The 127,101-nt window shown below is 44.9% G+C and overlaps 3 protein-coding genes, 1 long non-coding RNA gene, 1 other non-coding gene and 1 pseudogene across 14 annotated transcripts in view; 3 read left to right on the top strand and 3 right to left on the bottom strand.

The window, feature by feature from the left end:
- Selenbp1 (selenium binding protein 1) overlaps positions 1 to 4,694 on the bottom strand; it is a 10,719-nt gene extending 6,025 nt beyond the window's left edge. Inside the window, 4 exon segments of the mRNA NM_001329893.1 lie at positions 504 to 689; positions 884 to 996; positions 1,140 to 1,196; positions 4,619 to 4,694. Of these exon segments, the coding sequence (NP_001316822.1) occupies positions 504 to 689; positions 884 to 996; positions 1,140 to 1,196; positions 4,619 to 4,622 (360 nt within the window). The 5' untranslated portion in view covers positions 4,623 to 4,694.
- Positions 4,695 to 47,603: 42,909 nt separating this feature from the next.
- Positions 47,604 to 47,812, bottom strand: LOC120101375 (small nucleolar RNA U89). Its single transcript, XR_015679552.1, has one exon. It is a non-coding gene; the product is annotated as a small nucleolar RNA U89 (small nucleolar RNA).
- A 5,776-nt stretch (positions 47,813 to 53,588) lies between these two features.
- Psmb4 (proteasome 20S subunit beta 4) lies at positions 53,589 to 56,356 on the top strand. Its single transcript, NM_031629.2, has 7 exons — positions 53,589 to 53,753; positions 53,876 to 54,082; positions 54,298 to 54,444; positions 54,948 to 55,029; positions 55,638 to 55,754; positions 55,990 to 56,078; positions 56,241 to 56,356. The coding sequence occupies exons 1-7, from the start codon at positions 53,614 to 53,616 to the stop codon at positions 56,251 to 56,253; spliced, it is 795 nt and encodes a 264-aa protein (NP_113817.2). The 5' UTR covers positions 53,589 to 53,613; the 3' UTR covers positions 56,254 to 56,356.
- Positions 56,357 to 58,396: 2,040 nt separating this feature from the next.
- Positions 58,397 to 103,182, bottom strand: Pogz (pogo transposable element derived with ZNF domain). 9 transcript variants are annotated; one of them, XM_087624023.1, is made up of 19 exons: positions 102,846 to 103,182; positions 86,151 to 86,275; positions 84,081 to 84,239; positions 79,922 to 80,097; positions 78,543 to 78,651; positions 76,559 to 76,849; positions 76,270 to 76,479; positions 70,928 to 71,034; positions 69,794 to 70,131; positions 68,697 to 68,851; positions 66,389 to 66,489; positions 65,816 to 65,962; positions 64,060 to 64,194; positions 63,777 to 63,946; positions 63,487 to 63,627; positions 62,785 to 62,841; positions 62,530 to 62,642; positions 62,172 to 62,196; positions 58,397 to 62,058 (listed from the first exon to the last, which is right to left on the bottom strand). In XM_087624023.1, exons 2-19 carry the CDS (start codon positions 86,272 to 86,274, stop codon positions 60,384 to 60,386), a joined length of 4,233 nt encoding a protein of 1,410 aa, XP_087480149.1. In that variant the 5' UTR covers position 86,275; positions 102,846 to 103,182; the 3' UTR covers positions 58,397 to 60,383.
- Positions 86,771 to 89,023, top strand: LOC147996409 (high mobility group protein B1 pseudogene; annotated as a pseudogene). Its single transcript, XR_015676500.1, has one exon. The product of XR_015676500.1 is annotated as a high mobility group protein B1 pseudogene (transcript).
- Positions 103,183 to 117,791: 14,609 nt separating the features above from the next.
- LOC147996408 (uncharacterized) lies at positions 117,792 to 120,647 on the top strand. The gene is made up of 2 exons (XR_015676513.1): positions 117,792 to 118,107; positions 119,625 to 120,647. It is a non-coding gene; the product is annotated as an uncharacterized LOC147996408 (long non-coding RNA).
- The last annotated feature ends 6,454 nt before the right edge of the window (positions 120,648 to 127,101 follow it).

Raw genomic sequence — 127,101 nt, 5'->3', positions numbered from 1 at the left:
CTGCCCTCATTCTTCCTGCGTTATCACTGGACCCTGCCTCCTTTCCTTCTCCCTGAGGGAAGACAGCGCAGATTCAGTCTGGTAACTCAGAGACCAGCAAGAGAGAGGTAGAGAAGCCACCAGTAAGTCCTCAGTCAGAGAGCATCGACCTTCCTTCCCACTCCCATCTCTCGGGGCCCCTCCCAGGCCAGTGTCAGCTCTGCCCCCTCAGCAGCCAGCTGTGAGCATCTGGTGCAAGACTATGTGTATCCAGTGGCAAGTTGAGAGGAAGCCCTGAGCTATCTGGGTGGAGAAGGATGGCTCTGACACCCTGTTCACAGAAGAAACTTCGGTCATCCCAGCCCATGCTTGACGCTTTCTTGATGGTAGCATGCCCTTTAACCTCTGAAGTGTACCCCTCCTCCCTGCTGCTGAGCCACACCTTGTGTAAAACCTGGAGGCAAGCTAGTCTAGGGGCTGTTGGGCCAGCAGGTTCAATAGGGTCACAAGGACAGAGGACATGCCTTGTGCAACTTCGGGGCACGAGGCTCAGAGCCCACATCCACCACATAGATGCGGGAGGAGATGATGCTGGGCAGTATCAGCTTGTCGCGTGACTTGGTGCTGTCCCCAAAGCAGCTACTGCAGGTGTTCCACCCTGAGTGGTGCAGCTCGTCCTTCAGGTGTGGCATGGGCAGCCTATGGATGACCTAGGACGGAGAGGGACAGAAAGAGCTGCCTGCCAGGCTATGCCTCCATAGACTCGTTTTTGACTTGGCATAGGCAGTTCAGCACCCTGGGCAGTGAATGCTTCCATTGTCCTGAGGACAGAGGAGGGCAGAGGTAGGGAACCAAGGCTCTGGTGGGAGTGTCAGGGGCACTAGTGACCATGCTTCACCCTCACCTGGCTATAATGGGGAGACTTGGGGTCAACATCCACTGTGGCCAAATAATCCGGGGCTTCAATGCCTGTGTTTCGGTAAATGCAGGGCAAGTAGACAATCTCCTCTCGGGGTCCTGGGAAGTAGAAAGCAGGTTGTGTAATGCAACACTGGGCAAAGGCAGCTCAGGAGAGATCAGAGGGCTAAGGCTAGATGTGTAGTCCCCCAGCCCTACCATGGGGCCTGCAGAGGGATGCTGGCCCTCAGATATGCAATTACCTTTCATGGCCTCCAGAGGGGTCGCATAACCTGGACCACACTTTGTGCATTTTGTAGCTGTAGAAACAATAGGAACACATTGGCTGAGGCCTGCTTTGGAGCGTGAATTCTTCCTCTCTGTAGTCTGACACATCTGGCAGGCAAGGCAGGCTCACTGCTGCCCCAGGTCCGTACTCTGGCCCCATCACTTTGGCCCAGCCCCCCACCCATCCCCCACCCCAATCCCCCATCTCTGATGAGGGTGAGGTGGGAGCATGGAGTCACGTGACCTGGTGACCTGGAAGCAGACTCTATCAGGGCTCAGAGGAGGTGGGATAGAGACTGAAGTCAATGTCCTCAGTGACATTGACTTCAATTCCTGCTGCAGCCTACCTGAACAGTTATAGGAACTTGGGCAAATTATCTAACTCAGTTTCCAGTCCATGTGTGAAGAGGAGATAACGAGGGCACCTTGGGGTGGGGGGGATGGGCAGTGGCGGCAGGGAGGCAGAAGCAGGAAGAACATGAGTTTAAGACTAGCTTTGCTACATGGCAAAAACTGATTCGGGGATCATGCTTTTTAATGCTTTGAAACCCAGCAGGCAGAGGCAGGTGAATCTCTTCAAGTTCAAGGCCAGCCTGGTCTACATAGTTTTGGGACAGTCAGGGTTACATAGAAAGATCCTGTCTCAAAATACAAAACAAAACAAAACTGAGTTGGGGAGGCTCAACTGTTCAATCCCAGCATCTCTATCAGTCACTTGCAACCATGTGAGTTCAGCTCTGGGGAGGTCAGATGCCTCTGATCTGAGGGCAGCATCACTCACCAGCACATATCCACAGGCAGGCACAGACACACATAGATAGACACACACACACACACACACACACACACAGACACATACACACACACACAGACACACACACAGACACATAGACACACACACACACAGACACATACACACACACACAGACACATACACACACAGACACATAGACACACACAGACACACACACAGACACATACACACACATAGACACACACATAGACACACACATAGACACATACACACACACAGACACAGACACACACACACATAGACACACACACACATAGACACATACACACACACAGACACATAGACACACACACACACATAGACACACACACAGACACATACACACACACACACACACATAGACACACACAGACACACACACAGACACACACACACACACACACACACTAAACTAAATCTTAAAAACAACCAAGGGGGTTGGGGATTTAGCTCAGTGGTAGAGTGCTTGCCTAGCAAGTGCAAGGCCCTGGGTTTGGTCCCCAGCTCCGAAAAAAAGAATAAAAAAAAAAAAAAAAAACAACCAAGGGAAGCAGCTCAGTGGTAGAGCACTTGCCTAGCATTGAAAGGCTTTAGGTTCAACATAAATAAAACAAAACAAACAAAATCCTGGAGGGGCCTTTGTGAGACCTAAACCAGGTGGGCAGCCTTCTGAGGTCTGTTCTGAGGAGCAGCCCTTGGCAATGGGACCTGGGACCGGCTGCATCTTCCACCAAATTCATTCAAGAGGCCCTGGGGACTTCCTCCATCCAGTTGGGGTCCTGAGCCAGGCTGCTGGCCACACCCAGGATTACACAACCTATCCAAAGCCAGGGAGTGTGTGTGTTTGGTCAAGACTGATACCAGCTGTGTGTCCTTAGGCTACTTTCGACTTTCTTACTGACCACAGCTGTAGGAAGAGGCACTTCCCGACCCCGCAGTCTGACAAGACAGTCACCAAGATTCCAGCTTTTTGAGCGAGGGCCGGACTGTGGAGGAGTTGAACAGGGGCTCATGAAGGCTGAAAGAAATCCTGAAGCAGAACTCACAGGACTGGGCTCTGCCTCCTGCCCTGACCCAGGTCCATGAGCAGCCCAGAGAGAAGTTAGAGAGATGGTTCAGGTTAAGAACAGTGACTGCTCTTTACAAAGAACCCAGATTTGATTCGCGGCATCCACATGGTGGCTAAGAACTGTAACTCCAGTTCTAGGAAATCCAACACCCTCTTCTGGCCTCCTCCCAAATTAAAGACACACATGTGGTGCACATAAATTCAAGCAAAACACCTCTACAGACAAAATCAAGTAAAAATGTAAGAGAATAGTAAGAAAGCGGTGAAGTTCAGAGCAGCCTTTCCTGCTGCCGGGGAGACCCACATCTAGATGGTGTACAAAGTAGGGAGGCTGCAACAGCATTGGAGAGTCAGGAAGCCTGGCTTCACCTGGACCTCACCATGTAGCTCAGGTTGGCCTCCAACTCACCAAGATCCTTCTGCCTCAGCCTCCTTTGTACTGAGGTGACAGGCGTGAGCCACCACACACCAGCTTAAAGGGATGAAATGCATCAACAGAAAATATGTTTGAAGCCCAGAATTCTTGAGGCAGAGGCCAGAAAAATCTGTCAGCCTGATCTACACAATGAGTTCCAGATCATCCAGGGCTACACAGCGAGACCCTGACTCAAAAATCAAAGAAACACAAACAACCCCACCCCAACGACAACAAAGGCTGTCGTAGGGCTGAAGGGACAGCCCAGGGGTTAAACGCACTCGCCACTCTTGCAGAGGACCCGTTCATCTCTCATCACTCGTGGAACTCAGAACTGTCTCACACCTTCTGGCCCCAGTCGGTGCTACACACATACAGACAGACAAATGCTCATAAAATAAAAGCATCTCTCAGAAGAAACGAGAAGTGGAGGAGGTTTGTCCCACCACCCCAGGCTTGGTCCAGGCTGCTAGGTTGCCTGGGGCACCATTTTTCTCTGCGTGACATCCTCCAGTCTTAAGCATTTTTAAACAAGGTCTATGACATTTTGAGTTTGGGGAACCCAGGCAAAGTTCAAGTGGGTTTCCTGTGCCAGGCTGGCCACTGGTCTTTCTGCCCGCCCAGGGGAGCAGGACCTCAACATTCCTTCCCAAACACAGACTCTCGGCCTGAGAGCCAGGAGCTCAGAGGCAAAAGGATAAGAGAGCTGTGGGGCTTGGGAGGGGCACAGAGACAGGTCCTCAGTGGGCTAGTGTGGCTGCCCGTGACTCCCCCAACCCCCCACCATTGACTGGTCATACAAGGCAGCTTGAGAGATCCAGGCTGTGGTCGCTGTTCTTTTGCACCCCCCCCCCCGACCTCCACAACCCGTTGACCCAGTGCTAAAACCAGAATCTTCTGTTTACTAGGGTGACAACCTCCCCTACCCGTGCCTGTGCCCCTGCTGAGGCTGGGTGGGATTCACAGACCACCATTTCTGGCCATCTCTTTCTGTTCTTTAGAACTTAGGCTACGCTGAAAAATAGTGTGCACAAAACCTTCACTTATGCGCATGCCAGCAGGGTAGGGGCAAGAGTCCAACTCTCTCTTCACTGCCCTCCCACAGTTTTGAGTCATTTCCTGGAGGACCCTCCAAACTGCATGTGGCCTACGCATGGTTTGGGACCCCTTTCCTTACCCATGCTGCTGGCTGACACTCTGGTCCTGCAGGATTTGCTAGGAATGGACAAAGGTTCAGCAGAGACCAGTGCTGGTAGTGCAGGCAGACTGCACAGGGAAGGGGCAATGGGAGGGAATTTATGCAACCAATTAGGGGAGAGGTGGAGCAAGGGGAGGGCCCCTGCTGCCTTCCAGGGTAAACTATACAGGGCAGCTGGCCAGAGGGCAATTGGCCAGGATGCCGTCAAGTGGCCTGGCTGTTCAAATTACAGGGTGCGTTCGAGTGCGCGCGCGAGCACTCGCGCCTGTGTGTGTGTGTGTGTGTGTGTGTGTGTGTGTGTGCGCGCGCGCGTGCACGCACGTGCACGCATCTATATGTGTACATACACATGCAAAATACATCTGTGTCATTAGTGGGTACCTAGGTACATATTAAATTTGTGCACCTGTGTATCATTCTCCTGTGAGTTCCTATGCATGTGCCTTTATGTTTGTGTATGCATAGATGTGAATTTGTATGTGCTTCTGTCTGGATGTGCACATGCTTGTGTGTGTCTACATGAGCAGGAACCGTGTGAGAGGAGTCTTTGTATGTATGTATTCATATGTCCCTATGCCTTCAAATGTTTGTCTATGTATTTGGCCATGTCCATGGTCATTTCAGGGTACCCAGGACCGTGGACCTGTTTCTTCCTACTTCTAGACATTTGTGCTCCAAAAGACACAGTTCTGACCATGCAGACCCCTCCCCTTGCCTTTCTGTAACAGCTGCCCAACAGAGCCAAGGTGGAGGGGTGAGCCAAGGTTCCTCTTTTCCCAGCACCGTTCATGAGCCTTGAGCTTTGAAGTGGGAGAAAGCCCAGTGCTTGCTATTACTGCCAATTACCCTCATAAACCTCAGGAGGTGAAAGTGGACTACCTCCCCCTCGCCACAGAGTCTGCTGCCCTGAGGGGCTGGACGCAGGGTCAGAGGGGAGGCCAACAGATGCTACTGTCCCCAACTGAGAGGTGACAGAAAATGTTCAGAGGCACAGCTGGGGTGTGTCCTCTAGCTTGAAGAGTGAGTCTGCTCAGGTTAAGAATTCTTTTTTTTTTCAATAATTTATTTTTATTCCCTTTATGTCTGCATAGCAGCCCCCTCCCCCTCCTCTCTTCTCAGTCCTGCCCTTATAAATGCCTCCCCCTATTACTCCCTCCCCTTCTCTGAGGTACCACCCACCCTGAGACATCTAGTCCCAACAGGACTAGGGACATCCTCTTCCACTGAAGCCCATTAACAGGGCTCCTCAAAACTAGGCTGAGACCTGATCCTGTTAACCCCGTGTAGGGCTGCCCTTCATCTAGGGAAGTCTGTGTCTGAAGTGCTCAGCAAGAGGACGGAACCCTCTCCACCCACTGTGGGGCAAGGGCTGCTGCTCTCCTCAGCATGAGCTGCTTGCCCAGAGGAGCTCCTGTCCACACACTTCAGGGAATCCAACTGTCTGTAGAGACTGCTTTCAACTTAAATAAAAGCTCTGAGGTGAGGCTTTCATCAAAGAGAGAAATGGGTACCGTGGGCTCAAGATCACCCCTAGAAATAGCTCTAGGGACAGTACCGAGTGAGCGAGAGAAGGCAGGCCTCCGTTGGCAGGGCTGGAGCTCACGTGACTCATTGTAAGCCTCCGTTTACTTCTGAAGGAAGAAGCTGGAGTCCAGTTGAAAGGCCTAAGAGGAGTTTCTCTGGATTATCTCACCGTGTACAGGTATCAGATGCAAATGCATTTCATGGAAGGAAAGAAAGGAAGGGTACTGGGGTGCAAAACAGGGCTTAGTACATTGGTCACCTGTCCTGCAGAACCCTGTCAGGAAGGTCATGTCTCCATCTTAAAGTTCCCCTGGCTAGGTGTGCTGGCACATACCTGCAGTCTCAACATGGAGTCAGCGGCCAGCCTGGTCTACACAGTAAATGCCAAGCTAGACCTTCTGTGGCTTCAAGACATAAGCCTTCAAACCTGGATTTTCCAAAAGTTCATTTAAAATGATTTAAGTGGGGGCTGGAGATACATATATAGTTCGGTATTTAAGAGCGTTTGCTATTCTTGCAGAAAACATAAGTTCAGTTCCCGGCACCCAAGAACAGGTGGCTCAGAAGCAACGCAAATTCCTGGAAACGTAATGCTCACTTTTGGCCTCCATAGGCACATGCTGCACATCCGTATGTCCAGGAACACACACATACACAATAAGTAAAAAAATTTTTTTTTGGTTCTTTTTTTTTTCGGAGCTGGGGACTGAACCCAGGGCCTTGCGCTTTCTAGGCAAGCGCTCTACCACTGAGCTAAATCCCCAACCCCAAGTAAATATTTTTAAAAACAATTTAAGGGGGGTGGAGAAGATGCTGTCTGTGGTACGTTTCTCACTGCCCAGTGTGTGCAGCTGCCCCGAGGCTGCTTCCCCACTCACCCTCCTAAATCAATAAATCCAAAAGAGGCACTGGGGAATTTTGTTTGTCCTTGAGTCTGTTTTGACAACCAGCTCATTCCTGGCCCTACACTCTGACCTGGCTGGTCTTGGCAGCTAATCTCTGTAGCACGCCTAACTTCTGTGTGCTGTTTTTTCACTGACTTCTTGCTTCGGAGCTAATGAAGCTGTTTAGAGAGAAGTTGTCCCAGTCCCGGGAGAAGCCAGCTGCTCACAGAACCAGCCCAGGGCCCTGGGCTTCCAGAGTTGGGGTGGAAGGACCTCTCCCCACTCACAGCAACAGATGCTGCAGGGCCTACTAATTTTGCTTCTCTGGAGCCGCAGGGATCACTCCCCCACCCCATCTAGCTTGCCCTTCTCTAGCCAGAAGCCAACCAGACTGATTGGACGTGTGGTTTTCACAGCGAGTGGTGCTGGTTAGGAAGTACCCAAAGCTAACCCTGTGTGCTGCCAGCGCCCCGCCCACAGCAGTGCGCTTGGAGGGTGGGGGCGGGGCCTGCTGTTGTTTTGGTTGTTTCTAAGCCCAGGCCATGGCAGCTGTGGAGGAGGCAGAGAGGGTCTGACGTCTGAACTTTAACCCTGGGCTCTGAGAACAGAAATGGAGGTCCTGACAGGGGGCAGGCCACAGGAGATCAGTCTTCCCCCTGTACTCCCGTGCATCCCCTTTTATCCACCTTCAGCTGATGGGTGAGATGGGAGAATGGTGGGGGAAAAGAACCCCTTAGATCCAGTTACGAGAAGGTAGGGAGATAATGAAGCTGATGCCCAAAAGAACTTAAAATGAAAATACAAAAGAAATTGTGCCTGGTGGTTCAGGCCCGTAATCCCTGTCACTGGAGGCCTCTATATGAGAATCCGTGAGTTCAAAGTTTCAGTCTGACGGCCGTTCTTGGTTGTCAACTTGACTACATCTGGAGTTAACTAAGTCCCAAAAGTGGAGGAGCACACCACTTTTTTAATTTTTATTTATTTATTTTTGGCATCATTTGAACCGAAGATCCACTTCTAATCCGGATCTTTGAGATGAGAAGGCCCAGCACTCATGTGGGCCAGGCTCTGCTGCGTGCCTCTATAAGGCCAGGAAGGAAGACACGTTTGGCTCTTGCCACTTTTTTTTTTTTTTTTTTTTTTTTTTTCCCAATTGGGTCCTAGACTGGATAAAATGGAGAAGGCTAGCGGCAAGCTTCCAGCTCCCACTTCTCCTTGAACACAGCTGCACTGTGAGAAGGTGGTTCCACGTCTGCCTCCCTGACTCCCGGCCATGCTTCTTTTAAAGATTTCTTTTTTTTTTTTTTTTTTTTGGTTCTTTTTTTCGGAGCTGGGGACCGAACCCGGGGCCTTGCGCTTCCTAGGTAAGCGCTCTACCACTGAGCTAAATCCCCAGCCCCTCTTTTAAAGATTTCTTTTCTCCGTATGGATATTTGTGTGCCTTTATTGTGCACCATGTGCATGCCTAGTGCCCAAGAAAGCCAGAAAAGAGCATTGAATCCCCTAGAACTGCAGTTACAGAGGGCTCTGAGGCACCATGTGGCTGCTGTGAATGGAACCCAGGTCCTCTGCCAAACCAGCAAGTCCTCTGCTGTGTCTCCCCAGCCACAGCCCTCCCTTTCTGTTTTATGTCTTAGTTGTTGTGGTTGCTGTTTGAGCAAGGTTCTTCTGTACTCCTGGATGTCCTGGAACTCTCTGCAGACTCGGCTGGCCTTGAATCCAAAGACCTACCTTCTCTATCTCCCAACTGCTGGAACTAAAAGCATGCACCATCACCACCTGGCCCTCTCTTTCTCTTTTATAATTAATTAATTAATTAATTAATTAATTAATTAATTTCTGAGCCAGGGGTTCTCTGTGTACTCACTCTGTAGACCAGGCTGACTTCAAACTCAGAGATCCACCTGCTTCTGGCTCCCAAGTACTGGCGTTAAAGACATGGACCACCACCACCTAGGTTGATTTATTGATATTTCACTTGCATTGGTATTTTGCACATGTCTGTGTGAAGGTGTCAATCCCCTAGCCCTGGAAGTTCAGATGGTTCTGAGCTTCCATGTACATGCTGGGAACTGAACTCAGGTTCTCTGGAAGGTCTGTCAGTGTTCTTAACCACTGGGCCTTCTCCCCAGACCGATCCTTCCATTAAAAAAATTTTTTTAATTTATGTGAGTACACTGTCACTGTCTTCACCAGAAGAGGGCACTGGATCCCATTACAGATGGTTGTGAGCCACCATGTGGTTGCTGGGAATTGAACTCAGGACCTCTGGAAGAGCAGTCAGTGCTTCTAACCGCTGAGCCATCTCTCCAGCCCAATCCTTCCATTCTTAAATTGCTCTTGTCAGAGTATTTTGTCACAACAGGAATAAGTAAGGCATCTTGTAAGTGTGAGGATCTGAGTTTGTTCCCCAGCACTGGCACAAAAAGCTAAGGTCAACCTCTGTGCACTGCACCTGCATACAAAGGTGCACACAGGACCACACACACACACACACACACACAAAAACAAGATATACAGAGAGAAAGAAAGTAATTGGCTTGCATCAGTACATCTCGTCTAGATGTTGTCTGTGAGGAATCGAAGGACCCAGGAGCCTTACCAGCCCTTCTGGCCCAGGACACACAGTTCTTTCAGCCCTGCCATGTTCTCTGTGTTTCTTTTGCTTTGGTTGGTCTTGAGGGGGAAAGGGAGATTGGGAGGTGGAAGATCCTAAAAGAGTACTAAGACTGTGGGGGTTTGTTTCTTAGAAGTCTCAGGACAGACAGCTTGATTCTGTGTGAGGGAACGGAAGTGAAGAAGCAGCTGTGTGCGGGACTGAGAAAGGAAGTGGTCGGGTAGAGTAGTGAGGCCTGGGAGACCTTGTCCCTGCAGCAGAGCAACTTGGAGGATTTACAGTCCAAAGGGTACCCGCTGCTGTCACCTACCTGGAGCGGGTAAAGGAGGGGATAATTTCCCATTGTCATTTTATGTACTGTGTGTGTGTGTGTGTGTGTGTGTGTGTTAAAATAAACACATGGTCCTTTTGTGAAGAAAAGCCCAAATAAAAGCATTAAGGGGAAAAAATGTGAAGAAAGGCAGGGTATGAGTGTCTGTGCTGACTACCTTTATGTCATCTTGATACAAGCCAGAGTCCTTAGAGAGGAGGGACAGCCTTCATAAGACTGGCCTATGGGTAATCCTGTAGGGCATTTTCTTAATTAGTGATTGATGGGGGAGGTCCCAGATCATTGTGGGTAGTAATTTTCTAGCCTGGAGGTCCTGGGTTCTGTAAGAAAGCAGGCTGAGCAAGCCATAAGGAGCAAGCCAGTAAGCAGCACCCTTCATGGCCTCTGCATCAGCTCCTGCCTCATTTGAGTTCCAACAGTGAACTGTAGTGAGGGTAGTAAACCAAATAACCATCTTAGTTTCCATCACAATGTTTCATTACAGCAATAATACTGTGACTAAGACAGTGCCAGATGCCATATTTTGTAGGGTTGTCGGATATGTAAAGTATGAGTCGGTTTGTATGCAAAATGTCTGGAACATGAAGGTGCAGCTTGTAGAGGCTTGAGGCAGGCCTGGCTGGACAGGTTGAGATCTTTCCCAGCTACAGAGTTTTGACTTGTGTCCTGTTCATTTTTTCCTCATATGAAAAGACCAAGTGCACACCCTCGGAGGAAGGTAGCACTGGAGACTAAACCTATTGCCCAATGTGGCTGATGCCAGGCCAGGCTCCCAACACTTAGCTCAGGCACAGCACTGGGCAAAATCAGTGGAAGGCAGCATTTTCCTTTGTCTAACACTGAACCTGTTTCCCCAATTCACTTGGCCACTCATGTTTACCTTGTTTCATTCTGAACAACAATGAGTTCACATCCTAGTGCTCAGGATAGCACACATGGCCGAAGAAAAGGAGGAACTTTTGAATGATGCGGTCTGCCAGGCTCTTGTGGAGAGCTGACTGGGGGAGCAACCACAGGACATTGTTTCCCTCTCCAAACACTTACCAATACCATCCTATCTGCTATTACTGGTACTTCAAACTCAGCATCTCTAATTTCTTTCTTTGCATTAAGGGAAGCTTCCTTTTACCTCTGGGCTGCAGGCTTATCTCTGGGGCAACTCTTTAAATTCCCAGCAGTGCACCATGGCTTGTTTTTTTGGTTTTTTTTTTTTTTTTTTTTTTTTATCAGAAGTCACCTCATAGTGAGCAGCGTCATGCAGAGGCTGTGACCTAATGATTAGTGACAGTGTTTTAAAAAGCAGCTGTTGGGCTGGGGAGATGGGTCAGTTGGTAAAACCTTGTCAGACATATATCAGGACCTGGGGTTAAATCCCCAGAACATGTATGATGTCAGGAGCAGTGTTGTGAATCTGCAGTTCCGGTTCCCCAGAGGAAAGATGGGGGGTTGAGACAGGAGAGCCCTAGGTATCTAAAAACCAAGAGACCCTGTCAAACGACGGGGAAGGAGAAGACTGATACTCAAGATCATCCTCTGACTTCTCAAAAAACATGACACAAACCACCCATGTGCATACACACGAATGTGCACACACACTCACACATCAGACACACACACGCGCGCGCGCGCACACACACACACACACACACACACAAATAAGTAAAAGCAATTATTGACTGGAAGTGCAGCCCAGCGGTAGGACACACCATGCCTGAGGCTCAAACCCCAGCACAACACAAAAAGGGGTGAAAAAGCCAATTGCTCTATTCTCTATTTTCCCTCTATCTTTCACAAATAAGTTTGCTCTCTATTCACTGTAAGTTAACATGTGACAAGGGTGTCATAAAGCTGTCACCCTGCTTATATGCAGATAATGATAACGAAGATTAATCAAGAGCCAGGACCGGGGGCTCAGGCCTGTCTGATCCCAGGAATTGGAGATCAGGAGTTCAGGGTTCTCCTCAGCTACATAGCAATTTCAAGGCTGGCCCAGGCTACATGAGACCCTATCTTAAAAATGAACACACAAAACACCTCAAACAAAACAACAAAGATCAATCGAAAGTTGTATTTTAAATATAGATATTTTGAAGGTGGGAAAATACTTACAGCGTCCCTCCCTCTCTCCTTCCCTACCTCCCTTCCCTCCTGTTGATGGAATCTCCAGCCAGGCTGACCTCTGACTTCCTATTTAGCTGAAGATGACCTTAGAGTTCTGATCCTCCTGCCTCTGCTTCCTGTGTGCTGGGATTACGGTTATGTACCTCCTTGCCAGGCTGATTCGTTGCTGGGACGAACCTCAGGGCTTCCTGCGTGCTCGGCAGGCATTTTACCAGTGGCTGCATCCCCAGTGCTGCAGCTCTCATTTCAGTGGCAGCCACTGCAGAAATATCAGAGGGACGACCGGAGGTGGTGCTGGGGTCTGGTGTGCACTGACCACGGTGATAGTAAATGTCTGGCAGTTTCCGACAACAAAGAGAAGCCACATGAAATGGGTTTAGTACCGTGTAATTTCACCTTTGATGCTGGGCCATCTTCCTCTTGCCTCTTCTTTTTTTGTCTATTCAGTAGCTTGGGCAGTCAGTTGTCCATATAATCTTACCAAGCACTAGACTTTTTGATTTCAGAACTTTTTATACGAAGGTTAACAATTATCTGGTGGTGATGAATGATTGAAACACAAGCACTTGAGAGAGAGACGCAGGAGGGTTAGCTCAGAGTCATTCTCAGGTATACAGTGATTTTGAGGACAGTCTGAGTTATAGAAGAGCCCATCTAAAACTCATAAAGGGTTGGATCCGGTGGCACAGGCTGAGGCAAATGATTACAAATTCAAGGCCAACCTGGGCTACAGGTTGAATTCAAGACTAGCCCGGGCAACTTGGGTGAAACCATGTCTTGAAGTAAAAGTGAAAAAGAGGACCAGGGATATAGCTCAGTGCTCTATGTAAGGCTCTAGCTTCACCAGTGCCCTCCCCACAGAAAGGAAGAGGAGGAGGAAGAGGAAGAAGAGGAGGAAGAGGAGGAAGAAGACTAAGAAAAACTGGCAAAATGTCTCAAGTAAATATGTTTGCCACCCAACAGCTGAGTTCAATCCCAGAAACCCACTCAGAGGCAGGAGACTAGGTCAGTCAGCCTCTGATTCATAGTGCACCCATATACACATTATGTACACACACAGTAATAAGTAGACAGATAAAGGTGAACAGTAAGAATTCTAATGTAATCATCATTCTCAGTCTTAGAGATTAAAACACTAGGAAGGAGAAGCCAAGTCATTCACATTTTTTCCTTCTTGTAAACCTATAACATGGTAAAAATAAGATTATTGGACATGTTCTTAAATACCAAGTCTTTCCTCCTTCCTTCCCTTTTTCCTTCCTTTCTTCTCTTCCTTCCCTCTTTTCCTTTCTTTTTTCCTTTTCTGAGACAGGGTTTCTCTGTGTATGTAGCCCTGGCTGTCCTGGAACTCACTCTGTAGACCAGGCTGACCTTAAACTCACAGAGATCTGCATGCCTCTGCCTCCCCAGTGCTGGGATTAAAGGCGGCACCACGGCACCTGGCTATTTATTTTGTTATTAAGGTTTGCCATTTATCTTCGCACCTGTATGTGCGGTATACAGAGCAGGCCAGAGGAGGTCAGATTCCCTGGAGCTGGAGTTACAGATCGTGAGCCGCCATTGCCCCTTATGTGCAGAGATCTGAATTCCAGCCCTCAGGATGCAGCAGCAAGTGCTCTTAGCCACGGAGTCATCTTTCTTGTCCTGAATTCATTTCTTTTTGAGACAGGGTGTTGTCAAGCCCAGGCTGTCCTCAAAGTCCATTGGTGGTTTAGGCTTAGGCTAGCCTTGAACTACAGATCTTCCTGCCTCTACCTCTCCCAAATGAATTACAGGTATATACCATTGCACCCAACCTCCAGCTAGAGCTTTATTTATTTACCCATTTATTTGAGACAGGATCTCACTGTATAACGCTGGAACTTGCTGTGCAGCCCAGGGAAGGCTCTAGCTCGTGGAAGGTTCACCCGATTCAGCATCTTGAGTGCTTGTGTTAAAGACATGTGCACCTGTGCCTAGCTAATAAATAAATAAATAAATAAATAAATAAATAAATAAAACACTAAACATTATTCCTTGTGTAAATATTTTCGATTATGTCTTTTTAAAATGAGAATTCTTGCCTGGGGGTGTAGCTTGGTTGGTAGAGTATCTGAGTTCAAAAAACCTGGCATGGTGGGTGCTCACCTGCAATCCCAGTGCTTGGGACTTCAAGGCAGAAGGATCAAGAATTCAAGTTCATCCTTTGCTTCTTAGTGAGTTTGAGGCCAGCCTCAGCTACATGAAATTCTGACTCAAAGAAGGAAAGGAAGAGGAGGAAGAGGAAGAGGAGGAAGAGGAGGGAGAATAAGAATCTTTATTGAGTCACGGAGTCTCCATACCTGTAATTCCAATGCTCTAAAGACTGAGACAGGAGGATTGCCATGAGTGTAAGACTAGCCTTAGGTACATAGTGAGAACCTATCTCAGAAATACAACAACAACAGCAAAATTACATATGGGACTTTCAGCTTTCTGAGTCCTGCCTCTGCTTTGCAGAGGGTCTTTTCTCTTTGTGTCTGTTGCATGTGTATTTCCTCACATCCAACAATACCTTTCTTCAACTGTTACAATAAGTAAATAAACAAAACTATAATACCATTATCATATCTAAACTAATAGGTTTCCACCACCGGGAGATATTTACCCTACTTCATTGTATCATTTGATCCTAAGACCCTGATTTTCTGTTTCAGTGAAGGGGCAGGTGACTGACTCAGAAGTCAGGTCCTCTGTTGCACATCCAGTGTAGGAGAGATGGGACATGCAGCTGTGCAGTCTGGGAGAGGGAAGGGGTGCTTCAGACCATAGGGCACCAGCTTCCCTAGAGCACCCTCCCTCTGACTCTCCTACTGTGCCAAGCCTGGCTCCACAAGAGTGGAGGCAGAAGCCATAAAACAGCTGTTATGCAACAGTCTCTGGCTTCACAGACTTGGCTAACACCTCCCCAGTCAAGAGCTTGGAAGTGAAGAAACGTGTCTCAGTTAATAGCTTAAATTAACCTATCAAACTCTCTAATAAAGCTTCCATCTTGAACAGGTTTCAAAACATAGACTATCTAAAGGAAAATGAAAGCTCTTCTTTTGGGGTTGGGAAAGACCTTTAGTCCCTGGAGTCATGTTTACCCTGATTCATTGTTGCCTTGTTAAGCCTCAGGACAGGCAGGAACAAATCCATACCTTCTAAGGAGCCCAGGGCACCCTTTCTCACCTCAGTACCTAGGTGCCTCCTGGGAAGAAGGTGGGGAATCCCTCTCCTAGTGTCCCAGGAGGACTCAGCTCTATGCTGAGATCAGAAGGAGCACGGGTCTCCTGGCCTGGCTGTCCCATCTGTCTTGCTACACCATGCAGAGCTGTTCATTCCCACCACGCTCTCCCCAGGGTCCATTTGATGCTGCAGCAATGCTGAAAGCTTTCTCTGTGGATGAAAGTGTGAGGGGTTGGGGATTTAGCTCAGTGGTAGAGCGCTTGCCTAGGAAGCACAAGGCCCTGGGTTCGGTCCCCAGCTCCGAAAAAAAGAACCAAAAAAAAAAAAAAAAAAAGAAAGTGTGAGACATGGGAGCCCCAGACTTCCTGCTCAACTGGCCAAAGGCTGCCCAAAACCCAAACTTTTTAGGACTTTTTAACTTATTTTTTTTCCTTTGAGAATGTTATGCACGAATGCAATGTGATTATATCCACACACACATTTTCTCCACCCCAGCCCTACTCCGTGCAGCATGTCTACCCTTCAACTTGATGTCACCATTTTCTCTTCTTCCCCTTCTTTCTTTTTCTTCTTCTAGATAACCCACTAAGTCCAGTTACTGCATATGTGAATGGCCGTGGGCCATCCATCAGAGCATGGAAAACCTACCACTGGCCACATCCCCAAAGAATAAACTAATCCGGGTTTCAAAAGACTTAAAATGACTGCACTGCACACAGTCGCCCATCAACCTGCTGGGAAAACAACAGATAAAGCTGGCTGTGTGGCAGCCGAGGTGGAGGCTCGAGGGATTTAGCATTGAGCCAGGGAAGGCCAGAGTTCAGCAAGAGCTGTCAAGGCTGAGCAGCAGCAAGGAGGGGCTCCTCCCAGAGACATCAGAGGGAGCAGGGCCGGCAGCCATCTTGATGGGAGTCCCATCTTGTCTCACAGCTGGAAGAGAAGAATACATTTCTGTTGGAAGGAAAGAAGGATGTGGGGAGAGGAGAAGGAATGGGGGACAGAATAGACCCAGGGCTAGAAAATCAAAGTCAAGTGCCTGACAAACACAAAACATGAGCTGGATCCATCAGTGAGTAGAGAAATACTTGTTAAAGCACTGATGAGCACTAACGTCAAAATTACAAAGTATCTGGGTAGGTGTGCACCCCCGTGACCCCAGCACTTAGGGGGCTGAAGCAGGAGAATTCAGAGTTTGAGGCCAACCTGAGCTACATAGACTCTGCCTTGATATTATAACAACAACGACGACAACAAACTGAGGAACCAGGGGGTAAAGGCGCTTGTGGTCAAGTCTGGTGACCTGAGTTACAGCCCTGGGACCCATAGTGTGGAGTAGGGCCCACCCTTCCAGAGGTTTTCCTCTCATCTACATAGACACAACAAAGCAATAAACAACAGCCGAGCCGATAAATAGTACATGTTAAGTTGATGATATTCAAGGCTAGGCATGGGCATTTCGATTTTATTGTCCAAGGCATAAAATGGCGGGGTGATTTTAGGATGAACACATCTAGCAAATTTCAAAGGAAAGCCTGTTTCTGAGATCTCTATGGAAACGGGCATGAGTGACAGGGTGATCCCTGCAGCACCGCAAAATGAAAAGCGCAGAGCAGCGGATGCGGAGCGGTAATGCCACCCAGTTACTACAGCGTCTTGGGAAATACGCAGTATCAAGCTACCATGAAGCAGCTCATGTGCAGATGGCATGAAGGGACAGCCAAGAAATGGGGCTGGGGTGCTGGCTTCCTCGGCCAGGATACTAACATTGGAAGGATACAGAGTTAGCGTGGTCCTATGGGAGGATGGCACACGAATTTGTGAAGTCTTCCATGTTAAAAAACAGAAAGGAAAAAGAAATGCAGTTGGGTAGAGGAGAAGACTATGAATATATATATGAATTTATATGTGTATGGATTTATATATATGAATTTAAGTGAGATAGACTATCATCTACATTTATGTGTTTATAGGAAATAATTTGTAGAGATAAACTTTCTTTTATCATACAAGTAAAACTAACAATAGTCACCTTTCAGGCTGGCCTCAAACTTAGTGGCTATGACCTTGCACCTCTAATCCTGCTGCTTTGCCCTGAAGAGTCCAGGGATCACCTGGTTTGTGTGGTGCTGGGAGTGACCCCAGGACCTCATGCATTCTGAACCAGCTCTCTCTGATCTACACTTCCCTCCCTAGCCACCCCCCTCCTAGGTAGCCCTGGGTGGCCTGGAACTTGAGGCAGTGCCTGTGTCTCCGTCTCCCCAGTGCTGGTAATCTCGTCCCTGTGCCACCACATCTGGCTTTTGAAAGCTTGGGTTTTAGAGATATTTTACTTTTCATATCGTTTATCGGTTTTACACTTCTTTATTTATTTGTCTTTTCTTTTGGTGTTGAAGATTGATAGTCATATAAGTCCAAGTTTTATATTGAGCTTAAAAAGTATGCATAATTTAAAAATTGAAATAGTGAAAGAATGTAATAATGATGTGGCCTAGTCGATGAGCAAAATTTTAAAGATTCAAGCCCTGCAGTTATGGTTACATAATTGCTCTTCCAGAGGACCCAAGTTTGGTTCCCAGGCAGCTTACAACTACCTGTAATTCTAGCTCCAGGGGATCAGATGCCTCTGGCCTCCATGGGCACCTACCCATACCCACAGACAGCATACACAAGTACATGTAAGTAAAAAGAAAATCAACCTTCAAAACAATAAGCTTTAGCATTGGCGAGACTATGAAGAAAGGGTACACTCTTCAGAACTTGTGAATGGGTCGATGGGAGCCCTACGTGCTAGTACTCATCAATAGCAAAAGTGGTGTGTGAGCCTCGTGGGAATTCCAGACTCCTGGAACTACCTGGACTAGCAGGCAAAACATAGGCAGTAATAACAGTTAACCGGTTGTTAAACGTTTAGTGCCTGCTCAGCACTGTTCTAAGCCCTTTGGGGTAGAAGGATGAACCACACCCACTCCCATAAAGGCTGATGCTAACTCCTCTAAGCTCTTTATGTGGTCCACCTTAATCTCCAAACAGCTCTATAAAGTGGGTACTCCATTAGGTCCAATTTACAAACCCGGAAGTGGCTGCTGAGAAAGGGAAAGTAACCCAAAGTCCCTCGTGGCAGAACCCAGCCAGGGTTTGATCCCTCCTTCCAGCTTCAGATTCTTGGGCCTGTAGCTCTAGCTCTCTGGGCACCAAGTCACGGAGTCTCCTAGGTACCCCTTCACACTAGGGTTTGTCTAGTCATATCGTCTGGGATCGCTGCTGAGAGGGCTTGGTCAGTGCATTCGGCACTTTTTAAAAAAGAGTGTTTGGTCAGAAGGTGAGCGTCTCGCGCGTGTCCTTGCAACCAAGACCAAGCATGTGACTGCTCTGCGAGTGCAAACCTTGCACAACTTTGGCTGAGCAGGGAAGGCAGGTGTGGGGCGTGGGGCATGCGGTAGAGCTGCAGAAGTCCCCAGGCCCAGAGCTTCCAGGGTATCCCTTGGAACTTGAGAGGCAGAGGCCGTGTCCTTCGAGTGGGACAGAAAAGGCTTTCTGGCTGCTTCCAGATGAAGTTCAGTCACATCGGCCACCTGGGCCTATGACTCAGCAGATCCGGCGTTGCTTAGCAAACCAGGTGATATATTAAGCCAGCAAGCCCAGGGCAATGACTCTGTCGACCTGAAGGGTATGGACATAGCCCACTTCAGGAAGTACTAACTCTTTCCTTGAGAAATAATTAACCATTTGGGGGCTTCTGGGTCTCAACAAAACCAAACACTACAGGAGACTACACTGAGGGCAGAGGGAGGCTGCAGACCCCTGGTTTGCCCCAGCTTGGGATAAGCACTCCTTCCTTCGCCCACTGCAGGGGATTCAGGAGTACTCAGGCATGGCAGATACAGAAGAGAACATTCCAGCCTGGCTTATGGGGGTGGGGTGGGTTGTGGGAGTATGGGTGTGTGTGTGTGTGTGTGTGTGTGTGTGTGTGTGTGTGTGTGTGTATTGCCTCCACACACCTTGGCTCAGAGGCCCATTGTTACAAAATAAACCACAAAGCTTTTAGAACTACACTGCCTGCCTTTGTATTCTGGTTTCAGCAGTTACTAGGTACAAATGGGGGAACAGGATTAACCTTTCTGTACCTCAGATTTATCTCTGCAAGAGAGACACAATAGCTTGTTTGAAAAACCGAGAGAGAAAATATGCAAAAAGCACCCAGAGCCTATTGGGTGCTAAACATAACTGTAGTTGTTGCAGCAGTAAAGCCCCTCTCCCCTCTTTTGAGACAGAATCTCATTACACTGCTCTGGCTAGCCTGGGACTCGATTGTAGACCAGGATAGCCTTGAACTCACAGAGATCCACCTCTACCTCAGTGCTGGAATTTAAGGCCCAGGCCCTTTTGAGACTGATTTCTGGAGACCATGTGGCACAGCTGTGCTTCTGTGCTTAGCACCAGTGAGCTATACAGTTAACGTGTCAAAGAGAGGGTCAGTGAGATGGCCCAGCAGTTAAGAGTACTGGCTGCTTTTCCAGAGGACCCAGGTTCAATTCCCAGCACAATCCACATGGTAGCTCGCAACCATCTGTAACTAATTCCAGGGATGCAAGTGGCACTGAATGCACATGGTGCACAGACATACACACAGACAGACACCCACACACGTTAACAAGAATGAAAGAATGCTGGTTATGCACGCTTAGCATTTTAACCGCAACAAAAATGTTATAAACAGGATTTTAAATGTTTAATTAAAAATACTTATTACATTTATTTACTTATTTTTATATGCACATCGGAGCCATGTGTATCCCATGTGTGCGTGAGAAAAAATCAGTGGTCTTTCCATCAGATTCAAATAATTAGTACCTCTTTAGTTACACACATATATAAATAGGGAGCTGGAGAGGTGCTCTGAGCACTGGCTGCTCTTACAGAGGACCGGGATGCAGTTCCCAGAATCCTTATTGAGTGGTTCCAGCTCTGGACAATCTGATGCCCTCTGAGACACATGAATATAAATAAAATACATTTAAAAAAGATTAATTCCTTGAGAGGTGGTCTTGGAAGTTAGTGGAGACAGAAAATCCTGCAGTGGGCAAATTCCAGTCCGAGCTTGTCTTTACTGGGGCTGTGCTGCCTTGGAGCTGACACAGCACAGAGCAAAGGCTCTGGCTAGGTACAAAGACTGGGGTGCGGCGAGATCAGAGGGCTCGGAAAAGAGGGGCTGGGAAGAAGGCCTGTGAATGGAGCTCCTGGGCGAATCCCAAGCTAGAGAGCCACTCCCCCATCAGCCCTTCTGGAAGCCATTCCGACAAGCAGGAGAGACACACCTGCTTCAACGATGCCATTCATTTCCTCCCAGACTTTTATGTTGCCAATACCCCTTTACAGCATGGAACACCCCTTACCAAGTCACCCCAGAGGGGTTGGTGCTGAAGGTCGGCTTGGCACAGAAGCTACCAATCCAGCTTGCCGCCTGTGAAGGGCTGCTTACACCGGCTCTCTTCCAGCGGAGAAGGTGTGGAAATGTGTGTTCCTTCTACGAGGAAATGTTGTGTTTTGAGTTTCTTTGCTTGCCTTGCTCCAGGCACCTGCCATCTTTATCTTCTGTGGGCATCTGCGGTGTTTCACATGCGGTTACAGTTGTCCCACGCTCTGTGGTTTCTGACCAAGGCTCTCAGTTCAGAGGCTGTCTTAGTTGGCTTTCCATTGCTGTGGTCTTGCGGTTGCATTACCAAAAGCAGCTTAGGGAGGAAAGGGGATTTTATTTTTGGCTTACATGTTGCAGTCCATCTTCACGGGAAAGAAAGCCAAGGCAGGAATTAAAGCCCTGGAGAAGTGAGGACTACTGGCTTGCTCAGCCTGCTTTCTTATACCACCCAGAGCTACCTACTAAGAGGTTACGCCACTCACTGTGGGCTGGGCCCTCCCACAGTCATCAGTCAAGAAAATGCCCCTCAGATTGCCTGTAGAAGAAGTTTTTCAATTGGGGTTCCTCTTCCCAGATAACAATAGCTTATGTCAAGTCGAAAACAACAAAACAAACACACAAGCAAACAAACAAGCCCAACCAAGACACCCAGCATGTAGAATGCTTTGTAAATATGGTTTCTTCTAACCCTCATAGCAACCCATCAGATATGGGAGCCGAGTCACAGACAGGCCTTTGTAAATGGTCCAAAGGCAATGAATGTTAGTGGAATAGTGATACCTGCTCTTCAAACCCAGACATCTTGGCTCTGGGGTACAGACTTCTTAACTATTCCATGAAGACCCATAGGGTGTACTCAAGACTCAGAAATAGCTGGCTTTGTAGAAACTGGCTATCGCAAGCCTTGGGAGGTTGGAGCACCCACAGCAGAACACATGGCCTGAACCAATGACCCTTCTGTGCTATCCTACCTCTCAGAATACATGATGAGCCCAGGACCTCAGGTGGAAGAGGTGCAGGCCAAAGTGGAGCCTCTTACTGCCACACATAACGACCCAGCTGTGACAGTTTAGCTAGTGGGCCATGACTCGGGAGTCTACTGGTTTATAGGTTTGGTACCTGTGATGGGTAGGGTTTTTTGTTTGTTTGTTTTTGTCAAGTCAACACAAACTAGGATGTCATTTTGGAAGAGGGAACCCCAATCTCTCAACCTCTAGATGATGAAATACCTTCATCGTGTAGGCCTGTGGGAGTTTTCCTAATAATGATTGCTATGGGAAGACCCACACCACTGTGGGCAGTTCCACCCTTAGGCAGGTGATCCTGGGACTATGAGTTCTGTGAGCCTGGAGAGCAAGTCAGTGAGCAGCATTCCTCCATGGTCCCCTCGAGTTCCTGCCTCCTTGTCCCTGCCCTGGTTGAGTTTTTCCCTTGGCCTCCCTCAGTGAAGGACCAAGATCTCGACTTGATCTTCTTCATGTTGCTTTTGGTAGAGGTGTTTATCACAGCAGTGGAAAGCAAACTAGAACAGCACTCCAAAAAGATTTGCTCCGATGAGCAGTAACTTGATTGGACTACCTGGCTTTTCCAAGCTCTTTAAGCCATTGGGTAATCAGGCAGAAAAGAGGACAAATGTTAAATGGGGGAATTGATGACTTAGAGGAAAAGGTGTTTTCATGGGGTCAGGGAGGAAAGGGAATACAACACAGAGCAACACTCCCAGGTACTGTATCCGATAGTTAAAGTTAACAGAAGCCTAAAGGATCAGAAACAAACAACTACAAGTTTAGATCCTCGGGAATGAAGGGCTTGGGTTAAGTTACTCCATAAGGAAAGAAGTTGGGTCAACTGGAGCCTGGCTGTGTAACAGACTGCTGAGGGGGCAGCCCAGGTCACTCAGGCTCAATTCTAGCACACACTGGCTGTGTACCCCTCTCGTCATTAGTTCCCACATCTGCCCAGTGGGGAAGACACTAGCTCACACCCGAGTTAGTAGTTGTGAGAAGTAAGTGATGCCTGTAAAGTTCTTAGAACAGGGTCTGGCATGTAACAGAACGCCATAAATGTGAGCTATTAGCAAAGCAAAGGAAGGAGAGAAACAAAAAGGGTAGCCATAAATCTCAAGCCTAGCCTCGGGGCTGGTTGTAAAAGTGGGACTAGTGCACACAGAACTCTGTATAGAAATGCTATTATCAGTTTTATTTGGAATAGGCAGAACTGGAAAGAAAACAATCCCAATGCCCTTGAAGCTTGAGAATGATTAAACAAACTTTAGCAATCCGTGTCACGATACACGTATTACTCAGCAGTAAGAAGGAAGAACACAACACTCTGAGCTAGTCTCCAGAAAACCATGCCCAGTGATGAAAGCCAACTGTAAACGGTTGCACAATGCTTGACCCCGTGCATAGAACACCCGTGAAACGAAGAGATTATAGTAATAAACCCCCTGCTCGATGCCAACAGTGAAGAGGATGTGCTAAGGGGAAGAGAGTGAGCCTGGCGTCTAAAGGACTCTGCAGATGACAGAGATGTTCTGGATGTTAGTACGGTGGCACATGGCTCTTATTCCAACACTTGGGAGCTCAAGGCAGGAGGATATTGACTTTGAAGCCAGCATGGAGGGGTGGGGGAATAGCAAAAAGGCAACGAACAAACAAACCCAAAGCCTCCTTATATTGGCTGTGTCAGTGTCAACATCCTGGCTGTGGTTGTACTAGGCCTCTGTAGGTTCTATTGAGGAAGTGTAAGGAGGACAATGGCCATCTCCTGTTTCTTATAACTATGTGGGAACCTATAATTATAACAAGAAATGAAGCTTAATTAGAATATGGGAGCCATGCCTGATGGCACATGCCTGTAATCCCAGCAGCTGGCAAGCAGAGGCAAGCAGATCTCTGGGAATTTGAGACTGGCCTCCTCTTCATAGTGAGTTCGAGGCCAGCCAAGGCTGCTTAGGAAGACCCTGTCTCAGAAAGGGGAGGTGGAGACTATAGCTGAGTGGCAAAACTGACTATGTTTGAATAGGTGGCTTCATTACTCAGTATCTGACCCATTCAGAATGGGGTAGGGTACAGGTTGAAGATATGACTCGGTTGGTAGCATCCTTGGCTAACAGGTATGAAGTCCTGACTTTGATCCTTCCCCAGCACTACCTAGACAGTACGGTGGTATATGCTTGTAACCTCAGGAGTCGTCAGGCAGGAGGAGCTGTAGTATTGTGAAGACTCAAAAAATCAAGTTGGAACTGACCTGGAAATTTCTCTCCTGGCTAACTCATAGCCAAAAGGCCACACAGGTCACTGCGGGAGAAAAGTCATCAGTAACTCATCCAAGGGTGGATGTTGGATGCTACAGTACTAAGTTGCTGGCAACATAGAGCCGCAGTACCGTAGTGATGCAACTGTTATGGGGTAACCAATGGCTTCATTAGTAGATCTGAGGCCTGTTCTACAGGAGGGGATTCATGCCTAGTGAAGTAAACCAAACCTGGCTAAAACTCATGGTTGAAGAGGTCGTGTGTGTGTGTGTGTGTGTGTGTGTGTGTGTGTGTGTGTATGTGTGTGTGTGTGTGTGAATGGCAGCATACTCCTGTTGCTCTGTCAAATGAACATGTCATAGGTCTTCTAAACATTGATGTTGATCCCCATAGATCAGTGCTGCTCTCAGTCCTGCTCAGGAAAAAAAAAAGTCACTGCACAGACTCCTGGCTGGTCAAAGTTCTTAGAATAGGTGACTGTTGCATGCTTCTCTAAATGGAACATCTCTGTCCATTAACAAAGCAGGGGGCGTCCACAGAAGGGAAGGACAAAACACCTACAAGCTAGAAGATTGGAGGGGTGCTGTGAATGCTGCAGACCCATTATGGCTGTCACTGGTGAACCACAGCCTCTGTGATCCAGATCAAGCCAGGCAGCATTCCAGCGGATACGGGAGGGGCTCCTGAGGCCTCCCTCTAGGGGAGGAGCTGTGGGCCCGGGGTGGCTGCTGGGGGAGGGAGGGGGAGCCGGTTTCCTGCTGCAGTGCAGCCACTGATAGGTGCACTGTCCCATGTGCATGCAGGCAGCAGTAATTGGATTCAATGGGTTATTAAAAAAGAAAAGAACTGGACACCGAGGTAGGAGGAGCCTGTGTTGGGTCTTAGGAAGGGAGTAGTAGGGAAGAGTTGAGAGTAGGTGTGGTTAAGATACATTGTGCGCGCGCGTATGTGTGTGTGTGTGTGTGTGTGTGTGTGTGTGTGTGTGTGTGTACACATATATGGATATACATATATATGAAATTTTCAAAGAATGAAAATATTTCAGTAGAAATATATATATATTTTTTTTGGTTCTTTTTTTCGGAGCTGGGGACTGAACCCAGGGCCTTGCGCTTCCTAGGTAAGCGCTCTACCACTGAGCTAAATCCCCAGCCCCAGAAATATTTTAATAACTGCATTTCCCTGTATTACCCCCCAGAACACCATCTACCTACTTAGCTAGGTGTGTGCACAAGTGCACTTATGACCATGCTGCTTGTGTGTGCATGTGTGCATGTGTACATGTGTGCATGTGTGCAGGATGGAAGACACCTTGTGGAAGCTGGTTCTCTTCTTTCCCCAGGTGACTCCTGGGACCCCTCAGGTGACTGGCACTTTCGTGTCCACTGAGTCAACTTTTTAGCCCCTCCTTCTAGGGTTGGTTTTGCCAAATGTTTTAATTTTTATATATAGCATTCTGCCTGCATATGTGACTGCAGGCCAGAAGAGGGCACCAGATCTCATTACAGATGGTTGTGAGCCACCATGTGGTTGCTGGGAATTGAACTCATGACCTCTGGAAGAGCAGTCAGTGCTCTTAACCTCTGAGCCATCTCTCCAGCCCTTGCCAAATGTTTTAATTTCTGATAACATTTTTCTGGTCTACTTTTTGGGTTCCTTTTATTTTAATGTAGGCATAATTATTTACTAAATTATATTACTCTCATAATTTTATTCCTTAGTATTTTTTTTCCCTGAATAGAGTTCTATATTTTATGAATTGGATTTTGTTTTGAGACAGGGTCTTTGTGGTAGTTTAAATAGGTATGGCCCCCAGAGACTCATGTGTTTGAATGCTTGGCCTATAAGGAGTGGCACTATTGGGAGGTGTGGTCTTTTGGAGCAGGTGTGGCTTTGTTGAAGGAACTGGGTTACTGTGGGGTCAGGCTTTGAGGTCTCCTATGTCAAGCTCCACCCAGTGTGAAATCTTGTCTCCTCGATGCCTGCAGATCAGGATATAGAACTCTCAGCTCCTCCTCCAGCACCATGTCTGCCCTTTGCTGCCATGCTTCCTGCCATGATGATAATAGGCTAAACTTCTGAACCTGTCAGCCAGCCTCAATGAAATGTTTTCCTTTATAAGAGTTGCCGTGGTCATGGTGTCTCTTCACAGCAATAAAACCCTAACTAAGACAGTCTACTATGTAACTTGTCCTAGTACTAGTTATGTAGACCAGGCTGGCCCTGAATTCAGAGATCCACCTACCTTTGCCTCCCTAGTGCTAGGATTAAAGGTGAGTGCCACCATGCTTGGCTTTTTCATTAGTCTAAATGGCATATGTATGACATCTTTTTGGATTTTCCTTGTAGGCAGTCACATTACCCATGCATATTTTGGGGGGTCCTTGGCTTGAACCCCAGGCTTTGCTCATGTTAAGCATGTGTTCTACTAATTAAAACAATTTTCTAACCTTATTTTTATTTTGTATGTATGGGTGCCTTGCCTGCGTGAGTATCTGTGTGCCATGTGTGTCCTTGGAGTCTCAAGAGGATGTCGTCAGAGCACAGCTCCAGGATGCTGTGATCCACCATGTTAGTGCTGGGAACCGAACCCAGGTCCCCAAGTGGCCTAAGCCAATGAGCTATCTCTTCAGGCTTCCAGTGTGTGTTAATTTTTAAATTAATCTATTCATAAATGGCTGTTAAATGTTAGCACATTATATTTCTGTTCTATTAAAATAATTATATTCCTCTCTCTCTCTCTCTCTCTCTCTCTCTCTCTCTCTCTCGTTTTTATTATTTTTTAGACAGGATTTCTTGGTATGGTCCTGGCTGTCCCGTCCTGGAACTCACTCTGTACACCAGGCTGGCCTCAAACTCACAGAGATCCATCTGCTTCTGCCCCGAGTGTGGTGATGAAAGGTGTGTGCCACCTCCTGACAATCTCTCTCTCTTTAATCTGGTAAATTACATGGTGAATTAGCTTTCCATTAAGTTCACCTCTCACGAATGTGGTTATGAACCTAAACTTGCGTAAAGCCTCAGTATTTCCCTAGAGAAATAAAACCCGACTGTAATCTAACCTATTTTTTTTTTTTAAACTATGCTGTTGGGTCTCATTATTTTTTTTTTTTTTTTAAGATTTATTTTATTATATATAAGTACACTGTAGCTGTCTTCAGATACACCAGAAGAGGGCATCGGATCTCTTTACAGATGGTTGTGAGCCACCATGTGGTTGCTGGGAATTGAACTCATGACCTCTGGAAGAACAGTCGGGTGTTCTTAACCACTGAGCCATCTCTCCAGCCCAATCTAACCTATTTTTAAAGAGTTCTTTATTTTACTTCATGTTTATGATTTTTAACCTGCATGCAGGTTGGGTCCCCTGGAACTGGGGCTACAGATGGTGGTGAGTTTCCATATGGGTGCTGGGAATTGGACCTGATCCTCTGCAGAGCAACACGTGCTCCCAACTGCTGTGCTGTGTCTCCAACCCTTGGCAGGAAGCACTCATCTCCAGTCTCAACTTTTGTTTGATTCAAGAGGCATTAGGGGAAATTTGATATCAAAAGCAGGTAGATTCCCATGGCTTAGGCAAGGCTGTCACGGTTGGGTGTGGAACCTCTCCGCCCTTCTAAAGTCTATCTGAAGTTCAGGAACCCTTGAAGGTGGGATGTTGGCAGAACAGAGTCAATGTGTAAACAGGTTGCTTTCCTCTGGGCTCTTCTGGCTCTGGCTTCTCAGCAGGTGAGGTTCAGAAGGGGATGGGTGGGTCCCATGGTCAGGGGAGAGCACATGTACTCCTGTGCCCACCCTGGGTACTAACGTGGCTCCACGGTGACAGCTAAAGCCCGGTGGTGACAGAAGATGTTTACTATGCCCATTTCATGCAGGTCATTGCCCCTATGGAGAAAGCTTGGGAGAGAGGGCTCAGTGCTTAAGAGCTCTGGCCGCTCTTCCAGAGGTCAAGAGTTTCATTCTCTGTACACACAAGGCAAATAACAACTGTCTGTAACTCCAATTCCAGGGGACCCAACACACACTTCTGACCGTTCTCTGCACCAGTCACACACATGGTGACAGACATCCTATAGGGAAAATACACATAAAATGTTTTAAAAATTTAGCTTAGTCGATGAGAGCACACACTTTTAACCCCAGCACTGGGGAGGCTGAGGCAGGCAGGTCTCTGAGTTCAAGGCCAGTCTGGTTTACAGAACAAGTTCTAGGTCAGCCAGCGCTACACAGAGAAACCCTGTCTTGAAAACCAAAACAACAATGACAAAAAGTTTAAAAGAAAACAAAAAACTTGGGGATGGAGGAGTGAGCCAAAGAGATGGCTCAGTAGTTAAGAACACTCACTGCTCCTCCAGAGACCAAGGGTTTGGTTGTCTGCACCCCTATCAGTAACTCATGGTTGATTGTAACTCCAGTTTCAGGGGGTCACACCCCTCTTCTGACCTCCGTGGACATCCACACACATGGTATATGCATACACAGATGCACACAGACACATACACACACTTATACACTAAAAGTTTTTTGTTTTGTTTTTGTTTTTGTTTTTTTTTTAAGAAAAGGGTCAGGAGAATCATCAAGCTAGAAGCATGACATCTAGTTGTTTCTAAAGATCATCTTAACTCAGTTCAGCTTTTAAGCTCCTTTAACTTCAGGTAAGGTGGGAAGATGGGGAAGGGCTGATGGTTGGACACTGAGGTAGTCTAGAAGGAACCCAGCAGTGGTTCCACAGAGTCCTGGTGCACTGTATTTCCTGAGAAGTCCTTACCCTCAAGTGCCTTAGCCTCGAAGTGGAAAGAGAAAGATTATATAAACTCAAGGCAGTACTTCTGTACTGCAATTCAGAAAAAAATTCATTAAATGCCTAAGGTGTCTGTGGGCAGAGTTGATCAGAACCTGAGTATGGTGAGTGTTCTTGGCTGTCAACCTGACTATATCTAGAATTAGCAGAAACCCACTGAGGCATCCACCCCTGTGCACTGAATAACTACTAGATTCTTGGACGTTCCGTTGACAGATAGCTATTGTTGGACCACAGCCTGTAAGCCCTTCTTTTTTTCTTTTTTTCAGAGCTGGGGACCGAACCCAGGGCCTTGCACTTGTTAGGCAAGCGCTCTACCGCTGAGCTAAATCCCCAACCCCCCTGTAAGCCATTCTAATAAATCCCATATATATGATGTGTGTGTGTGTGTGTGTGTGTGTGTGTGTATCTGGAATAGGATGTCCAATTTATCAACACTGACAGTTGCCAAAATCTCTCCTAGAAGTGTGGAGAGTCCTGAATGCCCATGGTGTGAACTATTTTACAAACTTAAGGAGACAAATGCTTTATTGTCCCGGTTCACTAATTGTGAGAAGCAATGAATTTGGTGACTTGTAAATAAAACTTTTGACAATTTGTGGGGAAAAGTAAGGAAATGATGCTGCTGGTTTATTGGTTTTGGCATCTCCAAATAAACTGAAAAAGGGGGAAGAATGAGCCGTGAGATAAAATTAACTTCCAACATCTCAGAATACAGCAACCAACGATCAACTCGGGGTAACACTGACTTTAGACTGCTTCTATGATTCCAGATATGTATAGACAGTCTAAACGTCTTAGTCAGGGTCTTGCTGCTGTGAAGAGACACTGTGACCAAGGCAGCTCTTACAAAGGAAAACATTTAATTGGGGCTGGCGTACGGGTCCAGAGGTTTAGTCCATTGTCATCATGGTGGGAAGCATGGCAGTGTGTAGGCAGTCACGGTGCTGGAGGAGCCGAGAGTTCTGTGTCATAATCCACAGGCAGTGGGAAGAGAGAGACACTGGACTGGGCTTGAGTATCTGAGACTCAAAGTCCACTCATCAACACCCCCTCTCCAACAAGGCCATGCATCCAACAACGCAACTCCTTTTGAATTTATGGGGGCCATTTTCATTCAGACCACCACAAAAGGTTCCTAAGTGTGCTCTGGAAAAGCGCCTTCTCTCCAGCAGCCACAGAGCTCCAGTTGCAGAAAATCAAACCGACGTCCTCACTCTAAGGTTGGCTGTATTACAGCAAAAATTCAAGTCCCAGCAGCCTCGGCGGATGTTGGTGATTGAAATAAAGGGATTAACTGAGAAAGAAGGGATCGTGTGACTTGGGGGAGGAGCGGGTGGGAGGACCCTATTGAAGCTGAGAACTTTGAACACTCGGATTCTCAAGGGTTTACCTCACCTGCGGAAGTAGTCTCCCCACTTAGTAGAAGATGTACTCCCATGCCCACCTCCTGAATGTGGCCCTTTTCAACTTTCAGTGAGGAAATTAATCCTTCATTGCCTGCTAAGCCTCCTGTGAAGGAGGTGTCAAGCAAGACAATACCTATGTCTCTCAGGGCCCACCAATCGTTGCCTATAGACCAATAATTATACTTAGGGCTACGCAGGCTCCTAGAGGGGAGGTAGAAATGATAGTGCACAAGGAGGTGCACTACACTAATAAAGAACTTAGGGGGTTTGCTAACTCATTCAAGCAGAACTCGGGAAATATGTGTTGGAGTGGATTTTATGAGTAGGGGATGGGGGACTGGAGAGATGGCTCAGCGGTTAAGAGCACTGGCTGCTCTTCCAGAGGTCCTGAGTTCAATTCCCAGCAACCACATGGTGGCTCACAACCATCTGTAATGGGATCTGGTCCCCTCTTCTGGTGTGTCTGAAGACAGCTACAGTGTACTCATACATAAAATAAATAAATCTTTAAAAAAAGAGTGTGGGATAATGGTGGAAGGAACATGAAAACTAGATCAGGCTGAGTTTACTGATGTGGCCTCACTGAGTGGAGGTTCTGAGTGTGATAAGGACGGCCACGCAGGTGTCAAAAGTTTGAAGCATTTCGAAGGACTGCCTACTGAGAAGGAGTTAGAGATGCCTGACAAACCTTGGATTAGTGTTGGTGAGAGCTTGGCTTTTTGGTGGTTTGGTTTTGTGTAGCCTTGTGTAGCTTTGTAGTTCTGACACTGGCTGTGTAGCCCATAGACATCCACCTGCCTCTGTCTCCTGAGTGTTGGGATTGAAGGCATGCACCATCACCACCCAGTTTGATGAAGGAATTTTAATGTTCATGGAAGCTGCTATGTTAGTGGGCACACTGTGAAAAACATAACCTTCTGCGATGGGAAGGCCTAAAGAACACCCTCTTCTAACCCTGTAAGGTGCAGAATTCCGAGAGGCACAGCACATTGCTGTGCCCTTCTCCTTGTACCAGACTTTAGGGTTGGAGATGGTGCTGTTTAGCTGTATGAATTCAGTGAAATGGGTTTAATTGGGTCCCAAAGTAGCAGGGCCAGGTGACAGCACTGAATGGCCAAGGGCTTGGTGGCCATTGTTATTATAATGGGCAGCACAGGTAAAGCAATGTTCATAATGTCCTGACCCATAGCGGTTAGCACAGACAGTGACTTTATGGTGGCATGACTTGTATGAATCTTTCACTCATGGTGTTTCCATACATGAAATAGAATGAAGCCTACTGAATTTTTATTTGATCTGTATAAGTGGAAAAATTTTCAAACAAATTAAAGAAAGGTCACACTGGATTATGGCAAAAGCGAATCTTGGCTTGTGGATCAATTTCCAGACTTGAGCCAGTTTGTAGACCCAGAAACCTTTGAATGAAAAGATGGCCACGTTCCCCTGAGGAAGGACCTTCATAAAATACCTAACAGTTATACTGTTAGCCTTTCTCCAGTCCTTTTTCAGATGGACAGAAGGCTTTTTACGGGGGCAACAATACACTGGAGGAAATGAAGCAATAGACTTTCTGGGGTCAATTGAATACTGGTTCTGAATTAACACTGATTCCAGGATATCCCCTTCAAAACACTGTGGTCCTCCAGTTAAAGTAGGAGCTTATGGACGTCAGGCGATTAGTGGAGTTCTGGCTAAAGTCCAATGCACAGTAGGCCTACTGGGTTCCTGAATTCATTGTATTGTTATTTCCCCAGTTCCAGAATATATAATTGGCATAGATACACTTAGAAGTTAGTAGAATTCTCACGTTGGTTCCCTGACCTGTGGAGCGCGGGCTATTATGGCTGGAAAGGCGAAATGGAAGCCTTTAGAGTTGCCTCTGCCAGGGGAAATAGTAAACCAAAAACAGCATCGCATCCCTGGAGGAACTGCAGAAACTGGTGCTACCATCAAGGACTTGAAAGGAGTAGGGGTGGTGGTTCCCACCACATCTCCCTTTAACTCTCCTATCTGGCCAGTGCAAAAGGCAGGTGGGTCCTGGGGAACGACAGTTAACTTAATCAAGTGGTGACTCTGACTACAGCTCTTGTACCAGATGTAGTTTCCTTACTTGAGCAAATTAACACATCTCCTGGTAACTGATGTTGTAAAAATATAAAAATAAAACGGTAATGTTGGTCTTTTACCCTGCTGGGTCTACACCTCGGTGCCCCAAGATATCTGCTAGATATCTTGGCGGAAACACAGCCCAGCTGCACACTTTCTTACACTCAAACCCTCACATAAACACACAACACAATAATCTTAGATTCAATTGGTAAAATATAATTGCCCACTTAAACATACAAAGCCTGGTACTATCCATCTCTTGAGAACATTAATAACAACCTGTAAATACACAGAACAGAATCTTTTTTTTTTTTTTTTTTTGGTTCTTTTTTTCGGAGCTGGGGACCGAACCCAGGGCCTTGCGCTTCCTAGGTAAGCGCTCTACCACTGAGCTAAATCCCCAGCCCCCAGAACAGAATCTTAACATCACCTGCCATCTTGTCCTGCCACGGCTTCTCCGCCCCTCTCTCCCTCCTGTCTCTTCCTCTTTCCCCTAGTCTCCTCCTCTTCCTTCAAACTTCTCTCCCACCCATCCTTCCTTCTCCTCCAATGACAGGCCTCCTGCTATCCTGTACTTGCCTCACCTGTGACATCATCCTACAGGTACCTGATCTAGCAGATGCCTTTTTCTCAGTACCTGTCCATAAGAACCACCGGAAGCGATTTGCTTTCAGTTGGCAAGGCCAGCAGTATACTGTTACAGATTTGCCTCAAGGATGTATTAACTCTCCTGCCCTGTGTCATAGCTTAGATTGGAGGGATCCTGACCACCTGTCTCTTGCACAAAATGTCATTTTGGTTCACTGCATTGATGGCTTTGTGCTGCTTAAACCAAGTGAGCAGGAGTAGCGACCACTGTGGATTTGTTGGTAACATATATGCACATCAAGAATGGGGAATAAGGGCTGGACAGATGGCTCAGAGGTTAAGAGCACTGACTGCTCTTCCAGAGGTCCTGAGTTCAAATCCCAGCAACCACATGGTGGCTCACAACCATCTGTAATGAGATCTGATGCCCTCTTCTGGTGTGTCTGAAGATAGCTACAGTGTGCTTATATATGATAAATTAATAAATCTTTAAAAAAAAAAGAGTGGGAAATAAATCTAACCCAAATTCAAGAGCTTTTCATCCTTGAAAGACATTCTTAGTCCAGTGATTTGGGGCATGTGGAGGTATTCCTTTTAAATGGAAAGATAAGTTGTTGTACCTGGCCCCTCCCTCCACCAAGAAAGAACCATAACATTTCGTGGGCCTATTTGGATTCTGGAAGCAGCACATTCCTCATTCGGGTGCGTTACTCAGGCCCATTTACCAAGTGGCTCAGAAAGCTGTTAGTTTTGAGTCGGGTCTGGAACAGGAGGAGGCTCTTCAACAGGTCCTGGCTGCTGTGCAGGCTGCTCTACCTCTTGGACCATGTGACCTGATGGATGATGCTGGGTGTTGGGACAGAGAGGGATGCTGTTTAGAGCATTTGGCAGGCCCTTATAGGTGAGTCACAGAAGGGACCGTTGTGATTTGGGAGCAAGTCTCTACCATCATCTGCTGACAATCATTCTTTTGTGAGACAGCTCTTGGCCTTCTATTCAGCCTTAGTAGAAACCAAGCATTTGACAATGGGCTACCAAGTTACCATGTGACCTGAGCTGCCTGCTATGAATTATAGGTTATCTGGCATTATCTTAGTCACTGTTCTAAGGCTGTGAAGAGACACCATAACCAAGGCAACTCTTATAAAAGAAAGCATTTAATTGGGGGCTGGCTTACATTTTCAGAGGCTTAGTCCATTATCATCATGGCAAGGAGCATGGAGGGAGGCAGGTAGACATGATGCTAGAGAAGGAGCTAAGAGCTACTGATCTGTAGACTAAAAGAAAGACTCTGGGAATTGTGACCCTCCCTCCCCTCAGGGATCATGGGCTGATATTGGTCCACAAGGACAAAGAGATCAGAGTCAATGGACAGGGGTTCTGAAGACCTGTGAGTACACAGGCTAATAAGACACCCTAGTACCAGCTGCCAGGTGGCAGATCAACTTTACTTGGGGTGATTTAAGGCTTATATAGTTTTGGGGGACAGGGTATGGGTGGGAACATACAGGATGGGCAAAGGTCATTGGCTGAGGCTTAGGGTATTGAAATGCCTCATTAGCATGGAGAAGCATTTCAGGAACCTCAGGTGCTAGCTGAACTGGTTCTTATTGGGAGAAAGGAAATTGACCCTGTAATCTTAGCCAAGGCTATGTGACATTTTGCAGGTGGATACGTGTTTTGTTTTTGTTTTTGTTTTTTTTTTAACTCCCTAGACAAGGTCACAGAGAAGGGGAAGCCTGCCAATGAAGGGAGTCCTTCATTATGCACCAAGCTCAGAAGGACTTTGACCGTAATTAGCAGAGTTTTCCCAGGGAATGGCATGAACCTTTGAAACCTCAAAGCCCACCCGCAGTGATATTCTTCCTCCAACAAAGCCACAGCTCCTAATCCTTCTAATCCTTTCAAATAATGGTACTGTTTGGTGACTAACATTCAAATATATGAGCCTGTGGGGGTCATTTTTATTCAAACTAACACATATGGGTGTTTTACCTGCATGTATGCCTGTGTACCACACATGGGCTGGTGCTGTTGAGGCCAGAAGAGAGTGTTGGAACCCCTGGAACTGAAGTTATAGATAGTTGTGAGCTGCTGTACAGATACCAGGACTCAAACGTAGGTCCTATGGAGGAGCTCTTAACCATTGAGCATCTCCCCAGCCCAGTGCATAGACAATTATAATATAAAATGTCAATTCTGAAAGCTGTTCTTCCCTTCCTCTTAGGCTGGAGACCCAGCTTCTCAGTGTTTGCTGCTCTGGCCTTCCCCAGTGTGGTTCCCTCCTGAACACCAGGCAGGCAGTCTCTCTGCCCAAGGACTTCTACTTCTCCCGGATCCTGCACACAACCCACTGCATCTGCTTCTATATTAACTCCAGTCTTACCCCACTGGTCCCTGCATCTGCTTCTACATCAGCTCTAGTCTTACTCCACTGGTCCCTGGCAGCGAGACCCTGTGTTTGTAGCACTGCCCCTCAGGAGTGGCTAGAACCGGTCTGTCCCCTTTGGACCTTCAAGGGAAGCTACAGTCTTCTCTGAAGTTTAAGGGTCTCACATCCTTTGACTGCCTCCTTCAAAGCCATCTTCTTTCTCAGTAGATAACAAAGATGCCAAAATTAAGACCCAGCTTTAGGCCATTTGCAAGATAAAGCTTGAAATTTCTTCTGAGACAGTGCATCAGAAAAAACCCTTCTAGGCAGAGGAAGGTTTCTAAAGCCCTTAAGGCTACACCTACACTAAAACTCTATGCTAACATGATTTTGGGGCAGTTAAGTATGATTGCTACTCTTCCAGAGCCCAGAATTGGATCCTTGGCACTCACATTGGTCAGCTCACAATCGCCTGTAACTCTAGTTCTCCATTACCCTCTTCTGGCCTCAGTGGTCATCTAAATGCACATGTGCAAACATGCAGACATACCTGTACACAAAATTAATTAAAAACAAGCATGGTTTTGAAGGTAGGTGTGGTGTTCCACTTCGGTTATCCTGACACTAAGGCAGGAGAATCACCATGAGTTCAAGGCCAGCTTGGGCTACACAGTGAGTTCTAGTGAGAATCCGCCTCAGAAATCATACACCTCCCCAACACCAAGGGCTTTGTAGACTCCTAGTGATATTGAGGTATTGAGAATAGGCATTTTAAAGACTGTTAGAGTTAAGATGGGGAAATCATGAACACTGGGGATGAGAAATGAAAGAGTTGAGAGATAACCAACTGGCCGTCAAGGCTGCTGAGGACCCTTCATTGAGGGTCTCACAGGCACTGTGCCCTTTCACGCAGCCTCGGTTCTAATGCTGCTAATAACAGTCTGACCTGTGGGTAAGAACAGGTCCTAACAGGAGCCTTCCACCTACAGCAGGATCGGGAGCACTCCAGACATCCTTCCCTGGGCTCATTTCTGTCACTATGATGAAACACACAGACAAAAGGAACTTAGGTGTGAGAAGGTTTGTTTTAGTTGGTAATTCCCGGTCATAGCCTGTCATAGCAAGGAAGTCAAGTCAGGGGAACTGAGGACAGCTAGTCACATCACATGCACAGTCAAGGGCAGAGAGGAAAGAATGTGTGTAGCCTGCTCTACACCTGCACAAAACCCGAAACTCAAGACATAAGGGAGTAGCGCCTGTCTGGACATGAATGGTTTGGGGACTGACCTGACTGAGGCAATGGGGAAAATAAAAAAACAGATAGGCATCTATACAGAAAAGCTGGAATTATATACACAGAAAAGCTGGAATTTGGCAGGCCCTGCACTCTGATGGAGACACAACAGAGGCCAGGAAACTCGGTGCATTTATTATATATGGCTGTTGTCCCTCTTAGGGTTTCTACTGCTGTGACACCATGACCAAAAGCAAGTTGGGGAGGAAAGGGTTTATTTGGCTGACACTCCACATTGCTGTCCATCCCTGGAGGAAGTCAGGACAGGAACTCAAGCAGGGCCAGAACCTGCAAGCAAAGGCTGATGCAGGACTTGGACAGGTACTGTCTATTGGCTTGATTATCACGGCCTGCTCAGCCTGCTTTCTACAGAACCCAGGACCACCCAGGGGTGGGCCCCCCCACAATGGGCTGGACCCTCCCCATCAATCACTGAGTAAGAAAATGGCCTACAGCTGGATCTTATGGAGACATTCTCTGGATTGAGGTTCCCTCCTTTCAGATAACGCTAACTTATGGCAAGTTGACATAAGATTTGTCAGCCCCACTGTGTAGGGACCCCTGGGTGAATGAACTCCTGAGTGTCTGTGTATTGCTGACAGACTCGTGATCATACCAGGAACTCCACTGCCTCAGTGCCAAGGCAGTGGCAAATCCTTCTTCCCCTGTCGAGGCTCAGAGGAATGACAGAGCTTTCCTTGGTATTGGGGGTTCCAGTTCCAGGATTGAAGAGTGTGTGCAGAAGCTGCAACTGCAGGGTCCTTTCTGGATGTTCATAGGCTGGGACTGCTCACCTACAGAGATCTGTCAGGACTAGCCAACCCCTGCCCTGTGCTATTTTAGTAAACATGGCTGAGAACCCAGGCCATTATGGTAATGACCACTAGAGGGTGCTCACCGCACCTGATCCCAGCTTTCCAGTATGTGTGTCTAGGGTTTCAGGCTGTGGTACAGTTGAGCAAGCTTAATGAGACATCACCCAGGAGGAGGAAGCTGCAGCTAACACTGTCTGCATTTAGTGTCAACATTAACTCAGACTAGACAAAGGCCTTGCTGATCCCCTGAGCCTGACCTGGGCAAAGTCTTTCCACCCTGTGTTTGCAGGACTGGGGTCCTTGGCGTGTCTGCACTCAAGTCAACAACAGACATCCACCCAGGGCTGTATCGGTTCTTCATGGTGCCACCCACATTCAGAGTGGGTCCCCACACCTGTGTTAATTAAGGAAAATCACTCAGAGGCATGCCCAGGAGCCGACAATCTGGACAGTTCCTTGCTGAGACTTCCTTAGAGCATGTGATGCTGACAATCAAAACTAAGCATCCCAAGGTCCCAGACAAGTAGCAAGATATGGGTGGTGGGGGGTCAAAGAGGTAGGGTGCAGCTCCCTCTTAGTGACTGAGAAGAAGTTAGCTCGCCAAATGATGAATCTGGGCATGCAAATGTGTGAACAAAGACAGTGTGGTCTAATTGATAGCCCAGATCCTGCCAAGGTCTAAGAGACACAGGTGTCTACTGCTGTGAGAAAACACCATGACATAAGCAGCCTAGACTCAGCTGACTCTGAGGTCACACACTGTTTCTAAGGGAAGTCAGAGCAGGAACTTAGACAGGGTAGGAGCCTGGAGGCGGGAACTGATGCAAAGGCCCATGAAGAGGTGCTGCTTACTGGCTTGCTCCACAAAGTTTGCTCAGCCTGCTTTCTTATAGCACCCAGGATCATCAGCTAAGGAATGGTACCACCTACAGTGAGCTGGACCCTCCCACATCAACCATATGTCCAGAAAATGCACCATAACCTTGCCTATAGGCCAGTTGGGGTGGACAGGGATGTCCAGTTGAGGTCCTCTTTCCAATGACTCCGCCTATATCAAGTTGACACAAAAAGTAGCCAGGGCAGTCAGCAGCCCCCATGAGGCTATGTCATTTGGGCTGATGACCAGGAGACCGTAAAGAGCTAACAAAGCAGAAGTCAGAGACGGACAGAGTGAGGCTTCAACCACCCAGCCAGTTCCTTAGGGGGGCAAGGAGCATGTGAACAGCACATCATTATCCCCTGGCTAGGACAGGGGGCAGGCATGGAGTGTGTGGGCTGAGTCAACCTGTGAGATACTTGGAGAATCAACCAATCTCAATAGAAATGACTCGTCTTTTCCCATTTCTGTCAAAGGCCCCACGATAATCCCTACAAGGTCTAGGATTTTTTTTTTCTAATTCCAGGCTAGCCTAGAACCACTCCCTGTGTAACTCTCTCTGGCCCTAACTCACAGCAATCCTGCTGCCTCAGTCACTCAAGATCTAAGATTATAGGCTTGAGTCATCACTGCCAGTTAATTCCAAGACTGTTGTTCATGGTTCTCCCCTCTCACCCCGACGGATGTGCGTTGGATGGCAGACGCGCACTGCTGCACCTGGCTCCTTACCTCGGCAGAGGGGTCCGTGAGATTGGCAGGTTTGTTCGGAGGACACTTTCATGCACTGAGCATCTCTCTGGCTCTCTGGTCCTAGGGATTCTTAGGTTGACTAGTACTGTTCCTGTCTAAGGCAGATCCCCAGAGCAAGAAGAAGACTAAAACCCAGATCAAGGACAGCAGAAGCAAGTGTAGAGGTCCTGGTAAGAAGGAAGGGAACCTAACAGAGATGAACTGGTGGGGAACTTGTTATGAGTTTCGAAATATTACAGAAAGCCAACAGCAGAGGGCGCTGAGACACTAGAAAACTGTCTTGGGCTAGTGGCTTCTAAGAGCTTGAAAAGGCAGCTTTCTTTCCAAAGGAAAAAAAAAAAGCTACAGAAGGTGCCGAAGAGAAATTCCTACGCAGGGTTATTGAGGGTTGGGGGAGCTGCTCAGTGCACAGCGCGCTGGTCTGGTGTTTGTGAAGCCTGGGATGGAAACCTAGCACCGCCTGAAGCAGGTGTGCTGGCGCGTGTCGGTAACTTGAGAAGGGGAAGAGAAGGGTCAGCCCGGACAGTAGGAGAGCCCATGTCAAAGAAAGCAAGGACTGGAGAGTGGTTCAGTGGCTAAGTGCACCGGCTGCTCTTACAGAGGACCTGGGTTTGATTCTCAACATCGGGGAGGGGGGCTTGTCTAACACCCTTTTCTAGCCTCCTGGGGCACTGCACACACTCAGACAAAAATCCAAACACATAACACAAGAGTAAACAAATCTGTAAAACAAGAATGAAGCTGGTGTGGTCAAGCACACCTTTAATCCCAGAAGGGAGGCAGGCAGATCTCTGTGAGTTTGAGGACAGCCTGGTCTACATAGTGAGTTCCAGGAGGGCCAGGATGGCTAGGACTACAGAGTGAGACCCTGCCTCAAACAAACAAAACAAAACAAAACCAAAAACAAAAAAGTGGGTAGTGCTTGCTAAATCAGACTAAAGAGTCCTTTGGCTTCCATTTGTGTGCACGTGTGCGTGTGTGCGCGCCACAGGGTTATCAAGAATTCAAAAGGTAGCCTATAGAGGCACCAGACTTAAAGAGGTTTACGGAAGCAGTAATGAGTTATGGCCTACATTCGTCATATGTCAAACAGACACTAACTAACTGGGCTACACATAGTCATATAACTCCAAAAGATCAGAGAGGTTTGATGACAGCCATCCTAAAGTCTGACCCTCACTTCCAAAGACTGACATGGTGGAAAGATGAGGCTTTACTCATGAAGCAACCCGATAGGACCAGAGACATTGATATTGCCAAGGATCAATTACTAGGTGAATGTCCATAGTTTGAATGAGGGTTCAGATTGCCTTTGATGATGCTTTGACAACGTCATACAAATAGCCTTAAAAGTTGGGACAAGGTTGAACAACAGGGACGAGCTGAATCACTTATAAAGATGACCCAGGGTTAAAATGAGTCTTCCACTGACTTTTACAAAGATTAACTGGAACTGTAATTTTTTCAAATCCTATCTTAATGCTTTAATGGTTTTAATGGTTAATGCTTAATGCTTAATGCTTTTAATGGTTCTTAAATGCTTTAACCTCTCCTTTAAACCGTCACCCACTAGAGGTAGTGGGAAAGAAAGGATATGGGCGAATTGGGCCTGTTTAGAAAGATTCTTTGGAGCAACTCCTGTCTGTGTTGTCTGGAAATGGGCAGTTCAGTTCACAGGTCAGCAGTGGCAGCTCGATCCATTCTCAAACACTTCCCGGATACATCTGCAGTCCAGGTTGGTTGAGTTGGGGTAGTAAACATGAGTCAGCAGCAGTGGCACCACATAGCAGAAACAGCCAGGCCTCTGTCTCAGCTCCAGTCAGCAGGAGGGACCAGGAGGAACACCAGAAGTTCTCTCAGGCACGCTAGACCCACAAGTGTTACACAGCTAGCTCTTATAAGCCAGCCCAGCTCAGCCTCTGTGACTGTCCATGGAGTCCTATTTAGACCCTCCAAAGGAGTCCTTCACGGTTCTTGCCTCAGCACCAGTGTCTGTCTCAGCTGATGTCACTCTGCCAATCAGCCCAAGTCTGTGAAAGTGGCAAGAAACTGCAGCACACCACCAGGACGTTTTTGATGCGTTTTTCTTTATGGAGTCCCAACAAATGCAGCTCAACTACAAAATTTAAGGCGGACCAATACATTGTGCTGTTAGCTAAGAGTCCTTCATCATATGTCGTTTCATGTGCTTGGTTTAGCAGAACATTCTCTATCCTGTGTCTTCTTCAGCTAAACGTTCCTTCACGTGTTTGCCCCAGCAAAACACCATCCAACAGACTTTCCAAAGGACCCTTAAGTTTCCACTTTAATTAACTACAGCTTTAAGTAGAGCAACATCAGATCCAACTGCTAGACATATTTTAATTAAATCTTTAGCTTTTGAAAATGATAATGCTGAATGCAAAAAGCCTTTTAGATCTTTAAGGGCTGGATCTGAAATTCTTTATGAAAGGATTAAAACTAGTGCAGATAAAGAGCTTAATTCTCACAATTGAGTTATGGTTGGGTGAACAATTATAACACACACAAGAAAAGCCTATTGCTGTGGCTGTGAAAGATCAAACCATTCCCTAAAGTAAACAAGTGGCTCCTAAGGATAAATTCTTCTACAATAATGATTCAGGGAGAACCTTTCCTATGCAATGTACAAGACGTGGAAGGGTCAGCCTTATGGCTCGTATATGTAGGTCATTGACGATTACAGACAAGGCATTCCTAGAACAAGTTTTTTTTTTCTGGAGATAACCCAAAAAGAAGGCCCCAGGCTTCTGGGATATCCAGAAGATGTGGCAAAGACCAATACTGGATTAATGAGAATAGACCAACAAGGAACAAAAAAGGCAACCCTTGTTGGGAAATGCCCCAGAGACCCTGGCTGGTATCAAATTTATGTCAGGCACTTCAAACCAACAGCAAGAAACTCATCCGCAGAACAGCTAAGCATCACTGCTCCAAAACTAGACGTTAAAAACCCAGAATCAAAACCAGAGCAGCTTCAGTAGATTAAAAAATACTCCACAGAGACCAAAGGATTAATAGATACAGAAACAGATGTAAAAAAGAGATATTAACAGAAAGGGGTAGCAAAGTACCCCCCAACACACACACACACCAGAGATAGATTATAACCTCAGAATAGCAGGCAGGAAATGTGTTGCATTGGGGAAGATAATATGCTCTTGTTGCAACGGGAGAAGAAAAATGATGGATTCCTTCCAAACCGGTCAAAATCAGATATGACAGGGTGGGGGCAGAATACTCCGAAGATCTTGGCTAGAAAAGAAAAGAGAGACAGCAATACCAACAAGGCAGGTAATATGTATGCTGATCCTTCTAATGGGAGCAGTTCTAAGACTGGCTAAGACACGAATGTCTTTTCATAGCCAATGGCTCTTGGCTGTGGAGTCCTCTGACCTATTGTCACGTGCTACCCTCCCACATGGCATGGATGAAGATTTACATTGCAGCTTGGTTATCCTGTCCAAACCAGCTTAGAAAGAAAGACACATATCTTTCCCCTGCTCAAATAAAGATCAGATAACTTTGACTGATCTGTGCACACCGCACAGTCCACACATTTATTACAGAAATGCATGCTACTTGTGAGAGTTTCTATGTCTGCAGAGCAAACACTAAAGACAAGACAGGTAGCCCAAGTGATCCAGCCTCAGACAGCCTCAGTTGCTTTCCACAAAAACGTGTTTCCAGGACAACTTCAAAGCAGCTAGCCCACTTTGTCAGTCTTTCAAACTGTTCCAATTAGTACTTTGTGTAAGCCTACATTTTCACAGCTCATAGAGATTGGACAGCAAATGTCACAGCTAATTTTCTTTTTTTTATTTTAATTTTTTTTTATATATGATGAGTACACTGTAGCTGTCTTCAAACAGATCAGAAGAGGGCATCAGATCCCATTACAGATGGTTGTGAGTCACCATGTGGTTGCTGCAAATTGCACTCGGGACCTCTGGAAGAGCAGTCAGTGCTCTTAACCGCTGAGCCATCTGTCCAGACCTCTTGTCTTTCTTTTTATAATCATTTTATTTGTTTACATTTCAATGTTATCCCCTTTCCCTGTCTTCCCTCCATGAACTCCCCATCCCATCCCCCTCCCCCTTTGCCTCTAAGAGGTTGCTCCATCACCTACCCACACACCCCTGCCTCACTCTTCTCTGGGGCATCAAGCCTCCACAGGACCAAGCACCTCCCCTCCCAGTGATGCTGGATGAGGCAGTCCTCTGCTACATATGTAGTAGAAACCATGGACTGGCCCATGTATACATGTATAGGAAAGAAGGATAGATCATTAAATTTACTCTTAAACCAAAAGGTATTCTATAAGCCAATAATCTTACATTGGTATGGATTTTGTATATTGATTCAGAATTGAAGTTGTATTTTGACTACATTGGTATAAATCTTTGTATATTGATACAAAAAATTATGGCTATTTTTGTTACAATATACTGTATATTATGCTTCAACTGCTTATAAGGTATGGACCTATGCAGTTAATTGAAATAATACAAAGTCTAGCTGCAGTCCTTTATAAACTGTGATTGCGAACTGTTTAGGATAAGTAAGCAATGTCAGCTAATGGTCAATCGAGCTCTTAGTCATGTTAGATACTAGACTAGTGATCACAAAAAACATGCTTCCTAGATTGAACAGATATTAAATAGCTAGAAACAAGCAATGTTTACCTGTTCAGACGTGTGATGGATAGGTAGATGGTAGGTAGGTAGGTACATACACACACACACACACATACAGACAGACAGTCAGACAGACATAGTATTCAGAAACCTCAGAGACCTACGGAATATGGTATTTAAAGATGGTTTATTATTTTAAAGCTTTTTCACGAGGCATGTCTGCTCCTGGCCACACCCCCATTCTGCCTCAAAGAAGATGATGAGCACTGAAGAATCTCTTTATGGAGCCTGCTTCAAATGTGGCCGGCGACCACTGGGCCAGACTGCCGTTGCTTCACCTGCTGACAGTGAATGCTGTCCAAACCGGACAAACAGGATTCACTTACAAGGACCCGGCAGTCCAATCCTTCCCGCCTCACAGAAAGTCTGTCAGATAATCTGGGCCAGAGGCTGAAGACGATGCTCCTATGCTCCTATGACTCGGGATTAGGGTAACAGTCGGTCAGCTGTCTGTCAGTTCTACAGCTCTGGAAGCGCTAGCCTGCACTTCCTGCATACTCAGGTAATATATGTTCCTTCTCAGGTCTCTGATGGGGTTGAAGATTATAGAGTTATAGTTTCATATAGAAGTTTAAGCTGGGGGTTGGGGATTTAGCTCAGTGGTAGAGCGCTTGCCTAGCAACCGCAAGGCCCTGGGTTCAGTCCCCAGCTCCAGAAAAAAGAAAAAAGAAAAAGAAAAAAAAGAAGTTTAAGCTGTTTAGGATCTAAGATGTTTTAGATTGTTTAAAGCAAGCTATGATAGAAATTAATTTGGGTACAGAACTCTGAACTCACCAAGATAGGATAGAGAGTACTTTCTCCAAGTTTGTCAAAATATATGGACTGGACATTATAATGTAAATATTACCTGATAGTTTTCATATTTGTTATTTTTTTAAATATTTATTTATTTTATGTATGGTATGGGTATACTGTAGCTGTCTTCAGACACAACAGAAGAAGGCATCCAGATTCCATTACAGATGGTTGTGAGCCACCATGTGGTTGCTGGGAATTGAACTCGGGACCTCTGGAAGAGCAGTCAGTGCTCTCAACCGCTGAGCCATCTCTCCAGCCCCATATTTGTTATTATTGTATGTAAAATGTATGCAATATCTGCAGCATTAAAACTCAGTGTAGCAGTAGTCTTTAAATTCATAATCTATGTGTGCAAAGTTAAAACATCCAGAGAGGTGTTAGAATTATGCTAAGTACTCTGCAAGTGGCTTTGAACTTTTTCCCAATTTTAGTGACTGTCACTGTAAATTTTAGAAGTAACACAAATCCATTGGTATTTAGCATGACACTCAAGATGGTTGCCTACTCTTAAACTCTATAATAATTTGAATAGTATCATAAAGAGAATCGACCCATTGTTCCAAATGCCTATCTAAATCCTGAATACTCATAACATTATTAACATGTTTTGCTAAACAATTAACAAAAATAGCTGTCTTAACTTCTTGTGTCAAAGCAATTACAGAGCAGTGGTGCTAGCTGTTAAGGCAATAATTAAAGCTGCTATATCAGCAATGATCCATCCCACTGCCCTCTTGCCTCTATTACAGCCTGACTCACTTCTTCCAGTATTTGCAAGCTTTTTTCAGAATACCAATGTCCTGTAATACTCACAGGTGATAAAGCAAAAGTTGGTTGATAGACCACCATACCAGACATGGCAGACCTCAACACACTGACAATTAGAACGTGTACATCAACACAAGTTACATTAAATACTGTGAAGAAACAGAATTTTAGCATGGCCAAATAATAGAAGAGTAGGAGCCTTGGCACATGCACTGACACTTGCTGAAATCTAGGTCCTATTCCAACTGTATCCACCGCAAATGTAACTTCATAAAGAACTGCAACTAACTCCAAATACGTCTGAAAATGTCCAGAACCAGCCTTCCGGTGAAGACTGCCATTTTCTTTTTTCCAATATTGAATTGATTTCTAGACCAGAATAACTGGTCACATTAAAGGAAAGAAAGGAATCATAACTTTTTTGGTTAAGTTTTTGAAGGCAGTTTCCACAGTCTCCATGTTCTCTGTCCCACAAGGTCTAAAATTTGAAGCAAGGCAGCGTGTCCAGTCTGGAATATAGGCAAGCAAAGGTGGGTCAGGAGCGTATGTCCAATACAGCTTCCCTGTCACCATGGTCAGGGCACTCAGCAGCTCACTGGTCAGCATCGTTCTTACCGGCCTCAGGATGCCTCACCAGTCACTCTGGCAGCTGGCACACTCCTGCAGCATCCTGTAGAAAAAACACAAACATGCCCTCTTCCCCAATTAATACCTGATCAGGACCATGCCATATGCCAGTGAGTGGATCCTTCCATTTCACCTAGGCACAAGTCTGCCTAGGTGTAGGGTGCCATAGACACTCAGAGTGTTCCTTGGCATCCAAATTTTAAAATAAATAGAGCATGATTTTAAATAATTGCGTGTTATATGGTATTATAACTCCCCCTTTTTTATTTCATGAAGATACTGTTTTTTTGTTTTCTTTATTTTTATTTTTTTATTTATTTATTGGATTTTTTATTTACATTTCAAATGTTATACCCTTTCCCAGTTTCCCATCCACAAACTTCGTATCCATCCCTCCCCTTTCTTGTATGAGGGTGTTCTCCCACCCAACAATCCATCCTTTCCTGGCTCCCCTCCCTGACATTCCCCTACACTGGGGATTCCAGCATTGGCAGAACCAAGGGCTACTCCTCCCACTGGTGCCCAACAAGGCCATGAAGATATTGTTTTACAGTTTCACAATACCTTGTCCTTGAGAATTACATAGAGGGATCAGCTAATAAAATACCATCCATATAATGAATAATGTACACAGAAATATTCAAAGTCCTAACTTCTTTTTTTCTTTTCTTTTCTTTTTTTCGGAGCTGGGGACCGAACCCAGGGCCTTGTGCTTGCTAGGCAAGCGCTCTACCACTGAGCCAAATCCCCAACCCCAAGTCCTAACTTCTTGTATTGAAGCAGTGACAACAGTTTTTACATAATGTAGGCTATTAGCCATTCCTGGAGGCAAAACTTTCCAATGATATCGCTCCATGGATTCTTTAAAATGATAAGCAGGCACAGTAAATGCAAACCTCCCACAGTCACCAGGATGAAAAGGATTGTATAAAAACAAGCCTCCAAATCCATAATAATTTTATATTCATTTCCTGGAATGGCAGCTAGAGTGGACAAGCCTCATTAACCCTTAAAACCCTGTAACAATCTCTGCCTGCCTGATTTTTTTTTAATTTTTTTTATTTTTTACTTTAAGTAATAAAAATTTTATTGAGACTTCCTGGCATGGTGGTTATCTCCCCCCCATTCAGGGAGAGGGACAACACTACAGGAAATCACTGAGAAATCACACTGCCTCCTGTTCTCCCCCCCCCCCCCCCCCCCCCCCCCGCCAATACAGGAAGGAGGAAAACCCCTCTGAAAGGGTTGGTCTTCAGTCTTCCTTAATCCAAGAGAGCAGATACAGAAGAATCCATCACATGATGCTTGGGTCAGGGTGGGTTATGCTTGACCCCCTAGCTGGCTCCTCCAAACTGGAGAAGTGTGCCAACTTCTCTGGTGGTGGGGTTCTTGATGTCCACACTCACTTCTTACCCTTAATGAGGCTGTCACTTCCCCGAGTAAAGCTTTCTTCCTGTAGAGTCAGAACAAGGTTGTCAGCTGTGAGATAGATCCGGTTCTGTGATGTGGCGATCATCTTAGAGATTTCTGGGCAGCCCGGATCTTTTGGAGCTTGATATACCCAGGATTCTTGTTCAGTGCTTCTCCAAGGTGAGTAGACATGGTTAAGGATTCTTCTGAGCCAGATTACATCTGTGACAATTTCCCCACCCTCCACCAAGAGCTCTTTGGGCTGTCAAATTCGAGGTTTGCGCTCACATGGCTACTCCTGTGGGCCTCCCTACAGGATGCTGCCAGTGCTATGGTGGCAGCTGACAGAGGTGAGGCCAGCCGTGCTATTGATCTGGCCTTACAGCAGGGAGTCAGATTTCTTTCTTTTTTTTTTTTTTTTTTGGTTCTTTTTTTCGGAGCTGGGGACCGAACCCAGGGCCTTGCGCTTCCTAGGTAAGCGCTCTACCACTGAGCTAAATCCCCAGCCCCCAGATTTCTTTCTTAATTACAAATATGTGTGAGTTGGAATCCTGAGCCTGTGCTCCAACTGCACACTGCACCGGCAGTTCAATCACAATCTTCAAGTTTCCCTCGCAGCACCAGAGCACAACCACAACTTTGGAAAGCAAAACTCAACCTCCAACAAACAAGCCAATCTTTCCAAAAACACCAAGTGCATCGTCCCCGTGCTACAAAGTTTGACTGCCAGTTCCTGCACATGAACGCTCTAATACCTCAACAGAGAGACACTGCCCTAAATCCTATCTTTTATAAGTCTTGTTTCTAGGATAATAATTACATAAAATATTACCCAATTTAGAGGTATCTATAGAGACCAGTTTCCCTGAGTTGGCTCATGTCACGTGTTGTTTTGAATGACTCCAACCCTGTTTTTTTTTGTTTTTTTTTTGTTTTTTTTTGGTTCTTTTTTTTGGAGCTGGGGACCGAACCCAGGGCCTTGCGCTTCCTAGGTAAGCGCTCTACCACTGAGCTAAATCCCCAGCCCCCTGAGTTCAGTTTTAAGCCAACTTCCTCTTACCAATGCTACAAAGTTTTAATCATAACCAATAACTTATAAGTCAATAATCTATAACCAAGACATGTAAAGCATATTCATACATTTAAAACCAGTCAGAAACAAAAATAAAGTACCTGCACATATTTACTTAGTTAAACCAAACAAAATTCTTACTTTTTCTAGCTGTAATTTCAAGGGAGGAGCACCTGGTCATCTGCTGAATCCAATAATCACAGTCACAGAGATTTTTCTAGGAAAAGCAGCCTCCAGCTCTCTTACCATAGGAGCCAAGAAGCTGCTGGCCCCTTTAAGAGTGGCAGACAGTCAGCCCTTGGCAGGGCTTCTCCGGCTGTGCTGACTCCTAGCGACAGGTGCCAGGTGCAGGGCTCCAAAGGCCAATTGAGCCTGCCTTTTATTTATTTATTTTTGAAACAAGTTAAAACTAAATCAAGGGGCGAATGACCAGCAGATAAAGTTTTAACCATTTTTTTTCTTTTGAGCATAGAGCAACAAACAACAAAACAGAACCAGACATAAACTGACAGACATGGACAGATTGGTGCACCAACGACAGACAATAGAGAGAGAAGGAAGAGAACTAGATGTCCCGAAGGGACCCAAGTATCCTACCTAAGAGACCCAGAACCAGAGCTAAGCATTTCTCCAGGAGGAGCCACTTGAGGAACTAACTGGGAAGAGGACAAAGAGGAGTGAGATGGCTTGACGCGGGTGGCAAATGAGAAGCCAATAAGGGATGAGTATTATCAGACTATGTGTATACATGTTTGATAATGCCATAATTAAACCCATTATTGTGTATAATTGACACATGTTAATAAAACATAATATAAAATAGACCTGGTCCAATTATACCACACTTTGGGGTATTTGTCTGAAGTAAGTGAAGCCAGAATACAGAAGAAACACTTGCGTGCCCATACAATACTACTCACTGTAGGGAGGCATGGAATCCATCATCTTTGGTACCTGTCAACTGGTGAGTGAATATCACACGCGCGCGCGCGCGCGCGCGCACACACACACACACACACGATCAAAGTCAGACATGAAGACGAATGAAATTGTGTGATTTTCAGGATAATGGATGGCACTTCAGGACATCATGTTAAGAAAAAAAGAAGAAAAGGAAGAAGAAGGAAAGAAAGAGAGAGAGAAAGAAAGAAAGAAAAAAAAGAAAATCCAGACACAAGTTTCATGTTTTCTCTCATGTAGAAGATAAATTTAAAAAAAAAAAGCATAAAACACCTATGACTTACACATGAGTGATGTAGAGAGACATTATAGCCATACAGATGAAAATAGTCAAGTTTAAACAGAATTGTATCCAATAGAGCAATGACTTGCGAGCTGTAGTTCACAACTGTAATCTCGACATTTGGGAGGCTGAGGAAGGAGGTTCATGAGCTTGAAACCAGCCTGAGTGGCACAGTGAGTTCTAGAGGAGCCACAGAGTGAGACCATTTCAGACAAAACAAAGCAAAACAATAAAATAGGAATTGTAGAATTAAAAGAAACAAAACTATGTAAATAAACACTGAGTGTATGAGTTAACCAGCAAAACTTAAATTTATGAACTTAGCTGATGATCCGATGGTACCTCCTTCTAAGCCTAATACTTGGGAAGCTGAGGCAGAAGTTTAACAGTTGGAAGCCAGCCTAGACTGTGTTAGCATCATTTCCACTGCTGGGATGAAATATCACAACAACAACAACAAATTAGAAAAGGTCTTGGGATAATCTTCTGTGTTCTGTGAGGAAGAAGCATCTGTCAATTAAAATCTAATGGCCAATAAGTTGAGGCAAGATTAGAAGGCAGGACTTCCTTCGGAGAGAGGGTCAGGCAGGGCACTTCCAGCAGCACAAGTGGGAAACCTGACAAAAAGGCACATAAGAGAGGGAGCAAAGCTTCCATCAGATTAGAGTAAAAGACATAATAAGTTGGTTGTTAGTCGGGGAATTGGCCTAGCTTACGGCCTGGGTGTTTGTAAATAATATTAAACATCTGAGTTGGTTCTTCCCCCACAAACCCCTCCCCCCAAGTAGTAGGGCATGGGTGGAAAAGCCCTCAGCTACAGGAACGTTTATTTGAGTTGCAGTTCCAGGTTACTGCACACTATTGCGGGGCCAAGGCAGGAACAACCTGAAGCAGCTCAGCAGGTTGGGAGCAGGAGCAGAGAAAGAGGCAGAGTGCACGCACGACCATTTCTCTGCTCACTTATTTTTCTCTGATTCTCATACAATTCAGGGTCCAGCCCATGAAATAGAGCTACCCATAATCAGAGTGCTTGTCTCAGCTCAGTTAGCCAAATTCCTGTATAAGCACGTCCATAGGCCAACCTGAACTAGACTCTCTTCCCAGGCAACTCTAGATCAGGTCAGATTGGCAAGCAAGAGTCCATCACAACAGGATAGTGAGGTCTAGGCTGGGCTGTGGGAAGAGACTAGGAACCCTTGAAAGTGGGTCTGTAAAAAAAAACTCAAACTAGAATGGTGACTTAAAAACAAACAAGGGCTGGAGGGATGGCTCAGTGGTTAAGAGCATTTGCTGCTCCTGCCAAAGGCACTGATGGTTCCTAGCATCCTCATGGTGGCTTACAACCATCTGTAACTTAAGTTCCAATGGATACAGCACCTTCTTCTGGCTTTGAAAGACACTACATGCATGTCCTGCACACCTCCAGCAGGCAAAACACCCATCACACAAAATGAAAAGCAATATTAGTAATTATTATTATATGTTATTAGACATTATTTTATTATATGTATGGACGCAGAATGTATGTGGCTGGTGCCCACACTGCAATAGGACATCAGATCCTATAGAACTGGAGTTACAGATGGTTATTAGCCACCAAGTAGGTTCTGAAAATCAAATCTGGGTTCTCTGGGAGAACAGCCCCAAATAAATACATCTAAGGAAGAAGAAGGAGGAGAAGGAGGAGGAAGAGGAGGAGGAAGAGGAGGAAGAGGAGGAGGAAGAAGAGGAGGAAGAAGAGGAGGAAGAGGAAGAGGAGGAGGAGGAGGAGGAGGAGCAGCAGCAGCAGCAGCAGCAGCAGCAGCAGCAGCAGCAGCAGCAGCAGCAGCAGCAGCAGCAGCAGCAGCAGCAGCGGCAGCAGCACAGGGACATGTTCAAAACTGGAGAGATGGCTCAGCAGTTAAGAACACTGACTGCTCTTCCAGAGGTCCTGAGTTCAATTCCCAGCAACCACATGGTGACTCACAACCATCTATACTGAGATCTGGTGCCCTCTTCTGGTGTGTCTGAAGACAGCTTCAATATACTCATATATACTACTCATATACACATAAAATAAATCTTGAAAAAATTAGATTGTATACACTAGAGACTCCGGAGGAAAGACAGGAGAATGTTAGGCAAAAGTAATATTTAGACAAATAATGTCTGGATTATATAGGAAAGAACCTCTTGAGGGCAGGGGAATCCTGGCCCCTTAGCTGGGTGTGATATTCAAGGTAGGGGATGAGGGATTCCGAGAGAACCTGGAGGCCAGGTCCACTCTGATATGTTAAATATGCACCTCAGCTGCTTGTCCTGGGTCAGAATCTCAGCATCAATATATGTATTTTCTCATACGTGGTATCTAGGTGTGTTTGTGTGTGTGTTAGGGCAGGAAAGTAGAAAGAGACCATAAGGAAATGAAGGCTCTGAAGGGATGGGGGTGAAGGAGTAGAAGGTAATAGAACCTGTGTCGATGGAAACATTCAGGATCTATTTAGACAGAGGGAGGAGGGAAAGCAACAAGAGGAGGCAGGAAGAGGCAGGAAGAGGAGGCAGGGAAGGGAACTGGGATGGGCACCAGTAAGAGCAGAGTAAAATGACATCAAGGGATGAAAATGCTGTAATGAAACCCATTATTTTGTATGCTATTGGGGAGAGGGGGTGACATTGCTCTACTGCCTCTAGTTCACAGCGGATTTCTTTTTCTTTTGCTTAGGAAATGGGAAAGGTCATTTGACAACAAAGAAATGTTCAGTTTTGTCCAAGGTTTCACAGGCTGACCAATCTACCACCTGTTTCAGGAAGACATAAGTGTAGCATCCTTCCTTTAAAAGCACCAACTCATTGCTTTGTTTTACTCACTATTGTTGCATGTGTATGAGTTCAGGGTGAATGTGGAGGTCAGAGACAAACATCGAGAGCTGATTTTCATCTTCCAAGGAGGCCCAGGTGACTGAACTCTTCTGAATGTAGTATTTGGCTAGGAAGCACTTTTACCCCTATCCTGACTTCCCTTTTAAATCAGGACCTTTCGGTTGTTCAGTTTGGCCTGGGCTCGGAATGTAGTCCAGAATGGCCTTGTACTGGAGGCACTCCTTCTGTTTCAGCCCTCTAAGTACTAAGATGAGATTCATTCTCTCTCTTTCTCTCTCTCTCTCTCTCTCTCTCTCTCTCTCTCTCTCTCTCTCTCTCTCTCTCTCCCCCTCCCTCCCCCCCCCACCATCCCCCTGTCCACCTCTCCCTCCCTTGTAAGTGCCTGGTGCCCTCGGTGTCTTGAAGAGGATATCTGTAACTGGAGTTACAGATGGTTGTCAGCCACCGCGTGGGTGCTTAGATTCGAACCTGAGTGCTCTTAACGTGAGCCGTCTCTTCCGCTTGGTTTGTATCTTTTCTACCCTCTATTGATTGTAACGGGGGAAACCACTGTATCTCATGCATCGGCTTCTTATCTATCGAATGGGTTGATAATTCCTGCTACTTGGGGCCTGCTTTGAGAAGTAAAGCTATTAAGTGAGCTTGGGTTCAGAGATTCTTCAAGTTTTGTGAGTACACGGTCGCTGTCTTCAGACACACCACAAGAGGGCATCTGATTCTATTACAGATGGCTGTGAGCCACGGTGTGGTTGCTGGGAATTGAACTCAGGACCTCTGGAAGAGCAGTTAGTGCTCTTAACTGCTGAACCATCTCTCCAGCCCTCAAGTCGAGTTTTGGATACTGATCCAAACAGGACGTGATAACAGGTCCTGGTGCTTGTCCCACGCGGCCTGCTCCTCCTGAGATGCTGAGAGGCATCCCTACTGCAGTGGGACGAGGACGCGACGTTGCACTTCCATCAGTCTTAGCGGTTACTCTGGATCAAGACTCCCCAAACCGCCTCATTAATACAGTGCCTCTGAGTCTTCGCGCAAGGAAGTGGCAGACAGGAAGAAGAGGGGCGTGGCAAACGACGACTTCCGCTTCCGGTGACGGGAGCGCTTTCATTTTTTCGGCAGTGGTGACTAAGATGGAAGCGTTTTGGGAGTCACGGACTGGCCACTGGGCCGGGGGTCCGGCTCCGGGGCAGTTTTACCGCGTCCCGTCCACCCCCAGCTGCCTCATGGATCCGATGTCTGCGCCCTGCGAGGGTCCCATCACTCGGACCCAGTGAGTCGCGCTCTAACCGCGCAGGGAAGGGGCGGCGGGCCGGGACGTGGGGACCTGCGGTGCGAGGGCCGCAGCAATCGGGGCGCCGGCCTCCGCGCTCAGAGACCCTTTTCATACTTCAGGAACCCCATGGTGACTGGGACATCCGTACTAGGGGTGAAGTTCGACTGCGGAGTGGTGATTGCTGCAGACATGCTGGGCTCCTACGGCTCCCTGGCTCGTTTCCGCAATATCTCTCGTATTATGCGAGTCAACGACAGCACTATGCTAGGTGCTTCAGGAGACTATGCTGATTTCCAGTATTTGAAGCAAGTTCTCGGCCAGATGGTGTAAGTCGTCTCCATGTGAATCGGACAACCTTCCGTTTATTATTCCCGTAGGTGGGATGGAGGGACTTGAGACTTTCGGTAATTGTTGAGACACATGTGAATGTTTGGAACACTTTTTGGAATTGGGGCAATCTGGGAGTGTAGAACTGCGTGTAGAACAGGAGTGGGTGGGGAACCTGTCGGTTATCACTCCTTTCTCATCCAATTGTATTTAGGATTGATGAGGAGCTGTTGGGAGATGGACATAGCTATAGTCCTAGAGCTATCCATTCATGGTTGACAAGGGCCATGTACAGTCGCCGCTCCAAGATGAACCCTCTGTGGAACACCATGGTCATTGGAGGCTATGCTGGTGGAGAAAGGTATTTGATGACTTCCTTGACCGCCTAAGCTAGCACCTATGTAGTGTCTCTTCAGTCTTTTCTTTTCTTTTTTTTTTTTTTTTTTTTTTTGGTTCTTTTTTTTGGAGCTGGGGACCGAACCCAGGGCCTTGCGCTTCCTAGGTAAGCGCTCTACCACTGAGCTAAATCCCCAGCCCCCTCTTCAGTCTTTTAAACTGTTTTTTTCCTCCTTTTTTGTGCCCCACCCACCTTTAAACTGTTTTTTTACACTTCTTTTGGTATGTGTGCTTGTGTACTACAGTGTGTGCATGTGCGTGCACGTGTGTGTCAATCTCTTCTATATTCTGAATTCTAAGGATTAAATTTGGGTCATCAAGCATGGTGGCAAGTGCTTTTACCCACTGAGCCATCCAGCTTCCCTACCCTCAGATTCTTTGAGCCCAGAGAACTCCCATCTTTTAATTCTCATGGTCACATAAGAAATATAAGATTAAATGGATTCTTTGATCTGTTTGTCCCTCTAGCTTTCTTGGTTATGTGGACATGCTTGGTGTAGCTTATGAAGCCCCTTCACTAGCCACTGGTTATGGTGCATACTTGGCTCAGGTAAGTAGTGGGCCTAGCAACAGGGAAGAGAGAAATAGATGAGAAGCCAATGTTAGTCTATTTCCCTTGGAGTTCTGATAAGAGACAAGCTGGGATCCTAAGGCTGGGCAGCTGGTTTTCTTTGTATAAGGAGAATATGTTTACATTACCTTCCAGTGACAAGAAACAGTGATGGGAAGAATGGCCTTGTTACAGAGTAGAAGCCCTAGGACTCCCCTCTTTAAGAGGGTCTTAGCTGTACACTCTGTAGTAGTAGTGCACAGGAGACTGGGGCCAGGAGGACTGTGTGTTCCAGACCAGGCTCCATAGCAAGACTCCCATTTCAAAAACAAAACAAAGATTCTTTGGGTTGAGGCACTTGCTGCCAAGGCTGACAGCCTGCCTGGGATCACCATGGAACCAGCACCTCAGCTGTTTTCTCACTTCTGTATGCATGTGCACACACCCATACAAAAGAAATGTTGGACAAAAAGGCCAGCACCCAGTTCTTTTGAAACAGTGGGGAGAAAACTGTCATTCACTTTGGTGCCTGTTGACGTGGGAGGGAGCAGGTTGCCTTCTGTTAAGCCAGTGTCTTAATTTCTCCAATTCTTTGCCTGCCTCTGTAGCCTCTGCTTCGAGAAGTTCTAGAGAAGCAACCGGTGCTGAGTCAGACAGAGGCCCGAGAGCTTGTGGAGCGCTGCATGCGAGTGCTGTACTACCGAGACGCTCGTTCGTATAACCGGGTGAGAAAGGGGCTGCAAGGTATAAATTCTGGAGTTAGGCGTGGTGCTGCATGCCTAGTCCCAGCGCAGAGGTGGTGGGACTCTGCATTTGAGGTGATTTTGGTCTACATAGTGGGATGCTGTCCTAAAAACTAAAGTGCAAATTCTGGGACCACTGTTTTGCAAATGAAGGACAGCCTTCTGTTTGATCTTTGTCCGGACTGGGGTTTTCATTGCTCGCTTTGCCTTCTTGCAGTTTCAAGTTGCTACTGTAACTGAAAAAGGTGTGGAGATAGAAGGACCACTGTCAGCACAGACCAACTGGGACATTGCTCACATGATCAGGTAACTGACCTGCAGGAGATGGGCAGAGCAGGGAAGCTGTTGGCTTTCCCAGAGCTGTCCCTTCTGGAGGGCTCAAGCAGAAACTCTGGGTGGTTTTGGGGGGAGCTCCTTCAGAAGCTGAGACCTTAATACTTCACTTTTCCTAAATGTTTCTTTTTTTAGTGGCTTTGAATGAAATCCAGATGAAGTGTCCAGAGTTGAAGCTTGGCCCTTGTGAACGTGACTGTAGCTGGCTCAAAGGCAGACTTTTGTAAAAATAAATCAGTCCTTTGAAGTGTTGCTGAGTTGGGTTTTTTGTTTTGAAACAGGATCTCACTATATAAAGCCCAGGCTTACCTGAAACTCGGAAATCTGCCTCCGAAATGCTAGAGGTAAAAGCTTCTGCCATGCCTGACAATTCAGTGTTTTCATTCTGACGTGGTCACAGCAAGGTCTCAGCTACCAAGTACTGGTTAGTACCGTGTCTGCTGTTTCCTGGAGAGCACCATTTAGCACTTCATGTATGTGCCCAGAGGTGGACGTCAAGTCTTTCTCAATCATCCTCCATCTTTTTTTGTTGTTTTTTTGGACATGGTTTGTATGAATCTGGGCTTACCAGTTCAGCTAGACTGACTGACCGTTAGGCCACAGGGATCCTGTCTTTGACTGCCCTAAGCTGGGATTTTAAATATGCACGTCACAGCACATGATGCTGGGTCAACTCAAGTCCTCATGCCTGCAAGGCAGTCACTTCCCTGAGGCTGGCCTGGGACTCAGGGCAGTCCTTTCTGCCTCAGCTTCTCAAGTGTGGGATTAGAGGTGGCCATGTCTCCTAACAAGTACAGGATTCTTATGCATGACAATACAGAAGAACCCCCAGATTGTCATAAGAGCCAGTTTTTGTAGGTTTGACTTCATTTTTGATAACACAATGGGCTTATACAAGATTCTATTCATTTTCTCCCATTCACTAAATTCTAGGTGAATCTTGTTTTTTGTTTAGGAGGGAGTGTTAATGATGGCTGCAAACCTGACTTTGGTTAAAGTGCACTTTGAGAGACAGGAGGCCTGGTGTAGCAGAGCTCAGCCCTACACCTACACATAGAGCCTTACATTAGAAGATACTGAGTAAACACATCTAACCGATGCATGGTATAAGCACCCGGTTCTCTGAAGAAGCACGTGCTCGTTAGGAAGTCCTGAGTGGGAAGCTGCAGAGGTGGCTTGGCATCTGAGTGCAGTTACTACCCTTGCAGAGGGCAGGCTTGATCTGGGTTTGAGTCCCAGTACCCATGTGATGTGTGGCTCACATGCATCTCACTGCAGCTCCAGACGACATCTGATGATTGACCCCGTGAGCACCTGCACTTAAATACATACCCACATACATATACATAACTAAAATCATTACAAAAACTTAGGTGGATCTGGGAGATGGCTCAAGTTGCTAGCATTTACTCAGAAGACCTGGATTTGAATCTCCAGAACCCATGGAAAAGCTGGACAATGTAGATCAAGTATACGTAATCCCAGCAACAGGAGGTGCCCTGTAAGCTTGAGGGCCAAGCTGGTAGCTTGGCATAGCTAACAAAAGGCTCAGATAGGGTGGAGAGTGAGGATTGACAGCCCACACTTGGTCCTGAATTCACACATATGCCTGAAGGCCCAAATTTAATTCCCAGATCCCACAAGATGGCAGGAGGCTCAAGAGTTGTCCTGAACTTGGTGCATGGTTTAATAGTATGAGGTGCCTACATTCAACACAAGAAAAAAAATGAATTCTAACTAAGTGTAGCTGTTCCATTTGGAAATTAATCCTGTCCTATCCCCGGGGTGGTTTTAAACCCTTATTTTTGTATTTTGATATCTTCCAAAACAGAATTTCTCTGTAACTCTGGCTGTCCTGGAAATCATTACAACCAAGTTAGTCCCAAACTCAGATATACCAGTCTCTGCCTCCCCAGTGCTGGGATTAAAGGTGTGTACCACCACCGTCCCACTGAACCTTGTTTTTTTTTTTTTTTAAAGATTTATTTTATTTATATGAGCACACTGTAGCTGTTCAGACACCACAGAACAGGGCACCAGATCCCATTACGGATGGTTGTGAGTCACCATGTGGTTGCTGGGAATTGAACTCAGAACCTCTGGAAGAGCAGTCAGTGAGTGCTCTTAACCACTGAGTCATCTCTCCAGCCCTGAACCTTGGCTTTTAAAAATGACAATCATGGGTCTTCTGCATGATGCTATCAAATGTGGCACAGACAGCTGCAGACAAGTTCACACAAAGAAAATCTTGGGTGTTCAATTGGGAACTCTGATATACTTAACACAGAAAGTTGTCAATAAATACATGTTTATTGATTAAACTGAATTATAAAAAAACAAAACCAAAAAACCTTCCTTCTACTACTAAGCCATGCAGGCAGAGTCCACAAAGACAACTTGCTTGCCAAAACCCAGCCGATTCACGGTTACCATGATCTTTAAAAAAAAAAAAAAAAAATTACCCATCCAAAGTCAATGTGCAGAGGCCAGGAACCCAGCTCTGCTAAGGCTGTGGCTGCTGCAGAGACGACCAAAGAGGATTAGGTGTAGATTCAAGTGACCATTTACAGTTCTCCAGCTTTCTCAAAGGCAGAAGGTTGGCTCTGAAGTGTAGTCCGTCATCAAGAAAATGGCATTACACAAAAAGCTGGGAACAGAAGTCCAGGTGGGTTCTCAGTTCAGATCTCCAACGCCATGGTAGAGCTGGCCAAACTTCTGGGATCAGTCCTGTTCACTGTGTTATAATATGCTGGGAGTTAAAGATAACAAAAACTGCAGGGAGAGGAGTGGTGGTCACAAATGCCACACACCTGTACCACCAGGCCTGCACGCCTTGAGTATCTCCCAGTCTATGAAAGCCTATTCAATGGGGACATATAGAAAAGTTTATAAATCCTTTCCTCTCATTTTAGTAAATGCTCCACTTATGTACACTTTAAAGATGAACCACGTACACGCTTGTGCAGGCTGCCTCCTTGGCTCTCAGGAGAAACTGAACGCCTCAGGATTGACAAGAACAATGTGGCTGTGGGAAAGGTAGACTTGGTGTTTTGTTCTCCTCTATGATACAGTACATTTTGGTTTATCACCACGAGTACATATTTTCTTTAAAAAAAAAAATCCCTCATGCAAACTGTAGAAAAATTTTCCTTGAAGTTGGCAGTGAAAAATAAAGATTCTTGTCTTTCTCTGTGCACACCTCTATGCTTTTCACATCCAGTTCTTCTCTGAACATGAGGGACAGGAAAGCCACGTGTAAGCAGGAGTTCGAGCAGTCTGTCTGTTTAGTCAACATGTAACATATGCCAGTTGGACCTGTGATGAGCAGGCGTGCTGTTGGGACGAGCTTCACAGGACAACAGAGTTCAACAGAGCAGGGACTACAGCAGGGGGCTGGCTGAAGACAGAGACTAGGAATGGCTTCCACCTGAACACTCATCGCCTCACTCAGCAGCTCTTGCTTGCTAGGGACACATGTGCTCCTTTGTCCAGAGTGAAGAATGGTGTGAAAATCAGGAAAAGGGTCAAGGGTCACGAGTACAAAAAAATATTGTTTCTGTTGTATTTTGGTGGAGGGTGGTGAGGACAGAAATATCTATCCATTCTGGATGTTTCAAGGTGGTTCATGCACTTTTTAAAGCCACAATTTTATATCTAGAGCTGCTGAGGAGACCAACACCTCTGAAGAGGGAGGGGAATGGAGAAGGAAAGAGTTCAGTGGGATTCATTTTTCATTTTCATTTTTATATAAAAGTGTTAAGACCACAATGAAAAAAACGTATCCACATTTGTAAATAAGCCAGCTTGTGAGCTACATACTCTTCTTTCCATCTGCAGCAACGTTCTCATGTTAACAATGATTATAGTGTCATGCCCAAAGACATCGGCCACACAGTAAACAAACAAAACCCAGAAATACTATGATACAATTGAGGTAAAGGGGGAAACAAAACAACTTAATATTTGTCCACAAAGGATTGTTTTCCTAGATTTTGTCCGAAAAATAGCAAACACAGTGATTTAAATTAAAGAAGAAAAAAGGGTCACAAAAACATGGTTTTAGCAGGAGTAACCAATGGGCCAGCTCCTCGGCTCAGAACTGATCATTACTGACTGGTGTTCATAATAACCCACAAGTTCACAGGAAGAGTCAATGTCGGGAGTGGTGGCATAAATTGAAATTATAAACCAAGTACCCCACTGGTACCCCTCCTGTCTAAGCCCCTCTAACCTCCCTCAACTTTCCTACCCGATTCAATGATTCCATAGCCTCAGCACCTAAATCTCCATCAGATCTAGGTCAGCTTCCTCAAAGCCATAGAAAGACTCTGTCTCACTTTCTCCCTCAAAAAGCTGATGAAGGCTTTCAGGCTCAACTGTCTCTTCAGGCGATGACCTGGGTCGGGGGGCAGAAGCTGAGTGCTCCTCGGACTGTTCTCCATTTAGCTTTAGCTGCTCCTCGAGGGAGGCAATGAGCTCCTCCTGCATATCAGCGTTGCGTGTGGGTGAGTTAACGTTGCCATCAGGGCCTGGCAGAACACTAGCCACAAGGAAGGACCGCTGAACTAGGTCTGGGGAGTCCCCAATGACACTCAGCACCTCACCCAGCCAGACCAACACCAGCTGAAGCAAGACATCAGAATCACAAGCAGCATCTGCCATTTCCCGAGCCTGCTCCTTCCACTTTTTGTGCAGGAAGTTCTTAACAGTTCGTTTGATGCACACGTCTAGTGGCTGGATTTTAGAGCTACAGCCTGCGGGAACCACCGCAGGCAAAGTGCTAGAGGCACTGAGCAGGGCCAGCACCTCTTCTGACAAGTGAGTGCGATGACAGTCCATCACCAGCATGCTTTTGCTGTGCTGACAAGCTGTGTGCTTCTTCCACACACGGGTGGACCAAAGCTCCATGATTTCATCATCACTATAGCCACTGTCTTTAGCCTCTAGTAATATAGAGTCTGGCACATTAGCAAGCCGATTCGCTTGACCTCGGAAGAAAACCAGGGTGGGGAGGACAGTGCCATCTGCTAGGATAGCCAGCACGACGTCACACCAAGGCTCCCCTGTGCCCACTGTCTGCAGAGCGTTCTCCTTCCGGTCATCACTGCTCAGCACCTCTGTGTCCAGAAACAAAGAGATCTCATCGATAGCCACAATCATAGACAAAGGTAAGTCTTGGTTGTGAATCTGCCGCTGCACAAACTCAATGAAGAGTCCAGCATTTTCTGCTACATGCTTCGGTAACGTGTGGGCTACAGCTCGCCGGGCATGGGGAGTGAGGTGGTGCCGGAGCATAAAGCGCACAGCCCACTCATAGGAGATCTTAAATCCCCCTTCCAAAGAGCGTCCGATTTTGGTGGCCTTCTGAAACAAGGTCTCTTCATTTACAGGGAGCTGCTGCTCTCTCTGGATCAGCACCCATTCAGCCAGTTTTTCTTCTGCCTCAAAGCTGAGATATTTGCCCTCTAAATTCTCTCCCTGAGAGGCCTGAAAGCGTCGAAGCCAACGGCGAATTCGCCGCTGGGGGTTTCGGAAGTGTTCAGCCGCCTGCTCTGTGTTGCAGCACAGGGCAAACAGCACTACCCGAAGCTTCTTCACAGACAGCTGCTCTTTTTTGCCAACCCCACTGCCACCACTTCCAGCACCTGATGCTGGTTCAGGCTCCTGGGTGACAGGGCTTCCCTCCTCCTGTTCATTGACATTCAGACACTCAGTCCCCTCTGTGGCCAAGGGTGGCAGGGCAGAGGGCTGTGGGTGAGTGGGGGTTGCTGGTGGGGTTGCAGTTGAGGCTGGTGATGGAAGTGCCTGGAGCACAGGACCTGCCAGCTCCTGAGGCTCTGCTGAGGTGGCTCCTACAGGCTTCACAGTGGCAGCTTTGTTAGGGAGGAGAGGAGGTGGAAGATACGTATTCTTCATGCTCCGGTCCAACACTTGTTCAGGAGTCTGGCCAAGCCTAAGGGAATGGGGATAGGAGGCAGAGAACAGAAACGTCAGTTACACTTCAGGATTTAAATCGTAGTATTTGTAAGAGCAGACTCTGCAAAGTGCACATGAAATGACCATTACCTCGAGTAAGACATCCAACTGAGCCCTGGGAAAATGAGATTAAAAAAAAAAAGGTTAGCTCATTGGGGACAATGAAAAGCATTCCAGAGACTTGAGATTTCTCTTTTTTCTTTTTCTTTTTTCTTTTCGGAGCTGGGGACTGAACCCAGGGCCTTGCGCAGCTAAGTCCCCAACCCTGACACTTGAGATTTTAATATGCTAGCCCCGTACCGGCTCCTCCCGGGGCAGCCTTCCCCGGTTAGAATGTTTATAGTCTGCAATAGCATGCATCTAAACAGTGACTAGGGGCCTGAGAAGACGCTGCTCCGGCTCACACAGGGGTGACACCTTACCCCCAATCCCAGTTTCCTCCACTTACCCCGTGGTAAGATGTTGCTAGATCTGTGGGAGGGGTTGAACACCAAATGCTTGGCCATGGCATCTCCCACGGAGGTAGCAAAGGTACACGAAGTACAGGCCAGCTTGATTCCACTGTGGGAAGAGGACCAAGGGTATATTAGATACGGACAGCAGTAACACTAAACAAAGTTAAACTCCGAGGCTTAATATGGAAGTGAGTCACATAACCACTCTACATAATAAGACTCGATAGTACCAAAAAGTGTTTTATTACCTTACAAAATTTTTAAACAAAGCCAGATACTTGGGACTCTTCCGTGGAACATGATTGCTGATAAAGACAAAAAAGCAGAGAGTTACAGCCAAGGAGATGCCTTCTCAATCCAAACCATCAGGCCTCTCAAACTTCAATATAAACATGAAATAACCAGAGGACCAATCACAATTCACATTTTAATTCGGGTCTAGGATAGACCTAAGGATGATGTCACTGGGAGGCCTGCTCTTTTCTGAGAAGTGGAAGGGTGTGGATATGGGGCAGAAGGGAGGTTGGAGGAAGACTAGGGGGAGGGGAAGTTGCTGTTGAAATGTGATATCTGATCGAATGAAGTATGTAAGGCCCAGCAATTCTAACAACTCCAATCCAGTGCTCAGGCTGCACCTGCAGTGACAAGGCCCTGGGGACCTGGAGCACAGACTAACAGAGCCAACTAAATATGGGTTTGCTCTTTTACCTTCCAAGAAAAGATGGACAGACAGTTTTAAAAGATGAAGAAAGAGGGGTTGGGGATTTAGCTCAGTGGTAGAGCGCTTGCCTAGCAAGCACAAGGCCCTGGGTTCGGTCCCCAGCTCCGAAAAAAAGAAAAGAAAAAAAAGAAAAAAAAAAGATGAAGAAAGAAACAAAATAGAAATAATGGGAAGCAATTAAATGAATTTTGGTCTTCAAACTAGAAATTCTGGTTTGCTCACGACTTACTTGATCATGTGATTGGCATAAGCTCGAGAGCAGCAGGTGCTATAGCGACAGAGAGAACAGTGCACGTAGGTAGGGAAATGGTTAGGGAAATCTGGAATCTCAAAGCTGCACTCCAGACACGTCTGCCGGCCCATGACGCTCCTGTCAAAAATAAAAATGTCATTACTCCCTCAGGTATCACCAAATCACAACATTTTTGATCCTGAAAGACTATCTCTGATTGCTTGGCTGTCAGGAAATACCCTGCCCAGGTAGTTCCCACCCGCCTAGCATTAGAAGGAGGCACTGACATTTTCCTGACAGCTCTCTTCTGGACATTGCGTTGGACGGGAGGGTAAAGGAAGACAGGTAGGGGGTCAGCGGAGGTCAGTGGTGCTGCCTCCTGCAAAGCGCCAGAAGGTGCATCATTTGAAGACACAGGAACAGTTCGTGGCTGCCCCCTGGAAGCCCGGATTGTCACCTGAGAATCAAGGGAAGAACAATTAGATGGCACTCACAGGAAACCCCAGGATTCTGTCCACCTCATTCTTACCCTCCCTGAGTCTGTGACAGCAACATCTGGCAAACTCTTACCTTGGTGCCTGGTTTCAAGCCTTCCAGTTGCTTAGGCTTACGGAAGGTTTTATGGTGCTGAAGCTTGTGTTCAATTTTGTCCTTGGCAAAGAGAAACTGCAGCCGGCATTTGTTGCAGTGATAAACATTTCTCTTCTGAAGTGGAGAAAAGCAAACAAAACAGACAAGAATTGCTTAAAGGTTTCCAGTGGATCAAAATCAACATCAATCTTCCCTTCTGTGTTGAGAATTTAGTAAGAATGAGAAAAGAACCATTCAGGACGAGAAAGGCTATCACGGAGAACCTTCTCTCACATTCCACAGTGCAGGCCAGCACACACAGCACAGTCTCTCCTCCTTGACGTGGAGTACATGGGCGGGACACACGCTTGCTTGCCTAGGTGATCTTAGCACTGCAGACAGTACTACCTATTCCTGGACATTCTTTTTGATTTTTTTTTTCTTTTTTTCTTTTTTTTCTTTTTTCGGAGCTGGGGACCGAACCCAGGGCCTTGCGCTTGCTAGGCAAGCGCTCTACCAATGAGCTAAACCCCCAGCCCCTCTTTTTGATTTTTAAAGCACACAAAAATATACATGTTATCAAATCAATAACTCAAACTCTCGTTCTGTCCCCTCACACTCTAGGTTTGCCCTGGCTCTTGGCTCTTGGCTGTTGGCTATTGCCTCAGGCAGATCTCCAGCGTCTTTTCACTGACTATGTATCAACAGTCACAGAACAGTTTCCTTTAGCTTCTGTCTGTTCTAGTGGTGCTAGAGATACAAGCAAAAAAGCTGAGGCCTTCCTTGTTAGACAAGCACCCTATCACCTGCACCCCTTTAAAGGACACATACAAAGGATAGTACTCCCCTCTGTATTCTTGCTTCCCCCCTTTTCCAGGAGGTGGAATGGGGTCAATGCATCCACACACAGCTGTTTCGGAGTCCACAGCCTGACAAAGGCAGTGCTTGTCTCAGGGCCATCTCACCTAAGCCGTCTACCTCTATGTCATAAATATGTCTTGTCTTAGCACCGTCCCTTGACTCATCCCTTTCTACACTGGAAAAGCTGTAACCACTATCATCTCCTACCTGATCAAAGTCTTGCCCTAATCGTTTCCCTCTGCTCTAACCCTGACTTAGTTTACTTAGTGCTGGCAGTGTAAAATCTTGAACCTTATCACCCCAGAACTTGAATCCTCTCCCTAGCCTAGAATACCCATAATCTGTCCACACCTAGCTTCCAACATGTACCCTGTATCCTACAATCTACTCTGAACAGCTCTCACCTCCCTACACACCAGAGGTTTACCTTTCTTTTGTCTCAGGTGTACTACTTCTCTGTCCTTTTTTTTTTTTTTTTTTTTTTTTTTTTTTGGTTCTTTTTTTTCGGAGCTGGGGACCGAACCCAGGGCCTTGCGCTTCCTAGGTAAGCGCTCTACCACTGAGCTAAATCCCCAGCCCCTTCTCTGTCCTATTTTATTCCTTCATTACTCATCCTTCAGACCTGAAACAGCACTTCTTTCTGGATGTCCCTTTGGTGCCCATTATGTGTAGATGCTTCTCTGTATCATTCCCTATTAACAGAGCCCTCGTAATGGTTTTTTGTATATTTTCCTTTAACCACTAACATCTAACCTACTGTGTAGCAAGAAGCAGGAACTGAATGATGGCTGCTAACACAATACTATCTTCTCTATCAACATTATTTATCTATCTCAACCCTGACCCCAGGATCCAAAACCTCAAACAAGAATCCAGGATTGCTTGTGCCTGATACCTGGTGCCTCATGTAGTGCTGCTGGAAGGCATTGCCGTTTTTGAAGACTTTTAGGCAATACGGGCAGAGCAAATGCCGAGTGTCTTCATGGATCATCCGAAAATGGACATCTACCTCTGAGTAGAGGGAGGAGCGATATTGACACACCTGAGTTATGCAAGAAGGGAAATAAAAGTAAGAGTGAACAACTGGAGCCAGAACAAGAAATAACGACAAAGATAGCGGAGCTTTCTTAAACACACAGACATCATTGTTCTTTGCAATGGAGATCTGTGGAGATGGCAAAGTTAGCTGTGATGGAGACAAAGGACAGCAGCATCTGAGAACAGCCCATTTCCCAAGGAAATAAAAAAGCATCTGCATCCCGGCAGGGAAGCTTGGGAGATAGCAGCCCCTTGTCTGGCTTTATTTTCTAGGAAGTCCTAACTAAGTGTTATTTATTACTCTTCCCACATCTCCTCAGAGTGCTAAATGGAAGGTCCACAGTGGGTATTTAGGAATATCCACTAGTGGATTCTTTACAATCAGTTTGAAAACAAAATGGTTAAAATGCTCTGAAGAAAAAGGCATTACCTGACAAACATAAGGCATCTCTCCAGGCTTGTGGGTGTCTTTCATATGCTGGAGAAACAAGGGCTCGCTTTCAAAGGCCCACTCACAGATCTTGCACTTGGCTGGAAGAAAAATAATTGAGGCATGCACCTAGATGTTGATCAGACCTCTCAAGATCTACCAACACATCACACCTGCACACTGCGTCTGCTCTGACGTTTGTGCTGCTGATGACAATTAATGTCCCTATGTCTAACTCAGCCGTTTAAAGCAAAGCTCTAGTCTAGACTGTGACCTAGTTCCACTTTAAACCAGACATTCCCTCTTTGCTCTGAGATCACATTCTCTTTCTGCCCATTTCCTATCTCTTCTCTCAGTCATACCCACTGTTGTCACTATGCAGTGACCTACAACTATCACGTCTGTTATTATAGACAAAAATGTGGCAGAACCCTTTAAGACTGACCACTGCTCATCAGCTTCCAATATAGCTACAGCATGGACCCCTCACTGCTGAGTGAGTTCTTTCAAAATAATACATGACTTTAAGCCTATACTTAGGAACAAAGATTCTCATTTATAAATAATCCATAAATATCTACTGACTGTCCATGAAGTACAAGGAAGAATTTGTTCTGAAAAGACTGACAAACACTAAGGGATGTTTGCTTTTTTGTTTTGGGGACAGGGTCTTACTACACAGCCCTGTATGGCCTGGAACAGATAACCTGGAACTCAGGTATCATTCTGCCCCTGCCTCCCAAGCGCTGGTATTACTAGTGTGTCACCACATCCCTGTTATGTCACTTCTCTTTTTGTATGAACAGATTCAAGATAATTAACTCAGAAATTGGCCAATTTGTCAAGCTTGATTAGAAGGATACAATTCTAAATTTTTGGTAAAATTTTTAATTGCTTCATATTTTGAATTATAAAGTATGGCTAGCAAAAGAGCCATATTTTTGTTTTCCTTTGTTCACTGGTCTTCCAGGTTTCTGCAAATATGGGACATTATAGACTTAAAAGTTTTAAGTATTTATTAGACAGTGGCCCACCCTTTGAATCTTTCCCTTTCCTATATTTAAAGCTCTAAAAGTTTATCACCACTTTTTGTGAAACCTGGACACAAAACCTTTCTCTCTATTGTAATTATCTTACCCATAACGGCTATCATATAAGGCATGTTTGAAATATTATCTTATTTTGAGATAGGATCTTACTATGTAGCCCAGGCTTGCCTTAAACTAAGTGACCTTCCTACTTCTCTCTCCAAAGTGATGAAATTACAGAAATGAACCTATAAGTTGACATATGTCTTATTCTACACACTATAATTATTTAAGCTCCTATACTTAATTTTTTTTTTTTTCCGGAGCTGGGGACCGAACCCAGGGCCTTGTGCTTGCTAGGCAAGCGCTCTACCACTGAGCTAAATCCCCAACCCCAGCTCCTATACTTAAGATAATTTGCATTTTCAACAAAACTGGAAATCCTTTTAGGAGATTAGAAATATTCTGAATAGGAAGGGAGAGATGGTTCAGTGGTTAAAGTGTTTACTGCTTTTTGCAAAGAACAGGAGAGTTCAGTTCCCAGCATCCACACTGGGCAGCTAGCTCACAAGCATTACTCCAGCTCTGGGGAAATCTGGGGCAAATAAAACCCTAAAAAGGGCAGAGGTGGTGCATGCCTTTATCACAGCATGGGGATGGGGGTGGAGAACGAACTGGGAGGCACAGGCAGGCAGATCTCTGAGTTGGAGCCCAGCCTGATCTACAGAGTGAGTTCTAGAACTGGGCAAGGGCTACACAAAAAAACTGTCTTGAAAAAACAAAAACAAACAAACAAACAAAAATGAAATCTGAACAGTGGGCTCACATCTCAAAATGTCAACTCAATAGAAATATACGTTTCACCCAGCACACAGGAGACAGATGTAGGTAGATTTTTGTGAGTTTGAGGCCAGCCTGGTCTACAGAGTGAGTCCAGAACAGCTAAGGGCTACACAGAGAAACCCCGTGTCACAAACAAACAAACAAACAAACAAACAAACAGGGAATGTATGTGTTAAGCAGACAACTTCCATTATTCTACGTTGGCCTGTAGTTCCTGTTTTGTAAGGTCTGTAACTAACATTCTCTAGCTCATCACCTATTATCATGGACGAGACTGATTTAATAGCAAAGTACTTTAAAATCATGCTTGTTAGAAAACAGAGAAAGGTACTCCTCCAATACTGTTATCTGGGTATGCGCTCTCTGCTAGTGCCATTTAGTAAGTGAAGAAAACATAGAACCCACCCCTGCACTGGGGTCTGAGTTTTCGAACTTACTAGTTGATTCATAGGGACTATGAACATTTTCCAAGTGGCACTGGAGCTGGAAAGGGGTGGAGAACTGGCGGTAACAGTGTTGGCAGATAGTATGACCATCCACCTCGCCATTCTGCTGATCAAGTTCTACGTGGTGCTTCATGTGGTTCATGAATCTGTAGCACAGCACAAAGAGAAAGCACAGAAAACTAAGTCAGCGTCTACGAGAGATATAACACAGTTATGAACAAATGTGACTTGCTCCTTTCCTCCAACTTCCTCCATTTGGGAGAGTCTTTTTCTGAGCCCAGAATGATAGTTCTTTACAAATTCTGTGCATGTATGTGTGTCTGCATGTAGGGTACATGCTCATACATACAAGTGCTGAAGGAGGCCACAGCTGAAGTCATAGACAATTGTGAATCACCTAATGTGGATGCTGGGACTTGAACTCAGGTCCTCTATATGAGCAGAATGCACTTTTAACTTTGGTACTCTCTCTCCAGCTCCCTATTAATAGGTACTTTCTTCTTCTTAAAAATAATTTATTTTTACTTTATATGCATTTGAGTTTTGCTTACATACATATCTCTCTCCATCCACCCATCTCTATACATGTGAAGGTGTCAGATCTGGGAGTTACAGACAGTTCTGAGCTGCCATGTGGGTGCTGGGAACTGAACTTGGATCCTCTGGAAGAACAGTCAGTGCTCTTAACTATTGATTTATCTGTCCAGACCCCAGATAACAAGTTCTTCAAACTAAAAGAATGTTCTGTTCAAGAAGACTGGTGTTCCTTATTCAAACTTAAAGGTGTCTCCTATTACTGTATTTTAACAATATTTTCCACTATAAATTCTAACAAGACTGTCTCAAGTTGGGTAGTGGTGGCAAATGCCTTTAGTCCCAGCATTCAGGAGGAGAAGACAGATCTCTGAGTTCGAAGCCAGCCTGGTCCACAGAGTGAATTCTAGGACAGCCAGGGTCACAGAGAAACCCCATTTCAAAAAACCATAAAAAAAGAAATACTGCATCATAGTAAAAGAAAACCTTAACTGTGTAAGAACACTTGTGTACTTCTGTGCAGGTAACCATTTCTAAGGCTGTTTCAGGCTTACCGAATGTTGTTCTTTAGCCTCTTAGTACAATGAGGGCATCGGAAAGACGTGGCAACTTTAGGGAAGCTAGTTAGCTGGGCTGCTTTGCCCCCATCCCGTCCGTAGTAAAAGTCATCGACAAGCATAATAAGCTTGGTCTGGACAGTGTCTCCCGCACTCTCACTTGGCTCTGGCACTTTGGTAGGAGGTGAGAGAGCAGGAATTGGTGTAGAGGAGGGTGTGGAAGTAACTGGGGCTGTCTTCTCAGGGGATGCAGGCTTTGCTGCTGATGGGACACTGGGCTCCGCATCGAGGGACTTGCCTTTCTTTTGGTACTCAACCATTTCAGGGCAGCAGTACTGTAAAAGAAAACAACATCATCATTCCATTTACCAGGAACTAGGATGAGCTCAATCCATCATGTCACCAACAGTATCTTGTGCTTTGTTCATGGAGATGGCAGAGGACATGTTGTTGGACCCTGAGATCTCATTTAAGCTACTCAGGCTAACCCGCTGGGTTCCCAAAACCCTTCTGCCTCAGCCTGCTGGGTAGCTGGGAATGCAGGCCTTCACCGGCACAACTGAGCTGGGTTTAAGGTAGTCTTCATCCAGCTTCCGTCTCGGTTTTTTCAGTAGCCCCCGAGTTTGCATCTCTCCTTTCTATGTCCACACAGCCAAGCACTACACCTCTTACTGCTCCCCTCCTGCCTATCTTGAGCCTTGTGCTAGCATCACTTGACTCTGAGCTTTCTAGAGAAAGAAGTTCCAACTGCTCCGTTTGGACTGATACCAGAAAAGTGCAAGACTACAAGTAAAACAGTGACAAGGTAACAGGTTTTCATACACTCCCAGTGAGAGTTAAAACGGAGCTGAGGGTTTAAACATTGCTTGAGGTCTTATCTAACAAACTTGCTGTCCTATGAGATCAGATCTATCATGTAAGTCTGTAAGTGCTCAATCACCTATTGGCAGTCTTTATACGCATTTTATCACAGTCCCAGTTTACACAGCCCTGTCTACAATAGAACAAAACAAAGAACAGCTTTCACAAGTTTCCAAGCCAGTTGAACCATCTGCTTTTCAAGATCCCAGTATCAGAAGAGAGAGCAGAGGCCACTTAAGCTGGATCCTTATCATGGGTGATATCACTTACACACATGTGACCTCTCAAAGCTTCAGTAACTCGGAACTGAGCATTACACCGTGGACATATTTTCCGTCCACCGTCCTGGAGGTCAAACACTGGGATGGAAGAGGTCACTGGAAGAAGGGAAAAGAATTGTTGAGATTAGTAGAGCATACAGTGGCAAGAATGCAGTCCCTGAGAAGAAAGCCAAGAGTAAAGAGCAAGCGTAAGAGATCCCTGTGTGAGACACAGTGCTCTTACTGCTCTCATCTAGGCTGGGGCTGGCAAGCTGAAGCTCAGAGACCACCTCAGCTCACGAGCTATTTTAACTCACAAGCTATTTTGACTCAAAAAAAAATTATAGTTTTTTTGGTTTGTTTTTAGGGAGAATCTTTGTATAATCTAGGTTAACAGTGAACTCATGATTAACCTGCCTCAAGGGCTGGGACAATAGCATGTTCCATGTACTTGGCTGACATTTTTCTTTTCTTTTTTTTTTTTTTTGGTTCTTTTTTTCGGAGCTGGGGACCGAACCCAGGGCCTTGCGCTTCCTAGGTAAGCGCTCTACCACTGAGCTAAATCCCCAGCCCCATTTTTCTTTTTTAAAACTGTAATGGAACTGAGCACGGTGATGCATACCTGTGAATTCAGTGCTTGGGAGAGGAACCATCTTGATCTATATATCTAGTTACAGACCATCTGGCCTACAAAGGGAGACCACATTTTAAAACAAAACTAATGTACCTAATTGTGACACTATGCTATACAGAAAGCAATACTCAGAGTGGAACTAGCTTGAAGTCTATATTTCAAGGGACTAAGTACATTCATGTTGGCTAATTTCTAGAACTTGTCTCAACTTATAAAACGGAAACTATTTTGGGGACAGTTTTACCTTAGACAGTGAGTGTCTCCTGTAGTTGTGAATTCCTGACCCTCCTGCCTACACATGCCAGGGACTAGGATCACAGATGTGTACTATTCCTGGCCTTTCTGACCAGGGTCTCCTTATGCAAACCTGGTTGGTCTGGACTTTTGACACCACCTCACAGAGCCTGTAACAATGCCTTTAAAGTTCTCCATGTTGTATTGTGTCAGAAATATACAAGTAACGTTTTATGGACTGAACAGGTTATATAGTTAGAACTATGCATGTGTACACAACAACTGATGAATCAAGAGACTGTAGTTTGTGTAAGAGTGGGGAGGGATATGTGGGAAGATTTGGAGGGAGGAAAGGGAAAGAAGATAACTAAAATATAGTCACAAAAATAAACAAAAAGAATTTCTGGAAAGAAAAAAAGACTTCCTCTCTAAGCCTAAGCAACACACTACTGTGTGAACAGAACACATGTGGATGGTGACTTAGGCTGTGTCACCTTTTGCCTATTGTGACTGACACTGCTATGAACACAGGTTTCGGGTTCCTGTTCTAGTCCCTGCTATCAATTCTTTTAATCTATGCTTAGAAGCAAACCTTCTAAAGTATATGAAAATTTAAAAAATTTTTTGGAGATCATACTATTTTTCACAGTATCAGTACAGTGTTATGTCCCTGCCAACAGTACACAGAATTCCCCTTTTCCTTGTGTGTGCAGAGAACGTGTGGGAGTCAGTTCTGTCCTTCAGTGTGGGTCCCAGAGATCAAACTCAGGCTGCTAGCCTTGGCAGGAAGCAGCTTTGCATGCCGAGCCGTCTTTTCTCCTGGCCCCTTTTGTTACTTTTTAACACAACTACAGGAGCTGGAAAGACGGCTCAGTTATTAAGAACACTGGCTGCTCTGGTTTCTCAAGCATTCGCATGGTGCTACATAGACATCTCTAACTCTGGTTCAGGAGACCTGACCCTCTTCTGGCTCGCATATGGAACTAGGCACACACATGACAGACAGACACATGTGAAGGCAACAGCCATACACAGCCATACACAGCCATACACAACCATACACAGCCATACACAACAACCATACACAACCATATACAACAACCATACACAACCATACACAGCCATACACAGCCATACACAACCATACACAGCCATACACAGCCATACACAACAACCATACACAATCATACACAGCCATACACAGCCATACACAACCATACAAAGCCATACACAGCCATACACAACCATACACAACAACCATACACAATCATACACAGCCATACACAGCCATACACAACCATACACAACAACCATACACAATCATACACAGCCATACACAGCCATACACAACCATACACAGCCATACACAGCCATACACAACCATACACAGCCATACACAGCCATACACAACCATACACAGCCATACACAACCATACACAGCCATACACAACAACCATACACAACCATACACAGCCATACACAACCATACACAGCCATACACAGCCATACACAGCCATACACAGCCATACACAACCATACACAACCATACACAACCACCATACACAACAAATGAGAAAAACCAAAGCAGAACCACAACTATAGTTTCCTTGTATTATATTCTGAATTATTCAACCTCAACTCACACATTTCAGGAAGAAAGAGGATAATCATTTGGCTAGATCAAGGCACTACTTTCTCATAATCTTAGATCCTCTCTGAAGAGATCTTCTTCCTAGTTACACCCCATCTTCTTCTTCAGTTAGCATACAAAGAAGTTTGTTATGGCATTTTCACGCACACCCAGTCTTGGTTGATTCTCTACCCATATCTGTTCCTTTCCTTTACCTACCCCCGCTCCTGCTTGCAACCCCAGGACTCCCCCTCCACTTCCTATCACATGGGTCTATTAATCTCTCTGCACCTCCCTGATTTCCACTACCTCTCTTCCCCCACCATTTGCACCTTTGTGGTTTCCTGGTCTGTCTACACTTACTCATACATAAATACACACTTATCCAAAACAGAACTCAGGATCCACGAGAAGGCACACACTATTGTCTTTCTGAGCTGATTTGGCTAGCTTAGTTGGCTTGCTTGCTTGTTTTCTGAGTGACTATTCTAATGGGTACTGATGGCACCCATTTCACCATGGTTTTTCTGTTTCCTCAAGGAGATTGATGCTGCTGGCCATCTGATGCTCATCAGGTATTTCCTGACCATCTTTAGAGAGGTGTCGTTCCCCTGCCACCTGCTGGGGATGGAACCCAGGGATCACACACACTGGGGAGGGATTCTATCATTGCTACTTCTCCATAAGCCCTCTTTGCCTCATTTTAAAAAAGCACTATTGTTGTTTTGTATTTTTTTCTTGAGATAAGGGTTATGTAACCCTGGCTGTTCTGGAACGTACTGTGCATGTAGACCAGGGTAGCTTCAAATTCAGAGATTTGCCTGCCTCTGCCTCACAAGTGCTGGCATTAAAAGTACAGGCCACCACAACAGGCACGACAATAAAAACTCAACATTTTGTGTGTTATACGCATGCCACAGCAGTGTGTGGACCCACTCCGTCACGCATGTTCTAGAGAGAACTCAAGTGGTCAGTGTGGTGGCAGCACTTTACCTGCTAAGCCACCACACCTGCTTTGCCTCGTCTGATGCATGCAAGCTTTACATTTCAAATGTAGCAATTTTTATTCTTGCCTGTGTTTTGGCATCCAAGAAACTGTTGTTAAATCTAATACTGTAAAGCTTCTTTCCTAGGCTCTCTTCCTAGGAATTCTGGGTTTGGTCAGTTGTCATGGCAGGACCTCACACGTGTACAGTAATCTTCATGCATGGCCTCCTGACTGCTAGATTACGATATACGCCATTATACTGTCCATTTATGTTTAGGAGAGGTTCTCAGCACTGCCTCCTAGACCCCTGCTCATACTGAGAACACAGCAATCCTTTTCTGGTCTCACAAGTAGCTAGGTCTATTTACAAGCATGTGTAACTGTGTCGACTTTTTTCTTTTCCTGTTTGTACATGGTATATACATACATATGTGTATTATGCATGTGTGGATATCTTACCTGTGGAGGACAGAGGTTAATAACTTCAGATCCCTTCCCCTTGCACGCTCCCAATTATTTCTGAGACAGGGTCTTTAACTAAACCTGATCGTCACTGCACTGTTTCGGCAACACTGACAGGCTTTATCACTCCCTTGGTGCTGAAGTCACAAGCATATGCCCCATGCTGGCTTTTATGTGGCACTGGGGATCTAGGTCAGGTGCTCATGCTTAGACGGCAAGCACTTTATTGACTAAGCTACCTCTCCTCATCCCCATTCTGAGTTGGCTGGGTTTTGTTTGTTTAGGATTCTTGAGACAGATTCTCACTGTGTAACCCAAGCTGCCTCACACTCACAAGCCCTTTCTTTTTCTCAGGCATCTGATGCGGAAATTACAGACATGCACCACCACATGCCAATTTCATGTGAAGCTCTCTTCTGAGTGTCACGGCTTCTGTGTTTGCCTGGGTTTTGATTTACCTAGGGTTTTTATTTTGCTGTTAAGACAGGTCTTCTGTATGTTGCCCTGGCAGGCCTACAACTCAGAGATACTTTGTCTCTCCATCCCAAGCACTGGGATTAAAGGCATTCACCACTATATCTGGCTTTCAATTAATTTTTACATTGCACAGAAAGTAAGAATTTCAAATTTTTGTGACTATCTAGTTTTTTCAATGTATTTAAAAAAATTCAACATTTTTTAATAGTTGAAATGAAACCAAAAGAAAAATGAGGCACATGAAAAGTATATAAAATTCTAAGTTCAGAGCCCATAAACACCTTTGGTGGAACAGAGTCCAGCTTTCAGCACCTTCCTACTGTCGGCAGCTGGTGTCTACAACACTTGGAGCGGAGAACGTGCTGGGCACAAAGCCTAGAACATTCACAGAAAGTCACCAGCTCCTGCTCTGGACCACTAAAAATCCTCAGATTCATATTCTCTATCTTCCTGAAACCCCTTTAGCACATCTCCACTTTAAACACTCTCCCCTCAGAGGTCCAAGAGATGGCTCAGTGCTTAAGAGCACCGGCTGCTTTTCCAGGGGTCCTGAGTTCAATCCAGCACCCATGTGGCAGCTCACAGCTGTCTGTAACTACAGTCCTAGGACATCCAATGTAATCTTCTAATGTGCAGATGGACATGAAGACAACACACCCACAAGCATAAAATACATCTTTAAAAGTACGAGTTACCCCAGAAAGTCCACTGTTCCTTCCACAGACTTCTTTCATCAACACATCCATGCCACTACCTGATCCCCAACGCTGCTGGTGCAGCTACATTTTCAATCTTTTACCACATTACCATTTCTGTAAAAACAAAGCACCTGCATCCTATTTATCCATTTCACAATAGTTTCAATGCAAGAAATGCTTTAGCAATGTTTTCTGCGTGACTGAATGGTGTTTCAGTCTCTCACATTACCTTTCATTGAAGATTCGGGTCCACTGGTTCTTTGAGCAGAACTGTTGTTGGACACCACCACTGGCCCAGGACTCTGGCCCAGGGAAGGGATAGTGTTAAGAGTATTCACCAACTTGGCCACTTCGTTGCTATTTTCACCTGTAACCCCAGGTCGCTTCACAGTGACAAAGCTGGCAATGCTCACTGCAGGTGGAGAGGGGAAGGAGGGAGCTACATTGACCAAGTGAAAATCATCTGTTTCCCACCCACTGCCCCATGCTGTTCTGCCGTCTCCTCGTCCACATCTCACCTAGTTTGGGATTCGAGGTCTGGTTGGGCTGGCCTGGAGGCTGACCAGCTAGCTGCCCCAATGCGGTTGGCTGTGTGGCAATGGGAGTAGTGGAGGTACTGGGGGTGGACTTGGTCTGCTGGGACTGGGACTGTGGGACAGTGCTTCGGATGGTGAGAGTAGCTGGGATGACGGTGGTAAAGGTGTTGGTGGTGGGCCTCACAGGCATTGTGGAGCCTGGCCTCACGGGGGTCATCTGAGAGAACACTTGTGGGACGCCAACTGTCGGCTTAACAAACTGTGTACCTGGGGCTTTTAAAAAAAGAGACAAAAAAAGTCCCAAACCTTCATCAGTGAGCTCACCTATAAAATATTTTCTTGCCTTTCCTAGAAATACAAGAACAGGAAAAAGTTACTCCCTAAACTGACTGAGTGACCACCAGAGATCACTAAGAGTAGCATCGATCTGAACATCTAAGAAAGCTGTAGCTGTCCGTCAAACAAAAGGAATTATCCAACGTTTCGTAAAGCAGCAGTCAGAAGAAATTCCCACCAACTCTTTTCAGATGCCCTGCACACACTCTTTTTTACAGTAGCTTGGCCTCCATATTAGAAGTGGGAAAAGATTGGGTATATGCAGGCCAAAGGGCAGACTTGGTCCTTAAAGTCTTTTTTCAGAATTCTAAAAGAATTTTCCATTTTCTTCTGTATACTCAAATAGGACAGGCAGTCTACTCTACCTCAATGTCCCAAAGGTTGACCTTTTTCTAGAACTACTGTAGACAATCCCAGGGAAAAACATTTAGAGAACCTCAGAATGTTAGAGACATCTCATCAGATTTATGCCTTAAATGCCCTGATGGCTCTCAAACAACAACAAAGGAAACAAAAGAACAACAACAACAACAAAAAAAAAAAACAAACAAAATGCTTTGGAAAGCCAACCACAGAAGCCCCTTATTGTCCTTGTATTTATCTGAGTGTGTGTATGTGTATATGTGTGAGGGGTGGGGGGTGGGGGTGGCATGCATACCACAGTGTGCAAGTGGAGTCAGAGCAAACCAAGTGGGAACTGGTTCTTTCCATCATGTGGCCTCTAGGGAGTGAACACAGGTCCATTTAGCCCTGAGACACCTACTGGTCCTAAGGACTGTTTACACAAATAAAGTTACTCTCTTTTTGAGCCAAACTGTAGAAAACCTAATAGGTAAGCATTGTGATTTGGGGGGAAATTACAAGAATCTTCTTTTGGTACTGAAAAATTGACCCCAAGGCCTCAAGCAATGCTAAAAATGCTATAACTCCAGCCCCAAGATTCTTTTTTTTTTCTTGGTTCTTTTTTTCGGAGCTGGGGACAGAACCCAGGGCCTTGCGCTTCCTAGGCAAGCGCTCTACCACTGAGCTAAATCCCCAACCCCCCAAGATTCTTTAATATTCCATTATATGGTCAATGGTAGTATTATCTTCAAAACATCTATCATTTACTTAATTTATATCTAAAATTCCCCCAACCTCTGCCTTAGCTTGTTTATTTCTTGAGACAAGACTTGGCCTTAAATTCACAGTAATCCTCCTGCTTCAACCTCCTGAATGTTGGATTCCAGGAGTGTGTCACCATACCTAGTGGCATATAGAAAACCTATGCTTTACAGTTAAAGAAAAATTCAATTTATAATCCTATCCCATAAGTGAGTAAATGTATGGGGAGCATTAGATTTGTGGGTTTGCATTAACAATATTCTTTCAGGATAACAAACAAGAGCTGACCTCATCAGCAGATACTGTTTGACTAAATAAGACTTATTTTACCTCATGAATGGTGGTGAAAAGTTAAATGTAAAACTAAAATTACCACCTGACTAAAGTTCAGACTTTTTAAAATTGGACTTAAATTGTTAACATGGTATTTTAAAATTCTGTTTAAATACATACTTCCAAATGACCGAGACTATTTTGAAACAATAAGAGTAAGTATCTGGATGCCAGGTTGTAAACATGTCCTTACCTGGGACCAGTGTAATTGGTCTGACTGTTTGGCCTTGCTGTACATTCAGCACGATCCCAACCTGGTTCATGGCATTCTGTACAGGGCGAACATTCCTTACAGGGAATCCCTGTATCAAAAAGAAAAATGACCTTTAATACAGACCAACTAGCCAGACACTGACTACAATATGACTGACAGCTCCACAGTCTTACCTAGCAGCTCTCTCTAGAATCACAGCTTTCAAATGACTGAAATGGAGAATTTTAGGAAATTATGGCATGCTAGGTTTTTATGGGGTGTTTTTTGTCCTTTGTTTTTGCCTTGAGACGGGTCTTGCTATGTATCTTAGGCTGCCCCCAAACTCCTAATTCTGTTGGCAAATATCTTTGGGGTATTTTTGTTCTGTTTTTTTGAGACAGGGCTTTATATAGCCCAGGTTGGCCTTAAACTTGCTATGGAGCCCAGGCAAGCCTTGAATTTATGACAATTTTCTGCTTCATTCTAAAAGCTGGGGTTATAAGCATGTAACACCACACCCAGAGTGCTTAGCAAACTAAAGAAGCAAAAGCAACAAAACTATGCATCCATACACTGTGCTTTGAAGGGAAGAAAAATCACTAATAGTATTTAATCTAGTATTCCGACAGATAAATCACCTTTTTTTAAAAATATGTTGCTCTCAAGCCCACTTCAAAGGCCACAAACCTCTGGTAACTACAAAGGCAGAAAGAAGCATGTGCCTCTTAAATTCCACCCAGATTTGGGCTTTCAACTGACAACCGGTATACTGTATGGCAGAGCCTTCCTTCAAAGACCACTTATTTTATACATGTATTTAAAAGTCAATGAATTCACCCTAGGGGATAGAAGCAGCCCAGGCAAAAGTTATCCCTTGCAAGGCAAATGTGAAGGCTTCAGGTTTTTTTCCCCTTAAGATGTGTATGACTGTGCACGTATGTATGTGCACCACAGGGATGCCTGGTGTCTGTGGAGGTCAGAAGGCATCAAGCCTTCTGAAAGTGAAGTTACAGACACAGCTACGAGCTGACATGTAGGTGCTGGGAATTGAACCTGGGTTCTCTGCTAGAACAACAAATGTTCTTGATGGTTAAGCCGTCTCTCCAGCCCTGAGTGAAGCCTTTCTAATTCTAACTTTCCTGATGATTTCTGCTCAGACTTTCAACTCAACAGACCTCTCAGGTGCATGGACAGGCAATATCATGTAGCCATAATGCTATGCTGAGCATTCCACAAGGCAGAATTCCATGAAACAGTACGGAGAACCTCAGTTCAACAGACAGAACTCTAACAATGATAAAGATCGTGTCCAAGGCAGAGCCTCTGCAGGCTCACCGTCTATCTCCCCAAACAGACCTAGAAGTCGAAGCCCCACTCACCTGGGTAGTGATGAAGATAGGTTGTGAGGCCACAGGGGAGCTAGTCACATGATTGGCATTCTGCATGACCTGGACAGGTCTCAATACTGGTTGAGTAACCATTGTTCCCAGACCCGGTGTTGGATTTTGGGTCAAGATGAGTGGTTGTCCACCTTGCTGGACCAAAGTATTACCAGCTAAAAAGCAAAAGGCAGGCAAAACAAAGGGAAACAGAACATGAAAGGGATGTTAGAAACAATGCTAAACTTGTATTCATAAAAACATTATTATCTCAGTTAAGAATTAGTGTCTCAAATATCAAAATTACTTAACTGCTACTACTCACTTCAGGCTTAATGTCACTAAACTCACAATTTAAGCTTCACTCAACTCTACAACTAACAGAATACAAGCTCACTAACCCTCCCGTGCCTGGCCCAAGGCTGAGAGGCACCAGTTCCTATCTTCAGACTAATGAGTTAAGTCATCACACACTTCTCCCCAGTCAGCAGAGCCAAAAAAGGTAAGACTTTCCAAATTTAAAGTAAAATCTTTTTGTAAGAAAGTAATTTGTTGTTGGCTAACCCCCTTTTAAACTTTCCTTTTTTACATTTGCTTAGTGTGTGTGTGTGTGTGTGTGTGTGTGTGTGTGAGAGAGAGAGAGAGAGAGAGAGAGAGAGAGAGAGAAGCAGCTCTCAGGTACTCAAGCTTAGTGGCAGCAGGTGCCCTTTACTCACTCCCTGAACCATCTCACCAGCCCTAAACCACTTTGTTGTTGTTTGAGAAAGGTTCACATTTAGTTTGATCCAAAATAACACGAGACATTCTTCTACAGGAAATAGCAACTGTGGTGGTTTGGGTGAGAATGGCTCCTGTAAGCTGTTATGTTTGAGTGCTTGGGCTGCAGTTAATGGAGCAGCTGGAGAAAGAATGGGATATGTGGCCTTATTGGAGGAGATGTTTTCTGAGACAGCCTTGTTATAGCCCAGGCTGGCTCCAAACCCAGCCAATACTCTCAACCCACCTTCCTGAGTACAGGCTGTATATGCACATTTATATCCAGTGCTCACTGTAGCTCTGTACAAATGAAACTTCAATGTATCTTTTTTATAATCTACTGTAAATATGCTAATCAAATAATGGTTATCAAAAGTGTTACAAAAGGCTGGAAACGTAGCATAGTTGGCAGAGTGCTTGTCCAGCACACATGAGGCCTTTGCTTCAAACCCCAGCACTGCACAAGGCAGGCTTGCAGTGCATGCCTGTGATCCTGATATCAGGACAGTAAGCCTCTCAAGACCATCCTTGTTAGTTTGAAGCCAACCATGAGAACAGTACACCAAGGCTCAAAACCAAAACAAACCAAAGTGTGTGTGTGCGCACACGAGTGCAAGGATGCGTGCGTGCGTGTAAATCTAGCACTTAAGAAATAGAGGCAATCCAAGGCTAGCCTCAGTGAAATAGGAAGTTCAAGGCTAGCCTGAGCTTCAAACCTGCCTCAAAAACAAAATAGAAGGCAAAAGACAGAGAGTTGGCTCCGCAGTTAAGGTTCGGGTTAAAGTTAGCTAAGAGCATTTGCTGCTCTTGCAGAGGATGTGGGTTCAATGCCCATTGCAACATCTGTAATTCCTGTTTACCCTCTTCTGACCTACAATGGCTCCAGGCACACACAGGGTGTACAGACACATGTGCAGGCAAAATACTGATATACATAAAATAAGTAAACTAATTTAAAAAGCAAAACAGCCAGGCATGGGAGCACACATTTTTATTCCCATTATCTGGGAGGCAGAGGCAGAGGTAGATAAATCTCTCTGAGTTCCAGACCAGTCTAGTCTACAGAGTGAATTCTTAGCCAGAGTTACAGGGTAAGACCCTATCTAAAACAAACAATAAGACAATTAAAGTAATAAGTAACTATCAAAATGATAAAGTACTCACTACATATTACAAGATAAATAAAAGCAGGGGAAATATGGTCTATATGATTCTATTTTTATAAAAAAAGTGCAGAAAAAACTGTTTGCATAAATGAATTATAGTCATTCCATGAGATAGGACAGTTAACCTTCCACCCATTTTGACTTTGTTGCCTAGATTTTCTCTGTTTTTCCTCTCTCCTAAAGTTCTTTAAGACAGGTCTTGCTATATAGCAGACTAGCTTTGAACTCACAATCCTGAGTACTATGATCACAGGCATGTACACCTTGCCCTGTTTCTAGCATTTTCTATAATGCACATATTTTTATTGTGTGTATGCATGTGAATGCACGTATGCATGCTGGTGGAGGGCAGTGATTAGCCTCGGGTGCTGTCTGCCTCATTTTGGCTTTGGTTTTAGACAAAGTCTTTCACTAACCTAGAGCTGGATGAGAAGGCTAGGCTGGACACTGAACTCCAAAGATCTACCTCTTTCCACCTCCTTGGTACCCAAGACTTTACATGGGTCCTGGGAATCTAACGTCCTTATGCTTGTGTGGCGAGCACTTTAATGAGTAAGCCATTTCTCCAGCTCCTGTTCTTCTTTTTCTATGACAGTGTTGCATGAAGCTCAGGATGACTTCAAATTCGCTATGTAACCAAGGATGACCTTTAACTTCTGATGTTCCTGCCAACTTGTGGAATGCTAGATTAGATGGATGTGCTACACCACCATTTAGGTGGTGCTGGGGACCTAACCCAGAGCTTTGTGCATGCATTCTAAGTGAACTACATCCCCAGCCCCACATAACATTCTTACAACAATAAATTTTATTTCTAAAGGAAACAAAATCCCTCTTTAGACAGACAAAGCAGAAGGAGCCAAGTTTAGGGCCAGCCTTGGCGGTTTAGCTAGATTCTACCTCAAAATAAACACTTAAAAGGGGGCTGGAAATGAGAATATAGCTCAGTGCTAGAGTGTTCATTTACCTCAGCAAGAGTGAGGCCTTATATTCAATTCCCCGTGTGTGTGTATGTGTGTGTGTGTGGGGGGGGGGGATGACACACAGCATGACAAAGACAACTATGTTCACTCAGTTCCTAATAACGCACACACACAAACAAATCCAGCCCCCACCCCAAACCAACCAAACAAAAACACTGAGCACATGGTGGGAGATGCCTTTTTCACATTCAGAAGGCAGAGGCAGGTGGATCTCTGCAGTTTTGAGAAGAGCCTGGTCTACATGCCAAGTTCCAGGCCATCCAGAGCTATATACAAAGACCCAATCTCAAAAAAGCAACAAATAAAGTTCTTGTAGCAATACAATGAGGCTATGAAAGTATCTGTTGCTCTGAATCCTAAAATGCAAACTATCAGGAATCATCCTCAGTATGCAGAAAGTTATTGATCATGGAACAGAAGTTGAGAATTGGTGGTACAGGTAGAGATCAAGAGTCCAAGGCTAGGGCTGGACAGATGGCTCAGTAGTTTAAAGAGCATATTTTGTTCTTACAAAGAACTCAGGTTCCATTCCTAGCACACTCATGGCACCTCACAACCATCTGTAATTCCAGTTCCAGGGGCCCCAACACCCTCAGCAGGCATTAGACATGTAAGTGGCACATAGACATTTATGTAGGCAAAGCACCTATACACATATTTAAAAAAAACAAACAAACAAACTGAGTAATTGGCCAGCCTGGGCTACATGAGACCCTGCTTTAAAACAGCAAACCAACTGTACTTTCTCTGACCAAGAAAATGCCCTGAAAATGCTCTTCTTTCACCATTTCATTCTAGCAGAAACAACTTTTCTCCTTTATACCGAGGAGCCAACAACATCCAATAAATCTCTCAAAGCAAATAAACACCACAAAGCTGCCTAGAAAAACTCTGAACCATATGAACAGGATGCCTCTGAACTAAAGAGAGTATGCGCGTCTGTGTATGCTTGCATTCATTTGCGAGTGCAAGCGTGCAAACAAAACCAACCAACCAACAGCCCCAGATCTCTAGAACAGTTAGCAATGTCGAGCTCATCTTCCCAGAAGTTACCAGCAGCAACAATCTGCTGACCTGACTCAATCCAGCACTGACTGAAGGGACAGTGTCATCTGCAGCGCTCCTTCCACAGCAAACAGTTCCAAAGAGACCTCCAGCTAGCACAGCCATGGGAACAGGAACAGCTAGCTGTGAGGTCATTTTTTATTCTCTCATGCCTCTATCCCAGAATGCTTTCCCAATAATCCCACTTACCATTGTTGTTGGCAATTAGTGTAACAAGAGTCTTCTTTGTACTGTCGCTGTTCTGTGCCCCACTGCTACTAACAGTAGTGGATGTAGAGAGGTGCCCAGCCACAGAAGCATGGGCAGCAATGGGCACTGGAGCTGAGACTGGCTGCTGGCTCACAGAAACTGTGGGGAAGGGAAGGCACAGTCACTTGGAGACAGGGACAGGTGACGCTAAAGGATTCTGCTTTAACTGATTCCTTTGTGTTTCAACAGCCAAAAAAGTTTCTTACTTCATTCAAAATTCCAACTGTTGATTTCTCCTCCTAATGTCCCTCAGACTACTATCACTTAGTTGCAATCTCTTTGGTCTTTGTGTCTTCTCCTGTTGCTCTGTTAACTACCCTGACATGGGTCACAATTTCAGATTACAGTCCCTCATTATGGGGAACTCAAGGTTGCAAGGGCTTGAAGCTACTCATCACATTATACCAAGCCAAGGACAAAGAACATGAATGCATGCTCGCACGCATGCTAGCACTCGGCTTACTCCACTCCTAAACAGTTCAGAATCTTCTTCCGAGGGAATGGTGCTACCCACAAGAGGTTAAGACTTCTGACATCAGTGGAATATAACTAAGATAATCCTCTTGGACACAGTCATGTCCAAGGCCATCCTAATCTAGTCTCTGGTGACTCTAGCTTGTGACAATTTGACAAGTAAAATTATTCAGCCCACAATCTTTGCCTTATATTTCCTGGTTAATTAAGTCAAGTCACTGCAGGGCTGAGAGATGGATTAGTGGCTGGATCCATCTTTGTTGATGAATCAACAGAGAATACTGGCTTCCAGAGGACCCAGGTTTAATTCCCAGCTCATACATGACAGCTACAGCTCTCTGTAACTTCATTCTAGAGGATGCAGTGCCATCTTTGGGGCACTGTGCACACCATGTACGCATGTGGTACCCATATGTTTGTTTGTTTAAATCTCAACAGTTAGGTCACCAACCTCTGAGGCAGGACTTGAATGTTTTGCTTTCTATAGCACTCGCGTATTTTTAGGTCTCCCAGATTTACTATTACCACTACTAGGATTTATAGTCCTTCATAATAAGCCACCTATACTGTGTCCTTCTTTAACCTAAAGCAAAGCTGTCTTTGGGTCTCAAGGAAAGACAAAAAAACAAAAGCAAAACAAAGCAAACAGCAACTGGTACAACTTAGTAGAAAACACCCACTTTGTAAATTCAGGGCAATAGAATTTTACCCCGTATCACTGACAAAATAAAGTGAAACAAATCTTAATTATAAACCAGCCACTAAGAAAGACACAAAACAATGTTTTCTCAGCTCATAAAGGACACCAAATTCAAGGAAGACAAAAAGTGCACTGACCAGGGACACAGACCAGCTCTGACACACCCTGCTTAGCATCAGTTAATCCAATCTCTCAATGCTTCAGCAAATTCAACAGTATTTTACAAATGTCACGAAGCAGCAGATACATGTTACAGCATGGAAACGAGGGTAATACCAACGCCATAAAAAGACAGCCCTATATATTCATCTTCCCTCCCTGCCTCCCTCCCTCCCTAACACACACACACACACACACACACACACACACACACACACACACAGAGCACGCAAGTGAGAGCGGAAGTGCGTGCGCACTCGCACAGGGTCTCACTCTATAACCCCTAGTTGGCCTGGAACTCATGTACCTGCAAGCCTGAGGCACTCTGTGTCAAGCCTCCTAAGAGTTGGAATTATAGGTGTGAACCACGATGGCTCTCTCTGGTTTCTTTTTTTGATACAAGGTCTCATGCATCACAGGCTAGTTTCAAACCCTGTTGTACAACAAAAATGACCTTGTGTTTGTGATTCCCCTGCCTCCACCTCCACTGCTTAGATTCCAGGTATGTCCCACCATCCCTAGCTTGTGTGGCGCTGGAGACAGAGCCTAGGCAAACACTACATAACTGAACAACACCCCATCCCTCTCTCTGGAGTCGTAAGCTCTTTATACCACACATTCTTCATAATGCAATATAATTAGTATAAACAAGCTAAGAACAAAGGAGCTTTAGTTACCGGGAGTAGTTTTATCCACTGAATTGTAATCTTCAACTACAGAGTCCTCAATGACATCACTGATTTTCTGCCATGGCTCCAGTTCTTCCTCCTCACATTCCATAAAAAGGTCGGTGTCCGCCATACTACAAGAAAAATAAAGTTAGTAAGATAGTGACCTAGAGATCCTGAGCTCCATAGAGACATCACCGGGGCAAGTGAGAGCCAGACAGGCACTGGGCAACTCTGTGCCTCGCGGAGGAAAATCAACTAAACATGGGCAAAGGAGATCCTAAGAAGCCGAGAGGCAAAATGTCCTCATATGCATTCTTTGTGCAAACCTGCCGGGAGGAGCACAAGAAGAAGCACCCGGATGCTTCTGTCGACTTCTCAGAGTTCTCCAAGAAGTGCGCAGAGAGGTGGAAGACCATGTCTGCTAAAGGGGAAATTTGAAGATATGGCAAAGGCTGACAAGGCTCGTTATGAAAGAGAAATGAGGGGGTTGGGGATTTAGCTCAGTGGTAGAGCGCTTGCCTAGCAAGCGCAAGGCCCTGGGTTCGGTCCCCAGCTCCGAAAAAAAGAAAAAAAAAAAAAAAAAAAAAAAAGAAAAAAGAAAGAGAAATGAAAACCTACATCCCCCAAAAGGGGAGACCAAAGAGAAGTTCAAGACCCCAGTGCACCCAAGGGGCCTCCTTCAACCTTCTTCTTGTTCTGTTCTGAGTACCGCCCAAAAATCAAAGGCGAGCATCCTGGCTTATCCATTGGTGATGTTGCAAAGAAACTAGGAGCGATGTGGACCAACACTGCCGCGGATGACAAGCAGCCCTATGGGAAGATGGCCGCCAAGCTGAAGGAGAAGTACGAGAAGGATATTGCTGCCTACAGAGCTAAAGGAAAAGCAGCGAAAAAGTGGGTGGTCACAGCTGAAAAGAGCAAGAAAAAGAAGGAAGAGGATGAGGAGGATGAGGAAGAGGAAGAGGATGAGGAGGATGAGGAGGAGGAAGAGAATGAGGAGGATGAGGATGAGGAAGAGGATGAGGAGGATGAAGAGGATGAGGAGGACGACGAGGAGGAAGAGGATGAGGAGGATGAGGAAGGGGATGAGGATGAGGATGAGGAAGAGGAGGATGAGGAAGAGGAAGAGGATGAGGAGGATGAGGAGGAAGAGGATGAGGAGGATGAGGAGGATGAGGAGGATGAGGAGGATGAGGATGAGGAGGATGAGGAGGATGAGGAAGAGGAAGACAAAGATGAAAAATAAGTTGGTTCTAGAAGTTTTTTCCTTGTCTGTGTAAGATGTTTTTAAACTGTACAGTGTTTTTTTTTTAATAGTTAACACACTACTGAATGCATCTTTAGATAGCCCTGTCCTGGTGGTATTTTCATTACCTTGACTGGTACAGTCTTGGGGGTATAAACTAACATGGAAATTTAAAGCAGGTGCTTATTGGTGCACAGCACAAGTTAGTTATATATGGGGACAGTACTTTCATCTTAGTTATGCAGCTTATAGATAGATAACTGTTGTTCTGTTAACTGAATACCACTCTATAATTGCAAAAAAAGAAAAAATAGTGACCTAGAATTGGAGAAATAGTTTTACACTAAATATTAAATATTTACTTGTTTGAAAAGGGATCCCACTGTGTAAAATAGGCTGGCCTGGCTATAAAAGTTGAAGGTGCAAACCTGAGAGGGTCAGGGTGAAGTACATGCAACGGTACTGCAAGAACAGGGCTGGAACTGCTGTGTCCATTAGAGTTTCCATAACTACTGACACTTTTAGCATTACTTTATTATTGTATACACGTATGTGTGCTATGTAGCACATATAAGGAGGTTAGAGGACAACCTGCAGGAATTGATTCTCTCCAACCAGATAGGTCTCAGGAATCAAACTCAAGTTGTCAGGCACGGCAGCAGCACTTTTATCTGAGCCAGCCAGCCCAATACTTTTTATTTATTTATTGAGATTCACTACATAAATCTAGTTGGCCTTGAACTTTTTATGGCCTTGAACTCACAGAAAGCTACATGCTTCAGTTTCCTGAGAGAGGAATTAAAGGCAGCAGTGGTTGAAGGGGACAAGCAGGGAAGAGTTAGGAAGATGAGAAGAGCCTGAGTTAAGAGCCCAGAACCAACTACAAAACAAAACCCACAAATCAAAAAGCAAACAAACAAGACACTAAGTGAGGTGGTAAGGTACTTTTAATCAAAGTACTGCAGAAGGAAGGGAATGGGCTGATTCTGAGACCTCACTGAGTGGCCAACCTAGACTGGCTAAAACAGCAATCAAGGTCAGTGAGGACCTTGTCTGTGGAAAGCAACAAAGGAAATCCCTAACATCAACTTTTGGCCTTACACACACACACACACACACACACACACACACACACACACACACACACGCACGCACGCACGCACGCACGCACGCACGCACGCACGCACGCACTCTCTCTCTCACACACACACACAATCACACATACAATCTCTCACATACAACATTCAACATATATTACATTCTCTCATACACTCTCACATATATTTACACAAATTTTGTTGGAAAATTCCACAATGAAGCCTAATACTGTAAAAGCTAATTTTATAATACTTCTAACAATGTGTTTTGTACAGAGCTTGCCAGCACGTACAATGGTCTCCAGCATACACACAAATTAAACTGTGTTAAGATACTATTTAGTGACTGTGATGTTTAGGGTCTTTGGTTGGTGGTGTTTTGTTCTCACTACATAGCTCTGGAAATCGATTGGTAGACCACGGTGGCCTTGCCTCCCAAGTTAATGTCTGACACACTGGTGTTATTTTGTTTTGGTTTTCCTGAGACAGGGTCTCTCTATGTAGCCCTAGATGTCCTAGAACTCACTATGTACACCAGTCTGTCTGTGAACTCAAGAGATCCACTGCTTCTACTGCCTAATTGCTGGGATTAAAGGCACCCCCTCCATGTCAAAGCTTGACTTCATAGTTTTGTCCTTAATACAACCTAGAATCATGAGAAGCATCTCAGTGAGGGACTGCCTAAATTGGGTTGGCCTATGTACATGTTGTGATTAACTATTTCACTTTATGTAAATCAGTGTTTCTGCCTGCCTGTATGTGTTACAGGATATTTGATTATTGTACATAGAAAACCTAATTGTTAGCAAAATATAAAAACGTCAATAGACCTTGCGTCTGTCAGACACAGTTATATATACCCTATGCGGTTTGAGTGTTCATCTAAAAAACCTCCACAGACAAGAACGTTAAAGAATGGAAAGTTCCTGCCCAGTTTAAGGCAAGCTCCTTGGGAGAGATCTTGTGGTCTTTGCTCTATGGTCCGAGGCATGACAGGAAGTGGCCTGGCCCCTACTGTGGCTTGCCCCACCATGCTGGGGTTCAGCCGGCCATGGGTAGGAAGAGTTAGAGATCCTTTTCTAACAAGCATTTGGACCTTTGATAGAGCTCTCAGGTCTACCTCCCCTCTCCCACCCTCTCTCAACTTAGAAGAGCCTTTAGGGAAAGAGCTCCAGGTAAGAGATAAGGATTTCCTCTTTGGGCTCGCAGGAACAACAGAGAAGCAGCCACAGGCCACTGGCAAAATAGTATTCTAGGAAAAAAAGCTAAGGAGCCCTCTAGGGTTTCCAAGAGCTCAAGACAAAGGTAGAGTAGACTAGTTAAGTACAATGAGACAGAGACTTCTAAAGAGCTAGTAGTTTAGTTGTAAACTAAATCAGGCTTGTAAATAGATATTTTGTATATAGTTCAGAAAACAAAGTTACCTATTGAGCTAGCAGGTTTTTAAACTCTGTTTAGGCCTCCTCTCTTTACTGGCATAAGTAATAGATAATTTATATGGTTCATGTATGTCTGTGTATCACTTGTGTGCCCTGAACTCTTGCAGGCCAGAAGGAGGTGTCATATGCCCCTAGAATTAGAGTTGTAGATTGTTATGAGCCTCCATGTGGGTGCTGGTAATTGAACTCCAGACCTCTGGAAGAACAAAGCCTCTCCTGTCTTAATCAAATTGGACTCTCTTAATTAAATTAACTGATATGGGAGGACCCAGATCACTGTGGGCATTACCATTTCCTAGACAGGGAGTGCTAAACTGTATAAGCTGAGAAAAACTGAGCTGACAGACAGCAGTTAAGAGTTAGGGGCTGGAGAGATGGCTCAGAGGTTAAGAGCACTGACTGCTCAGCCAGAGGTCCTGAGTTCAAATCCCAGCAACCACATGGTGGCTCACAACCATCTGCAATGAGATCTGATGTCCTCTTCTGGTGTGTCTGAAGATAGCAACAGTGTACCTACATACATAAAATATAAACAAATAAATAAGAGTTAGGGCTCCTCCAGGATCCAGATTTAATTCCTAGCACCCACATGACAGCTTACAACTGTCTGTAACTCCAGTTCCAGTGGATCTGGTACCCTTGCATAGACATACATGCAGGCAAAACATCAATGCACATAAAAATTAATATATATTAAAGAAGAAAACTGATCTGAGCACAAGCGAGCAGGTTAGCATGTATGTATTTCTTTTCTGTTCTTGACTGTGGAAATGATCTGTTTATAGTTCCTGCCCTGACTTCCCTGCAATGATACACTATAACCTGGAATTGTAGGCTGAAATAAACCCTTTCCCACCTAAATACATTTTTAAAAGACTTACTTTTTGTCTGCATTAACACCCTATGGGTGTTTGGTACCCAAAGAGGTCAGAAGAAAGTCAGAGAAAGAGGTCAGAACTAAATCCAAGTCCACTTCAAGAGCAGCAAGTGCTCTAACCACTGAACCACTCTCCAGCCCCTATAGAAAGTGCTTTATGTCCAGATATTTTTGTCACACTAGCAGGAAGAAAACGTGGACTGTGAGTACTGATTTTTCTTTAAACTTTGCATCTAAGGTAAGAACCTTACTTTAGTATTTCCTGTCTAGGAATTCTGCAAACTGTTCCCAGGACCCTGGAGTCCACTTTTAATTTGCAAACACTGCCTACACTGTATGCCTGATTCAGAAACAAAGCTTTCAACTCTGCACCATCATGAGCAGCTGCTGTTGTGCCCTCCAATATGAGTTGAGAAGGGGTCAGTTTCTTTGTCTTGAAATGATACTGTTAACTGTAGTTGAAAATTTTGGTTTCTTTGAAAAACCAGTAATGTTATGCAACTATGTTTTTGTTTTAATCCCAGATGTGGGAAGGGGGCTGCCTCAGAACGTCCACAGCAGCTGACTGTGATTTCTGTCTCCTGCTCTGGCAGCGGCAGTGACTCTGGCAGCTGAAGATAGTTCATATTTGAGATTCTGAGGAATTTTGAGAGGGTATAAAAATTCCAAAGCTCGGGCTGGAGAGATGGCTCAGTGGTTAAGAGCACTGACTGCTCTTCCAGAGGTCCTGAGTTCAAATCCCAGCAACCACATGGTGGCTCATAACTATCTGTAATGAGATCTGATGCCTCCTTCTGGTGTGTCTGAAGATAGCTACAGTGTACTTACATATAATAAGTAAATAAATCTTTAAAAAAAAATTCCAAAGCTTGGAGAGGCTGCTGCAGTTTGTCAAGCAGTCATGACAAAGAGATGGGAAGAAGAAACTGGATATTCTGACCATGAAGACTGGCCTTGCCCACAAGGAACTCAATGCCCCTGACCAGCAGGAAGTAGTCTAAAGAGGGCTATATGCCCCCGCCACCACCCGAGTTTCCCCCCAACCTTTGTTTCAACGACCTAGGGTTGGGGGGTCGGAGGGGATTGAGGTGGAGGTGGTAGAGAAAGAGCCCAATAAAGTATCCAAACACCCGGACACAGTTATCTCCAGTGCTCACACAAAGCCTTCACTGCAAAGGTTATAGGTGTCCTCAGAGTCTTAGTCCTGAACAGCAAAAAACCAGAACAGCCAACCAAACTATCGTAGGTATCAACATATAAACTTGACAAGTGTACTTTGGGCAATGCCCAATAGATGACACTGTCTCCTTTGAAAATGTAAAGTATCTCATGAAGTCTCAATGAGTCAGGGACAACCAGGAGCTGTTTGGAAACCCATTTTTAACTGTCAAAGCACTTGACTTGATTCTAGGGGGCCTCTAATCATCAATTTTGATTACACGTGTCTTTTCAAACCAAAATCACAAGGGGAAAACCAAGAGCAAAATACCTAAAGCATGACTTAAATTCTCTCATTCTGTTTAACAAATATAGATATTAGACAACGTATCCAGAAACTGAATTCCAGAAAGTGAAAAATAGAACTACAGGACTGAAAGACTATTCAGTGAGTAAAGATACCTTGCAAGTCTGACACCTAAGTTCCAGCTTCAGCATCCGCATGGTGGATGAAGAGAATAAACTCTCACAAGTTGTCCTGTCTTCCGCAGGCATGCTCTGACAGGGATCCAACTTAATGGGAGGGAGGAGAGCCCAACACACAACTCTATGCCATTTCCTTTGCTGTGTAACTTTATAACACACAACCTTCTTCCAGTCAAGAACCCAGAAAACAACAAGTAAAACCTGGGTAGAAGCCTCTGCAGATGTTTAAAGGACACTATCTCAGTAGTGACCAACTGAAAACCACCTCTCCAAGCATAGACCAAGCAAGACACAGCTTTCTTTTGAGTAAGCAGAACTATCTCAAAACAATTATTCATACTATGCCTGTGAGTACTTTACCAGCATATTCCAAAAGGCTTATCTTTTATATCAAATATTTATAATCTTCCTTCACTCCCCCATCCCTTCCTCTAATTGAACAAGGTTTGCTTGCTGCTCAGGGCTAACTTCAAATTTGCAGTCCTCTTGCCTCAACCTCCAAACTCTAGGCTCTACCACTAGGCTGAGCTAGAACTCCCTCTCTTAAGACACTCTAAAACAAAACAAAACAAAAACAAACAAACAAACAAAAACAAACCCAAGGTAAATGATTTTTGGTTTTGTGAAATAATGAATTTAAATGACATAAATGTAACCTTTATTCTCCTGTATAATTGTTGTTGCCAAGGCTTTCTACCTCAGTCCTGGAAGCTTCTATATCCGTACAATCTTATCTAGGCCTAGAATGTTTTCAATCCCTGAGACTTATTGCTGAATAAGCTCCCCCTTTCTTGATCTTTCTGAACTCTACCTGGCTGGCTCAAAACTGTTCTGGTTCAAACTCCTCTCCAAGCTGACTGATTGAATCTGGCTTCTGTCTTGGCCTCTTGACTGAAGTGCCCTGCTTGGCCTCATACTAACTTTGGCAATCTGTTCTAATCTTCTGGCTCCTTCTGTCTTCACCTGTGTCTAGCCTGTTCTCTCTGCATCTCTATAACTGTCCTGGCAATAAAACTGCCTCTTCCTCTGTCCCTCAGGTAGCTTCCTTTTCCTCTCTCTTAACTGCTGAGCCATCTCTTCAGCCTCTTTTTCCTCTTGATTCTCGTGAGGGTTGGGCATATCCTTTTCTTTCAAATCTTTCTCCTGATCCATCACTTTGTCTGCTACTCAATAATTAGACATCACTTTCAAACATAGTGCTTGCTTCCTTCTACAAACTAACTTTACCTTCGTGTCTGGGATTAAAGGGCCTGCCTGCGTTCCAGCCAGAGGCATTAAAGGTGTGTGCTAAGGGCTGAGCAATACCACAACTTACAAACAGGTGTTTTCAGTAAATAACACAACCTCAAGGTGTAAACTGTAAAGTGTCATCAAATATCCTGCAACAACATCATTTTTCCAGCTGATTAATATTATGTTGTTTCTCTCAGGGAAAAAAAGGCTTACTCAAAAACTGAAAATGGGAATGCAAGATGTTTAAAGGTAGCTTTCCCCCTTACTTACTCAAAATGTAAAGAAATTCAAGTTATCACAAGGAATACAGAACTAATCAATCAGTAAGGCTGTTCAACCCAGCAATTGTTGACTGAGAGCATATTTATAATTATCCCAAAATAGATCTGAAAGACAGTGAGGCCAAGATTTTCAAAACAATACTTGATTGTAACCTAAACTGGTATCTCAGAATGTGTCCAATTCCTTTCACTTAGCATGCAAATCATCTAGGGGAAAAAGGGAGGCTATAAGGTATCAACATAAACAACATTCTTGTTGAGGCCTAACAATAGCCTCCTTGCAGCACTCCAGTTTATCTTCAGGGCAGGGGCGAGAACTAGGTTTGGGCCAGCAGGGGGAGAAGGAAACTAGATCCCTGAGGCCTCTCAGGCAAGTAAGCCTAGCTTCTCAGGTGAGAGTCTTAAATATATGTGCCCTCCCCCCCCCCGCAAAAAAAGGCTGCTGAGATGGTCAGTCTTTTGAGAGTACAGAATGCTCTCATAGAGCACTCAAGTTCAGTCTTCAGGACCCATGATAGGTGGCTCATAACCAACTGTAACGCCAGGAGATCCAATGCCTCTGACCTCTGTGGGCACCCGTGCTCATGCGCACATAGCCATACACAGATACATAGTTAAAATCTTTCTTTTTTTTATGGCAAGGTGGTAGCAATTCCAGAAAGACAGCTAAGGTTGTCCTTCACACACATGCACATATGCAAACAAGACATAACCACATCAAAAAAAAACTTCAGCAATATGATAAAATGCTGTATTTAATAAACACACACACACACACACACACACACACACACACACACACACACACACACACACACACAGCATTCCTCAATGATCCATGGTATATACTTCTCCACTGTTTGGGGCTTTTTGTTTGTTTTAGACAGGGCCTCATTATGCAGTCCTGGCTGCTGTTCTGGAACTCACTACATTACAGCAACCGTGCTAGTCTTGAACTTTCAGAGCTCCACCAGACTATACACCAGGAGTGCTGGGATTAAAGGCATGTACCACTGCACATGGCACTACTGTTTATTTAAAAGAAAAAAGTATATTGGGCTGGAGAGATGGCTCAGTGATTAAGAGCACTAACTGCTCGAGTTCAATTCCCAGCAAGCACATGGTGCCTCACAACCATCTGTAATGAGATCTGATGCCCTCTTCTGGTGTGTCTAAAGATAGCTACAGTGTATATAATAAATATTTTTTAAAAAAGTATATCAAATATTCATCATTGAAAATGTACGAATATTGCCAGGTGGTAATGGTGTACACTTTTAATCCCAGCACTTAGGAGACAGAGTCAGGCAGACAGATCAAGCTCCGGGGACAGCCTGGGCTACACAGAGACACCCTATCTCAAAACAAACAAACAAACAAACAAACAAACAAACAAACACATCTATCATTCCACTTACATTTAAAACCTTTCCACCCAACCTTTTATGGGTAGGGGCATCATGGTTGGACAGGGTCTAAGTTGAACAGGCTGTCCTGTAGTCTGTTACTCAGAGTCCTCCTGCATCAGCCTCCCTAGTAAGTGAAACTGACAGCTTGGGCCATGAGGAACAGCTTTTTTTCTTTCAAAATGGATTGTTTTACTGGCTTCCTCAAACTCACCTATAAACTTGTTGTTGCTCAATAAGCTATCATTATGATACCACAAATCAAACATATTTAATGTTCTGACCGGCGCAGAATAATGTATTATTCTGGTCAGTGAAGATGTCTGCCATTGACTCCCGAGTCCTTCAGAGAGAACTCAGCCATGTATTATATAAATCCTTGCTGTCTGACAAGGTAACTCACACATTCCTGTCCCTGAACCTAGAGCCGGCCATTTCTCCAAGGAACACAATTGGTGAGGGGCAAAATTCAAGACCATAACCTAGATGCTAGCAGCCCCTCTGCTTATTCTGAAAACAAACTACCTCACTACTATTATTAGTTAGCTAGCCTCGATTACTTGAAATGTCCCCTTCTGATGAGTAAGTACATCTCAGTGTGTATTATTCTTTCTTTATTTAATGCATGTGTTATGTATACATGTATCTGTATGTTTCTGTTTGAGTATGAACGGGTGTCATTCTTAGGAATGTCATTTACCTCCTTCCAGACAAGGTCTTTCACTGGCCGTAGATAACAAATAGGCTACAGTGGCTGGTTGTGGGCCTCAGGTGTAAATGTCACTTTTAGTTCTTCAGATGAAGTGAAGATGATTATCTGTACCCAAACTATGTGAAAACCTGGCTTTGGCTGAGCCCAGAGCATCTCCTCTGCTCTAACTATCTCTAGGCCTAGACCTGGAAGGTCTACCCTTTTCTGTACAATCTAGTCTTCCTAGATTCAATCCAGCTTCTCTTGGCTTCTGACTAAATTGCTCTGCCTGGTCTCATGGCAGTATGTTCTAATTTACTGGCTCCTTCTCATTCTCTAGTTCATTCTGTCTTCACTTGAGTCTAGTTTGTTCTCTCTGTAACCTTTCTCTGTAAAACTGTCCCAATAAAGCTGCACACACACACATGCACACACACATATGCGCGCGCGCGCGCGCACACACACACACACACACACACACACACACACACACCCTTCCTATGCTGTTCTTATGAGCTGGATATATCCTATCTCTAACTCATTCTGCCATATCTTTCTCTGACTGGTCACATTGTCCCTCAGTTTGAAGTCACTTTCAAACATGGCAACTTCCTTCTACAAACCCTACCTTTACTGTAAAGAGATTTAGATGTGTACTAAGGGTATGTTTCTATTCCAGCTAGATCATACTGTAATCCAGAGCATGCATGCATTGATCTCTCTTCAGAGCAGCTGCCACCCTCCCCTCAGCTTCTGGGATCAACTTCCCCACCTTCCTTTCATTCTTTTTTTTTTTTTTTAAAGATTTATTTAATTTGTATAAGTACACTGTAGCTGCCTTCAGACACAACAGAAGAGGGCATCAGATCCCATTACAGATGGTTGTGGTTGCTGGGAATTGAACTCAGGACCTCTGGAAGAGCAGTCAGTGCTCTTAACCACTGAGCCATCTCTCCAGCTCCCCTTCCTTTCATTCTTACAGAGTCACAAGAGTACGTACTCCCTTTCCTTCCCCCAATCAACTACCTAAACCATTTTCCATATTGGCATAATTTATACATACTTAGGAAAATTTAAGGACATAATGAAACCAATGCTATCCCTCATACACTCCCTCTCAATACAAGTAGTTTACGGCCATTAAAAAATAATTATTTTGAAAATATATTGTATTTTTTGTTAATTTTTTTCTTTTTTAAAAATTCTTTTTAAATCTTATGTGTATGAGTGTTTTAGCTGGTTACCCATGGAGGCCAGCAGAGGGCACAGATCGTCTGAAACTAGAGTTCCAGATGGCAGTGAGCTGTATGTAATATGGGTGCTGAAAACCAAACACAGATCCTTGGGAAGAGCAGTCAGTGTTCCTAACTGCTAAGTCATCTCCAGTCCAGGTTTGCTTGTTTTCTTTTTCTTTTTTTGACTCCAACTCCAAAGTAATCCCATGACTTTAGCCTCCATGGACACCTGCATTCACATGCACATACTCCCATACCCCAACCCCCAATCCCCCAACCCCCAATCCTCAACCTCCTATACTCCCAACTCCCCCCCACACACACAATTCAAAATCATAAGGAATAAAAAATGGCTTATTTACTCCCTGGCTTTGTCTCTTCCTTTTCCCTTCTTACCTCCTTCCATTGCTCCCCTACTATGAGGAAATGAGATGAATCTAGAGGTGGACATTCTCCATGAAAATAATCAAAAATGCAGAGTATGGGACCTTCTATGAAAACACTAAGATGGTCCTTTGAAAATAACAATGCCACAAACAGACCACAGTGGTGGAGACAATACATAGGATGAAACTAAAACACACACGAACCTTTGCTAAGCCTCAGCTCATCAAAGGTCATAAAAGCATTTTGGAACCAAGTGATAGCAAAGGCCTCTAATCAGAGCAACTGGAGAGTGGAGGCAGGGGAATCACAAGTTCAAAGACTCTACTCTCCACATCCCTCAAAAAGCAAGTGACGGGCTGGTAAGGTGGTCAGCAGTTAGGCGCTCTAGCTGCTCCTCGGGTGTGAAGTGTAGTTCTAGTTCACAACCACCTCCAACTCCAGCTCCAACTCCAGGCCTTGCTGACACCCAAACATGCGGCATACCCACATGCACAAGAAAAATATATGCTTTTAAAAAGACATTTGGGCAACGACTGGACTGTTTTAATATAGAGTGCACACTGGAAGACACTCAGGATTTTAATGGTACGAGCTTGCTTCGACAGCACAGATATTACACGGTGGTATAATTGTATTACAGGATAAAGTACTTACTCTAAGCAAATACATAGATAATAATTGGAACTATTAAGTGGAAACGTCAGGAATGCAGCTTTAATACGGCTTAGCAGATATTCTGACCTTTTAATGGCATCTGTTGGCTTTTCAAACTTGGCTAAAATACTAAAAATCATTGTTGTCTAGGTCATACATAGGTCCACAGTAGGTGTCACTTCCATTCTTTAACCCTTTTTATATACATGGACTTTTCTTTAAAAGCTTGGAGTAGGGCTGTGTATAGTAGCGCAAATCTTTGATCCCAGTAGTTCAAAACCAGCCTGGTCTACAAATCAAGTTCCAGACTAGCCAGGGCTACATAGAGAGACCTTGTCTCAAAAAAAAAAGAAAGAAAGAGGAAAAAAAGCAGGGAGAGGGAGTAACAATTTTGGCTGAAATTTTATGTTTTCCTAAAAGCAATTATGAACTTATATATACACATTTCTCAGGCACTAACAAGAAATGGGGATGCAGGAGGGTACATTTAAGAAATGAATCCTAGGTCAATTCTATAGCTCCCTCAAAGACAGTATACTATGTGATACACTGTCTTCCATTAATCCATTATTAACATTTTGGCAAACTTTAATTTTGTAGTTCACAGTAAGTAATTATACTGGGAACATGTCCGTGCACTGGATAGGCTTTCTATAACAATGAGGTTCACAGGTCTTGTCTCTGGCATTTATCTTTCCATACACCATAGAGCATTTACCTAGCACGCGCTGGGTATTCATTCCACTGCCTAGCACTATGCATTTCTCTGCTCACTGATATACCTTGTACTTTGGTACTGATTCTGTATTTTGGTATTTACTTCTACATTAAAAAAAAACTGCTTATGTTTATGAAAGTAGAACAAGGTGCCAGGGTCCTCTCCTAACACACACACACACACACACACACACACACACACACACACGCCCTCCTTCCCTCCCTCCCAGACCTAGGCTAGCATCTTCTTAGCCAGGCTGGAAGCCACCGAGCCCCACAGACACTTCTGTTTCCACTGCCAGCAAAGCTGCAGTTACAAGTATGAAGGGGTTGTCCAGCTTGTAAAGTGCATTAAGCTAGGATCTGAACTGTAGTCCTCAGGATTTCAAGACAAACATTCAGACTGCTGAGCCATCTCTCGGCCCTTGGGAATCCTTGCATTTTTTTCACAGTATGCACTGATATATAGAAAACACTGATGTACTGAGTTGTGCCCAGCTTCCAAATGGCACTTAATCAGGAAGTATTTTTTTTTTTTTAAGATTTCATGTACCATGTAATCTCCAACTGCTCCGTTCCCACCCGTACTCCCTTTTGAGGCTCTGAGCAGGACAACATGAACTCAAGTCAATCCTCCCTCAGCCTCCCTTTCATTGGGATTGCCAGCACGCGCTATCATACCCAACTACACTTTTTAAAAAGTCACAGTTATTAACTATGACTATTTTTTTTTAAAGTTTCCAAATCTTGGGAAGATGTTAAAACTCAGACTGTTAAGTTTTTCATAATTCTAATTTTATCATTTATGTCAACTGTTTTCCTAGTATTGACAAAACTCGACCTATTCATTTTCAAGAAGAACACTGAAGTGTCAGATCTAGTTTGTCAGTTAGTCAGTTAAGCCCTGCAAGTAAAAATAATGCATTTCTCTTTCTTTTTTTTCTCCCCCCCCCCAGCTGGGGACCGAAGCGCTCTACCACTGAGCTAAATCCCCAACCCTAAAAATGCATTTCTATGAAACGAGTGGGTTGCATACAGCAACTCAATCCCACAATGCCTCTCCTCATGACAACAATCCCATCCAAACAGTGGTGGTGTCATCTCCATACACAGTGTTGTGAGTTATAGGGTAATCAACCATTTTCTGATTGAATTTGAGGCTCCTTCCACAGAGGGAATTTATATCTAGTACTTTAAGCTTCATCAAAAGTGTGTGGCTGAGAGGGTCATAGATCTGAGTAGGGAAGCTACCGCTGTTAATTTGCTAAATGGACATTATATGCCCATCAAATGCCATGTGAACATGTGTGTTTATGCCTACAGGGCTGCTGCTGTCTGTCAGCTGTTCAAAGCTGGAGAAGCATCTTTCTGCAGCATGTGTCACCATGCATTGCATGGTGCCAAGATTCATCACTGCCCAAAGGGCCAGGACTCCGATGCTGTAGAAGAATGCTCAATTCTACACGGAGCAGCTCTGTGGCCCACTCCAAGGTTCAGAAAGCATCACAAGAGAGGAGCGAAAGAACGCCAGAAGTGTTGCAGAACACTGACATGCACTCTTGAACTTACACCAACTGGTACTGCCTACATAAACCTGTTCAAGACTATGCTAGTATGCCAGCATGAAAGGGATCTATAGTCAGTTAATGTTGCTAAGGTAAGAAGAGATGGTTTCTGCATGTTACGTTGCCCATGTTCCCGTAAGCAACACTAATTAAATTCACTAGGTCACCCACACCCATGGCCAAGATATGAAAGGAGGGAATTTGGGGAGGGGATCAGTAGGAGTGGGAAGGTAACAAGAGGGTAATGTGCTGTGACTATGATGAAAATACATTATATACACATACAAAAATGTTACAGCAACAATTAAAATGCATGAAAAACTTTAAAAGAAATACCTCGATATGTTTTATTCTGCCTTTCATTTTTATTAGATTCTTAAAAACTAAAGATATACTCCATGTTCGGTCCCCAGCTCCGAAAAAAAGAACCAAAAAAAAAAAAAAAAAGATATACTCCAAAGCTGAAACTTAATAGTTTCATGCTAGACTGCCACAGTTCCATCAAAGACTCTCAGGTAAGCTTAACACGGAAATCAGAGGCCACTGCCTTGCTTTTACCCGCCTTCATGTCTGCATCATCACTGCAAAATTCATGGGAGAAATAAAAAGCTTTACTCGTAATTCTTAAGTTAAGGTCTCCAAACGCCCCTGAGGGATTCTGAGGGGCACCCCAGGCTCAGCCAGCCACAGCGCAAGTAAACTGCTTTCCTGAACTATACCCACGCAAGATGGGAGTGGCAACTCATAAGCCCACCTGTTCCCCTCCAAGTCCATTCTATTTTTGTTATTTCAGTTGCACATACTCTGACAATATAAGAAAAGGGACAGAAATCGAAGGCACAATCAAATTGTCTTAATTTTGATCGCCTTTCCACAAAAGCAATAATCTTTGATACTAGCCCTCCACTCCACCCCACACTCCAAAAAAAAACCAACAACAACAACAAAAAAAACAAAACAAAAAACCTTTTAGGCACAAAGTTCTTAAACTTCACGCTTAATAACCTCCAAAATCTGGGATGCACGCTAAAGTTAAGAATGCCTATGGTAAGTAAGTCATCCCAATCTCCTGCTTCCAGAACAAGGAAGGGGCACCACTGCTCAAGCAGCAGCAGCAGCTGGCTCCTCCTCCCTTTTCTCTTCATTTGGGGAAACTGCTTTTTAAATCTCATTTTTGTGGCGTTTTGTGCTACAAAGGGAGGTGAGCAGGTGTGGAGAAAACGGCTATCCTCTGCACTGTCATAAGATACTACAATTCAATCTCCATTTCTTCTTAGAGAACGAAAAGGCCAAAAAGACTCTCAGCTCTTTTACTGAAGGCTTAAAATAAGTGAGAAACGTGCAGTGTTGTTGACAGTTTACAAGAATTCCACAACCCAGGAGAGGAAACCAGGACCACGGGCAGAAACGAGAGAAAGCAGGTGGCTCGATGACATTACTCCTTTTCAGAAGGTGTTGAAAATCTAAAGAAAATAGTCCTTGGGCTAAACATGGCGCCTACAGCGGCAGGACATAATAACCAGAAAATAGATTCTGCCCCATTCCATTCTGTAAATCACAGCGCCATCCTTGAATAAATTTGGGGGCCGAGGGAGGTGACTTCCTCAACTAGCTGCAGAGGTTTGGGATGTCCTCGCACACGGATCGGGATTACATAACACAGGGGACCGGCAGAGCAGTCACTCTCTTCCCTCCTCCAGCTCAAAACCAGCGCTCACGCCTCCGCGCGTGGGGGCAGCGGGAACCCCGGTCTCCGCCGCTCCGCAGCTGCGGCCCCGCGTGCCCGCGCCACCGCACCCCCCCTTCCCCGGTGACCGCCGCCCGCGCCCGCGCCGCCCACTCCTCCGGGACGCTCGCGCCCGGCGTGCCTGTGGACGTCCGTGGTGCGCGGCCGTGGGGCGCGAACGCGCGCGGCACCGCCAGGGGGCGGGGGCGGCGGGGCATCCCAGGGCTTGGGCCACCGTTGGCCAGGGCGCGCGGCTCCGTGGCCGGGGCACGCGCACACGCGCGCACACAGACGTGCGCGCGCCGCGCCCCACGGCCGCTGCTGCCGTGGGGCCGCGCCGCCACTCGGGGGCCGCGGGGGCGCGCTCGGCCCCTCCCCCAACCCGCGCGCGCGCCCCATCCCCCTCTCATTGTCTGGCTTCGGAACGCCTCGGCCCAGCGAAAAGATAACGGAACCCCCGGGAGTAGGGGGTGGGGAGCGCCGGGGCTCGCTCGCTCACTCACCTCCCGTGGTCGTCGCCGCCGGTAGTCTGACCCGAGGAAGGTGCCGTCGCCTTAAAGGGACCTTGCACCCGGCGCCGGGAGTAGGGGGTGGGAGCAGGGGAGGGGACGGGGGTTGGGGGGGAGACAGAGGAGAGGGAACCGTTGAAAGCTCCTCTCCCCGAGGGTGAAAGGAAGGCTCCCTCGGGTTCGAGTGATTGGGGTGGATTTTTTTCCCGAGGGGGGCGGGGGGGCCCCGAGGGAGGGGGTGGGGGGGCCAAGGAATGTGGCTCCGTGTACGGGAGCTGGCGCGGGGGAGAGAAACGCCGACTCCCCCCACCGACCCTCTCGCCCCGCGGAGGGATACCTCTCGTCACTTCCGCCCTCCCCTTCTCGTGCTCTTTCAATTGGCTGGCTAGTATTCTACGTCATCGCTCATCCTAACCCTTGTCCGGCCTTCTTTTCTAGTCAAGTTTGTCTGGGCCTGCAAATAAATAAATAAAGAAAAAGCTTTCATAGAGAAAAGAATAATTAGCTTCACAAACAGTATCCAAATTTTGCTGAGAAAAATGGTGCTCCCAAAGAAAATGTCTCACAATTTACTTTCTTAGACTTTCCAAACAAATTTAGACTCTTCCCTACTCTCCATACAAGGTTTATTACCAATTCAAGAGAACTTCACACCACAAACAAGATGGTATGTACCAATGGCACCAACAACTGTTGTTGCAACAAAGACCAAGATAACACTCTACCTTAAGAGACACTTGTTCAGGTAGCCTTCTGTGAGTGTGCCTTGTCTAAATGAAATAACTTTTTTTGGTTTTGAGGGTTCATTTGTTGTTTGAAACAGGGTCTTTCTACAGAGCCCTAGCTGTCCGGGAACACACCAGGTAGGGCAGGCTGGCCTCGAACTTAGAGATCTACCAGCCTCTGCTTCCCAGAAAATCGAAACTAAAGGGATCACCACCATGCCTAGCTAAAGAATTAGTTTTAAAGTCAATTTTTTTCATCAAGCTCTTCTGGATTCTGGGGAGAAAACTCATGTGATTGATTATTAAGGTCATTCTTCTGATGGGAATTGCTTCAAAACCATTGTGAATAGACTTAACAGAGATCCCAATCTCAGAAACCATAGATTCCATGGCTCTGTTGGATTGGTTCAAGTAAATTGATTAGTCCATTCAAGATTATCTAGCACTTTTCATACAAACAAAAGCTAACTTCTGGTAGGTAAGAAGTTTTGTCCTTCATTGTGTCCTCAGATGATCTTTTCCTTGGGTTTTTGAGAATGATCTTTGAGCCATACATTGATACTTACTCCAAACCAAATTATAAACAAAGTTGCTTGGTGCAGGAATGGGTAGGTCCAGAGCCATACTTACTCTTTTGTACATATTCTCCCAACTGCCAGCTTCTCCCTTTTATCCAGAGAAAGACAGCTCATCAAACTGGACCATGTTCTGTTGGCCACAACAACCACAATCACATCCTACTGAAGACATTTGAGGTGCCATTATTTCATGCAATATTTACTGCGCATTTTTCATGTTCCAGGCACTTTTTGTGGTGCTAGGAATGTAGTAATAAGGTCCCCGGGGCTGTAGAGCGGCCTCAGTAGACAAGAGCTACTGTTGCTCCTCTGGTTCACAGTTCAGTTCCCAGCACTCCATCCTTCTGCTCACAAATGCCTGTTCCTCCAACTCCAATGGATACAGTGCCCTCTTATGGCCTGACAGGCATCTATACTCAAACACACTCCATATCTCCTCCCACATACATATCATTAAAAATAAAACCATAGAAATTATTCTTTTTTAAAATTAAAACATAAAAATATTGAAAAACAAACCCACAAAACCCTGTACATGTGAAACTTATGTTCTACCAGGGAAGAAATGGCAAATATATACATAATAAAACTCTTCCATCAGTAAATAGTCCCAAAATTTAGTAGTATAAAATGATGACTTTCTCATCTCTTGTGATTCAGAAAGATGGTTGGCTGAGCACACCTGGCTGGTTCTGGTTGGTGCTAAAGTTACCTCAGTAGCTTCTACATGTTTGCAAGTCGATCTTATTGGATTCGACCACAGTTGGGTTGGTCAGAATGCTGACAATTAGTCTCTCCATGTGACTTATGCTCCCTCCTGTCAAAATGACTACATTCTGCGATTGGGCACCTCAAGATGACCAGGTAAAGAATGATGGCTTTTCTGAGACCAGGATGTTTATCTGCTTCCTAGAAATGCAAACCACCAAGTGTCCCATAAATAAATAACATGATTTGGTGAGTGCTTTGGCAACGGGCAGGATTCAAGGCTGGAAGTATGGTGCAGGGAATGATGAAGAAATATCTATTTTATGTGGAGTTGTTGGAGAAAGTCTTGGTAAAGTGATGTGGGAAAAAGTCTGAAAAGAAAGAAACAGAGTTCAGGGTTTAGTCCTAATGAAAGCAGAACCAGTGGAGGATTTCAACCCTTTAAGAGAAATGACCTTTTGCTTTTAAAGATCTCTCTGTCTGTGTGTGGGAGGGGGCGGGTAACTCTTAAGAGAAAAGCCTCCGCAGGGAGACAAGGTAGGATATTACTGCATTAATCTGGTGAACCAGGGTGGCAGCAGTGACGCCCCTCTTCACCTTTGACACTTTTGACTCATGATGGCAAAGACAATTGTGTGAGTGGTGGTGTTACGACTTCCATAAAGAACAAATGGAAGAACACCATGCCGAATGAAAAAATGGGAGCTTTCCTAAGCCTGGAGGCAGCTTTGAAGAAATGGGTGAGCAGAGGGGAAGAGATCAGCAGGCAGAGTAGAACACCATAGTACTCAAGTCACGAGCGTTTCAGTGATGGATAGCTGGTGGGCCAAGGAATTTTGTAACAAGAGTAAGCTGAAAAGTACCACTTCAGGGCACTAGAACCGTGTTTCTTTTTTTTTTTCTTTCTTTTTTTTTTTTTTCCGGGGCTGGGGACCTAGAACCGTGTTTCAAAAGGAACTATACACGTGCTAGACATGGCAGCACATACATGCAAGCCCAGTACTTAGGAGGTGAAGGCAGGATGAACAAAGGTTTAAGATCGCTCTCAGCATACAGCGAGTTTTGAGGCCAGGCTGGGAAAAGAAAACAAAACTTTACTGTTGGAGAGAGCCACAAATATTGAATTTTCTGGCTATGGAAATGAACGTGTTTTGTGTTCTCGGTAATTATTTGGAGCCGACAATGCCAGGTTGGCAGAATGTCACTTCCCCAGCAGCCCTCAAAAGTGAGACAAGCTGATACAAGGGTCCCCAGTATACTTGTGGAGTAAGGACTGTGGGTTTTTGCATGATAAAGAGCTGTTGGCCAGAGCTAGAGCAGGAGGTATTGGTGGAACTTCCAGGAAAGCAGAGACAAAGAGAGACTTAAAGGGAGGCAAAAAGGAGGCTTAAGGAGCTGAAGCGGGCACTGAGAATCACTTGGAGAGAGGTCAGGATAAGTTAGTAGCTAGCTGAGAGACCACCCCAGCAACCACATCTTTAAACAACACAGACGTCTCCCGGTACTTGTCAAACCTCAGGCGGGATTCCCAAAGCCCTGCAGCACTTTATAGCCGGGGATCTCTACATCAATTTGGACAGTGCTGAGACATTTGGGCACATCATGGATCTCTAAAATGAGGAAGGCTGGTAGCCGTGGTCTCTTTTGAACCATCTTGATAATGATGGGAAATGAAAGCAAGAGAACAAGTCCTTAGAAATCTAAATCAAGCTGGAGAGATGGCTCAGCGGTTAAGAGCACTGACTGCTCTTGAGGTCCTCAGTTCAATTCCTAGCAAGCACATGGTGGCTCACAACCATCTGTAATGGGGTCTGATGCCCTCTTCTGGTGTGTCTAAAAACAGCTACAGTGTACTTATATATAATAAATAAATAAATAAATAAATAAATAAACAAACAAATCTTTAAGAAATCTAAATCAAGTCACATGTGCCCCTGAAGCATATGGAAAGGGGGCTGGGTAACAATGCAGTTTGACTTATTGAAGAAATCAGACTGTAGTAGTAATACCCTTGGGGGAGGGGACTACTTTAACGTTAGAAATGTTGGGTTACAGACCCAGAACAAGGGATTGAGGTGCATATTTTACATACCATAGCTTCCAAGTGGGCAATCTTGGCTGGTGGACCCCTCGGATCATTCACATTGTTAGCCGTTTCTGAATGTTCTTTCCTCTGAGTTCCCTTGTCCAAATGATCCATACTCATTCACAAATCACTGCCAGAACTGTGAAAGGGGACACTCCTTGGCCAAAAAGCTCCCATTCTTATCTTTGAGTAAGTCCTGCAGAGCATTCCTTACGGGTGTGCAACCACTGCTCAGGGGGCAAGTCTAGTTAGGGCAACTGTGTAACTGGATTTTGAGCATGACCACATGACGGACGCACAGGCATCTTGAAGCCTACCTGCTTTGACAGCATCAGGGGCATCTGCCACATACAACAGCAGAACTGGAGTCCACTTCCCAACCTGGACGAGCCCATTGGCCTGGACAGCAGTGCTGTGCAAATGGCCCAGCTAGGAACACCATCTTTGTCAGATGATTGAAAAGCATGTTTTCCTCACCAACACAAATTCCACATGCTCTCTGCAATCATACTCAATGGCCTTTTCATAACGTTCTACCACCCAGAATTCTGGTAGCACAGTCCCTTTCTTTCCTAAGGTTGGTTTTCATCAGGTGATGTTTTAAAGGCACTCCCTGCATCTTGGCACCGGTGCTCCCAAGCCTTCCTCTTCCTGCCAGGTCCTTTTGATATGTAAAATATGCACCTGAGCCCTGTCCTGAGTCTGAAAAAGCAGGCAACACTGACTCCTTTCCATGGGAGTTTCTAAGAAAGGGGGTTAAAGGTTAATGGCTGTCCCCGTGGAGCTTCCTCCCATTAGACAGCAAGAGGGAGCTTCTTGCCCACTTATGCAAACACTTATTTGCTTTCTCAACTTCTGGTTTCTGCTCCAGGTTGAAAATTGAGGCCACTTGTTGCTTGGAAAGTGTCAAATGCTCCCAAGTCTTCAAAGATAGAGGTGGCCTCTGTGCTGTCTTTCTGCTGATACACAGACCCAATCACTTTTCTCTGAGGTTCAGCAAGAGGTGGACCGGTTGCTGTGGGCGATGTGGTTGGGAGTGAGGAGGTTGAGATCGGAAGTCAGTTTAGGCAGAAGACAGCTTTGAGGGACAACGACAGCTCTATTCAAACAAACAAACAAACAAACAAACAAACAAATGGCACCTGTGGCTCCCTAATATTCTCAGGGCAGTAGAAGCTGCAAAGTAAAAAGACTTTGTTTTAGAAAATGTAGTAGGAAAAAAATTACCATTTGAGCAGTTCCCAAATGGAAAAGCGTGACAGCCTACTGCACCGAGTCAGCACACACAAGCTGAAAGGAGGACGGAGGGATGTCGACCTCCACAGGGAGACCATCAAAAACAAAGGGCAAGTGGAGATGGTTTGAGCACTGCCACAGAATAAGGAGCTTAGAAGCTGCGACTGGCTTTCCTTTGCAAATATTATTTGCTACCACCCTACATTCAAGGGGCGCAGGAGGAGAGGAAAAAGCCAGAGAAATTTGCAGACTGGGTTTGAAGAGAAAGGGAAATTCCTCATTAGATTTTAGCAAGAAGCAATTAAAGGTTTCTAGCCTCAAAATGTATTTGGCAAAAAATTCGCAACTTCATCAGAACATCAAGATTTCAGTGTGAATTACTGCCTGATTTTGTAGGCGATAATGACTTTTTGTAGCTTCATCTGAATATTATTATTTATGAGATACCACAAGCAAAGCTATACTGTTGCTATGGAGTTGCCCAGGTGTGATTATCTAGTAATTCAATTCATGTTATAAAGCTTCATGGAAATATAAATTGGATTATTTTATAGATACTTGATACCTGACTTGCTCATATTTATAACGGGCTGCTGAGCAAAATTTAATGATAACTTTCCTCTTTTTTTTTTCTAGGTTACATTCTTTTTAAATTTAGCAATATTTGCATTTTATTATAGTAGTGAATTAGTTCCAGAAAGCAACCAAGAAAAGTGAATAATTTACCAACTTATTCTTTTGAAGAATTTGAAGATTAATCATTGTAGATGAGATGAAATCCTTCAGATTCAAGGTTCAGAGGTTTGTAGGGTACACAGAGGTCAATTCTCTTTTGGATGTTTCTGTTTCTTGTCTGTCTCTGTCTCTGTCTTGGTTTCTATCTCTGTCTCTGTCTGTCTCTGTCTCTGTCTTGGTTTCTATCTCTGTCTCTGTCTGTCTCTGTCTCTGTCTCTCTCTCTCTCTCCCCCTGTCTCTCTCTGTCTCTGTCTCTCCCTCTCCCTTTCCCTCTTCCTCCTCTCCCCCTCCCTCTACCTCCCCCCCCCCCCATCTCTGAGTTAAGATCACACTATGCAGTCCTGGCCATCCAAAGGAGCTATGAAGACAAAGCTGGTCTAGAAGTTGGAGTGATCCTTCTGCCTCAGCCTCTGGAGTGCTGGGTTACAGGCATTGTACCAGAATGCTCCACCAATCTCTCCTTACTGAGGATGTACAGTAAAAGTAGAAAAGGAAAGGAAGCCATTGCCCACAACTACAAAGAATTCCATTTGGAATGCTTTTTATGTTCCCTGAAACACAAAGGTAATACAATCTGAAAACATCTTCCAGCTAATATTTTTAAATATTAAAAAAGAAAAACAAACAGGATGACTTATGGTGATCCTCCTGCCTCAGTGTCCTGAGTGTTGCAAGTGCACTAGAACACGTTGGCTTGAACTGATTTTATAGAAGGATTTTATTTCACTTTCTTCTGTCCAGGAAGTAATTCTCATTGCTGAGTTTGTGTAAACAATTTTATGCTGTGACTTGGGTGTGAATACAAACTTCTTTCCTACTCAACCTCTGGCAGGCTCAGGTCTCCTCTTCCAGTATGCAGAGACCCTATTTCTATCCAAAAACAAAAACAAACAAACAAACAAACAAACAAAAAAAGAACCCCTCTTTTCTACTGGGCTAGAGAGATGGCTGAATGGTTAAGAGCACTGACTGTTCTTCCAGAGGTCTGGAGTTCAGTTCCCAGCAACTACATTGTGGCTCTTACAACTATCTGTACTGGGATCCCTTCCTCTCTCCTAGTGTGTCTGAGGACAGTGTCAATGTACTCACATACCTAAAATAAATAAAGCCTTTTTTTAATTTACATTTTATTTTATTTATTTATTTATTTATTTATTTATTTATTTATTTATTGACCTGGGGACCGAACTCAGGGCCTTGCACTTGCTAGGCAAGGGCTCTACCACTGAGCTAAATCCCCAACCCCAAATAAAGCCTTTAAAGCAACAACAGCAACAAAACCCTTTTCTCCATTGTGAACCCCTCAAACACCTTAATGAAAGAGATAGATCCCCCCCAAAAAAATGTGCATTAGCACAGATGCAGGATTTTGTAGAACTTTCAGACTTGACACTCATTTGTGGGTCTGTTAACCCTGAGGGAAGACCCTCCCCCAGGTTCTTTGAATAAGATACTTTTCTTGCTAATCATGGCACATGTAGCAACAGTCTAAAGACAGTTCTGCTAACAAGTAGTTTCTCAGTATTAGTACTATTACTCAAGTAGGATGCTGTTTAATATCTGAGACATTGAGGAACCTTTAGGACCCAACTGATGACCAGGCAGCCCAGCTACTTTACCAAATTGAATTGATTATCTTTGGCATTCAAGAAGACCACTCAGATTTCACGCCCTGCAAATATGGTGGCTCTTCTAAAAAGCCTGGCTCTAACAGTGACCCATGCCTTGATTCTAAGTCACCAAGTATTCCTGCAGACCATTTTACATTTTCAAGAACATGGTCTTATTAATTTCTATTGTCGACCTGATGGAGCCAAGAGTCACCTGAGAAGAGGGAGTCTCAACTGAGGGACTTGCCCAGATCAGACTGAACTGTGGCCATGTTTGTGGGAAACTGTCATGGTTATTGATTGGTAGGGGATGGTTCTGCCTATTGTAGGCAATGCCACTACTGGGCAGATGGTCCTAGGTTGAATAAGAAAGAACACAGAAGAATAAAGGAGCAAGCTATTAAGCAGCATTCCTCCTGGGTCTCTGCTTCAGTTCTTGCTTCCAGGTTCCTGCCCCGACTTCCCTAAATGACTTGACTATCATCTGGAGTTGTCATCTAAAATAAGCCTTTCCCCAATTTGCTTTTGGTTCTGATGTTTATCACAACAACAGAAAACAAATTTGAATACCTCTCTTGCAGCTGAAGTAAAACTTCAAGAATGAATTTGGGTCAGAGCATTTAAAAGTTAATCCAAATACCATCAGCCTGGTGGTGCACACATGTAAACCCATTGTTCAGGAAGCTGAGGCAGTAGGATCATAGGTTTAAGGCTAGCCTGCACTATATATAGAGTTCTAGGTCAGTCTGGACTATTGCAAGATTCTGTCTCACTAAACAAATTTTGATTTGCCTTCCATTAGTAAGAAGATACACACCTGTGTGTCCTAGTCACCATTCTATTGCTGTGACGAGAGACCATGACCAAGGCAACTCTTATAAAAGAAAGCATTTAACTGGGAGCTCACTTACAATTTTATAGGATTCGTCCATGATCGACATGGTGGGAAGCAGACAGTCATGGTGTTGGAACAATAGCTGAAAGCTATCCTAAGGCTTCAGGCATAGGAAGAGAGACTGGCCCTGGTATGTGCTTTTGAAACCTCAAAGTCCATCCCCATTGACACACCTTCTCCAACAAGGCCATACCTCCTAATCCTTCTCAAACAGGTCTACTAACTAGGGACCAAACATTTAAGCATATGGACTTATGGGGCTGTTCTCATTCAAACCACCATAGCCTGCAGTGTGGAAGCAGCCTAGATCCCTGAGTCAACCCATGTGGTACAGCTGCACCAAGCATATACTGGGCTTTCCTGGAACAACAACAAATGCTTTATTGTCCTAGGCTAGGGAGATTCCAAGATTAACTTGTTAATGCAGGATAGCCTCCTTATACCTTATACCAACTAATGCACTGACGAAAAGTTGAATTTCAAGTCTGCGAATGTAGCTCTGTCCACGTCTTAGATCGAACATGTGAGGACCTGGATTTGATGCCTAGCACTACGTATGGGCACTTGCCATCAGATCTCACAACCAGAATTCAATACTGGGAGCGCAACATGGTGGAAAGAGAGAAGACACACTTGCACACACATACACAGACACATATATATATATACAAACATACATGCATACATACACACACATGCACGCATGTGCACACGCGCGCACACACACACACACACATACACACACACCATACTCAGTAAACCATACATATTTTAAAAATTTAAATAGATGTATAATCTATAAGGTGAAATCTAGCTTATAGTAGATTTCATAGTGGTAGCTTATATTATTAGTACCTAAAATAGTCTAAATCATAAGTATTTAACAGGATGTGACAAATTTGATCTTACTTTTGGATGACAGGTTTTCTATTTAATTCTTTCCAGATTTCACATCAGGGGTAAATCTTCTAAATAGTTCAGATCTTGAATTCCCAAGTTCTTTCTGTGTGTGAATGTATGTGGATGTATGTATGGGAGTTTTCATGTACATGTTGTGCATGTTACCACCTGAGTTTGCTGTCTGTTGTCTTTCTCCATCAGTTTCCACCTTGTATACTGAAGCGAACCCTGAGCTCATTGATCTGCCTAGCCAGCTTGTCCTGAGGATCCCGTCTCCACATGATTTATGGAAAATGCAAGGTATTAACCTTGGCCTCCACATCACACACACAAACACATATAACACACAAACTGGCTGGCACACACACGCTGACACAATGTTTTAAACATGACACTCTTCTGTTTCTCTTTTTCTCTTATTTTCTCCTGCTTATGATCCCATCCCCCACACCACCCGACCCTGCCCCCGACCCCCAGGCTAGAAACACAGGTCTCCCTTCTTCCTGCTATCCTTTCATGCTATTTCTGTAGTGAGCAATGGATTTTATGGCCTGGCAATCATACAAAGAAACCATAACTTCTCTGCTCTGCAGGATGATTACCTGAATTAAGTCCTCAGAGTTTAATTCCCCATAACTGGGGTGAGTTTAGAGTTTGTTGTTGATGTTCATGACGACGACGGCGATGATGGTGATGATGACGATGATGGTGATGATGATGAAGGGGAAAATGTGGGCAATCTTTCAAACATTTCAAAGTCTCACAAAGTCCTGTGTTGGTGTGAACCCCTATCGTGAATGTCACCTATGCCCCACACTCTCTCTGTTATGTCTTGTCATTTCTCTAGGCTGATGGTGTCATGAGCCAACTAAGGATAGTCACTCCTTCAGGAAGGAAATGACAAAACAGAGAGTTTTCAGGTTACATTTCTATTATCCTCAAATTCTCCCTTTCCCTCTTCCCCTTCACACAGTAACTGCCCCTTGACTGCCATATTTCGAGGTCCAAGATCTACTGTTCAGATTGACTTCAACTGAGTAGCAGCCTTGACCTATGGCAAAATGCAGTGCTGGGCAAGTGGGGGCAAAATCAGTTAAGTCAGTTCTCCAGTTTGCTTTTGCTCTCTCCCAAGGCACTTTTTTTTTTTTTTTAAGATAGGATCTTGTGGGGTTGGGGATTTAGCTCAGTGGTAGAGCGCTTGCCTAGGAAGCGCAAGGCCCTGGGTTCAGTCCCCAGCTCCGAAAAAAAGAACCAAAAAAAAAAAAAAAAAAAAAAAAAAAAGATAGGGTCTTGTTATGTAGCCCAGGCTGACCTTGGCCTTCTAAGCTGTGGGTGTTGTAGGTGAGTACCCCTAACCCTGCTAAGGCACAAATCTGTACAGCACTGTGAACATTATACCCAGACCATTCACAGAGACCTCTGGAGTCCATGTGGTACGGTTCCAATGCCAGTTAACAAGGTAAGACTTTATGGTCTCTGAACACTCTTGCAGATGCTGAACCATATTTTAGGGAGAGGGTACTTGGGGGCAAAACTTGGGCTTAGCATTCAGTGAGTGAGCGAGATGAAGTGGACCTACCAGGTCCAGATGCAGGTTCCTACCCTCATCTCTCTGTGTACCCAGACTTCTGAAGTCAACCCCTGCCTGACCCACTGTTTATCACCTCAATGCATCCAGGCCGATTTCCATGAGAAGCAGCTATTAGGCGAATACATTGACTTAGACCGTGTGCAATATGAGTACAGAAAAGTATTGACTAAAATGTAGCTATTAGAGTAACTGAGAATACTGTGTTGTTGTCATTATCTTTTAACATTATTGGCAGGCCACTGACCCACTATTGGCAAATGGAAATGGTGGCTGTCTACCACCCCACACGTGTGTAGGGGCCTTCTGACCCAAATGGTCAGCCCAGTGAGTGTGTATAAGTCAGGGTGGGGTGAGGGAGGGATGGGGTGGGGTGGGGTGGCTGTGGTTGTAAAGATAGAGACTTCAGTCCCAAACCACAGACCAGCTTAGTAGAACACTGAGCTTCCCTAGCCGAGTAGGGACAGAGTCAAATTCAAGCACCTCAAACTTCCACATTTCGCACACAGGAGGGAGAGATTTCAGAAGGTGTCAGCACAGTGAAGTAGAGGCCAGAGATGCATTGTGACGCTATGTGCAGAAAACTGAGATGTTCACTTCTGAGACTTCTCTACTCAGGGGAAGCCAGGACCGCCTGCCCCACAGAAAAGGACTTCAGGCTATGCCAGTACAAAAGAGAGTTTTAAAATTCTTATTCTGAGTGTGTGTGCTCACACCACTGTGCACACGTGGAAGTCAGAGGATAACACTATGGGGAATCCAACTCAAGTCACTAGGTTTTCATGGAAAGCCATTGGTCACCACCCCAGAGATGGGATTTATCAAGAAGCGATTTTAACATAGATTTGATATATATATATATATGTATATGTATATGTATATATATATATATTTTTTTTTTTCATTCTAGTGGCCTCTCAAAAGCTTCCTAAGAAACTATGTTTTTATTTTTTTATAATGAGGTCTGTAGTGTGGTCCTGAAGTGAGCTCAATAGGACCACAGTCAAATAAATCAAAACCATAGGTCATGCAAGGGCTGGAGAGCCAGTTCAGTAGCTAAGAGCATTCTGCTCTTTCAGAAAACCAGGAGCCAATTCCCAGAACCTACAGAGGGGGCCTCACAACTACCTATAACTCCAGTTCCAGAGGACCCAATGAGTCTGGCCCCTAAGGTCACCGATATTCATGTGCACACGCCCACACAGTTATACACAATTTAAAATAATTTTTAAATAAAACTGTTTTAAAAGCCCATAGGTCACAAAGGTTGTACAAGGAGGTCAAAACTTTAATTTTACTGTAAGAGGAGTTTCTTAGGAGATTCCTAGAAAATTGTAGGTTTACAATAGGAGAGGAGAAAGCCCACATTTGGTCACAGATGTTTGGCCCTTAAGCAAAATTTGCTTCTGTTTTAATGTTTCTTTTAATATTTTAAAAATTATTTTCTATTTATCTGTATTTGTTTGTATGAGATTCTATGTGAGTGTATCCCTCATATAGGCAGCACCTGCTGAGGTCAGCAGACAGCAACAATTCCCCTGGAACTGGAGTTACAGAGGTCTGACATGGGTGCTGGGAACTGAACTCTAGTCCTCTGGAAAAGTAGTAATTGCTCTGAATGGTTGAGCCATTTTGCCAGCCCCTATTTTATTGAATTTTATTTGAAGTATCTCTCTATAAAAGAAGCATTGTTGGGGGTTGGAGAGGTGGCTCAGTGGTTAAGAGCTGACTGTTCTTCCAGAGGTCCTGAGTTCAATTCCCAACAACCACATGGTAGGGCACAACCATCTCTAACGTACTCTGATGCCCTCTTCTGGTGTGTCTGAAGACAGCTCAGTGTACTCATAGACATCAAATAATATTTAGAAGGAGGGAGAGAAGGAGGAGGAAGAGGAGGAGGAGGAGGAAAAGGAGAGGGAGAAGAAGAAGGAGACGAAAGAGAAGGAGAAGGAGGAGGAGGAGAAGGAGAAGCAGCAGCAGCATTGTCTCTCTGTAAGCAACTTTCACTGCAAATGTTGTTCATTGTGCTAGAGTTCTTGATTCTCAGTTGGCCAGAAACTTCAACTAGGCTCCAGGAAGAGGGGACCCCTTTCCTTTTCCCCATTCCTGTAATTTTCCCTGTCTTTCTATCCTGCCTCAAAGGGGAATGCAATGGAAAAATATTAACATTTAAAAATAGGAGTAGAGGGGCCTGAGAGATGGTTTGGTGGTTAAAAGTACTAATTGTTCTTCTAGAAGACTGAGGTTCAATTCCCAGCACCCACATGATAGATAACAGATAACAACTGTCTGTTATAGTTCCAGGGGGATTTAATCCCCTCTTCTAACCTTTGTGGGCACTTGGCGTGCGTGCGTGCGTGTGTATGTGTGTGTGTGTGTGTGTGTGTGTGTGTGTGTGTGTACGTGCAGGAAAAACACACATAAAATACATTAAAGAATAAGGATAGAGATATATGGTAGTTCATAGAGAGAGTACTTACTTAGCATGCAGAAACCTCTGAGTTCAATCCCAGCATCCATGCACAGGCATGGCGGCACACTCAGAAGCATGAGAATCAGGAGTTCAAGGCCATCCTTGGCTATGGAACAAACTTGAGACTAGCCTGAGCTACTTGAGACCTTGTCTCAAAAAAAGAAAAATGAAAATAATAATAATAATAATAATAATAATAATAATAATAATAATGAGTGAGATATAGTCACAGGGTATTTGATCCCATGATACCGCAGCCCAGGCTTCTCCGAGACTGTATGGGTGGAGGTGTGGGCACAGGATTTGGCCACTTTCACAATGTGTCCATTGCCCAAGTCATGTGATAGTAGCAGAGCTATAGAAAAGTGGGAGCTTGGCAGAAATGCCTTCCTATTTCAATTTATAGTCTTCCTAACTGAAATAATAGCTTTACAGAAAGAAATTATTCACAAAATATTCAGAGCAAATGTTGAGATGGGAAGATGATAGGGAAGATAATTAAGTCTGTACTGTTCTTAAAATGAAACACCGTCTAAGCAGAGAAATAAATTAGATGCCTTTTCAAATCTTTCATACCTAAGCATCCTAAAAATATTATGTGCTCTGTGTAGCGCCGTGGGCTCAGACTTCTTTTTTTTTTTTTAAGCAGCAATTCACAGACACATATTGTAGGGCTGGGGATACAGTTCAGCATGGGACACTTGCCTGGAATGTGTAAGGACCTTGGTTCAAGGTCAGCATAGCAAAAAAATATTATTGTATTCTCCATCTTGATTCCATACACACAGCATTCACTCCATATTTTCATTTCTCGATTCAGGTTTCATGAAAAAGCACTGATCCTAAATATGTAATCTTTCTTTTACCCCCTCCTCCCTCCTCCCTCCTCCCTCTTTTTCTAACACTCCTTATCAAGCTGATTTTGTTACCCATTTTGACAAACGCAGGTCTAATGGAGTTTCTTAATCATTAAATATCTCTGCAGGTGTACCCACCCACAATATGGAGACAATTTAGCAATGCTGAAAGGGCAGCGTTAGATGTGACATTTGTCTTAAAGATTCAAGATTCCATTCTTTGGAGACCTGGTTTTCCTATCGGTTAAAACTACGGACTTGAAAGCAGGGCTTAATAACAATATAAGACCTGCAAGTCTTAAAACAACCATTTGTCTAGCGGAATCTACCCTCCATCAATAGTCTTTAACATATCTTAACTGTTTAGCATCAACGTGAACATTTAATAATTAACCCAACAATCCCAACTCTGGCTCTTCACAGAATAGAGAGAGCAGTGTTTTCCAAATCCGGGCTCTCGCGGGTCTCCCTCCCTTCCCCCCTCTCCCCCTCAGACCCCAGACCTGCTCCAGCCTCGGGTAACTTTTCCCTCCAGTTTGGTGGAAGGTTACATTGGAAGAAAATAGTCCCTACCGTCTAGAAAGTTTTCAGGGAAAAAGAGGGCGTCTGACGAGCCTGCCGTGCGGGCGCTGCCCGAGGCCGGTGGGGCGGGGCGGTAGCCCTGGGGTCCGCCCAGTGATCTCCGTGGACCCCGTACCTGCGAGGCCCCTGACGCGGGGCAGTGAGGGCGGCGGGAATCTGCAGCCTGGGCTTTGCCGGGACGCTGGGCTTTTCCAGGACAGTCTTTTCTTACTGATCATTTCCACTTCATGCTCTCCGGTCCTTAGACTGTGGACGGAACAACAGTAGGAGTGCAGAAAATGAGGTGACTTGGAGAAAAACAATATGTAGAATATAGATTTTTCTCTTTCGCCCACAAACTAATTTGCATGCAAATTACGTCGTGACAGGCCCTCACTCCAAGCTGGCCTGCCCTGTGGTCTGCCCGCCCATGACACCAGAAGATGTGGTGGCAATTTTCTCAAATGGAATTGCACTCCCCAGAACACCACCCGGTGATGGATGTGGGTTCTAGTTCTGTTCTTTCTCATACATGCCCTTGTTTCAAACTGTATGGTTCTACAACTGGTTCGGCCTAGTGTAGCCCAAATCAATTTAAACATTTTTACTGATAAGTAATCTACATTCAGATTTAGAATAATTTACTTTCTTGCAAAAAAAAAAAAAAAAAAAAGTAGCATGGTTCCCGCTGACTTAGTGTAGCAGAAGATAGCCTGGTTCTGCTGGTTGACAATGTCCACAGACATTTGTGTGCTTAATTCAGGATGCTGTTAGGTACTCCAGATTAGACAGTCTGACATACTTGCTCACTGCATTACAAACAGCATTAGGATTTCATATACTTATAGTCTGTGCCACGGTATAGGTCTGACCTTTTCTTTTCTTTTCTTTTTTTTTTTTTTTTGTTTGTTTTGTTTTGGAGCTGGGGACCGAACCCAGGGCCTTGCACTTGCTAGGCAAGTGCTCGACCACTGAGCTAAATCCCCAACCCCAGGTCTGACCTTTGTAAACTATAAACTTCTTGTTTTATTCCTTAGTGAAATGGAGTTCTTCTCATTGCAGTGTATTTTTTAAGAGTCTAGGGAAATAGTACATTATCAATTTAATGACATTTGCTGGTATTATTTATATTGATGTCTTCCCAAATGCTTTGGGTATGTAAAATAATAAATACTGGTTTGGATGAGTGACGGTTCCATCCTGGACACTCTACACATAGAGGGAAGTTGAGGATGGGGACCCACTAGCACAGTAGCCGTTTCACTGATGGGTCCCTACCCCGCACTCCTTTTTTCAGATGGCCTTCGTGACCTCGTAATGTGGCTCACTTAAATGTTTTAGGAGGAAGGAGTGTGTCTAATCTGCAAGTAGGACCTCCCCTCTTGTCAGTATAGAATCTGTGAAGTTTCTCTAAATACAGAAAGGTTAAGCTCACTTGAGAAAGATCAAGGGGAAAAGAATGTCTACAAGTTATCCAAGCTATTGATGTCAAAAGCGATTAGAGCCTCAGCTTCCATTGCATCTTGTAATGGAAAGTATTTGCCGGGAGGCTTGCAAGTCACGTGATTTGCTGGAGGAATTAAGTCTGGATTTCTTTGAGTCTCAACCTTGAGTTGTATAGAGTTTCCAGGGTGTGTGGGAAAGACCAACTTGGAGGGCTGTTTATTTTCATCTGTCAGCTAAACCGTGGAAACTTGTGGAGGAGATTTACTGAGCTGCTCACTTAGATTAAGACTTTAGTGAATTAATTAAAAAAGGTTCTGAGAGGTAGAATGTGCCAGACCCCTACTGACTCATGAGATTTTACTTTCTTACTGATAGGACGTGACAGCTGAGCGCAGCGCCTGTGAGCTGCAGGGGAGGAGTGATTCAAGAGAAGCGCTGACATGTTCAAAGGCACACAGGTGTTCCGATCAAACTGGCCTTGACATCCAAGTCCATGGGTGCTGGGCTAACTTCCTTCTGCTCCAAATGCAGGCCGTGCCATTTGCCAACAGTGAAATCACAGCTTCTGAAGAGTTCCAAGGTTTTTTTATTATTGAGCATTGAACTCAAGGCCTCGTGTGTGCTGGGCAAGTGCTCTATCACCAAGCCGTGTCTACCCCTTGTTTTAGTTTTTCAGGACAGGGTCTAGCTACGAAACCCAAAACTCTCCTGCCTCAGGTTCCCAGGTGGTGGGATTACAGAGGTGTGCACGGCAGCAAGCTCTTACTTCATCCACAGAGTCCTCTCTCGGCTGAGCCTCACAGACTAGTGTGTTAGCACTAGTGGGTCTAAGGAGTTGGGTGTAGAATGTCCCTGGGACCATCCTCAGTTACTGAACTGCTCAATTTCCAGAGCAGTTAATCGAGTTGAAAGTGAACTAAACCCATAGCCCTGTAAGTCTAGAAAATAAACAGAATTGTAGAATTACTTTTAGTCTTCTCACCAAATGGGGGGGACTATGCAGGTCTGGCTAGCTTTGAAGTCATTATTCCTTTTTCATGAAAATGCAACCATGAAGCTGAAAGCCATCTTCATTTATACAGGTGTTTTGAGACAGGGCCTCATAATATATAGCCCTGGCCGTCCAGGAACTTGTTATGTGCACCAGGCTGCTCTTGAATGCAGAGTTGTAAATAGATTACAAAATGTGTGCTTTAGTCGACAACGTCTGTGTTCGAAGTTCTTCATTTAAAAAGTAAGAGGGCCTGGTAAGATGGCTCAGAAGGAAAAGTACTTCATGCTAAAATAGCTGATTTGAGCTTGATTTAGGAACCAACCGCACACACTACATTAATAAATGGATAGTGCATTTAAAATACATACAAAATAAAAAGGGAAACGACCTTTTATTAGAATTAAGATTTGCTTTCATTTGTTTCTTATTCTAGCATGATCTTCAGTTAAATTTTCCCCTTTTTCTGGTACTTTTTTTTAATAGATGCATATGCAGCATATATGTGTGTGCATGCATGCATGTTTGTGTGCATCTCTCTCTCTCTCTCTCTGTGTGTGTGTGTGTGTGTGTGTGTGTGTGTGTGTGTATGCCAGACAGCAATCTGTATTCTTTTTTTTTTTTTTTTAAAATGAAACCTTTTTTATTTATTTTTTTTTTTTCGGAGCTGGGGACCGAACCCAGGGCCTTGCGCTTCCTAGGCAAGCGCTCTACCACTGAGCTAAATCCCCAACCCCAGCAATCTGTATTCTTTCCCAGATGTTGTCTTAGTCACTGTTCTGTTGCTGTGAACATACACCATTACTAAGGTAACTCATAAAAGACATTTAATTGGAGCTGACTTATAGTTTCATAGGTTTGGTTCATTATCATCATGGCAAGGTGCACAGTGCAACAGGTAGACTTGGTGCTGGAGAAGTGGCTCAGAGCTATCCCCTGATCTAAGACAGAGCAGGAGACACTGGGCCCGGTATGGGCTTTAGAAACCACAAAGCCCTCTCCCAGAGACTTGTTTCCTCCAGCAAGGCTGCACCTGTTATTCCTTTCAAACAGTGTCATTCTTCGGTGACTAAGCATTCAAATGTATAAACCCCTGGGGCGGGAGTAGGGTGGGGGTGGGGGGTGCATTCTTATTCAAACCACCACAGTGCTATCCACCTCCTTTTTTTTTTTTTTTTTTTTTTGACCTGAAGCTCATTAGTTAATCAAGGAGACCCAGGGATCTGCCTATCCCTGTATCCTCAATTCTGAGATATCAATATAACCTTCATGCCCAGCCTCTTTTTTTAAAATGTGGTTTGTGGTGGTTTGAAAAAAATGGCTTCCATAGGCCCATAGGGAGTGGCACTATTAGGAGGTATGGCCTAGTTGGAGGAAGTGTGTCCCGGGAGGGGTGGGGGTGGGGGTGGGGGTGGGGCTTTAAGGTTTCAGGAGCTCCAGCCAGGCCTAGTGGCTCTTTGTCTCTTACTGCTGCTTTCGATCCAGATGTGCAACTCTCAGCTACCTCTCCAGCACTATGTCTGCCTACATGCCACCATGACGATAATGGAGCCCCAGGTAAATGGTTTCCTTTTAAAAAAGTTGCCATGGTCATAGTGTCTCTTCACAGCAATACAATCCTAACTAAGGCATGGTTTTAGGAATCACACTCAGATACTCATTCTTCTACAGTAAACACTTTTACTTTTTTTTGGAACTTACTATGTAGTCCCCACTAATCTAGACCTCATCCTCCTGTCTCTGCCTCTCAAGTGCTGGGATTACGGGTATGAGCCACTACTCCTGGCTCTCAGTTGACTTTTCTTGTAGATTAAAAGGGTCTCTCCTGGGAAGGCACACACAGTGTTCTTCTTCCAGGAGGAAAACAGCTTCATGGGCTGAGGAGAGGAAATGGTACAGTAACTTCCATGGCATGGGTTAGTGACTGAAGTCCTTCAGAAAAACCAGGCAGCCTCTCCTAGTTCCACCCGGGTACATTGCTGAGGCTGTTCCGCCCCAGTGGCAAGAAATAGCAAGAGATGTAACCAGTGTCTGTGCAGGTGACAAAATACTCATTAAAGAAGTCTTTGGGGCAGCTTCCTCTGGAGGGCCAGCTCTCTTCTTTGAGAGAGTAACCAACCTAGGCACATGGACCATTCATTCCCTCTAGTTCTAAGAAAGGAACTTAGGCCTCTGTGTACCTATCTTTCTGTGTGTGGCTCTGACACCGGTCAGTGCTGCCAGTGGCCCAAATCTCTCTGCCTCCAACAGGGTAAGAAGAAATCCTGAGAATACAGAAGGAAGACTGGAAGCCATAACTAAGAAGGACTTCCTGGCCTGGCATAGATACAATCTCAGCCCCTGGAAATGGAGGCAGAGATGAGAAATTTAAGACCAGTCTCAGGTACATACCTCATTGGAAGCTACCTGAGTCACATGAGATTCTGTCTTTAAAAACAACAAAGAAAAACAGCAAAGAAGGGACTTTTTTGTTGTCCAGGCACAGTTAACATTCAGTTTAAAAAAAAATTACAAAAGGAGTCTCAGAGATGGTGACACACGCCTATAACCACGGTACTCCAGAGGCCAAGGCTAGAGGATTCTGGAAAGTTTGAAGTCAGCTTTGGCCTACATAGTGAGTTCCAGGCCACTCTGAGCTACTCTTTCTCAAACAGCAATAAAGGCAGAAGGATCTTAGCCCAAGCAAGACACCTCTGTATAGAGAATGAACCTCAGTGGATACCCCTAATCACTGCATCTATGGAGTACCATGGAAGAGGAGGGCAGAAAGTCTATAAGTCCCAGAGAGCATAGGGAAGTCTGCAGTGAAACAATCTCTCCTTGAAACTGCTTAAACAAGACTGGGACAGTGGCCATCCCTGGACAAGTCAGCGTGAAAGGGGGCAGTTTTCACAGGTTCCCTCCTCTAAACAAAGAACTCTAGGCAACTCAGGGCTGCTGGGAGAAGGAGAATCAGCTTCTCTCAGAGATGAGCCCCTTTTTTGCTTGCCCATCAACCAAAAAGGACTCAGCAGGTTGAATTTATGTTTGTGGATACACATATGTGTGTATATGTAACAATAATACAGGAAAAAGAGGCTATCAGCTTCAGAGTGATGAGGACATGGGAGGGAATAGAGGAGGGGAAGGGAGAGGGAAAGTTATATAATTCCATTTTAATTAAACACATACTTAGGAAAGAAATAGCAAAAACTGTAACATACTTAACGGTGGTATATGCTGCTTCTAAAACTTTATCTTATTCTGATACTTGAAATGTAGTATCCTGTAAGGGTTTTGGCAAACTAATTGTTTACATTATTATTAACTGGTTATAGCTTAATTGAAAGATTCCCTCCAGAAATAAGAGTATGTAATTTGTAGATATAATTTATGATAAAAATCGTTTTCAGAATAACTCATTAGAAATCAACACTCTTATCAAAAAGCATTAGTAAGTTCATCTCAAGCTCATTAGTATGTCTCACATTGTATATTAAAGGTGGTCCTGACGGTTAGTATTAATTGACAATGTGAGAAAATTTAGGATCACTTAGAGAGGGTCCTGGAGACAAACCTGTGGGAGGTTTTCTTGATCGCCTTCATTTACATGGGAAGCGCCATCTTAACTGTGGGTGGGCCTGTCCCTGAACTGGCTGTGAGCACCATGTGGCCACGATGGCCCTCTGTCCCCAAGAATGGACGAGACCTGGCGGGCTCCTCACTCCTGCCTCTGTGATTTCCTTCCTATGAGGGGCTTACCCTAGAGCTGTGGGACAAAAAAAGCCTTTCTCCCTTAAGCTGCTTTTACCAGAGTCTTTTATCATAGCTACAGGAAACGAAAGCTAAGACAGTCACTGAATATGACTTTTCAGAGTAAGAATTTTCTTTATACTGCAAATTTGCATTTTAATTTGTTTTAATAAAAGCATATCCTGTAAGTGCATATATGAAATATATTGAAATTTGTTGATCTTTCTCTGAAAGACACACACACACACACACACACACAGAGAGAGAGAGAGAGAGAGAGAGAGAGAGAGAGAGAGAGAGAGAGAGGAAATTCCTTGTCTCAGGGCTGACCTGAGGACTGAGGAAGCATCTGCTCTTGTAAGGCTAGAAATTTCAGCTTCAGAATTAATAGGGCTGGGAGTGGAGAAGGCTACATATGCTTAAGATCTCAACACTCGGGAGGCAGAAGCAGGGAGATCTTGAGTTTAAGTCTACAAAGGAGACCCTGTCTCACCAAAACCAACTAACCGACCAACAGAAAGTCCGACCAGATTCCTTAGGTACGTACCATATACCGTGCAGCTCCTACACACCTACTGTGTTGTTTTATATTTGAACTTAAGTCAGGTTCGAAGGTGCACAGCTTTGACCCCAGGGTGGGGATAGAAGAGGCCAAGGAAACAAGGCCTTCTAGGCACGACTGACGCACATGTGAACTTACACTTGTGAGACGGTAGCAGCACATAGACTGTGCAGGTCTAAGCCAGATGGGCTCCCAGTGCTGGGAGGGGAAGTAGACACAAGCCCCCGTCTCTAATCCAGAAGCTATCTCCAACTGACAGCTGCGGCAAAGGGAAAAACTAGTTTTCTGCAGTGACTTCTCACTGGGTGCACAACCCAAACCATGCCCAGCAGCGGCTGACCACACAAAAGGAGCTCAGTGGTATTTTAGAGTGTTTTTGTTGTTGCTTCCTAATTCTTTCTCTGGACAAAACCTTACAGATCTTTCTCTTATATTGTATGGTTTCTGATTTTGTTTTTGTAGGTTTTCTGTGTGTGGGAATGTGTGTGTCTCAGTGGATGTGTTTCTTGTGTTTTTTCTTTGGCTCTTTTTTTTGTTTGTTTGTCTGTTTTCTCTTATTTCAGTTTATTTGTTCTTATTTCCTATTATTATTATTTATTTATTTATTATTTGTTTTTTAATGACAGAGAAAGAAAGGGTGTGGTTTGGGCGTGAGGAAGAGGGAGGATCTAGAAGGAATTGGGAGAGGGGAAAATGTAATCAGAATATATTATAGAAAAGAAAATTTGTTGTCAGTAAATAAAATAAGTAAAAAATAAAAAAAGATTTTAACCTAACAGAAACCTTCTGGGCCTGGAGCGATGGCTCAATGGTTAAGAGCACTGACTGCTCTTCCAGAGGTCCTGAGTTCAATTCCCAGCAACCACATGGTGGCTCACAACCATCTGTAATGAGATCTGATGCCCTCTTCTGGTTTCTGAAGACAGCTACAGTGTACTTATAATTATAATAAATAAATAAAATCTTAAAAAAAAAAACAAAACCTTCCAATATTTTCCTGAATGGAATCTTAATAGAGAAAAGAGATTCTGTGGAGCGAGGAGACGCTACAGATATACCTTGGTTTTAAGGCACCAGCACACATTGAAATATCTTTCTTCCTTCGACCTGTGGTCAGTGAACATCCTCACTCCTTTTGCCACATCCCGTGCCAATACCGTGCCTTAGCTTTAACCTCACTTTAAAGATTTGCTGAGATTTTTTTTTAAAGATTTACTTATTTTATGTATATGAGTGTTTTGGCCGCATGTATGTGTACCTAACGCCTACAAAGGTTAGAAGAAGGTGTGATGGACCCGCAGCCACCTACGGTTGTGAGCTGCCATGTGAGTGGTGGGAATTGTGCAGGACCTCTGCCAGAGCACCAACTGCTCTAAACCTGAGCCATCTCTCCAGCCCCATCCTGAGAATTTCTTTCTGAATAGATAGATTTACTCTGTGAATACATCAGCAGCAGTAGGCTGTGTGGTTAGGATAGACTAATGGCTATGATAAGTAGACTCAAATAAGAATAATGGCTCAAATACAATGGACTTTTCATTTTACCTTCTCGAGTGGTGAGAAAGCTCTCCTTCCCTGAGGTCAACCAGAAACCCAGATTAATGGACCTGTTGGGAAACGCAGAGAAGAGCACCTGTTGAGTTCCAGGCCCACAGAAAGTAAGGCATGACCCCAGGATGTGCTTCACAGATCAGGGCTCATTACAGTCTGTTATTCATGACTGGTAAGACTAGAACAGACGGAAAGCTGAAGAAATGAGCCATTTTAAACCAAATTTAAGTATACAAAGACAGGTTTATTGGGGGAGGAGGGCGCAACTCTTGGGCGGGTTCACTGGTCTTCCAAGGAATGAAGCCAGAGAAGGAACTGAGAGTTCTACATCCTGTTCAGAAGGTGAACAGGAGAAGACTGACTTCTAGGAAGCTAGGAAGAGGGTCTCAAAGCCCACCTCCACAGAGACACACTTCCTTCAACAAGGCCACACTCCAGCAGGGTCATTCCCTGGGCCAAGCATATTCAAACCACCACAACAGTGAAGAGCGTCTCGGGGCGAGGACGCCCAGGCTGGGGACTGGAAAGTTCAGGTAGGAACTGAGGGGTACTAAGGAGAGCCTGGAGGGGAGATGAGTCTGCTTCGGTTTGTTGAATAGGCACCTCAGTCCCTTGCCCTGGGTCTGAATCTCAACATCCCAGTCTTTTGTTGGTAATAAATGAATAAGGGGCAACATAATCGTCTATGACCACTTCCTGTTGACATTGAGGAGTCATTATTTGGAGTGGGAGTAGCGGGCAAAAAGCTGGAATGTTGGCCAAGTCCAGGAAGCGCATGCTGTTTTACCTGCTGTCCAGGTAGTGGGACCATCTGAGGCTAGCGATGTGAAGACCCAGCTGAAGTGTCTGTGGGTAGCTGCTTTTGGAGCCGTCCTGAATGCAGATTTTGAAGAAACACCTGCAGTTGGCATGGTGCTGGAACAGGTCTATATGTTAGGGGTGGGAGATGAAGTTAAGGAGTTTAGGGAGAAAAATGTTTTCTTGGGTTTCTTATACTTGAAACATTTTAGGCCCAT

The sequence above is a fragment of the Rattus norvegicus genome, chromosome 2 (assembly GCF_021556685.1).
Source record: "Rattus norvegicus strain SHRSP/BbbUtx chromosome 2, alternate assembly SHRSP_T2T, whole genome shotgun sequence".
NCBI classification, from domain to species: domain Eukaryota; kingdom Metazoa; phylum Chordata; class Mammalia; order Rodentia; family Muridae; genus Rattus; species Rattus norvegicus.
The sequence above is the reverse complement of the archived record's forward strand: the minus strand, read 5'-3'. Positions and strand labels throughout refer to the sequence as shown.

Bases quoted from the DNA above. Each gene is read 5' to 3' on its own strand.
- Psmb4 (NM_031629.2), top strand. From the start codon at position 53,614: ATGGAAGCGTTTTGGGAGTCACGGACTGGCCACTGGGCCGGGGGTCCG. The intron at 53,754-53,875 runs GTGAGTCGCGCT...TTCATACTTCAG, and splicing joins GGTCCCATCACTCGGACCCA to GAACCCCATGGTGACTGGGA. The intron at 55,030-55,637 runs GTAAGTAGTGGG...CTGCCTCTGTAG, and splicing joins ATGGTGCATACTTGGCTCAG to CCTCTGCTTCGAGAAGTTCT.
- Pogz (XM_087624023.1), bottom strand. From the start codon at position 86,274: ATGGCGGACACCGACCTTTTTATGGAATGTGAGGAGGAAGAACTGGAG. The intron at 70,132-70,927 runs GTAAGTGATATC...TTTCTTTTACAG, and splicing joins CTTTGAGAGGTCACATGTGT to TACTGCTGCCCTGAAATGGT. The intron at 62,842-63,486 runs GTAAGTCGTGAG...TGTCTTTATCAG, and splicing joins TATGCCAATCACATGATCAA to CAATCATGTTCCACGGAAGA.